This window comes from Aegilops tauschii, chromosome 7 (assembly GCF_002575655.3).
Source record: "Aegilops tauschii subsp. strangulata cultivar AL8/78 chromosome 7, Aet v6.0, whole genome shotgun sequence".
Classification (NCBI taxonomy): domain Eukaryota; kingdom Viridiplantae; phylum Streptophyta; class Magnoliopsida; order Poales; family Poaceae; genus Aegilops; species Aegilops tauschii.
This window is the reverse complement of record NC_053041.3, coordinates 569,645,371-569,789,549: the sequence shown is the minus strand read 5'-3', so window position 1 is coordinate 569,789,549 and position 144,179 is coordinate 569,645,371.

The following is a 144,179-nucleotide window of genomic DNA, read 5'->3' as shown; positions in this document are numbered from 1 at the left end:
GATTAGATTGTGAAACTTGCATGTTTCTTATTTGTTTCCATATGCACTGTATTTAGCCTGATGTCTTATGAGTGTGTGAAGCACATTCAGCAGTAGAGCATGCACATGTCTAGTACCTTTTTTTGCGGGAAATACACATGTCTACCTTGTCCTATCATGGTCACAAATAAACAGACATCATGCACATAAATAAACGGATACGCGCTCGCTCGCACTTCGTACCCTCTATTTGCCTCACTGTCTATATGAGTCTCCCATCCTTTCACTTCCTCCTATCTTTCAGTCATAGAAATTGTTAACTACTTTATTAGTTCTTCCAACATGCACCGCCAAATATCTTGCACACCTGGTAGCCAGTACCAACACATTTCTTACTAAGCGTACATATATATCTCCATCAGATGGCAGTCCGTATTTAAAGGATCTCTCGCCACCAGGCAAGAGACGTGTAGTTGAACTTAAACTACAGCTAGCTGAATCGGCATGGGAGGTATAGGGACGTGCACATGTGCATCATCAGTGTTGCTACTCTCCCATACAATGCCAATGGAGTTAACCGATATTTTGTATATCTTTGGAGGTTGGAGCACATAAGAGATAGGTTAGGAGGTGCGGCTGAACATCTAATGTTCACGTTTTCGGCAAAATGTGCAGCCCACTCGCAGTCCTTTCTTCACAGTCAAGCTGATGGCGCCAACCACGAAGCAGAGACATAACAGCCCTGACAGCAATACTGGTTATCAAGAAATGTCTGCTACATGGAGCATAATAACGAGGCATCAGTTTTGGCGTTACAGACTCCGTATCACAGGTTAGTTAGAGGAACCAAATGTTGCTCGAGCAGTGAAACACCAACATCCCTCTAAAACATGTCGGGGCTGGGCTCGAGCGAGGCGGTGGACACGTGCTGCTGTGAGAGCGGGGACTGGAGCACGGGGAGCATGCGGCCGGTGATGAAGCTATGTACCTAGGGTAGGCTCATGGATCTGTCCAAGACATTCCCTCCCCTAGGACATCACCCTAAAGCCAGGGAAATTTGAAGGATACCATCATCCACTCGACCAGAAACATTCCACTCGAAAGAATGATTGTCACTCGACCGTAACGAAAACCAATCGACGTATAGAAGATCTAAAGTCACTCAGCATATCAACGGTCGGGCGTTTACTCATAGGCTTTAATGAACATTTATGTCAATTTATTATTAGCTTACCAGTAACACGCTGTCTTAGTGTACCTTAAACCCTGTGTAACTGAGGGCCGGAGGGGTCTGGCGAACTCTATATAAGCCACCCCCCCTCCTCAGGGACAAAGGTTGGCACCCCCTGTAACACACACGCATATAATCCAGTCGACTGCCTCGAGGCACCGAGACGTAGGGCTGTTACTTCCTCTGAGAAGGGCCTGAACTTGTAAAACTCGTGCGTACAACTTCGCCATAGCTACATACCTACCCCCATTGTACTATCAGACTTAGAACCACGAAAGTTGGCGCCCACCGTGGGGCAGGTGTCTTAGCGACTTGTTGGAGAAGTTGCAATTTTTCCGATCCCCATCATCATGGTTTCTGGCGGAGGATTGGCCGAGGGCCGCGAGATCCGTCTCGACGCGCTCGTGTTTGTCGCCGACGACTCCGCTTGGCTCCAAGAGGCTCCACTTGACGCCGAGGCGCTCCCCGTCCGCGGGGCAACGCACTTTCGTGCGTGCGTCCGCGGCGTCCTTCTGCGGCAGCCGTCGCTCAATATCGCTCGGCTCCCATGGCGTCCTCACTCCCTGCTGCTCGGCGGCGCAAGCGTTCCGGTCGGTCGCGGCTGCAGCGGTGGGTGAGGCACATGGTGGCTCGCCAGTCGGCCACCCCACAAGTCGCGGCAATCGAGCCCGACGAAACTCTCTACAGCCTGTTCGATCTGTCGGCTGGCTCCGAGACTGCATCCGAGTGCGACAGCAGTGACCCCACGGCGGAAATCCTGATGGTCAACGGACCACGTAGTCCTCCTGGCTTCCCCCGCGGCGATGGTGGTGATGGCGGTGGTGATCCGTCACGCGTCCATGACGAGTATCGCCCCGAGCCCCTATCTTCGCAGCAGAGGGAAGAGCTTCGTCGCCGTAACATGGATGCACTTCACACTCCTATTGTCGGAGAAACCCTCGAGGCCCAGGCCTTGGAGGAAGCGCGCCTAGCCAACTTGGCTTAGCGCACTCGACTGGAAAACCTCCAGCACGCACTCGACAAGCATGCTCGGCAGCGGATTCCTGAGTCCAGTCGACGACAGCATTTTTCGCCTCCAACTCAGGTATATCGAACTCCGATTCAGAATCTCACAGCTGCAGCCCGGATAGCAGAGTCGATTCAGCCTTCCCAGTCAGAAAGCTGGCAGAGGTTTGATGCAGATCAGGGCTTTACTCTGGGCAGCGGGAGAATAAAATACAGCAGTGTCACAGTCGCGGAATAGGATCCATAATAGATCCGTTGTAGCAGACACAGTCCAGTCGGCTCACAGCCCGAGATCGCCCCCGAGGCGTGAGGGACGTGGAGACCGACGAGATCAGTACAGAAACCATGAGCAGTATGATCACCGACTCGACCACGATGATCGTCGTCGAGTGCCCACACCTCCCCCAAGGAGTGGGTCGTACGTGCCTCGGCAGTATGATGACAGACACCCTCACAGTGATGGGCGAAGGATTCCATTCGACCCCCGGGAGCCAGGCTTTGATGCGAGATCTATTCCCGTTCAAGGTCTGGTTGACAGGAACAGAGCGCACAGAGAAGTCCATGACAGAGATTACCCGACTGGCAGCAGAGTGCATGTTTCAGGTCCCGAGTGTTTCAGCAGAGCCATGAGGGCTGCAGTGATTCCTCCCAACTTCAGGTTGGCGACTGGAGTCAGCAAGTTCACTGGTGAGTCTAAGCGTGACACTTGGCTTGAGGGCTACCAAGTGGCCGTTCAGATTGGTGGCGACAATGATGAAGTGGCCATGAAGCACCTTCCTTTGATGTTGGAGGGCTCGGCCAGAGCGTGGTTGAATCAGTTGGCGCCAGGCAGCATTTATAGTTGGGAGGAACTCGCCCGAGTGTTCGTTAGGACCTTTGAAGGTACATGCAAACGACCAGCAGGGTTGAAAGAGTTGCAGTCTTGTGTGCAGAAACCGAATGAAACCTTGAGAGATTATATCCAGAGGTGGATCACGTTGCACCACACGGTGGAGAACGTGTCAGATCACCAAGCAGTTTGTGCCTTCAAGGAAGGTGTCAAGTATCAAGAATTGAATCTGAAGTTCGGTCGGACTGGAGATATGTCTCTGAGTCAGATGATGGAAATTACCACCAAGTATGCTAACGGTGAAGAGGAGGATCGGCTCCGGAATGGCAAGCACAAAACAGTCGCCCATGAAACCGGGGGAGGGAGCTCCAGTCGGAAGCAGAAGCGAAAGCCGAGCCAGCTGCTCCTGGTGAAGCCTTAGCCGTGACTCAAGGAAAGTTCAAGGGGAAGCCCAAAGGGCCGTGGAATCCCAAGAAAGTGAAAGATCAAGATGGAAATGATGTGTTGGATTTACCCTGTCACATCCATACCAAGAAAGATGAGGAGGGTAACCTGATTTACTCCAAACACACCACTCGACAATGTCGGCTCCTGATTCAACAGTTCCGAGAGAAACGGCCCAAGGAGAAGGAAAAGGAGTCGGACAAGGGTGAAGATAAAGAACAAGATGATGGTGGTTTTCCCAATGTCAATTCCACTCTGATGATTTTTGCCGATGTTGAAAGCAAAAGTCGATTGAAACTTATAAACAGAGAGGTGAATATGGTTGCTCCGGCGACACCCAGTTATCTGAAGTGGTCCCAGACTGCCATAACATTCGACCAGTCTGACCACCCAGCGCGTATCACCACCCCTGGGAGGCAAGCGCTGGTGGTCGACCCAGTTGTTGAAGGCACTCGACTGACTAAAGTGCCGATGTCCAAGCTCAGTGAAAGCAATATGAGTTTCCACGGCGTCATACATGGCAAGAAGGCTGAATCACTCGGCCAGATCGCCCATGACGTGGTTTTCGGTGATTCCAAAAATTACCGAAAGGAAAAGTTGACGTTTGAAGTCGTGGATTTCCAGAGTGCTTATCATGCTATTTTGGGTAGGCCTTCTTATGCATGTTTTATGGCTCGACCATGTTATGTGTACCTCAAACTGAAGATGCCTGGTCCCAGAGGAGTGATCACTATCACTGGCAATCGGCAGAAGGCGGAAGAGTGCTCCCAGAAGGGCTCAAAGATCACCGATGCACAAATGGCAGTAGTAGAATTGCAAGAGTATCAGAAAAATGCATATCCGAGTGATTTGCTACGAGCCAAGAAGCCCGCCACAGACTCTGCATTTCAGTCGTCTGGTGAAACGAAGCCGATTCATATTCACCCGACCGATCCCAATGCTGCTCTGACTCACATTTCGACAACACTTGACTCCAAATAGGAAGAAGCGCTCATCCAATTCCTCCGTGAGAACTGGGACATCTTCGCATGGAAACCTTCTAACATGCCGGGTGTTCCCAGGGGGCTGGCTGAGCACCGTTTGCGCGTCGACCCAAAAGTGAAACCAGTCAAGGAACATCTTCCATGGTCCGCTGTACAGAAGAGAAAAGCAATTGGTGCAGAAGTAGGTCGGCTCCTGGCAGCTGAGTTTATCCGAGAAATTTACCACTTCGAGTGGCTCGCTAATGTTGTCATGGTCCCCAAGAAGGACAACTCACTTTGCATGTGCATTGATTTCAAGCATATCAATTGGGCTTGCCCGAAAGATCATTTTCCTCTCCCCCGCATCGACCAAATAGTCGACTCAACTGCGGGGTGTGAGCGCTTGTCCTTTTTGGACGCCTATTCCGGGTATCATCAGATCCGACTGTATGGACCCGATGAGATAAAAACAACTTTCATCACTCCATTCGGGTGCTTCTGTTATGTCACCATGCCATTCGGCCTAAAGAACGCTGGAGCCACATTCATGAGGATGATTCAAAAGTGCTTGCTTACTCAAATCAGTCGGGATGTGGAAGCGTACATGGATGACATTGTGGTCAAGTCACGTAAGGGTTCTAACCTGTTGGCTAACCTTGCTGAAACTTTTGCCAACCTCAGAAGGTGTGATATCAAGGTTAATTCATCAAAGTGCACATTTTGAGTTCCTGGCGGAAAATTACTCGGTTTCCTCGTTTCCGAAGGAGGAATCGACGCTAACCCGGAAAAAGTTGGTACTATACTCCGGATGAAAGGCCCTGTGCGTGTACACGATGTCCAGAAGCTTACTGGTTGTTTGGCCGCCTTAAGTTGATTCATTTCTCGCCTCGGTGAAAAGGCATTGCCTCTTTTCCGACTGATGAAGAAGTCTGATAGGTTCGAGTGGACTCCCGAAGCTGATGCAGCGTTTGAAGACCTCAAAGCCCTGTTTTCCACCCAGCCGGTGCTTGCTGCCCCAATCAACAAAGAGCCTTTACTGCTTTACATTGCAGCCACTGGACAAGTTGTCAGTACAGTACTTACGGTCGAGCGGGAAGAAGAAGGAAAAGCTTATAAAGTTCAGCACCTAGTATATAATGTTTCTGAAGTTCTGACTCCATCCAAGCAAAGATATCCACATTATCAGAAGCTTGTCTATGGTATTTATATGACCACGAAGAAGGTTGCACACTATTTCTCTGACCACTCCATTACAGTCGTCAGTGACGCTCCATTATCAGAGATTTTGAACCACAGAGATGCGACTAGTCGAGTGGCAAAGTGGGCGATTGAAGTCCTTCCATTGGATATCAAGTTTGAGGCAAAGAAAGCTATCAAGTCCCAAGCAATAGCAGCTTTCCTTGCCGAGTGGATCGAACAGCAGCTGCCGACTCAAGTCCACTCGGAGCACTGGACCATGTTCTCTGATGGCTCCAAGATGCTGAATGGTTCCGGTGCTGGGGTGGTGCTGGCATCCCCCCGAGGAGACAAGCTCAGATATGTTCTCCAGATTCACTTTGATTCCTCCAATAATGAAGCTGAATATGAAGCACTCTTATATGGGTTACGTATGGCCATTTCCCTCGGCGTCCGTCGCCTCATGGTCTACCGTGACTCAAATTTGGTAGTCAATCAAGTGATGAAGGAGTGGGACGTCTGAAGCCCAGCTATGACTGGTTACTGTAATGTAGTGAGGAAGTTGGAAAAGAAGTTTGAGGGGTTAGAGCTCCATCATATACCCCGACTGAAAAATCAAGCAGCCGATGATTTGGCAAAAATAAGTTCCAAGAGGGAAGCTATTCCCAGCAATGTGTTTTTGGAACATATTCATACACCTTCAGTTCAATAAGATCCTTTCACTGAAGAGCCCCTGCAGCCTAAAAGTGCCACAGATCCGACTGAAGTCGAAGTCCCAGCCATGGTCGACTTGATCATGGAGGTTCTGGTCATAACTCCCTACTGGACAGTGCCATACATTGCGTATATCCTTAGGAAGGAACTCCCAGAGGATGAAGAGGAGGCCCGACAGATCGTCCGACGATCCAAAGCCTTTACTGTGATAAGAGGACAGCTGTTCAGGGAAAGTGTGACTGGAGTCAGCCAGAAATGCACAACATCAGAAGAAGGTCGAGTGATCCTCAACGACATCCACTCGGGGACCTGTGGCCACCATGCGTCCTCTCGGACCATCGTGGCCAAAGCATACCGAGCTGGATTTTATTAGCCACGAGCAAATGAAATGGCGAAAGATATAGTCGACAAATGTGAAGGCTACCAGTTTTACTCCAACATGTCCCACAAGCCTGCATGAGCCCTGAAGACCATTCCACTCATCTGGCCTTTTGCTGTTTGGGGGTTAGATATGATTGGGCCACTGAGGACTGGTAGGAGCGGCTTCACTCATGTGCTTGTAGCAGTCGACAAGTTTACCAAATGGATTGAAGCCAAGCCTATCAAGAATCTTGAAGCCAGTACTGCCGTCAGCTTCATCAGAGAGTTGACATTCAGATATGGAGTTCCGCACAACATCATCACTGACAACGGGTCGAACTTCGATTCTGATGGGTTCAGAGCCTTCTGTGCTTCCCAAGGCACTTGAGTCGACTATGCTTCAGTCGACCACCCTCACTCGAATGGACAAGCGGAAAGAACAAATGGTTTGATTCTCAAAGGACTGAAACCCCGATTGATGCGTGATCTCAAGCATGCCACAGGTGCCTGGGTCGATGAACTTCCATCAGTTCTTTGGGGATTAAGGACAACTCCTAATCGGTCGACTGGCCAAACTCCATTCTTCCTGGTCTATGGAGTTGAAGCTGTTCTACCGAGTGACTTGCTTCACAATGCACCCCGAGTTGAGCTTTTCTCTGAAGAAGAAGAAGAACAGGCCCGGCAAGACGCAGTTTATCTCCTAGAAGAGGAAAGAGAGATGGCCTTAATCCGGTCGACCATTTATCAGCAAGACTTGCGTCCATTCCATGCCAGAAACGTGAGAGGTCAAGCATTTCAAGAGGGAGACTTGGTTCTTCAAGTGGATCAACCGAAACCACACAAGCTCGCCCCTGCTTGGGAAGGTCCCTTCATCATCACCAGAGTGCTCCACAATGGGGCATACCATCTTTACAATGTCGAACACCAGAAAGACGAGCCACGGGCTTGGAATGCGGAGCTGCTCCGCCCCTTTTATACTTAAGCACTCATTCTATTGAGATGTAATAAGAAATACCTTTGTAGTTTGTTTATCAGAGACAAGAGTTTTACAGTCTTCTTAAAATGATTGTCTTTGCTGATACCTGTGTCTGAAATCCCCCAGTGGGTGACTTAGTCGCGAATCCGTTTCGCCTAAGTTTGTAAAATCCTACCGAGTGATGAGAAAGACTCTCACTCGGGGACTTAGCCGCGAATCCGTTTCGCCTAAGTTTGAAAAATCCTACCGAGTGATGAGAAAGACTCTCACTCGGGGCTTAGACGCGAATCCATTTCGCATAAGTTCATAAAAAATCCTACCGAGTGGTGAGCAAGACTCTCACTCGGGGGCTTAGCTGCAGTCCAGTACTCGCCTAAGTTTGTAAAATCCTACCTAGTGGTGAGCAACCCTCCTACTCGGGGGCTTAGCTGCAGTCCAGTACTCGTCTAAGTTTATAAAAAATCCTACCTAGTGGTGAGCAACCCTGCCACTCGGGGGCTTAGCTGCAGTCCAGTACTCGTCTAAGTTTATAAAAAATCCTACCGAGTGGTGAGCAAGACTCTCACTCGGGGGCTTAGCTGCAGTCCAGTACTCGCCTAAGTTTGTAAAATCCTACCGAGTGGTGAGCAACCCTCCCACTCGGGGGCTTAGCTACAGTCCAGTACTCGCCTAAGTTTATAAAAAATCCTATCGAGTGGTGAGCAACCCTCCCACTCGGGGGCTTAGCTGCAGTCCAGTACTCGCCTAAGTTTGTAAAATCCTACCGAGTGGTGAACAACCCTCCCACTCGGGGTCTTACCTACAGTCCAGTACTCGCCTAAGTTTATAAAAAATCCTACCGAGTGGTGAGCAAGACTCTCACTCGGGGGCTTAGCCACAGTCCAGTACTCGCCTAAGTTTATAAAAAATCCTACCGAGTGGTGAGCAACCCTCCCACTCGGGGGCTTAGCTGCAGTCCAGTACTCGCCTAAGTTTGAAAAATCCTACCGAGTGGTGAGCAACCCTCCCACTCGGGGGCTTCGCTGCAGTCCAGTACTCGCCTAAGTTCGAAAAATCCTACCGAGTGGTGAGCAACCCTCCCACTCGGGGGCTTAGCTGAAGTCTAGTACTCACCTAAGTTTGAAACACATCTCTGTCCGCAAGGACGACAAGGTGCAGGTCGACTGCAACCTTCGCTTCGGAGCCGCACCACAAGTGTAACGTGCGCTCCGTCCCTATCCGCAAGGACGACGAGGTGCAGGTCGACTGCAACCTTCTCTTCGGAGCTGCGCCACAAGTATAACATGCGCTCCATCCCTATCCGCAAGGACGACGAGGTGCAGGTCAACTACAACCTTCTCTTCGGAGCTGCGCCACAAGTATAACATGCGCTCCATCCCCATCTGTAAGGACGACGAGGTGCATGTCGACTGCCTCCTCCTCAAAGCTACATTTCAAGCACAAAGATTATTCCGAATGAAGAACAAGATTCACTCGACGGCAAACACGAGCATATTTAGAGATAAACCAAGTTCGGATAAATCCTAAAGTTCCGGACCACGGATTAAAGTACTCGGGCTTCAAACCCGAAGGAGTTTAATGATTACAAAATCACTCGGCATTCCGAAGCAAATTTAAAGTGAGGCATAAAGTTTGTTCATTCCGCAGGAGGTGGGCTAGCAGGATCAATGAACTTGTCCAGGTCAATTCCTTCGGCAATCCGAGTGGCAGCAGCGATGAAAGTCTCCATGAAGGATTGGAAGTCGTGCCTTTTGGTATTGGCGACCTTGATTGCTGCTAGCTTGTCTTCTCGCGCCTCCTTGCAGTGGACGCGTACCAGGGACAGAGCCACATCAGCGCCGCACCGAGCAGAAGACTTCTTCCATTCTTGCACATGACTGGGGATCTCATTAAGTCGAGTCATCAAAGACTCGAGGTCATTCGGAAGAGTCGCCCTTGGCCAGAGTGTTGCGTCGATCCTTGACACCGCAACCTTCAGGCGACCAAGATAGTCGACGACACCAGCGACGCGGGATTCCAGTCGGATCACGTTCATGGCAGCTGCATCCTACACTAGAGAGTTGATGGGGTCCAAGCTTATCTCAACACGCCCAGTCTCTTCTTCAAAGTTCAGACAAAATTCTGCATGCACAATTCAAAGATGAGTCAACGGTTGTACATCGAGTCGACAGCAACAAGTCAGTCGGAGGAAAGAAAATACCTTCAAGCATGACGAACAGCTTCTTGGCAAGATCTCCCAGATAATTTTCGAAGTCATTCCTCTTGCGGGCGATGTCTTCAATCTTGTCGCTCAAGGATATCTTGTCCTTCTTCAGACGAGTCACCTCCCTGTTGGCTTCATTCAAGGCAGTCTTCAGTTTGGTATTCTCTTCCTCCAGTTTGCCGACTGAAGCCAGCTTCTGGTCGGCGAGTGCAGTTTTCTCGTCAGTTGTTTTCTGCGCAGCTGCAAGGTCCAGATCCTTCTTCGCCAGAGCTTGGTTCATTTTTTCGGAAAGAAATGATGATAGGCTCAGAAAAAACAGATACCAACTGGATCAGAAACAAAACAGTCGAACGAATTCCTCTTACCAGCAGCTTCATCCTGGGCCTTCTGCAAGTCCTTCTTGGCCAGCTCCAGATCGAGATTCGGCTGAATCTTCTTCTGCTATAGGTCAGCAAAACGAGCTCCAATGTCACAAGATTTCTGCAATCAAAGGACAGTCAGTCAGCGGGTGAAAGGATCGAAATTCAACAAGCTCTAAGACTACTGCCGAATCAAACATCCAACAGTAGTCTCGGGGACTACACCCAGTGGGTGCACTCAGCGTGCCCCCACCGGTTCAGTTTCCACTCGACGTGGTCCGTATAGGACGAGTGTAAAAAAGAGGGAGAGTATTTCTCAGACCATAGCCGACTGCCCGCAGTCGACTACGGTCTCGAGGACTACACCCAGTGGGTGCACTAAGCGTGCCCCCACCGGTTCACTTTCTACTCGACGTGGTCCGTCCAGGATGAGTGAGAAAATTTAAGTTCTCAGACCATAACCGACTGCCAGAAGTCGACTATGGTCTCGGGGACTACACCCATTGGGTGCACTCAGTGTGCCTGTTGGGGAACGTAGTAATTTTAAAAAAATTCCTACGCACACGCAAGATCATGGTGATGCATAGCAACGAGAGGGGAGAGTGTTGTCCACGTACCCTCGTAGACCGATAGCGGAAGCGTTATCACAACGCGGTTGATGTAGTCGTACGTCTTCACGATCCGACCGATCAAGTACCGAACGTACGGCACCTCCGAGTTCTACACACGTTCAGCTCGATGACATCCCTCGAACTCCGATCCAGCCGAGTGTTGAGGGGAGTTTCGTCCGCACGACGGCGTGGTGACGATGATGATGTTCCACCGACGCAGGGCTTCGCCTAAGCTCCGCAACGGTATTATCGAGGTGTAATATGGTGGAGGGGGGCACCGCACACGGCTAAGAGATCTCAAGGATCAATTGTTGTGTCTCTGGTGTGCCCCCCCTGCCCCCGTATATAAAGGAGCAAGGGGGAGGCAGCCGGCCAAGGGGAGAGGCGCGCCATAGGGGGGACTCCTACTCCCGGTGGGAGTAGGAGAAGGGAAGGGGGAAGGAGAAAGAAGGAAGGGTGCGCTCCCCTTCCCTAGTCCAATTCGGACCAGACCATGGGGAGGGGTGCGGCCACCTTTTGAGGCCTTTCTCTCCTTTCCCGTATGGCCCATTAAGGCCCAATACGAATTCCCGTAACTCTCCGGTACTCCGAAAAATATCCGAATCACTCGGAACCTTTTCGAAGTCCGAATATAGTCGTCCAATATATCGATCTTTACGTCTCGACCATTTCGAGACTCCTCGTCATATCCCCGATCTCATCCGGGACTCCGAACTCCTTCGGTACATCAAAACTCAATAAAACTGTCATCGTAACGTTAAGCGTGCGGACCCTACGGGTTCGAGAACTATGTAGACATGACCGAGACACGTCTCCGGTCAATAACCAATAGCGGGACCTGGATGCCCATACTGGCTCCCACATATTCTACGAAGATCTCTATCGGTCAGACCGCATAACAACATACGTTGTTCCCTTTGTCACCGGTATGTTACTTGCCCGGGATTTGATCGTCGGTCTCTCGATACCTAGTTCAATCTCATAACCGGCAAGTCTCTTTACTCGTTCCGAAATACATCATCCCGCAACTAACTCATTAGTCACAATGCTTGCAAGGCTTATAGTGATGTGCATTACCGAGTGGGCCCAGAGATACCTCTCCGACAATTGAAGTGACAAATCCTAATCTCGAAATACGCCAACCCAACAAGTACCTTTGGAGACACCTGTAGAGCACCTTTATAATCACCCATTTACGTTGTGACGTTTGGTAGCACACAAAGTGTTCGTCCGGTAAACGGGAGTTGCATAATCTCATAGTCATAGGAACATGTATAAGTCATGAAGAAAGCAATAGCAACATACTAAACGATCGAGTGCTAAGCTAACGGAATGGGTCAAATCAGTCACGTCATTCTCCTAATGAGGTGATCTCGTTAATCAAATGACAACTCATGTCTATGGCTAGGAAACATAACCATCTTTGATTAACGAGTTAGTCAAGTAGAGGCATACTAGTTACACTCTGTTTGTCTATGTATTCACACATGTATTATGTTTCCGGTTAATACAATTCTAGCATGAATAATAAACATTTATCATGATATAAGGAAATATATAATACTTTATTATTGCCTCTAGGGCATATTTCCTTCAGTGCCCCCACTGGTTCGAAGACTCAGTCGACACACGTTTAGTCGACCCAAGAAGCAAGACTATTCGCAGCAAATTCAAACACCCAGTGGGTGTACAAACACAAAAGCAGACTGATGAACAGACATTTCAAAAGAAGTTTTCAGGTACCATATCCTAACAGAACAAGCGACAAGCTAAGAGATCAGCCGATAATCAACCAACCTGGACGTTGCTTTGGAGAGCTGAGCTGGCATTCTAGGCAGGTTGACTGGCATCTCGAACCACCTTCAGTTGCTCCATCATGATACCCGCTTGACGTATGGCCTCCTTGGCGGCACCCACTTGGTCTTCTGGGACGCGATGCACAGCCAAGAGCGAAGAAGGATCGACTGGGGCCTGTGTAGTTGACGCTGAAGGCTGACCACTCGACAATGGCATGGCGAAGGTGGCTGAAGTCCGATTGACGTCACCGCCCTCCTGGACCACTGGTTCCACCACCGGCATCGACTGAGGCGTCTTTCCAGTCGACGTCTTCCTGTTCCTTCTTCCCGAAGGCCTCAGCGGCACATCCTCGTCGTCGTCTGGAAGGGTAATAACATTGGGAGGAGCAGCAAAAGCTTAGTCGTCAGAAGGCAGTCGACTGCAGTTCAGTCGATAAAACAGGGACAAAATTACAAAGAGTACTAAGGTGTGATCATGTTTTGATTGTGAGATAATTTTAGTCAACGGGTCTGTCACATTCAGATCCGTAAGTATTTTGCAAATTTCTATGTCTACAATGCTCTGCACAGAGCTACTCTAGCTAATTGCTCCCACTTTCAATATGTATCTAGACCTAGACTTAGAGTCATCTAGATTTAGTGTCAAAACTTGCATCGACGTAACCCTTTACGACGAACCTTTTGTCACTTCCATAATCGGGAAACATATCCTTATTCCACTAAGGATAATTTTGACCTCTGTCTAGTGATCTACTCCTAGATCACTATTGTACTCCCTTGCCAAAATCAGTGTAGGGTATACAATAGATCTGGTACACAGCATGGCAAACTTTATAGAACCTATGGCCAAGGCATAGGGAATGACTTTCATTCTCTTTCTATCTTCTGCCGTGGTCGGGCTTTGAGTCTTACTCAATTTCACACCATGTAACACAGGCAAGAAACTCTTTTCTTTGACTGTTCTATTTTGAACTACTTCAAAATCTTGTTAAGGTATGTACTCATTGAAAAAACTTATCAAGCGTCTTGATCTATCTCTATAGATCTTGATGCTCAATATGTAAGCAGCTTCACCGAGGTCTTTCTTTGAAAAACTCCTTTCAAACACTCCTTTATGCTTTGCAGAATAATTCTACATTATTTCCGATCAACAATATGTCATTCACATATATTTATCAGAAATGCTGTAGTGCTCCCACTCACTTTCTTGTAAATACAGGCTTCACCGCAAGTCTGTATAAAACTATATCCTTTGATCAACTTATCAAAGTGTATATTCCAACTCCGAGATGCTTGCACCAGTCCATAGATGGATCGCTAGAGCTTGCATATTTTGTGAGCACCTTTAGGATTGACAAAACCTTCTGGTTGCATCATATACAACTCTTCTTTAATAAATCCATTAAGGAATGCAGTTTTGTTTATCCATTTGCCAGATTTCATAAAATGCGGCAATTGCTAACATGATTCGGACCGACTTTAAGCATAGATACGAGTGAGAAACTCTCATCGTAGTCAACACCTTGAACTTGTCAAAAACCTTTTTGCGACAATTCTAGCTTTGTAGACAGTAACACTACTATCACTGTCTGTCTTCCTCTTGAAGATCCATTTAATCTCAATGGCTCGCCGATCATTGGGCAAGTCAACCAAAGTCCATACTTTGTTCTTCATTCATGGATCTCATCTCAGATTTCATGGCCTCAAGCCATTTTGCGGAACCTGGGCTCACCATCGCTTCTTCATAGTTCGTAGGTTTGTCATGGTCTAGTAACATAACCTCCAGAACAGGATTACCGTACCACTCTGGTGCGGATCTTACTTTGGTTGACCTACAAGGTTTAGTAACAACTTGATCTGAAGTTTTATGATCATCATCATTAACTTCCTCACTCATTGATATAGACGTCACAGGAACCGTTTCTTGTGATGAACTACTTTCCAATAAGGGAGCAGGTACAGTTACCTCATCAAGTTCTACTTTCCTCCTACTCACTTCTTTTGAGAGAAACTCCTTCTCTAGAAAGGATCCATACTAAGCAACGAATGTCTTGCCTTCGGATCTGTGATAGAAGGTGTACCCAACTGTCGCCTTTGGGTATCCTATGAAGACACATTTCTCCGATTTGGGTTTGAGCTTATCAGGATGAAACTTTTTCACATAAGCATCGCAACCCCAAACTTTAAGAAACGACAACTTTGGTTTCTTGCCAAACCACAGTTCATAAGGCGTCGTCTCAATGGATTTTGATGGTGCCCTATTTAACGTGAATGTAGCTGTCTCTAATGCATAACCCCAAAAACGATAGTGATAGATCGGTAAGAGACATCATAGATTGCACTATATCCAATAAAGCACGGTTATGACGTTCGGACACACCATTATGCTATGGTGTTCCAGGTGGCGTGAGTAGTGCACATTGTTTTAACTGAAGGCCAAACTCGTAACTCAAATACTCTTCTCTATGATCAGATCGTAGAAACTTTATTTTTCTTGTTACGATGATTTTCTGCTTCACTCTGAAATTATATGAACTTTTCAAATGTTTCAGACTTATGTTTCATTAAGTAGATATACCCATATCTGCTCATATCATCTGTGAAGGTGAGAAAATAACGATATCCGCCACGAGCCTCAATATTCATTGGACCACATACATCTGTATGTATGACTTCCAACAAATCTGTTGCTCTCTCCATAGTTCCGGAGAACGGCGTTTTAGTCATCTTCCCCATGAGGCACGGTTCGCAAGTATCAAGTGATTCATAATCAAGTGATTCCAAAATTCCATCAGTATGGAGTTTCTTCATGCGCTTTACACCAATATGACCTAAACGGCAGTGCCACAAATAAGTTGCACTATCATTATTAACTTTGTATCTTTTGGCTTCAATATTATGAATATCTGTATCACTATGATCGAGATCCAACAAACCATTTTCGTTGGTGTGTATGACCATAGAAGGTTTTTATTCATGTAAACAGAACAACAATTGTTCTCTAACTTAAATGAATAACCGTATTGCAATAAACATGATCAAATCATATTCATGCTCAACGCAAACACCAAATAACACTTATTTAGTTTCAACACTAATCCCGAAAGTATAGGGAGTGTGCGATGATGATCATATCAATCTTGGAACTACTTCCAACACACATCGTCACCTCGCCTTTTACTAGTCTCTGTTTATTCTGCAACTCCCGTTTTCGAGTTACTACTCTTTAGCAACTGAACCAGTATCAAATACTGAGGGGTTGCTATAAACACTAGTAAGTACACATCAATAACATGTATATCCAATATACCTTTGTTCACTTTGCCATCCTTCTTATCCACCAAATACTTGGGGCAGTTCCGCCTCCAGTGACCAGTCCCTTTGCAGTAGAAGCACTTAGTCTCAGGCTTAGGTACAGACTTGGGCTTCTTCACTTGAGTAGCAACTTGCTTGCCGTTCTTTTGAAGTTCCCCTTCTTCCCTTTGCCCTTTTCTTGAAACTAGTGGTCTCGTCAACCATCAACACTTGATGTTTTTCTTGATTTCAACCTTCGTCAATTTCAGCATCACGAAGAGCTCGGGAATTACTTTCGTCATCCCTTGCATACTATAGTTCATCACGAAGTTCTACTAACTTGGTGATGGTGACTAGAGAATTCTGTCAATCACTATTTTATCTGGAAGATTAACTCCCACTTGATTCAAGCGATTGTAGTACCCAGACAATCTGAGCACATGCTCACTAGTTGAGCGATTCTCCTCCATCTTTTAGCTATAGAACTTGTTGGAGACTTCATATCTCTCAACTCGGGTATTCGCTTGAAATATTAACTTCAACTCCTGGAACATCTGATATGGTCCATGACGTTCAAAACGTCTTTAAAGTCCCGATTCTAAGCCGTTAAGCATGGTGCACTAAACTATCAAGTAGTCATCATATTGAGCTAGCCAAACGTTCATAACGTCTGCATCTGCTCCTGCAATAGGTCTGTCACCTAGCGGTGCATCAAGGACATAATTTTTCTGTGCAGCAATGAGGATAATCCTCAGATCACGGATCCAATCCGCATCTTTGCTACTAACATCTTTCAACATAATTTTCTCTAGGAACATATCAAAAATAAAACAGGGAAGCAACAACGCGAGCTATTGATCTACAACATAATTTGCAAAATACTATCAGGACTAAGTTCATGATAAATTTAAGTTCAATTAATCATATTACTTAAGAACTCCCACTTAGATAGACATCCCTCTAATCCTCTAAGTGATCACGTGATCCATATCAACTAAACCATGTCCGATCATCACGTGAGATGGAGTAGTTTCAATGGTGAACATCACTATGTTGATCATATCTACTATATGATTCACGCTCGACCTTTCGGTCTCCGTGTTCCGAGGCCATATTTCTTATATGCTAGGCTCGTCAAGTTTAACCTGAGTATTCCGCGTGTGCAACTGTTTTGCACCCGTTGTATTTGAACGTAGAGCCTATCACACCCGATCATCACGTGGTGTCTCAACATGAAGAACTTTCGCAACGGTGCATACTCAGGGAGAACACTTATACTTTGATAATTTAGTGAAGGATCATCTTATAATGCTACCGTCAAACAAAGCAAGATAAGATGCATAAAGGATTAACATCACATGCAATCAATATAAGTGATATGATATGGCCATCATCATCTTGTGCTTGTGATCTCCATCTCCGAAGCACCGTGCTTGTGATCTCCATCTCCGAAGCACCGTCATGATCACCATCGTCACCGGCGCGACACCTTGATCTCCATCATAGCATCGTTGTCGTCTCGCCAACTTATTGCTTTTACGACTATCGCTACCGCTTAGTGATAAAGTAAAACTATTACATGGCGATTGCATCTCATACAATAAAGCGACAACCATATGGCTCCAGCCAGTTGCCGATAACTCGGTTACAAAACATGATCATCTCATACAACACATTATATCACATCATGTCTTGACCATATCACATCACAACATGCCCTGCAAAAACAAGTTAGACGTCCTCTACTTTGTTGTTGCATGTCTTACGTGGCTGCTACGGGCTTAGCAAGAACCGTTCTTACCTACGCATCAAAACCACAACGATAGTTTGTCAAGTTGGTGCTGTTTTAACCTTCGCAAGGACCGGGCATAGCCACACTCGGTTCAACTAAAGTGAGAGAGACAGACACCCGCCGGTCACCTTTAAGCAACGAGTGCTCGCAACGGTGAAACCAGTCTCGCGTAAGCGTACGCGTAATGTCGGTTCGGGCCGCTTCATCTCACAATACCGCTGAACCAAAGTATGACATGCTGGTAAGCACTATGACTTATATCGCCCACAACTCACTTGTGTTCTACTCGTGCATAGCATCAACGCATAAAACCTGGCTCGGATGCCACTGTTGGGGAACGTAGTAATTTCAAAAAAATTCCTACGCACACGCAAGATCATGGTGATGCATAGCAACGAGAGGGGAGAGTGTTATCACAACGCAGTTGATGTAGTCGTACGTCTTCACGATCCGACCGATCAAGTACAGAACGTACGGCACCTCCGAGTTCTACACACGTTCAGCTCGATGACGTCCCTCGAACTCCGATCTAGCCGAGTGTTGAGGGAGAGTTTCGTCAGCACGACGGCGTGGTGACGATGATGATGTTTCACCGACGCAGGGCTTCGCCTAAGCTCCGCAACGGTATTATCGAGGTGTAATATGGTGGAGGGGGGCACCGCACACGGCTAAGAGATCTCAAGGATCAATTGTTGTGTCTCTGGGGTGCCCCCCTACCCCCGTATATAAAGGAGCAAGGGGGAGGCAGCCGGCCAAGGGGAGAGGCGCGCCATAGGGGGGAGTCCTACTCCCACCGGGAGTAGGACTCATCCTTTCCTTGTGGGGGTAGGAGAAGGGAAGGGGGAAGGAGAAAGAAGGAAGGGTGCACCCCCCTTCCCTAGTCCAATTCGGACCAGACCATGGGGAGGCGTGCGGCCACCTTTTGAGGCATTTCTCTCCTTTCCCGTATGGCCCATTAAGGCCCAATGCAAATTCCCGTAACTCTCCGGTACTCCGAAAAATACCCGAATCACTCGGAACCTTTCCGAAGTCCGAATATAGTCGTCCAATATATCGATCTTTACGTCTCGACCATTTTGAGACTCCTCGTCATATCCCCGATCTCATCCGGGACTCTGAACTCCTTCGGTACATCAAAACTCAATAAAACTGTCATCGTAACGTTAAGCGTGTGGACCCTACGGGTTCGAGAACTATGTAGACATGACCGAGACACGTCTCCGGTCAATAACCAATAGCGGGACCTGGATGCCCATACTGGCTCCCACATATTGTACGAAGATCTTTATCGGTCAGACCGCATAACAACATACGTTGTTCCCTTTGTCACCGGTATGTTACTTTCCCGGGATTTGATCGTCGGTCTCTTGATACCTAGTTCAATCTCGTAACCGGCAAGTCTCTTTACTCGTTCCGTAATACATCATCCCGCAACTAACTCATTAGTCACAATGCTTGCAAGGCTTATAGTGATGTGCATTACCGAGTGGGCCCAGAGATACCTCTCCGACAATCGAAGTGACAAATCCTAATCTCGAAATACGCCAACCCAACAAGTACCTTTGGAGACACCTGTAGAGCACCTTTATAATCACCCATTTACGTTGTGACGTTTGGTAGCACACAAAGTGTTCCTCCGGTAAACGGGAGTTGCATAATCTCATAGTCATAGGAACATGTATAAGTCATGAAGAAAGCAATAGCAACATACTAAATGATCGAGTGCTAAGCTAACGGAATGGGTCAAATCAGTCACGTCATTCTCCTAATGAGGTGATCTCGTTAATCAAATGACAACTCATGTCTATGGCTAGGAAACATAACCATCATTGATTAACGAGCTAGTCAAGTAGAGGCATACTAGTTACACTCTGTTTGTCTATGTATTCACACATGTATTATGTTTCCGGTTAATACAATTCTAGCATGAATGATAAACATTTATCATGATATAAGGAAATATATAATACTTTATTATTGCCTCTAGGGCATATTTCCTTCAGTGCCCCCACTGGTTCGAAGACTCAGTCGACACACGTTTAGTCGACCCAAGAAGCAAGATTATTCGCAGCAAATTCAAACACCCAGTGGGTGTACAAACACAAAAGCAGACTGATGAACAGACATTTCAAAAGAAGTTTTCAGGTACCATATCCTAACAGAACAAGCGACAAGCTAAGAGATCAGTCGATAATCAACCAACCTGGACGTTGCTTTGGAGAGCTGAGCTGGCATTCTAGGCAGGTTGACTGGCATCTCGAACCACCTTCAGTTGCTCCATCATGATACCCGCTTGACGTATGGCCTCCTTGGCGGCACCCACTTGGTCTTCTAGGACGCGATGCACAGCCAAGAGCGAAGAAGGATCGGCTGGGGCCTGTGTAGTCGACGCTGAAGGCTGACCACTCGACAATGGCATGGCGAAGGTGGCTGAAGTCCGATTGACGTCACCGCCCTCCTGGACCACTGGTTCCACCACCGGCATCGACTGAGGCGTCTTTCCAGTCGACGTCTTCCTGTTCCTTCTTCCCGAAGGCCTCAGCGGCACATCCTCGTCGTCGTCTGGAAGGGTAATAACATTGGGAGGAGCAGCAAAAGCTTAGTCGTCAGAAGTCAGTCGACTGCAGTTCAGTCGACAAAACAGGGACAAAATTACAAAGATCATACCTAGGGTTGAAGTAACCGCATCTTCCATCTCCTTGTCCTCATTCTTGTAAGCAGAAGTTCCAGAGGTAGCAGCACTGTTGGGTTCCAGATTCATTTGGTCAAATCAAGAAAATGGTGGATAGCACAAAATCTCCAGCAAAGACAAAACACTCACGCAGAAGCAATAGGGATGTCGATTTTGATTCGATGCAGAGTCTTCCGAGACTTCGGTGCCTCAACTTTGTTCTTCTTCGGGGCCTTCTCACTCGGCGCCGGAGAAGACGTCCGAGGGCGCTTTGTAGTTTGCCCAGTCGACCCAGTCGCTTTGGCACGAATACTCACCGGATCATGAGAGTGCTTGGATCGCCTTTCGTTGCGAGGAGGCGAGTCGACTTCCTCACCATCACTTGAGTCGTCACTCTCCTCATCTCCTCCTCCACTAGAATGCCACTCGCCGCACTCATCAGCACTCGCCTCCCCTTCAGGGTCCTGCTCCTGCTCTCCATTAGGCATCGAGTACATCTCAGTGAAGGTCTGGAGGACAACAAGTAAAACAAATATCAGTCAATCGACAAAAGGCAATTTCATGGTAAATCAAGTTAACACTCGGCAATTCAGAATTGGACCTTGTCTGTTTCGTATGAGTTGTCGAGTGGAGGGATTCTCCTGGACCCCCTGGGGTTGTCCTTGTTGCTAGTGATACCCTTCAGCCACTTCTCCACCGTATCCTCGTCGACCTCTTCTGGGTGGATCCGAGTGGATTCATCAATGCCCGAATACATCCACATCGGATGGTCACGAGCTTGAAGCGACTGAATGCGTCGTCTGAGGAAGACTTCCAACAGATCCATGCCAGTCACGCCGTCATGGATGAGCTGGACCACTCGCTCAACCAGCACCTGCACCTCCGCTCTCTCCCCCGGGGTCACTTTCAAGGCGGAAGGTTTCTCTACTCGGGCCATGGAAAAGGGGGGAAGTCCAGTCGACTGACCCGGAGCCGGCTGGTCCTTGCAGTAAAACCAGGTCGACTGCCACCCTCGGACTGACTCGGGAAGGACTATGGCTGGGAAAGAACACTTACCCCTCATTTGAATCCCAAGACCCCCACACATCTGGATCACTTTCGTCTTCTCGTCACTTGGATTAGCTTTTTTGACCGACTGAGAACGACACGTGAAAATGTGCTTGAAGAGGCCCAGTGCGGTCGACAGCCCAAGAAGTTCTCGCACATAGACACGGAAGCGGCGAGATACACGATGGTGTTGGGGGAAAAGTGATGAAGTTGTGCTCCAAAGAAGTTCAAGAAAGCTCAAAAAAAGGATGAGGGGGCAAAGAAAACCCACGGTCAACGTGAGTGGCGAGGAGGACGCACCCACCCTCCTGCGGTCGAGGCTCGGTCTCATTCCCGGGAGCCGCGCAGATCCGTGAGGAATCAACCCCTCCTCAGCCAGATCGTCGATGTCATCCTGGAGAATCGTTGACCGGATCCAGTCGCCCTGGATCCAGCCGTGCGGTAGGCCGGACCTCGACGAAGATCCTCCCCGGCTGGATTTCTTCCCCTTCGCCTTCGCCGTCGCCTTTTTTGCGCACTCCAAAGCGACCGTCCTCTCCTTCCCCATTGCAGCGAGTAGAGCTTGGGCGGAGCGGCGGCGCCGAGAAGGAAGCAGATGCGGCGAAGAAGAGGAGAAAGGGAAGGAATGGGAATGCACTGTGCAAAAAAACCCCATCTGCTGCTTTATATGGACTCAGTTCCGAGTGGCTGACTTGTCGGTCCAGGCTATCCTGTCAAATCACGCAACAGCCGCGCTCGCAGTACGTGGCGAAAAACGGGGGCACGGAGATTGACGCGACCTTGCCTAATCCGTCCCGATTACTGCGGCCTCTCCCGTCCCGCGCGCTTCCCCAAATACGAATCCCGGAAGATCCGCAAGTAGCAGAGCAACCTATCAGGCAGAAGATTTTCTCCACATCAACACTCGAAGCTTTTCAGCAAAAGTTCACTTGACAAAATCAAGAATGGATAAAGGTGACTGAAAAAGAAGTTGAAGTCATCATGTTGTTCTCTGATCCTAACAAGGCGCTTCCGAAGCACAAATACTGAGTCAGGAGTATTTTCAACTCCTTCTTCACTCAAACCCTAAACCATTCGGGGGCTACTGATGAAGCTATGTACCTAGGGTAGGGTCATGGATCTGTCCAAGACATTCCCTCCCCTAGGACATCACCCTAAAGCCAGGGACATTCGGAGGATACCATCATCCACTTGAACAGAAACATTCCACTCGGAAGAATGATTGTCACTCGACCATAACAAAAACCACTCGAAGTACAGAAGATCTAAAGTCACTCGGCATATCAATGGTCGGGCGTTTACTCATAGGCTTTAATGGCCATTTATGTCACTTTATTATTAGCGTTACCAGTAACTCCCTGTCTTAATGTACGTTAAACCCTGTGTAACTAAGGGCCGGAGGGGTCTGTCGAACTCTATATAAGCCACCCCCCTCCTCAGGGACAAGGGTTGGCACCCCCTGTAACACACGCGCATATAATCCAGTCGAATGCCTCCGGGCACCGAGACATAGGATGTTACTTCCTCCGAGAAGGGCCTGAACTCGTAAAACTCGTGCGTACAACTTCGCCATAACTAGGATCTTGCCTCTACATACCTACCCCCATTCTACTGTCAGACTTAGAACCACGACAGTCGGTCCGGTTTACTGCTGCAAAACAAATAGACGAGATAACCAATGGAAAAAACCATACACATGGCTTGTATAATCAGCATCAAATTGGGCCCGGTGGAGGGATAAAATGGGGTAAAATGTGGCACATATCTTAGCTTTATTGAATAATAACAATGGGTACAATAGTAGTATCATTTGGCTCGAGTAGCCAAACGTGGCAACCATGATCTAGAGCTCAAGTACTCCAATATCGAAATAATGAACCTCAGAGTTTGAGGCCCTACCTTCATGGATAAACCTCAGATCAGCAAAATTCCGACTCTGGGCAACAATCTCCTGTATGTGATTCCATAACAACAATTGATCCATCGATCTAAAGACCCAAAACAAGCTATCTTATTTCTTCAAAAGAAAAGGGAATTGTCAATGCATTCCAAGAACACCAGCCTGCTAGCGAACACAAAAAAATTGCACATCAATACACAAATCATTTTGAGGATGCAGCAGGTATTCACATACTTGGAGGACTCCCGGTACCCCATATAAAAACTCACTTGGTGATGTAAAAATTCATAAAAATCTGCTGACGAGGATGTACACTTACAGAAATCAAATCTAATTTTAAAATAAATATTTCAAAGTAAAAAGGACAAATCTAGTTGTGAAAAGTAGTATATCTAATTTGTGCATTTGGCCCATCTACGGTTAATGTTGGATTCATCTTGTTTTCTTTTTTTGAGCTACAAATTGATTTTGGATTTCATTTTTTGTGATATAATAGATCTATGTGGTACATATAAGCATTATTACTTCTTTTCATATATTTTATTATAATTTTAGGTATGCCAAATTGTATGAGAATTCCTAGAGTAATCCATGTCCAGGAGACCTGGATACTCTCTTGAACACTCCCGTACACGGTTCTTATTAATTTGTTTCTATATGAATGCTATTTTGGATGAACAGGACCCCGATTGATCGAGCCAGTTGGGGCTGGATGAACAGGAGCCCGTGGAGGGCTGGATGAACAGGACCACCCCATGGAGGGCTGGATGAACCGTAGATGGTGGAGGGCTGGATGAATAGTAGCCCATGAAGGGGTGGTTGAACAGGAGCCCGTGGAGAGGGCTGGATGAACAGTAGCCAGTGGAGTAGTGCGCGGAGGAGGCTGGATGAACAGGAGCCCGTGGATGAACAGTCGCAGGTGGAGGCTGGAGGAGGTCGACGGTGGATGAACAGTAGCCCATGGAGGCTGGAGGGGGTCGACGGTGGAGATGAACAGTATCCCGTGGAGTCCCATTTTGCGGTACGCCACACCCCTCCCGATGAACAGGACCCCCGTTTTGACCGTAACGCTCCAACACAAGTCCGTTTCCTCCGTTTGCGGTACGCCACACCCCTCCCGATCAACAGGACCCCGTTTCGACCATAGGAGGTCCAACACAAGTCCGTTTCCTTTGTTTTGCGGTACGCCAGACCCCTCCCGTTGAACAGGATCCCGTTTCGACCGTGGCCGATCGAACACAAGGCCGTTTCCTCTGTACTGCGATACGCCAGGCCTCATTTCCATCTGCTGTTCCGTCCAAGCCGGTTGGCTCCCACGTGTTCCGTTGCCTCCTGATGAACACGACGCATTCCGGTGCCTCCCCATGAACACGACGACGACGTAGTTTCTCCGCTCCGACCCAGCCATGTACACGAGCCCTGGCCGTACGTATGCAAGAGTAGGCGTTCGAGACCCCGCCTGTATGTACGTACGTGGCCGTATTTTCTTTCTTGCACACTGGCCGCTGTACGTACGTGTACATGCTACGTGCGCGCCTCTACTATGACACGTGTGCGCCTCTACATCGACCAGTATGTACGTACACGTTCGCGACCAGAATGACAACGCTACGTATGCTTCGACCAGGTGGGTCCCGACTGTCAGGCACTTCCTTGCGTCCGAAGATGTAGCTGGTGGGTACCAGCAGTCAGGGGGGCGAATCGTTTTTTTTGTTGCCCAGACGCACTTCCTTGCGTGCGAAGATGTAGCTGGTAGGTCCCAGCAGTCAGGGGGGAACATTTTTTTCGCGAAATACGGTTGCCCGTCCGGTCGGTCCCTGCTGTCAGGTGGAGGAATCATTACTTTCCACGTAATAAGGAGGCACTTCCTTGCTGCGGCCGTTGACCCAGCTGTCAGCCTCTCCACGTAGAGTCCACGTCCGATGGAAGCCGTTCCTTGACCATGGTGACCACGCCGCGCCGAGAGCACCAGGGCGGTGGACGACGGCGATGCCTAGTAATGGGACGGTGTGGAGCCGGGGAAGACGCGGCAGTGGATGCCCACGCGTAGAGGAGTACGAGGGTTCACTGGTTCGCTGCGGTGTGAGGCTGCCGTCGCCACAGAATAACAGGGGGTGTGGGTGAGTAGAGGGATGGCCTGGCCAGCGGTGGGAGTAGTAGGGGGCGGTGAGGCCTCTGCAGCATCGCAGCCGGCCACGGAAGGCAGGAGCACGAGGCACGACCGGCACTGGTTTGGGCGGTGGAGCAAGAAAACTAGAGGTTGAAGAAGCACTACGGGCGTTGGATGGACATTGTACGGTCACTCGAGCTAGAATCATGCATATTGACTAAGTTGACAAAGCCCTCCGTCCCCGTCAACTTAGTAGGCCCACAAGTCAGCCTCGCACTATACTGGGTCCCAGCTAGCAGGGGAGTATTCATTTTTTTTGTGCATAATAAGGAGGCACTTCCTTGCGTGCGAAGATATAGCTGGTGGGTCTGAGCTGTCAGCGGCGGTAACGTTTTTTTTTTGCGAAATACAGAGGCCCTTTCTGTGGGTCCCAGATGTCAGGTGGAGGAATCATTATTTTGCACGTAGTAAGGAGGCATTTCCTTGTGTGCGACCGTGGACTCAGCTGTCAGCCTCTCCACATACAGTCCACTTCAGATGCATGTCGGTCGTTGACCACGTTGACCAGGCCGCACCGAGAGCACCAGGGCGGTGGACGACGGCTAGGCCTAGGAAGGGAACAACACGGAGCCAGGGAAGACTCGGCAGTTGTTTCCCACGCGGAGGGGAGTACGACTATACGAGGGTTTACTGGTTCGTCTGCCGTCGCCGGAGAATATCAGCAGGTGTGTGTGAGTAGAGGGATGGCTAGGCCAGCGATGGGAGTACGGTGGGGCGGTGAGGCCTACGCGGCAGCACAGCCGGCCGCGGGGAGGAGGGAGCAGGCAGTCCTGCCAGCACTTGTTTGAGCGGTTGGAGTAGGAAGAGCAGAGATTGAAGAAGCACGACGGCCGTTGGATGGACATCCAACAGGCACTGCTTGTGCGTCAACCTTTTTTTAGGAAAGCCTCAAATCTGTGGAAAACAACATACAAACCCATCTGCCATTATTTCTAGTAATTTACATCCCATTTGCTAATTCTTAAGGTTTCTTTTTGGAGCCCATATTCTTTTTGTTAGCATTACTGCCCATATTGTGGCCACGGTTAAAAAATTATACGAAATTTTGCATATTACGGTTCGATCCGAACTGTTTTTAATCCCGAAATTTTGAGTCGCATTCAAACTGATTTTAAAAATAAATTTATATCAATATAAAATCCAAAAAATTGTCCACGCATAAAAATCAATGCAATTTAAAATCTCGAAATGAAAAAAAGAAATTTGAAACTAATTGCCAGTTTGATGTGTTTTAAAAATGTAGAGCCCATTTCTCATTACTGACAGGCCATTTTCTCGGCCAGCCGAATGAAGCTCTCCTCGTCTTGAAAGATTTGCAGCCCAATAGGCCTGACAAAGGGACTTACTTGGCAAATCATGACAAAAAAACTAGGCTGTGGTCGTGGACCCTCCTGCGGCCATGGACCCAGCTGTCAGCCTCTCCGCGTACAGTACTCTTTCGATGGAAGTCGGTCGTTGACCACATTGACCACGCCGCGCCGAGAGCACCAATGCGGTGGACGACGGTGAGGCCTAGGAAGGGGACGACGCGGAGCCGGGGAAGACGCGGAAGTGGATGCCCACTCGAAGAGGAGTACGAGGGTTCACTGGTTCGGCTGCGGTGTGAGGCTGTCGTCGCCGTAGAATAACAGGGGGTGTGGGTGAGTAGAGGGATGCCCTGGCCAGCGGTGGGAGTAGTAGGGGGCGGTGAGGCCTCCGCGGCATCACAGCCGGCCACGGGAGGCAGGAGCACGCGGCACGACCGGCGCTTATTTGGGCGGCTGGAGCAAGAAGACCAGAGGTTGAAGAAGCACTACGGCCGTTGGATGAACATCGTACGGTAACTGGAGCTAGAATCGTTCATATTGACTAAGGTGACAAAGCCCTCCATCCCCGTTGTCAGTGTCAAAACCGGCAGATCTCGGGTAGTGGGTCCCAAGCTGTGTGTCATGGATCGATAGGTAACAGGAGACAGGGGACACGATGTTTACCCAGGTTCGGGCCCTCTTTATCGAGGTAATACCCTACTTCCTGCTTGATTGATCTTGATGAATATAGGGTTACAAGAGTTGATCTACCTCGAGATCATATGTTGTGGTCTAAACCCTAGAGGTATGATGAGTAATGTCATAATCATCTACCGACTAGCCTGGCCTCGGCTTATATAATGTACCAGAGGCCTAGGATAACAAGAGTCCTAGTCGAATACGCCGGTGGAGAGGAGTCCTTGTCTTGATCACCAAGTCTTGTGGAATCTTCCTCATGCATGTCATCGGCTGTCTGAACTGGCCCATGAGTAAACGGCCATGGGTGTCCTCGGCCCAATCCAACTGATCGGGAGACGACGTGGTGAGTACCCCCTAGTCCAGGACACCGTCAGTAGCCCCCTGAACCGGTCTTCAAGTTGGGGACGCTCCTCAATTCTTCCGAACTGTTCTTCATCTTCGGCCGTCGGTCTTGAAAACTAGTTCAACAAATCTTCTCATCTTCGATCTTGAGCATCGCCGAAGTAAATCCGAAGAGTTTACACGTCGGGTATCCGAGGGGCCCTTTAAGTCTTCGGCCTTTATCAATGCCTTGTTATTTTTATGCCACGCCTCAGGTTTGAAGTGTTTCCCATGCGGCGGTGTCCTCTTGCATCCGAGCTCCAACGCCGGACTGCATTCGAGGTATATTTTGCAGCCGAGCACCAACGCTGGACCGCTTCCGAGCTCCAACGCCGGAATGTATCCGAGCTCCAACGCCGGACTGTATCCGAGTTCTAACGCCGGACTATGTCCAAGCTCCAACACCGGGCTGTATCCGAGCTCCAACGCCGGACTATGTCCAAGCTCCACCACCGGACTGTATCCAAGCTCCAACGCCGGACTATATCCGAGGTGTCATAGATCACCTTGGTTCAAAAAAGTTGACGGAGTTTAGCCGAGCTTAATTCCAGAATTGCCCTCTATGGAGCCAGCCACTAGCGCCCGAGCTTTATGCCGGACTGCTTCCGAGGTGGTGCACCACCCCGACTGCGGGCTGATTTTTTGTGAATATTTATGATTGGTGCAGTTTATTCTCTGCCGAGATATATAGCCAGTAGACCTCAAGGTGTGTTTGTCAGTCTAAAACCTGAGATGCACCTGAAGGATGACATAAGACCGCTGATCCAAGTAGCCCCTGAGACTCAGGTTGATTCTCAAAATCGGCCTGAGGATCAAGTCCTAGCTCAGCAGAATACTTTGGGACACAAAAAGCGGCGTGCTCAGTCCTCGAGACTCAGGTTGGGTGCGGCCGACCAACCTGAGGATCATAGTCGCCTCGGAAACTGTATTGCACCTATAATTTTCTACATTGAATAGCCAATGCAGTAGCCCCCGAGACACGGGTCGACTGTCAACACCACATCAGGGGATCAATGTGCCCCTTTAATATTAGTAAATGATAAGCGCGAAGCCCAGTAGCCCCCGAGCCTTAATGTGGGCACGGGTGGCTGAATTTAGGATCGATATCCGTTTGATAGAAAATTTTGTTGTGTTTAACACAAACTTCTCGGAAAGAAAATAAAGATATCATAAAGGAGCTAGAGCTAACGAAAGCTGAGCTCGCCAAGGTCGGCCTCAAGGGGCTTAATAGATTGGAAATTAATCCCAATAAGGAACTATGAGAGCATTATCTCAGCTGCTCGGTTGTCTCAAAGAGACTATGACATTGACTCTTTAAAGATTTGGCTGCGAAAAATTGTTTTTGCTCACAATTTATGTGTAATGATTCTATGTACCCAAGTACTTTACATCATTAATGCTTGGATCCGCATTGTACAAAACTTTGTTGACCGACCATCGGCTTCAACCTCCTCGGCCAGTAGCCAGGGAGTGTTTGTGCCACTTTATAGAGCCTTTATGAGGGCAAAGATTTATGACAAACAAGGCAATCCGGCCATACGGTTTTATAAGCAAAGGTACACGGAGAGATATGTTATATTGCGTTTTAACGTAAGAAACATCTTCCGAAGAAAATAGTCCCACAATCGGTTCCTTTCTTTGGGTTGTCATGTTGATCATGGTCATGAAACCTCACCTCCGATCAATGTGGGAGGAAAATATTGAGGATTTAGTTCGGGGAAAGTTCCCGAATTCTATGGTATTAATGAACCAAAATTTTCACTTCCGTCGTTGCCGACCAATTATATCCTTTAAGATGGCTAGCTTTCGGCTTCACCCAGTCTGAGGTACTAACTCCGATGACCCGATAGTAACAATCACAGAGGTGCTCCCTTTACCGCCTAGCCGAACAATCAGGAGCCAGGCAACCCAACTTGGCCAAAATCTTAAGTCAAATTGATGCGTATTTATGGCTTTATAACGATGATTGCGGAAGGCAACCCTCGTATATTAAATACAAACGCCGATGATATGTTTATTTTGACTCTGTTGCGACCGTTTATCAGTTGAAAGTGGCCCATCGTCGGCCTCCACCCCCTTATAGATGCTATGCAGGGTGTTTTCGCAATAACAAAAAATCCCTTAGCCGATGTCTCGGTGCCCGAAGGCGGTTGTGTTAGCGGAAACGAGGCAATCGAATATGCGGGCTTTATAACTTTCACCTAGTCATAGGAGCTTAAAGTTGGGAGACCAGTTACTAGCCCCCGGTTAGTGTTCAGCGACAGTCGAGGTCAAGCCGTAAACACTTCGGCCAATGTTATGAACGGACCATCATTTAACACGGGGTGACCTCTATCGATCTTTATAGTTTAATACAGTCATCGGATCGCTGACCAGTTTACGCTTATTGTGACAGTCAGTTTTTGGCTTTCTGCACTGAGGCGCTTAACCATGCTAGCTGGAAGCACAATCGCAGTGGTTCTCCCTTTGCGCACCTAGCCGAACAAAACGGAACGTAGGAGGCAAGCACTGGAGCCGGGCAACCCATCTATTGACCGAAGACACAATTCGAAACAAATGCATATATAGCAATCTCCGAGAATGTTTTTGCCGAATCTCTAAAGGTGTCCGGCGTTGCACTGCGAGACTTATGCTGGAAACACACAAAGAGTTTAAAAGTGCCATAGGCTTGGAAAACCGAAAAAACTTCATTAAAAACATGACGTCCGAACTAGATCAAGTGTTCAGTGCCAATCCGAAAATTGGTCTTAATTTTTTTGTATTTCTGTCATGCATTAATATGACACATCCGATCTCAAGACTTCAAGAGGGTCAGCCGACGGCTTCAACCTCCTTATCCCGAAGGCGGAGTGCTTCTCCGAGGCTAGTTTAGCAAATTAAACTCGAGCGGCTTTAGAGAGAAGCAAGGCTATCCGGCTATTGACCACACACTTGCGTCGAGAAAGGAGTGATAGAAAAATACTTTGCAATGACTAAGAAGAAAGACAGCTCATACTAATTTAAGAGCCCCCAAGTGACTTGGGTAAAAGAATTTTATGTATAATGATTGTATGTACTGAAGTACCTATATCATATATGTGTTCATCCGAACTTTAGACGCGTCTTAACCGACCGTCGGCTTCTCCCTCTTCGTCCAAGGGCCGAAAAGTATTATGTACTCCACCTGTCGAGAATAGCGACAGTGTTTCTGATAACCAGGCAATCAGGCCATAAGGCTGTAACAGACAAAGCGCGCTCAGGGAACTTATGCTATATTACTGACGAAGTGTAAGAAGCATCTTAGAAGAAAATAGTACCTCCACCGATACCTTTCTTCGGTAGCTCATTGTTACTATGAGACTTGTGCAATAGATTTTTTGTACTCATGAGTTCCGTTGTGTGTCGACCATGATTGAAAACAATAAGAGTGCTAGCTTTGAGCTTCACCCAGTCTGAGGTCCGAGCTCGGATGACCCGATCACGACAATCGCAGAGGTGCTCCCTTTACTCCCTAGCCGAACAATCGGGAACGTAGGGCTAAACACAGGAGCAAGGCAACCTAGCTTGCGGAACACTTAAGTCAACATGGTGCATATTTTGGGGTAATACACAAACAAGGAGTGAAGCCATACAAGTATAATCATATGCAAGAGGAAAGACTTCATAAAGGAAGCCCCCAAGTAAACGGTGTATTTGAATTTGTGTCTCACAAGCAAATTTTTGACAAGGAAGTTTTTCACAAACAACTTTTTGCCAATAAAGTATAATGCTTGGTCGAACCGAACAAAATTTAAAACTGAAAGTTTTTTAGCATGAATGCGACTTAGCTGGTTAATGTGTTCGGCATTGATGACGCGGTCCGAGCTTGATGCAGGACAAGGTTCCATCCCCCAAGCCGGTCCAGAGGTGGCGGAGCGAAGAGCTCGGCAATTCGAAGTGGTGGCATAGCACGGCCAATGCAGGCCGGCAGAGTAACGCCAAAGTCCCCGGCATGGGTTAATGAAGTGATGACGAAGCCCCCCGTCCAGCCGAGGTGACGTGGTATGTTAGTATGCCGAGGTGACAAAACTACCCGACCTGGATCATTTACCTATGCACAAAAAATAATGCAAACCGGAGATAATAGTAATAATAATAACAAAATGTTGCATGATAAATAATTTATGCAAAGTGAGTCATAAAAGAAATATGGCCTGTGCACCGAACACTCGATAAGGTAGAGCTCTCTCGGTGATGTCGAAGTCCCCGAGGCAACCGAACACGTCGGTATGGCAACACGACCAACAAGGTGATCATGCGAGCCAATTTACGTCGATTGTGACGACGGCGTCGGCTTGCCGAAGAGACCACGTGACGCAGTCAAAGTCCATTACCTGCACATGTAAAATAGTGCAGGCCAATAATAATATAAATATATAAAAAATCCTCGCGTAATTTATTTATGCAAAATAATTTATTTAAAGATATGTGGCCTGGCACCGAAGTCAATGTCGATGCAGGCCGTCGGCGTGACGCGGTAAAGGCGTGGCAAAGCCTGAATTCACAGGTCGGTCTGAGTTCCAGGTGCGGCGTTCGCCGTACTCTGTACGGAAACTGACCGAACCACCATGCGACCATCGTTAATGGGGCCACCATTTGATAGACCTGTGTACAGATGATGGAACAAACCAGAGTAATAATTCCATGGGAAAAATAAACCCGAACAAGCAAAAATTACTAGGATTAATAGCACCTGATTTATTTGTTGTAGCAATCCGAAGAAAAGTGACTCCCAAAATTGGGACTCGATCCGCACACCCATTGCCTGGTGGGCGAAAAAGCAATGGCATGGCGATGCTGGCAAAGGTTGGCTCGTCGAGGCAGAGCCACTGGTCCAGCTAATGTGACAAAGCCAGTCGGCTGGTGACGCCGAAGTCTCCGGAGTAGGTTGATGAAGAGATGGCGAAGCCCCCGGTCTAGCTGAGGTGACGGAGCAGGTCGGTAAGGAGACGTTGCAGCTGCCATGTCAGCTGAGGTGTTGAAATAGTTCGGCGAGATGGTCATCGGCTTGAAGAACCAACAGTGCGGCCATGCCGGCGCAGGCCGTAACTTGTGACGTGGTCAATGCCGGCTTGATGAAGTGACCATGCAGCGTTGCCGGTGTGCATGCTCCGTGTAATCCGTGGGGCGGCGATGTTGGTAATGATTTATCCTTGGCGATTTCGAACTCTTGTTAGGCTCGCCGAGATGATGAGCCGAAGAAGTTGAGCTCGGCTCAAAAAGCAACGACGTGTCTAGCGCAGGTCGGCAGCCATGGAGCAATATTGCCGGACTGGTTTGACACCAGCGTGATGGTGAAGATTACCTCAGAGGAGGTTTAAAATTTTATGGGCACGTGTTTAAAAACAATGCACAACACCCTGGAAAAACTTCCTTCAAAAAGGTTTTCCAATATCCCGTTCATGAAGAAACATGAACTCGGGCCGAATTCGTATTCACGCAGAAAACAGATCCGAAAGTTGGTCCACTCATCGGAAGGTTTCCGGAGTTTGAACCGTCGGATCGAGCTGAAATTTTGAGGGGTGGTTGATATGGGAATTCCATAGCAGATGAACGGTTGGATGTTCCAAAGGACCTCCGAGCTGGGCTCTGGAGACCACGCCCTAAACTCATCCCGATTCTCGTCCAGAGTTGACAGGACTCTGGTATATCGTAGATTGCCAGAGATTCCTCCATCAAAACTCGACGAAATTTTGCGCGGTTTTTGTAGACTTAATTCCGCACAAATCCACCGAAGGAATCGTCAAAGTGATGCTCGAGCAGATGGTGGCAGTAGATACAAGTTTGCTGTCCAGAAAAACAGCACGATCACACGAGGGCAATGTTGACGTGGAGCCCCCGGGCTCCATGGATGATTCCTCCACGATCTTGAGAGAGATCGGAGTTGATGTTGATGAAGGTCGTCGTCCGAACATGACGATCTGACGCGGAGTGCAATCCTCGGTCGAACCAAGGTGACCAGCCGAGCCGGTGGCGAAGATGTCGACGTCACAGTTAATCTATGGACGAGCCATTGATCCTTTGCCGATCACACGGCGGAACTCTCAATGAAAGCACCATTGTCGGTGTCAAAACCGGCAAATCTCGGGTAGGGTGTCCCAAGCTGTGTGATATGGATCGATAGGTAACAGGAGACAGGGGACACGATGTTTACCCAGGTTCGGGCCTCTTTATCGAGATAATACCCTACTTCCTGCTTGATTGATCTTGATGAATATAGGGTTACAAGAGTTGATCTACCTCGAGATCATATGTTGTGGTCTAAACCCTAGAGGTATGATGACTAATGTCATAATCATCTAGCGACTAGCCTGGCCTCGGCTTATATAATGTACCAGAGGCCTAGGATAACAAGAGTCCTAGTCGAATACGCCGGTGGAGAGGAGTCCTTGTCTTGATCACCAAGTCTTGTGGAATCTTCCTCATGCATGTCATCGGCTGTCCGAACTGGCCCATGAGTAAACGGCCATGGGGTTCCTCGGCCCAATCCAACTGATCGGGAGACGACGTGGTGAGTACCCCCTAGTCCAGGACACTGTCACCCGTCAACTTGGTAGGCCCACAAGTCAGCCTCCCACTATGTTGGGTTCCAGCTGGCAGGGGGAGTATTCATTTTTTTTGCGTAATAAGGAGGCACTTCCTTGCGTGCGAAGATAGCTGGTGGGTCCGACCTGTCAGCGGGGGGCACGTTTTTTCGCGAAATACAGAGGCCCTTCCGGTGGGTCCCAGATGTCAGGTGGAGGAATGAAAGACTTGAGAAGGCGTACAGAACAAGCTAGTGTACCAATAAAGAGACGTTGCTGAGTTTTAGAAAAAAAGAGACGTGCTCCTGTAGCTGGTTCGAATCCAAACCTAGATGATGACTATATATGGTGCTATATTACTCTGCAAGTAATGAAACTGACATATCCAACGTTCGCTCCTCCTCTTCTCTACTTACTCTGCGTAGCATCAGAAGCTCTGGCCGCAGCAACCATGTCCGTTGGCTGCTCGTCCACCAGCTCTTCAGCAGGCAACAACCAGATATGCGCCAAGTCGCCACCAGTACCATCGCCTGTGGGTCCATCACACCCCCGCCGGCACGCGCACCGCAGCCGGTTGCTCATCGCAACCCGCTGCCGTTGGTGTGGTGCCACTGCTGCAAATCACGCAGAGTCATCCGTCGCGTCTCAACCACAATCCTCAACCCTGGCCGAGTCTTCTACAAATGCCCGAATCATGAGGTAATAATATGTTTAAGTGTTGTTCTGCTGCTTTCAGTTGTTGATTTTTTAATAGTTTGGTTGATGATCTTCCAATTTAATTCGTGCAGAAAAGGGAAGATTTGTGTGATTTGTATTTCTAGGAAGTTGCTGATGTGGGGGAGTGCTACTACGCTGATTATTTGGTTAGTCGAGGAATCCCAATACCAGCAGGTTGGGGAGTTGGACAAGTAACTGAAGGAACTGCAGAGGAGGAAGATGCAGAGCAGAAGGTTAAAGATGCAGTTCCTCTGATCATGGCCAAGCAACAGCTGAACGGCCTTGACAGCAATGAGGAGATGAAAGAGCTTGTGAAGATAATGGGCAAAATCGATGTGCTCTGTAGGATGATTGTCTCTTTATTTGCAGTGTATGTAGCACTCGTGATGTATTCAGTGGCTATGACATGAGCACTTTGCTGAAACTAGTAAAATGAATGAAACATGTGTAGCAGGCTGGTCGTAGTGTTGTGAACATCTAATGATTTCTATTAATGGAAATCAGGGGTATCCCCTTTTGCTCATAAATAAATAAATAGCAGAGGCCCTTTTGGTAATAAATAAATAAATAAGCAGAGGCCCTGTCGGGTCAGCTTTGTTCTCATTCGAAGCCGTCGAGAAAATTGCAGTCCAACAGCAAACTATGTCATCAAATTCAAGTTTCACAGCCAAATATGAGTACAAGTAAACAACAATGTCATCATGTTTTAGTCGTCATACAATCACCAAACACAAATCAGCATACATAACATGTGATGTTCTCACAGGAAAATACTAAACAACATGTTCATCGGGTTTCAGTTGTCATAGCAAACACAATTTCACATAGTAGATAAAAAAACGTCTTCTGACAGGCAAATACGACAAAAGCAATGTAATCATCATCCGCAGCAGCAGCGTCAACATCTTCGCCATGTGTATCAGTCTGAATCGTAATTCCCCATGGTGTCACCTTCTTCTTTGTCCTCAACGTCCTCGAACATTGGCTTCTTCTTGATCAACTCTTGTATGTCCACAGCACGACAGGCAATCTTTTCGGCGGCGTCATTGACGTGATGGTTATCAAAGATATTAGGAACATCTGTGTTATCTTGTACATCAGGAGCAGTGTAAGCATCATCTTGTTGTGCAACTTCATTAAACGAATTCCTCTGCTCAAACCTTTGCAATACTCTCCAGTCATCGCTACATGCAAATGTGTCTTCCAAGAAAAATATCTGTATTACTTGATTTGCCAAAATAAAAGGCTCGTTGGTCTAGTACACCACCTTGACATTGATGGATTTGAAATAATCATCAGCTCTGGGTTTTGTAATCCTAGAAAACAGGTTATACCAACGACAGCACAACAGAATCACACACCAATGATCCTCGAAACTAGAGATATCCTGCAACTGAACAATGTCTGTTATGTTAGCATTCATTTCAGTTGTCTCTTTGTCATACGTATCCGTGCTCATGATGGCACTGTTTTAAGTCTTCCTGCCTTCGTCTCGTGCAAGGGTGTTGTAGCGCACATCTCCAACAACGCAAGATTCATAATGTTTTACCCGAGTATCAGGACCCATTGCTAGTGAGTAAAGGGCATCATCAACTGCCAGCCCATCCTCCCACATGAACGGTTGCCGGTGGTGAGGAGGTCGTGGGCCAGCTCCTCCATTGGACTAGTCTACGCTACTCGTCCCGACAGGTGTGCCCCATATGTCGGTTTCCCTGTTTTCCCAGCCATATTCGAGCGTCAGTGCTCTGCATTGCGCATTAGGCCTTTCACTATGTAGGCCAAGCGAGACAAATTATTGTTTATTTGAGCCGTTCAAGTATAATCATGTGGCGTTTGCTTATTTCTCATTCCTCTCCAACCCTCTTCTCCATCAATCATGTCGCCCTCCGGTCGAGTCCATCCTCCCGCATGCCTCATTTGAACATTCCGCCGAGTATCATTCGCATGTGGGCCTAAACCATGCTTGGATTTCCAATGTTTTGTAATTTGTCCGACATGCATACAAACAAACGGTTCGTTTAACGTTTCACTTTGCCTCCACTACGTGTCGCTTCACGTCTTAGTTTTGACATCCCATTCGGTTCATGCCCCGACACACGTTGACGAGATCGATTGATGTTCAGAAATCAATTGCATGTCGTGCAAGGAGATAAATGTTTGGTCTGTTTCTATGATAGAAATGACCCACGGGGGGGGGGTGTCTGTGGGGATCAGAGGGAGTATATTGTATGTTCATAAGCGAAACGAACGTATTGTACCCACCCTAGTCCTCTTTCCATCGATCTCCAGACCCCGAGATGAAATCGAGAGAGAACAAGTGGGGGCATGTGTGATACCTAAGGCGGATTCAAAATTTTGAACTGGTGATCATAGCATCCGCAAATCATATATAAAGGGTGTTCCATGTTTGTTTCGTTTGCGAACGTACAATATACTCCCTCCTATCCTTTCTAGTTTACGTATAAGTTTTATGTGTAGTCAAAGTATCTCTACTTTGATAAAAAAAGTATCAACATTCAACAACGCCCAATCAATATTGTTAGATTCGTGCGTACTCCTAGATTTGTACTCGAGATGGTTTCCAATTTGTTTTCAACCATGTGAATGTGCTTGTTCTCGCGCATGCTCTTCCTACTAGGATTTCTCCACGTATAGCCAGTCCAATAGTAACTTTTTTTAAGCTCCCTGTCCAATAGTACTAGTGGAGTACTGACAACATCTGTACTAGAGTATGCAGTGCTCATAGTAGTACTCCCTCCTTCCATTTATATAGATCCTATGTGGAGGAGAGAGATGTGAAAAAGTAAGGGCAGTGAGCTCTCATGCAAGAGCCTAGCTATATACACATTCCTAGTTAAATACAATAAATATGTAGAAAGAGATGGAGAGGTGATGGAAAAAAGTACTAATACAATAGCCAACTTTATAAAAAAAATTGCGGGAAATAGCCAACCTTATAGCCCACACTATTGTATGAATGCATATAATAAATGGTGGCTATAGATGACATGGCAGTTCCTTATGGCCATCGACTGGCTATATTATTAACCATGCTCTAATGCGTTTTTCAAAACCGCATTGACTATTGACAAGATTAATAGTACATGGGATGTATAATGTGAAAGTGATATCATTGGAAGCTCCTTTCGCATACAAATTTGATCGTATGCTTTGTGTAAGTTGCATGTCATATATTATTACTCTAACATTTGGTCAAAGTTAGCCTCGAAAAACGCATTAGGCCCTGTATAGTAAATGGAAGGAGGGAGTACTAGTGGATGTGGATCCTCTAACGTAGGTATCCCTGCCTTACCCTCCCTTTCGGTCACTTACTAGCGGACCCCATGCTTGCTAGGCCCCGCATGTCATTTACTCAATGAGTTCGGCCACGTCAGGGGATCCTCATCCGTAGTATACTCCCTCTGTTTTTATTTACTCCGCATAAAACGGAGGGAGTGGTAGTATAAATGACGCACGCGGGGGAGGGGTAGGGACGTCGGTTTGCTCTCAACTGCGGTCCCACAAGCGAGCGAAAACGCAAGACGAAGCGTGTTCCATTAGGTGAGCGACGTGGACGGTCCAGCGTGCCGGGTTGCAACGCGAACGCGACAAGAGCGATGTACAGTCAAAACCGATTGACCGGTCGTCACCGGATCCACTATTCACACCAGAACCTTCGCTGCTCGGCCTACGCCAGCCACTTCCCTAAAACCACACCTAATCTCCAGCCCATTTCCCCACCTTTCGATCCCCTAGCCCGCATCAAGCGTCCCCTAGTTCGCCGAAAAGCCATGGTGCGCCGCAAGATCACGTACTACAAGATGCTGACGCCGGAGCGCCGCGCAGAAATCACGGCGGCGGTCGGTGCCACAGACCTCCGTTCCCAAGCTCGCTTTGCGGCGGGCCAATCCCCGAGTTCTCTAGAGCCAAGCTACGAGGAGGAGGAAGCCGATCCAATGTTCATGGCGGAGGTCGCGGCGCAGAAGGCCCCCGATGGGTATGAGACGATGGATGTCGACTTCGTGTCGGCGTCCGAATCCCCCATGGTGCAGGCCGACCAGCGGTTCAACCTGGCGATACTAAAGGAGGACCGGGAGGCAGAGGCTCAACTTGACGTGGAGCGTGCCATGCTGCTGCCATCGAGGCTCTACTGCAGGCGGAACCGGATGTTGTGTATGTGAACCGAGAGGCGGAGGCTCAACTTGAGGCGGATCGCGCGGATGCCGCTGCCATCGAGGCCCTCCTGCAGGCGGAACCGGACGTCCTGGACTTGAACCGGGCGGCAGAGGCTCAACTCGGCGCAGAGCGCGCAGATGCCACTCTCATCGAGGCCCTCCTGCAGGCGGAACCGGACGTCCTGGACTTGAACCGGGCGGCGGAGGCTCGACTCGACGCGGAGCGCGCGGTTGCTGCTGCCATCGAGGCCCTCCTGCAGGTGGAACCGGACGTCCTCGACTTGCACCGGGCGGTGCTCTCGTCCGTGCAGAGCGCCTGCACGCTCCGCGTGAACGAGTAGCTGGAGGCCGAGGACAACCACGGTGCGGAGACACGCGTCGGCAGCTACGGCTGGTTCGCGCCGGCAGACAAAGACGACGAGGCCGTCTCGTTCCACGAGCAGTGATACTTTTTATTTATGTTGTTGTTTTATGGATCTTTTGCTGTGTAAAAACATATATTGTTATGCAAGTCGCCTGACTTAGGTCGGTCTACCATTTCAGGCTGTTGGATGAATATCCTTCGTCTCCTAACCCTTCTTCCTCACCTCTTCTTCTTCCCCAACAGACCACCACACGGGCCGTACGGATACTCCCCAACATGCGGTTGGATAAACATACTCCATGAACGAAAATTATGTGTCAGCGGTAGGATGGTTGTGTTTGGTTTGTTCACATCCGACAGCACGTGTCAGTGAGGGTGTGTTCCCTTGATTGGGTTTGCGGCGTGCAGGCGCGACTGTGTGAGGGTGCGGTGCGACCGCGGCGTGCAGGAGCGACCGTGTGAGGGTGCGGTGCGACTGCGACAGTCGTGCGCAAGTGTACCTCCTTTTCATTTTGAAAACTTTAGGCAAGCTTGGCAAAAATGTGTGGCGAAGTATGGCAATGCAAGGCCTAGACCCAAACAGGATAAGTACGTACTACGTACTAGGAGTACTAGTGTTAAAAAAGAAAGGCGGGGTTTTCCTTCACTGGATTAATCGATACAATTCCTCGTTTCACGTGTCAATTAATGCGTATTTTTTTCTCCAAAGCCCAAAGAGCTAACCATCTCACTCCTCATCGCTTGATTAATGCAGCGCCATGCAAACCAACCTTCTCACTTCCGCATGCATGCAGGGGATATTAATGTCCTTGGTTGCTAGTACGCGGCAAACCCCATCAATTTTGCCTCAATTAGTGTTAGTGGCCTTTTGCAAATTGTAATTTTGATATACTGGCCTTGTGTACAAAAAATGGAGGGAGTAACTATATTTGACTTCCTTCCCCATTCCGGTGACGTCGACGATATCTCAAACGTTGTGGTTTGGTGAAGTGTGTTCGACGGAGAACACCATTGAGGGAGACCACGGTAAGTCATTCGCAAGTGCCGCCTGCAAGCCGAGACAACCGCCTTATTTGCATCCAGGAAGTTCGTTGAACCAAAGGACGCGTAAATGTACTAGTACTACTCGTACACAATAGCGTTGTCCGTCCAGCTTAGTGCGGTGAGAAGGTTTCTCGAAGAAGACGATGGAGAAGCGGAGTCAGTGAAGAGTGAAATGATGGTTCCCGTGCGTTGTGATTTGACGCCTCACTGCTTTGTGATTTGTGATAGAAGGGACATGGGAGTAGACTCTATGCTCTATACTGTACATGCGTCCAAGCACGGGGGAAAGAGGAGAGACGTTGCATTTTTCTATTCCTTCAATCAATCAATCAATCAGGGAGCTTCGGTTCCATCCTTTTGGCTTTGGCAACATCATCCACAATGGTTCCCACGATGCCAAAAGCTATTTTCACATTTGGCTACACATTGTGGATGCCCTTAACTGTACCACTTGGTTTTGCTCCTATGTGCTATCTATACAAATCTCAATTATATTGATCTAAAAAATTATAGAATCAAGATTAGTAAAAAGGAGGTGATTTTGCCCCGTGGATGGCGGGGGAGGTTTCTTAGTTTTAGAGGACATTGTCCGGGCGGTTTGCTAACATGCGGTCCCATGTGTCAGTGCTTTACCAAGCCGATCCGCGTCCCACATGAGGCAGAACAACGGCAGAAGCAACACGTGGTTAACTTGAAGAAGATGAGGGAGAAGCGGATTCAGCAACGAGTGAAATGATGGTTGCTTCGTCCCTCCAACTTCTTTTTTTAGCATTATTACTTCGTCCCTCCAACTTAACTGCGGGAAAGGTGCAGCTTTGTGATTTGACGCGTCATTGCTCATTACTATGTCGGCGCCATGACTGGGTGCTTCACCCCGGCTGCTCTGCACTGTATTCCGGTATGGCACGTGGACCCGATAGCTTGCTGTCCCACATGTCGGCGAAAGGGACTAGAAGATATATGAAAGCGAGCGCTCCACTCTTACCACGGAGGAGTACATGACACGACGGCCAAGTGAACTGTCACTTGTACTGTATAGTACTATTTTTTTGCTGTTTCGCACGATCCATCGATACAAACCCGATTAAACAGGAAAGGGCGGGATTTTTCCCGCACGGTATAGGATACTGGCCATACATTTCAAAGGCAATTTTAATGTATGCAAACTGATAATTAAGTAACAATATGATATCTAGTAAAACTAAAAACACATATGATTTATTGTGTTAGAGTGTAGTAGTAGTGCTGTATTGCATAGTTGTTAGACGTAACATGCGAGAACGTGTAGAGATGTAGTTTTGGAGGGCCTACAGAGAGAAAAGCGTAATACGATCACCGAACTTCAGAATAAGCTTTACGGTGACTATATATGTTTTGCGGTGATTATACGGTCACTTGCTCACGGTTCAGCATCGGATTGCACTCTGTCGACCGGCCAAATAGTCTGTGTGGCACCATGTTGACTAGTTAAATTGATCACGTTCCTTGTGGGTCCCACCTGTCAGTTCGCATAGGGAAAAGGTCAGATAAACACAAATTTACGCAGGCGCGACAAGACTCCAACCCGTGCGCGGGAATCACCTGGTTGTGTATGTGTCTGTCAGGGCCTGATGTGTGCGCATGCACGTGTAGGTTGAGCACTTGAGCGAGAGAGTGTGTGTTGGTCGTGTGGTGTACTGGTGTGTGCATGCATGCGTGCCTGTGTGCGTGTGAGTGTTGCATGCGTGCATGGCTCTGTGTGTATGTGTGAGTGTTGCGTGCGTGCGTGGGTGCATGTGTTCGTGTGAGTGTTGCATGCATGCAGTTCGTGTGCATGCGTGCATGTGTGTATAATCACCACACCTGCTCATGTGTGTTAAAACAGACGGCTCAGCATACCAATACAAGGCCACCTTGTCCGCTGTGCCCGCGGTCATGACTTCGAACCACCGTCCAATATTTTGTTGTTGTTTGTTTTCATTCTTACTAGCAAGATGCCCGTGCGTTGCACGTAACATCAAGATGCATTTGTATGACTAGTTATCTTGTGAGAGAAAAGGATGAACGAGGGAAGGCCTTATTTGCAAATGTGGAGAGGTGTGTGGGTACCTTTTTGCAAAATTGCCATAGTTTCTTTCCTATCCGTCAGATATAAATCGGGCGGCCTATATTGCAGGATGGCAGGCACACCATCATCACCAACTCTGCTATTTATAAGAGTGTATTTTATAAGAGTGTAGATGTAGAGTAGATACAAGCCAACAGGTGGGCCCGATGATAGTTAGATAATGTGATGCAACACTAGAGGTGCCACGTGGACCGTTTAACTGGTCAACTAGTCGTGTCTTGAGCAAATACAGAGTTGTACGGTGAGCCCGTGACTGTATAATAACCACAAAACATAAATGGTGACCGTAATGAGTGGATTCTGATGTCCAATGTACGTATCGTGCTTTCGCTTCAAATACAATGGTCATTACTGTATATATCGCGAGAGAAAGATGAACATGCGTGAATGTGCTCGGGGCTTACTTTTAGAGGACCCGGAGATAGTTTGTGTGCGTACGTGAAAGGGGCGTAGAGGGGGGCTATGCGATGGAGAGAGAGATGCTCTTCGTTTCTCTTTATTATGACTAACTTTATATATAGTATAAAAATATACAAATTCACAGTGCGGAATAAATATCATTGTGGGCACCATGCAATGCAAATTAGCGTTCATACTCCTCCATATAACTTTGTAATGTTGTATATATGTAGAAATTCGAAAATAATTGTTTGGCCACACTTTATTCAAAAGGAATGTTGTATGCGAAATAAACGTGAAGAGAGGGCTTTTTAGATCAATGGGGTACGTGATGTAACATGTGTGAATGTGTAGTTGATGCATTTGGCAGGGCCTAGAGAGGTATGTGTGTGTATTACGTATTCGAGAGAGGCATGGATAGAGGGGCCGGCGGGGGGGGCGTGGGAGAGATAGCACGAGAAATGAGAGTGGACTAGAGAGAGAGAGAGACGAATATGACGTCACGGCGAGAGAATCCCTTGAGTGTGTATATGCAAGGGAGGAGTGGATAGAGGCACCAGGAGAATATTTTTTTGTGTGTGGTGTCTGTGTTGGTATGTGTGGGTGTGAGAAGATAACGAGTCTTGGGGGCAGTGGGTGTGTCACCGCGTGAGGTCCGGTGGGTCGAGGTGAGGCCCTTCAGTCGGTTCCGTCCTGCGCCACATTGGTCGGCCCATGACGCATTTAGGGAGACCCATGGATGACTAGTCGTACAAGACAAAGATAGCATAATTGTGAAGGACTTTGTGTCCATTGACAAAACCGGCTAGGATTTGTAACCCTAGGTTCTCGAACTAAGGTAACCCATTTATCTCTGTTATTACTATTCATCCAACCTAACTTTAAGGGGCATCCTACAGAATGCTCTGCTGGAATCATACTCGTCGATTAGGAAGAGAGGTGTGAGACAATACGTGAGAGACAAGCCTAAAGATAATGTGCGTACAGGAGACACGTAGGCAGGTATGTGTATATAGAAAGGGTCGATGGGGATTGTGCGTGTGTATGCTTGCGAGAGGAAGAGTGCTTGTGATAAAGGTTAGTGAAAACAGTCGTAAATGGTTACGAGAGGGAGGGAGGGTTATATCGAGAGCATGTGTGCGAGAAAGACACCTCGGGAGAGAGTGTGTGAGCATGTGTGAGAGACCACCGATGGAGAGTGAAACTACACGTAAAACACTCTAGAAAATGCATCGCTTTAGCAATCGAATATAAACGTGAGTATAGTTCATGTTGTGTGTGTAAAGCACATTATACATACGAAAGTTACACAATGAACATTATAAATAGCTACCTATGAACTAGCATACATTTGAATTCAACTTAAGGTGGTTTAAAAAATAGAATTCAACATGAAGTCCATTCAATTATTTGAATTTGATATCATGGACTTTGTAAATCATACCTAAATTATGGGGGCACCAATCTTTGCTCTGATTTTGTGCATAATAGCATATGTAGTCGTGTACAAAATAGATTCAAATTTAGCTCCTCCATTCCAAAATATTTGTAGTTATAGGATTTTCAAGTGTCAAAAATTCAAAAAGAAGCGGATAATTTATAGAGGTTTTCAAACATACAAGGTCAAATTTAACGTTGTCTATTTAGGTCAATCCTCAAAGTTCAAGAGTACTCTAAACGTGAATGCTTGTGTTTTAAAATTTCGAACGAAGCACCAAAAGAGCGTCTACTCGCCCGAAACCGCGTGAGACCAATGTTTGGTAGTACAAGGAAATTACCTTTCTAATAACTTCGACCCGTGGAACCTACCGGCCCGACGTCCAAAGCTCTAAACCGGGGTAGGTTTGTAACTTCATCTAGACGCCACGCAACCGCCTCCGAAAAACATTCATACACAATGGACGGCTAAGCACACATGCGCGCGGCCGAAATCGCTCCCGCCCACTATTTGGGACACCTGGGATTTCCATCCTACCCCCGACCCGCAGTAGGTCCGAAATTTAAGAGGGGGGCAAAGTTTGTACTTTCCCCAAATTTCAAACAAGCGCGTCCCATCTTCTGTTCAAAAAAGCCGAAAACAAGTGTGTCCCAAACCGAAACATGGTTCTCCCCCCTCCCCCCCCCCCCCCGCCCACCCGTCCGATTCCCCATTCGTACTCCATGGGTGCAAAAACTACCTCTCCACCAGCCGCGAAACCCCGGCGTCCTCCGTCTGCCACCCCATCCCACCCATCAACCGCCGCCCTCCTCCATCGCGCCGGAGCCGATACCCCGACATCGTCGTCCACCGCAACCTCAACCACAACACCCTCCACGGCTAGTAATTGAAGCCGAGGTCGAGCCGTCCGTACCCGAGCCAGTTCAACCACGCCGTCCTACACCTCACCGCTGCTGCTCCAACTTCGCCACCCTCCACCGCATCGGAGCTGTTCCTGTTACGCCGTCCTTCGCCGCCTCGGATCTGCTTCCCCTCCGCCGATATATGGCCACGGCAACACAGTCAACAATTTGGCCATGGGTTTATCCAAGGATCCATGGTTCTCCAAAACATCGGTTCTCCCGGGAGAAAAAAGAAGATCGCCGCGACATATGGAGGAGACCACACTGTCAACCAATAAGGGTACTCCTCTTCCCTTATTCGTGCAAATCTTACGTGTCTGCTTGCACGGTATTCATCCCACAGAAGACACTAGTTGACCGCTTCTTCTTGATACTAGATGTTCCTAGTAACTCGCGATGCACAACGTTTCTCCTCATATACTATTTCACCTTAGCTAGAGGTCCGTCGCCCCCCTAAATTTCAATTCATGGTCAGTTGATTCCCAATTAACGGAAGCATTCCGCAGCGTAACAGGTGCTAGTCCGCCTATTACGCCGGTGTTTATCTTAGGGGCGTGTGGGGCCTAGAGCTACTGGTGCCCGATCTAGAGGTCGGCCGGGATAAAAGGGATGGCCTGGGGGAGCTGCCAAGCACGGCGGTGGTTTGAGGTCGAGGGGAGGGCAGGGCGGCGGAGGCAGGGGTCTGGGCCAGTGGTCGCTGGTGGCTCGAGAAAGATCGTCAACCGTGACTAGCGGGAGGTAGACGAAGGCCATCTGCCCGTTCCTTATAGATCGTACGGTTCATTAAAAAATCAACTGACCTATTTATTTTCATTCGACTGTTATTTTGATATGACCACATGTGGTGGTGTGCTGGAGGAGTACCTGCATTTCCTGTGCTCATATATTAAAAAATCAGATGGAGTAGAATCTAATTTTGTTTGCCATGCAATGTTGTAGAGCTATCATATGTCTCCTGTCATTTATTTTTCAGCCACCTGCTATCTGCTACTTTTACAGTGCACTAGTTCTGCACACACTTCACCCATACTCTCACTATTGTGTTTTTATGCAAGGGTATTTTAGAGTCTGCCTCGAGAGAAGCAGAAAAGAAAAGAGATAAGTTGCTCTAGCTTTCTACGCGGGTAAGCACGGCACGTTACAGCGCTATAAAGGGTGCAGTGTCAGGAGATGGAGACGGTAAACGTAGCTCTGGAGTTGATGACCTCGCTCGCAATGAACCACCATCCAAGGTGCTTGCTTTACCTTCGCGGTGTCATATGTGGTTGCATGTTCCATATGGTATCTAGCTTGTATTCGAAAGGCCGAAGTCGGTCTTTCTTAAGATAAGGAAAGATATTTTTACATGAACCACCATCCCGTGAGCACCAGAAGACAAATAGCTAGTCAGGGCACTGGCCGAGCCAGTGACAAGCCCAGCAAAGACAGGCAACAACTGGAAGCCAACTAAAAAGCCGCGATGGTGGCGAAGCAGCCCGCCTCCCACCAGGCTCTCAGGTCCTAGATGATCATGCTCACCACTCCAGCCGAATGTCTAGCTTGTATTGCTTCCAATTTGGTTAAATTGCATATGCTTAGCTTACACATTATACCTTTGAATATGACATGCCTTTCTGTTTTTGGTACATACTAGTACATCTGTGTATTAACCATGTTCTTACATCAAACTAATGTTCTTGTGTATCCCTCATCAATCAGTTATGATGAGGCATTTAGGCAAGTGGACTACTCCTCATTTAAAGAATGCAGCGTCAGCCTCCCGACATGATTCTCAAGAAACAGCAAGTCTAGAAGAAGATAGTGAACGTAGCTCTGTAGTTGATTACCGCATTTCCCCTACACTAGCATCGCAGGTGCTTGCTCTAACTTGGCAGCATGATATGTGGTTGCATGTTGCATATGGTGTCTGGATTGTAATTCTTCCAATCTGGTTAAACTGCATGTGCTATTCTTCTTAGGTTATACATTATACCTGTTAATGTGACATGCCTTCCTGTATTTAGTACATAGTACATCTGTCTATTGAGCATGTCCTTACATAAAACTATTGTTCTTTTTGTATCCCGCATCAATCAATATGACGAGACACCTTTAGTATATGCAGTGCGATATTAGTTGCATCTTTCATATGATTTATAGCATGCGTTGCTTCTAATTTGTTGAAATTCCATTTATGATGGGACGATTTTAACTTGGCAGAGTCATATTGGTTGCATCTTTCATGTGGTGTCTAGCTTGCATTGCTTCTTATTTGTTGGAATGGTTTCTGCTTAGTTTACACAAACAGTTGTGAACATGCCACGCTGTCCTGTTTTTCGTACATATTCCATCCTCGTATCATGTGTTTGCCTTACATAAAAAAAGTGATTGTCAGTATCATGCATGAATGAGTTCTGAAGAGAGAATTTTATTGCTTTTTCTTGTCGGTTTTACTTGACAATTCAAAATCAATAAAGCGGAAGGAAGTTAGCAAGGCAGCAGATAAAGGTGCTCCTTCCAAATGGAGGGCCTCTGCGGTTTCTACTCCTCCATCCCCCCAAGATGATTTCCAAGACAACACATCCATAGACACTCAACGTAGTTGTGTTTATGATGAGCACGTCTCCCCTAGTGCACCATCACCGGTGCTCCCTCTAACTTGGCACTGTTATATGTGGTTGCATGTTATGTGTGATGTCTAGCTTGTATTGCTTCTAATTTTGTTGAATTCCATCTGCTTACTTTACACATTATACTTGAATAAGACACGTGTTCCTATTTCTAGAACATACAATATATATCTATCACACCATGTTCTTACATCAAATTACTACTATTGTGTAACCTGCAAAAATCACTTATCGTAAGACACGTTTCACTTCGGAGTGTGATATAGGTTACATCTCACATTCTTTTCTAGCTTGTACTACTAATTTGTTGAAATGGCACTTATGACGAGAAAGTTTTTACTTGGTAGAGTGATATTCGTTGCATCTTTCATGTGGTGTCTAGCTTTCATTGCTTCTAATTTGTTGAAATGCCTTCTCCTTAGTTCATCATAAGCTGTGACTATGCAATGGCACTAATGACGAGAGACCTCTAACTTGGTAGTGTGATGTTGTTTGCATCTTGCATATGATTTATTTCTTGTACTACTTCACATTTGTTTAAACACCATTTATGATGAGACACTGTTAACTTGGCAGAGCGATATTTGTAGCATCTTTCATATGGTGTCTACCTTCCATTGCATTGCTTCTAATTTAGTGAAATGTCTTCTGCTTAGTTTACACATCATAGTTCTGGTTATCTCTTCCGTCCTGTTTTTCGTACATATTACATCCTCCTATCATGTGGTTGTCTAACATCAAAGTTCAGTTCGTCGGTATCACGCATCAATTTGTTCTGAAGAACTAAATTGTTATTCGTTTTTCTTGTCGGCTTGACTTAAGATGGCACAGAGAAAGAGGAAGAAACACAGAATGGCAGGGAATGGGAACCGGAAGAATCCTGCAGATTCTGCTGGTACTGATGGTGCAATAGAAGGTCAATGTCCAGCGGAAAATTCTACAAATAGCGTATCCCATGCTACACGAGCTGCAGAAAAAGCCACAAAGAAACAAATGGCTGCCACCAAAAAAGCAAAGACAACCCTAGTTCTTGCAACACCTTCCACAGTACTACCAGCTGCACGAGTTACTCATGCGTCAACTGAGCTAGCAGCACGTTCCCAAGCTCCCTTGCCACCTGACACTACTTCCCAAGTAGTCTTGACACAAGACGAGTTGGCAAGATCAGATGAACCTTGTGAGCTTCAACAGCAAGAAGGTAGTTGCTGGAGTCAAGTTACAGTTGCATGCTTCTTTATATGTATTCTCACAGTTTGATGTACACTAACACTTCCTATGTTCGTTCTTGGACTAGCACCTAGGCGCAAGAGGAAACAAACATCAGGGATAATGCTCGATAGGTTAACTAAATCTTGAGGAGGAAGAATGGAGATCCGTTTTGAGGCGGGTTTAAAAAGGCCACGTGATGCTACAGAGTCAGCCAAGTTAGTATCAGAGGCACTAGTTGCCGTTAGGTGTCATCTACGTATCCGCCCAACATGGATTCAGTACAGAATGACAAAGACGAAACCCAGTTCAACACCTTCCTCGATCATTTATCTGTAAGTATGGTTATGTATGGAAACTAGTAATATCGTCTTGCTTTGTCCCGTACTTTCTAGGTTGCTGATAATGAGACTCCCATAATTTTCAACAGATGAGGTTCAAGTCGGATAGCCAAGATGATGCAACCAGACAAGCTTGCACCCATGTTTTCAAGTCTGCTCTGCGATAGTATTGGTATAACTTGAGGAAAACTCACTTTGAACGCAAGGCTAACAGTGAACTTTCCCAAACATCTCCAGTGGAAAATATATCAGATGAAGACTGGAGGGGCCTCGTTAAACACTGGTCTGATCCGAAGTATCAGGTACATTATATATATGTGATCAGATCACATGTTGAAGTCCTATTTACGCATGTGCCACACAAATCTATCTTCTTGTAGGTGAACTATTCAAAGAACAAGGCCAACCGTACGAAAGTGAAATTCCAACAGACGAGGCTCTTGTAATTAGCTGTTGTTTCACTCTTTTTGCTGTACCATATTATCAGAACTATATTGACTTGTTCCAAATGCAGAGGAAAGCCCGCAAGGACCAAAAAGTACCTGAACCAAATGCTGTGGAAATCTTCAAGAGCTGTCACACCAGCAAGAAGAAGGGCATGACTACACCAGTTAAAGCCGCTGTTGGAAGTCCTTAATCCTCATGCCTTTTAACTACTACTTACTCTGACTTGTGCCTTGAACTGCATGGTTTGCAGCCAATGTCTATTACTCTTTTCAATTTTATACACAATTGTCTTAGCGTATCATTGCACCTTACAAGGTTTAAAAGAGAGGAGTGATGTTCCTTTGATCTTGACCTGTAATCTAGTTCCGTATTGGACTTGCCCACACAACGTTACAATTGCCTGTTTGTCTGCTCTCAGTTGTTTTGTGATATGAATGATGTCATACTATGCTTACCATATTATAAACTTCGTATCTTTATCCTTAGACCTCAATACAATGTGAAGAAATAGACAATACATTAGCGATGGTACATGGTCATATGTTTGGAACCTGGTTTTATTATGTACTTTGCAATAAAATACAACTAATATTTTACATGGGTTCACCAGAATAAGTTCTGTATATAGACCAAAGCTATTTTGTTTGGTTTTGCTGCCTCCTTTATATCTTCTGTTCTGGTACTACTAATGTAAAACCTCAACTTTTCAGCGAGCTATGGAAAAAATGGTGGAACCGCCACCTTCTGATGGTGGCGAGGCAACTATAACCGCAATGTCAGCTCTTGCTGCAGTGGGTTAGTACCTGTCCACTAACAGTGCCAAAAGCACGTTCCTGCGTAATACTGGGTTGGTTGTTAAGGAAATCTCGTCCAAACTGCCTCATGATGCAGATATGCAAGCTCAAAACAATGTTGTATCTGCGCTCCAGACACAAGTCCATTCCCTAACAGAGACCCTTTGTGAAAAAAGGAGAGACATTGTTCGATGTTGTCAAGATATGCATGGTTTTGAAACCAGACTATCAGACATTTGCTATGTTGTTCAGGAGCCTAGGAGAACTGAAGGCGAAGGTTATGATGCTGCATCGGACAATACAGCATGAAAACATAACAGTCAGGTCAAATGAATTGAGCTTCTGAACTTGTGGTGGTGCATTTATCTGCTAGACTGTTAACTTTTATGCCAACCTTCCTTTTGTTTTATAGTTGTAATTTGTTTTGGTGCGATACAAAATTTGTTCTTAACGTGCAGCCACCGGCTGAAGAAAACAGCAAGCCATTTTTGTATAGTGTAGGGTGTTCCCTATATTTGCACTGGTGGCGAACTTTGATGCCCAGTGGATGTAATATGTGTAATAGCCCTGATAGCCTAGCGTAAGTTGCTTGCTTATTTATTTCCTTATTGTCTTGTTTATTTGTTTTCTTGTAGTCAGTGCAGTTCTTTTTCCGCGGTTTGCTAGTGGCCGCAATAACCTATTTTTTAAAACTAGGCCACAATAACCATGGGCTACATATTTACTGTAGTTAACATGGGCCTCCTACGGGCCGTAGAAACAATGGGCCTTCTAAGGGTCATAGAAAAAATGGGCCTTCTATGGGGCATAGAAACAACGGGCCTTATACGGGCCATAGACACAATGGGCCTTCTACAGGTCGTATCATCAATGGGCCTTCTACGGGCCGTATGATCGGTTGGCCAAACATGGGCCAATAACAGACCACATTATGGCCGTAAATGGGCTAGAATTGAAATCGTCCGTTCATGGGCCGACCATAACGGGCCATCGTTAATCGGTCGTATTTGATGACGCTATGAAAACGGCCCACCGTATTAACGGGCCACAAACGGGCCAACTGTAACCACGGGCTGAATTTGGCCCACAAACAGAAAATGACAGTAACGGGTCGTAAGTAAACGAATGCTGGAAATGAGCCCAAGAATAAATGGGCCCTGAGAAGGCCGAAAGATAACATGGGCTGGAAACGGCCCGACGGAATAATGGGACGTTAATGGGTATAAAGTGATACACTGTTTATTACGGGCCAGTTTCACCACGTCCCGTTAATGGGTATAAAGTGATACACTGTTCATTACGTGACAGTTTTACCACGGGCCGTTAATGGGCCGAGGGTTACTAAGCGCCTCATATGGGCCGAAAGACGTCATGGGCCATACATGGGCCGGAAGTTAAAACGGGCTAGAATTATATTGGACGGCCCAGATGATGCTACTAGGCCTAATATGGATAGACCGTAAACGGGCCCTGGGTTAGCGGGCTGTAAATGGGCTATATGCGAACAGGCCATTAACAGGCTTGCCGTGGGCCGGCCCGCCACCTTTTGGCCAAGTCAAACGGGCCGGCCTTTTCACAGGAATGGGCCTCTGTTGGGCCGTGCCACGTGTCCACGTATCATAGGCACTTTGGGTCCAATGAGTGGATGACATCTGTTGAACGATGAGCCGACACGTGTTTCCTCCAGCCAATGATGATTTCACACGTGGAAAATCCCCATTGGTCGGGGCTGTTAACGGGTTACCGGACCCGATAACTTAACGGCGTTCCGTTACGGTGGATGCCACGTGTCGGTCACCCTTGACAAAAGCACTTCTGTGACGCGCGATTTATCGTCATGGAAGTGGACACTTCCGTGATGATAATTTTGGTAATGTCATGGAACACTTCTACAACACCACAGGTGTGACTATCTTGATTCTGTCATAAAATCGTCATGGATGTACATGCATGACAGAAAACGTGACCTACTGTGACAAACACGTATCATCACGGAAGTGTATTTTTTTGTAGTGATATGATCAACATAGTGATGTTCACCATTGAAAGTACTCCATCTCACGTGATGATCAGACATGGTTAAGTTGATTTGGATCACGTGATCACTTCGATGATTAGAGGGATGTCTATCTAAGTGGGATTTCTTAAGTAATATGATTAATTGAACTTTAATTTATCATGAACTTAGTCTTCACTAGTAGAAAACAGGGCTTTGGTCACAGGGCAATATTCACATTAGTCCCGGTTCAGTCACGAACCGGGACTAATGTGAGCATTGGTCCCGGTTCGTGCGGCTAAGGCATTAGTCCCGGTTCACCTGAGCCCTTTAGTCCCGATTTGAGACACGAACCGGGACTAAAGGGTGCGATGCCCATTAGTACTGGTTCGTGGCACCAACCGGTACTAAAGGTTAGACCTTTAGTCCCGGGTCGAGCCACCAACCGGTACTAATGGGGTTTGAGGCATTAGTACCGGTTGATGGCACGAACCGGTACTAAAGGTCCCATTTTCAAACTCTACCCCCCCTGTGGATCGCCTTTTCAGTTTTGTAAAAAGCAAAAGAAAATGATAAAAACTTCAAAAATTAAAATCCTTCAAGATGTAGTTATGTTACTACATGTACTAGTTAGGAAAATTTAAAAACTTAAATTTGGACATGTTTTGCAAAAAGTGTAGGGAAAATGTAAAACGGCTATAACTTTTGCATACGATGTCAAAAAAAGTAAAATATATCAAATTGTTCAGCACGAAAATCCGCATCCGATTTTGACCGCCCACGGCCTGTTTGCAAATTTTTAGAATCCTCCAATTCTAAAAGGAAAAAAAGTTATGCTCAAATTTCAGTTTTTTTTATTTTTGTTAAATCTGGTCAAACTACATATTCAAGAAGTATTCGTGTTACTAAATAATTATTCAAGAATATTAGTGTTACTAAATAATTATTTCAGTTTTTTTTAATTTTGGTCAAATCTGGTCAAACTGTGGTCAAACAATGGTCAAACTAATTTTTCAAGAATATTAGTGTTACTAAATAATTATTTCAGTTTTTTTGAATTTTGGTCAAATCTGGTCAAACTATGGTCAAACAATGGTCAAACTAATTATTCAAGAAATATTAGTGTTACTAAATAATTATTTCAGTTTTTTTGAATTTTGGTCAAATCTGGTCAAACTGTGGTCAAACTATGGTCAAACTACTTATTCAAGAAATATTAGTGTTACTAAATAATTATTTCAGTTTTTTTGAATTTTGGTCAAATCTGGTCAAACTATGGTCAAACTACTTATTCAAGAAATATGTGACTTCATGCTCAAGCTAAATTCCTGAGGGTTAATAGGATTGACATCTTATTATTGTCAGGAAAACAACAAGTGCAGACTTGAAAACAAGGAAGAATAGAACCCGGAAGTTAAGCGTGCTCAGGCTGGAGTAGTGAGAGGATGGGTGACCGTCCGGGAAGTGAGATGATTTCGAATGATGAGGGTGATTAGAGATTAGAGGTTAAATTGAGCAGTGATGAGGGGTGGTGATTAGAGATTAGAAGTTAAAATAATTCAGAAATTTGAAAATAAAAAAATTCAAAAAAAAATTCAAAAAAAAGTTTTGAAAAAAAATCATAAAATTTCCTTTAGTCCCGGTTGGTGTTACCAACCGGGACTAAAGGTGGAGCTCCAGGCTGCGGCCACGTGGACGGCCTTTAGTCCCGGTTCATGTAAGAACCGGGAGTAAAAGGGGGAGGCTTTAGTAACGACCATTTAGTCCCGGTTCCAGAACCGGGACTAAAGGCCCTTATAAACCGGGACAAAAGGCCCTTTTTCTACTAGTGCTTGATAGTATTTGCGATGTAGCTCTCTGTTTATTTTTGATATGTTCCTAGAGAAAAATTAGTTAAAAAAATGATCGTAGCAATGATGCGGACTTGGTCCGTGATCTGAGGATTATACTCACTGTTGCATAGAAGAATTATGTCCTTGATGCACCGCTAGGTGACAGACCTATTGCAGGAGCAGATGCATAAGTTATGAACGTTTGACAAAGCTCGGTATGATGACTACTTGATAGTTTAGTGCACCATGCTTTACGGCTTAGGACCGGGACTTCAAAAATGTTTTGAACGCCACAGATCATCTGAGATGTTCCCAGAGTTGAAATTGGTATTTCATACTCATGCTCGTGTCAAGAGGTATGAGACCTCTGACAGTACTTTGCCTAGAAGATGGAGGAGAATAGCTCAACCAGTGAGCATATGCTCAGATTGTCTGGGTACTACAATTGCTTGAATAAAGTGGGAGTTGATCTTCCAGATAAGATAGTAACTGACAAAGTTCTCTAGTCACTGTCACCAAGTTACTAGATCTTCGTGATGAACTATAATATGGAAGGGATGACGAAAGTAATTCCCGAGCTCTTCGCAATGCTGAAATCGGCGAAGGTAGAAATCAAGAAAAAGCATAAAGTGTTGATGGTTAACAAGGCCACTAGTTTCAAGAAAAGGGCAAAGGGATAGAGAGGGAACTTCAAGAAGAATGACAAGCAAGTTGTCACTCCCATGAAGAAGCCCAAAGCTAGACCCAAGCTTGAAACTAAGTGCTTCTACTGCAAAGGAAATGGTCACGGGAAGCAGAACTGCCCCTAGATACTTGGCGGATAAGAAGGATGGCAAAGTGAACAAAGGTATATTTGATATACATGTTATTGATCTATGCTTTACTAGTGTTTATAGCAACCCCTCGGTATTTGATACTGGTTCAGTTGCTAAGAGTAGTAACTCGAAACGGGAGATGCGGAATGAACAGAAACTATTTAAGGATGAAGCGACGATGTGTGTTGGAAGTGATTCCAAGGTTGATAAGATCACCATCGCACACTCCCTATACTTTCAGGATTAGTGTTGAACCTAAATAAATGTTATTTGGTGTTTGCGTTAAGCATGAATATGATTTGATCATGTTTATTGCAATACGGTTATTCATTTAAAGTCAGAGAATAATTGTTGTTCTGTTTACATGAATAAAACCTTCAATGGTCATACATCCAATGTGAATGGTTTATTGAATCTCGATTGTAGTGATACACATATTCATAATATTAAAGCCAGAAGTTGCAAAGTTAATAATGATAGTGCAACTTATTTCTGGCACTGCCGTTTAGGTCATATTGGTGTAAAGCGCATGAAGAAACTCCATGCTGATGGGCTTTTGGAATCACTTGATTATGAATCAATTGATACTTGCGAACCATGCCTCATTGGCAAGATGACTAAAACTCCGTTCTTCGGAACAATGGAACGAGCTACTGACTTATTGGAAATAACACATACCGATGTATGCGGTCCGATGAGTATTGAGGCTCGCGGCGAGTATCGTTATTTTCTAACCTTCACAGATGATTTGAGAAGATATGTTTATATCTACTTGATGAAACATAAGTCTGAAACATTTGAAAAGTTCAAAGAATTTCATAGTGAAGTGGAAAATCACCGTGACAAGAAAATAAAGTTTCTACGATCTGATCGCGGAGGCGAATATTTGAGTTATGAGTTTGGTCTTCATTTGAAACAATGTGGAATAGTTTCACAACTCACGCCACCTGGAACACCACAGCGTAATGGCGTGCCCGAACGTCATAACCGTACTTTATTGGATATGGTGCGATTTATGATGTCTCTTACTGATTTACCACTATCGTTTTGGGGTTATGCATTAGAGACAGCTGCATTCACATTAAATAGGGCACCATCTAAATCCGTTGAGAAGACACCGTATGAACTATGGTTTGGCAAGAAACCTAAGATGTTGTTTCTTAAAGTTTGGGGTTGCGATGTTTATGTGAAAAAGTTTCAACCTGATAAGCTCGAACCCAAATCGGAGAAGTGTGTCTTCATAGGATACCCAAAAGATACTGTTGGGTACACCTTCTATCACAGATCCGAAGGCAAGATATTCGTTGCTAAGAATGGATCCTTTCTAGAGAATTAGTCGAAAGACGTGAGTGGGAGGAAAGTAGAACTTAATGATCTAATTGTACCGTCTCTAAAATTGGAGAGTGGTTCATCACAGAAATCAGTTCTAGTGATGCCTACACCAACTAGAGAGGAAGCTAATGATAATGATCATGAAACTTCAGATCAAGTTACTACCGAACCTCGTAGGTCAACCAGAGTACATTCCGCACCAAAGTGGTATGGTAATTCTCTTCTGGAAGTCATGTTACTAGACCATGATGAACCTACGACCTATGAGGAAGCGATGATGAGCCCGGATTCCGCGAAATGGCTTGAGGCCATGAAATCTGAGATAGGATCCATATATTAGAACAAAGTGTAGACTTTGGTGGACTTGCCCAATGATCGGCAATTCATTGAAAATAAATGGATCTTCAAGAGGAAAACGGACGCTGATAGTAGTGTTACTATCTACGAAGTTCGACTTGTCAAAAAAGGGTTTTTGACAAAGTTCAAGGTGTTGACTACGATGAGATTTTTCTCACCCGTATCGATGCTTAAAGTCTGTCCAAATCATGTTAGCAATTGCCACATTTTATGAAATCTGGCGAATGGATGTCAAAACTGCATTCCTTAATGGTTTTATTAAAGAAGAGTTGTATATGATGCAACCAGAAGGTTTTGTCAATCCTAAAGGTGCTAACAAAATGTGCAAGCTCCAGCTATCCATCTATGGACTGGTGCAAGCATCTCGGAGTTGGAATATACGCTTTGATAAGGTGATCAAAGCATATGGTTTTATATAGACTTGTGGTGAAGCCTGTATTTACAAGAAAGTGAGTGGGAGCACTACAACCTTTCTGATAAGTATATGTGAATGACATTGTTGATCGAAAATGATGTAGAATTTTTCTGGAAATCATAAAGGAGTATTTGAAAGGAGTTTTTCAAAGAAAGACCTCGGTGAAGCTGCTTACATATTGAGCATCAAGATCTATAGAGATAGATCAAGATGCTTGATAAGTTTTTCAATGAGTACATACCTTGACAAGATTTTGAAGTAATTCAAAATGGAACAGTCAAAGAAGGAGTTCTTGCCTGTGTTGCTAGGTGTGAAGTTGAGTAAGACTCAAAGCCCGACCACGGCAGAAGATAGAGAGAGAATGAAAGTCATTCCCTATGCCTCGGCCATAGGTTCTATAAAATATGCCATGCTATGTACCAGACCTATTGTATACCCTGCCCTGAGTTTGGCAAGGGGTTAAAATAGTGATCTAGGAGTAGATCACTGGACATTGGTCAAAATTATCCTTAGAGGACTGAGGAAATATTTCTCGGTTATGGAGGTGATAAAGAGTTCGTCGTAAAGAGTTACGTCAATACAAGCTTTGACACCGATCTGGATGACTCTGAGTCTCGATCTGGATACATATTGAAAGTGGGAGCATTTAGCTAAAGTAGCTCCGAAGAGCCTTGTAGACATAGAAATTTGCAAAATACATACGGATCTGAATGTGGCAGACCCATTGACTAAACCTCTCTCACAAGCAAAACATGATCACACCTTAGTACTCTTTGGGTTTTAATCACATGGCGATGTGAACTAGATTATTGACTCTAGTAAAACCTTTGGATATTGGTCACATGGCGATGTGAACTATAGAGTGTTAAATCACATGATGATGTGAACTATTGATGTTAAATTACATGGCGATGTGAACTAGATTATTGACTCTACTGCAAGTGGGAGACTGAAGGAAATATGCCCTAGAGGCAATAATAAAGTTATTATTTATTTCCTTATATCATGATAAATATTTATTATTCATGCTAGAATTGTATTAACCGGAAACTTAGTACATGTGTGAATACATAGAAAAACAGAGTGTCCCTAGTATGCCTCTACTTGACTAGCTTGTTTATCAAAGATGGTTATGTTTCCTAACCATAGACATGTGTTGTCATTTGATGAACAGGATCACATCATTAGATAATGATGTGATGGACAAGACCCATTCGTTAGCTTAGCATTATGATCGTTAGAGTTTCATTGCTACTGCTTTCTTCATGACTTATACATGTTCCTCAGACTATGAGATTATGCAACTCCCGAATACCGGAGGAACACTTTGTGTGCTATCAAACGTCACAGCGTAAATGGGTGATTATAAAGATGCTCTACAGGTGTCTCCGAAGGTGTTTGTTGGGTTGGCATTGATCGAGATTAGGATTTGTCACTCCGTGTTTCGGAGAGGTATCTCTGGGCCCTCTGGGTAATGCTCATAACTATAAGCCTTGCAAGCAATGTGACTAATGAGTTAGTTGCGGGATGAAGTATTACAGAACAAGTAAAGAGACTTGCTGGTAATGAGATTGAACTAGGTATGATGATACCGACGATCGAATCTCGGGCAAGTAACATACCGATGACAAAGGGAACAACATATGTTGTTATGCGGTTTGACCAATAAAGATCTTCGTAGAATATGTAGGATCCAATATGAGCATCCAGGTTCCGCTATTGGTTATTGACCGGAGATGTGTCTCGGTCATGTCTACATAGTTCTCGAACCCGTAGGGTCCGCACGCTTAACGTTCGATGCCGATTTGTATTATGAGTTATGTGATTTGATGAACGATGTTTGTTCGGAGTCCCGGATGAGATCACGGACATGAAGAGGAGTCTCGAAATGGACGAGAGGTAAAGATCGATATACCGGAAGGCTATATTCAGACATCGAAAAAGGTTCCGAGTGATTCGGGTATCGTTCGGAGTACCGGAGAGTTACGGGAATTCGCCGGGGGAAGTAGTGGGCCTTAAATGGGCCATACGGGAGAGGAGAGAAGGGCCTCAAGGGGTGGCCGCGCATCCCCCCATGGGCTGGTCCGAATTGGACTAGGAGGGGGCGGCGCCCCCCTCCTTCCTTCTCCCCTCTTCCTCCTTCCCTTCCTTCTCCTAGTTGCAATAGGAAAGGGGGGTCCGAATCCTACTTGGACTGGGAGTCCAAGTAGGACTCCCCCCCTTGGCGCGCCCCCTCTAGGGCCGGCATCCTCTTCCTCCCTCCTTTATATACGTGGGCAGGGGCACCCCAAAGACACACAAGTTGATCTTTTAGCCGTGTGCGGTGACCCCCCTCCATGGTTACAGACCTCGGTCATATCGTCGTAGTGCTTAGGCGAAGCCCTGTGTCGGTAACTTCATCATCACCGTCGCCACGCCATCGTGCTGACGGAACTTTCCCTCGGCCTCAACTGGATCAAGAGTACGAGGGACGTCATCGAGCTGAACGTGTGCTGAACACGGAGGTGCCGTACGTTCGGTGCTAGGATCGGTCGGATCATGAAGACGTACGACTACATCAACCGCGTTGATATAACGCTTCCGCTTTCGGTCTACGAGGGTACGTGGACACACTCTCCCGCTCGTTGCTATGCATCACATAGATAGATCTTGCGTGATCGTAGGTAAATTTTTTGAAATACTACGTTCCCCAACACCACCGATCATCGGCGACTGACGACGAGTTTCATGTTTCCATCAGACCACTAGGCTCCAGTCTGAACCACGTGCCTCTCGCTTTTTCCCCACTGAAATAGGATTTGACTCATAACTCTTGCGCCGTAGCCCCTCAATCAGCACCGAGTGAAGTCCTCCAGGCTCCAGCTCCACCTTCGACATGACTCCGTGGTAGATGACCAGTCCACCCTCGCGCCCCGTTGACTTCAAGCTTCGTGTGTACATCACCTTGAATCAACCCTGTGCCATAGTCTTGTCGAAGCCCCAGAAGTTGGTCACTATCAGCATCACACTCCTATGTCGTCGTCGCCGACCCCACCACCGTCTTCTGTACCAACCGACTCACGTCGACCTGTCAGACTATCTAGTCCGGCACAATTGAACTTTTCCGGCTGCATGACACGCTCGAGGCTCCCAAATTGTCTTCCAAGAATTTTCATCCATCACATGATAATACCATATTAGCTGACATGACTTCCCGCAATGCCTTCAAGCATCCCTACTATGCCAATAATTTTTTTACTCTTGTCTGCCATAACCCAAGGTTTTCAGTTCTCTCAACTTCACCTCAAACCAGGTATCGTTGACTCCATGGCTCATCATACAGCTGACACTTTGAAAAAATATCCAAATTTCCAACACGTGCTCAAGTACACAAGATGTACTAGTAGGAAAATTCCTACCAAAAAATCCTTCTTGTACTTACGTGTAGTAGCTCCCAGGCACCCAACCCGATGCTGGCTACTTGCCTTGTACAAGTCCTTGCCTTCCTATTGTACGCGCGTCTCACCAGATGGATTTTTCCCTTCGCTTGAATCGATTCAGCTGCCTTGCGTGGCACATGAGGACACGGTCCACCTTTTATTTTTTGTCTCGAAACAAATTTCTGATCTCTGCTCTTGCCTGCTGTATGCGACCCGATCCAGCACGATCCGTCGCTTGGTCTGTGTCATGAGTAGGACACTTATATCCTAGGCCTCTCATATATTACAAGTTTTACAGTGGTTGGGCTTTTTTGAAACCGTTCTTTGATCTCAATCGAACGACACACAAATAGGTAGTACTGGGTGGTACTCGGATACAAGTATTCAAAAGTACTACAACTTGTGGGTCGTTACTAATGACATTGTGGGGACACATTTTAATCTAGGGTCATTTTAGTCACAGAAAAAAAATCACGCGCCGCCCCTCTCATCCAATGCAGAACCGCCACCAGGGTCCTCTCCTCTTCCATCACCATTAAACAACCGCAACCATCTCCCCCTTCTCCTGCATTCCAGATCCACCGCGGGCATCTCCTCCCTCTCCTGCATTCCAAATCCACCGCAGCCATCTCCTCCTTCTTGCCGCTGCAACTTTGCTCGTCTCCTCTTCCACATCCACCCACCCTCTCGATGGAGCAGCAGATCTAGCAAATCACCGGCGGCGACCAGTTCAAGATGGCCAGGTTGAGCGAGATCCGTTCTTGGTTTGACAACACACGGCAGATGTGCTGGACGGCGATGGCCAATCTAAAGAAAATGATGAAGAAGGAGAAGAAAAGGCTTTCCCCACCGTTCGCAGAACCGATGCACAAGATCGAGATCCTCCTCTAGGCGGTGGAGCAGACAGATTCGGCCAACGACCGGGTCAGCCGGAGGTGGTGACCGTTCAGATCCATGGTAGAGCATCCACTGAATCAGGAAGCCACCCTGGACGAGGTGCCATTGCAGATTGTGCAGCCTCCAACCGAGTCACCGGAGACTCTGAAGCGCAAGAGGAGGAGGACAGTAGTCGCGACCTTGCTTCCCCGCTATTCTCCATGCTTCCCTGGCCACTCTCCTCATCTGGACGGCGGTGGTAATGTTGTTTAGAGTAAGCTTCCCCACTCCTAATCTTCCTACTGCTCGTTCTTATAGTCGTGGTGGTAGTGATGATAATAGTTGAGAGAGGAAATGCAAGATGGCATTTTAATCTCAATAAATTGTATGAAGATTTGAGTACATGCTTTTGGGGGCTGGATTATGATGTATATGAAGCTTAGGAAGAATATGAACCCTAGGGTAAATTTGTATTGTTGCAGTGGTAGAATTTGATGTTCAACTGCATTTCTACTCCAATCCATAGCCTCTGGATGGCAGCGTAATTAGTTGCAAAGAATAAATTGTGTTTGAGTATTGTGAGTTTAGTAGCAGTGATACACTCTGGGTACGCATTGAAATATTTGAAAACTGCAAGTTCAGTAGACAGTTGTAGATTCTGAAATATTTCAGTACTGAAATTTCAGTACAGACCGGTAGACACTGCAATATTTCAGTAGTGCAAATTTCAGTACACACTGGTAGACATTGAAATATTTCAGTACTGCAAGTTCAGTACACAATTGTAGATTCTGAAATATTTCAATAGTGCAGCTTCAGTACACACACGTAGGCACTGAAATATTTCAGTAGTGCAGTTTCAGTAGAGACAGGTAGACACTGAAATATTTCAGTAGTGCCCTGTGAGTGATCTCCTATTAAAATATTTAGGGCTTCCTAATGATTGAAAAAACTAGACATAAGCACTGATACAATTTTTGTAGGGATGTTGGCTTACTCATGTTGCCGTGCTGTATAGCCTTTTGCTTCACTTCACGTAAGTGCTTCTTGCATGTTCTATGGACTACATTATGTTTACTCTTATCATAGCAGTGATTTTGCATCTTGCAAAGGTCTTATTAATTCAACATTGACTTATATGAAGTTGGTATTAAAATTGGTATCCTAGAGTTGTTGTGACAGATTTCCTTCTCATCTTCAAATTACCATACTATCATTTTTTCCAATACCAAATGTATTCAATCTAAAATTTTCAATTATTTATATGCTAAAGCTGGAAGCATGTATTGGTTGCTGAAGATGCTGGGCCTCACAATAATAGTCCCTTGCTCAACCTCAACATCAGAAGTTGTTTTGCATTTCTAGTTATGTCAGTATTTCATGTGATGTATTTGAAGACTAGAAGTTTTTATGCATTAGAAGTTCAATCAGATAATTGTAGTACGTGCAGTCTGTGATTTGTGTTATCTGTTTTGTATTCTTGTGCATGTGCATGTGTGTGTGGGATCAAAATCAAATACGGTTCTGATTCGTGTTTTCATGGCCTTCATGCTAAGTTAAGTACATGTTGGTCACATTGGTCAGAGGGAAGGGTGGCGCTGGTGGGACGCGGTAGTCAAATATTTTAGGGTTCTACCATCGTGAAAACCGTAGAAAATCCATACAACGTCAAAAATCAATAGAACTTGTCATGGATGGTTCTCATGTTGGTACATGGGTGTAGAAAGAATTTATGTCCATTTCAAGCATGCCGAGAAAATCCCGTCCTTCCAGACAGACCCTTACCTCCTACCCGAATTGCCTCCGGTGAAGGAGGTCAATTTTTTGGCCATCTTAAGAATGACACCAAATTTTTCCAGCGAGTGGGCATGGCCACCCCAGTGGTCCGCAACGTGCGCATGTTGCGTCACCTCCGAGAAGTATTTTAATCATTTTATCATTTCAAAAACCTTAGAAAATCCATACAAATACCGACAACCTTACCAAACTAGTCATGCTTGCTTCTCATGTTGATACAAATATGTAGAAAATCTTTGGGTCCATTTACGTCATGTCCGGCAAGTATATTTGTAGGTGCTCCGTGTGTGTGAATGACATTTGGGATCCACATGTTAAAACCCCAGAGGCAAAAAAGTGGGATTAATCAACTGCCGTAAGGAGTTTCGAACCAGGGGCATCGATATGTGATCGGGAGGGTGTAACCGCTGGCTGATGTTAGGTTTTGGACATAAATTACGCCCATTACTTTAAGAAATTTATTTACCTCTCTGCTTCGTGTGTCTCTAAGAAGTGGGGCATATCTATCATTTCTACCCAAAGCTAGAGTCCACATGTCAGACACAGCAACAGCGGCGCGCGGCAAACCGCACGAGGTGCACGACGCCATGACCCCACGCGTCCTCACTCTTGAATGTGGAATGGCCGGGTAGGTGAGAAAAACGCCCCCCTCGGCCCCTCAGTTACTCCAAGAGGCAGCAGCAGTCCTTTTCTTCCCCAAATCGGGTAGAAAACCCTCGTCCTCTCCCTCTCAAGCCATTCCACCTCCCTCGCCCAAACCTCCTCCCTTCCTCACCACCCTCATCCTGTCGTCGACCGCCGATGAAGCGTGGGCGTGAAGATGCGGCGGACAAGTCAGAGGCAACCATTGGAGCAGAGTAGTCTGCTACCGCGGCTGCAGCAACGGTTGGCGACGGCTGGCGGTGCAGCAACTGATGCACCTGCTCCCGCTGCCATCGCAGCCGTCGAGCTACCGTCGGCGAGCCTGTGCAAGAGAAGGTCGCGGAAGATCTGGACGAGGAGAAGGAAAGGCTTCAGCAGGAGGTGCATGACTGATGTCTACTACGCAACCTTCTCCTTGTAGACGTTGTTGGGCCTCCAAGTGCAGAGGTTTGTAGGACAGTAGCAAATTTCCCTCAAGTGGATGACCTAAGGTTTATCAATCCGTGGGAGGCATAGGATGAAGATGGTCTCTCTCAAACAACCCTGCAACCAAATAACAAAGAGTCTCTTGTGTCCCCAACACACCCAATACAATGGTAAATTGTATAGGTGCACTAGTTCAGCGAAGAGATGGTGATACAAGTGCAATATGGATGGTAGATATAGGTTTTTGTAATCTGAAAATATAAAAACAGAAAGGTAGCAAGTGATAAAAGTGAGCGTAAACGGTATTGCAATGCTAGGAAACAAGGCCTAGGGTTCATACTTTCACTAGTGCAAGTTCTCTCAACAATAATAACATAACTGGATCATATAACTATCCCTCAATGTGCAACAAAGAGTCACTTCAAAGTCACTAATAGAGGAGAACAAACGAAGAGATTATTGTAGGGTACGAAACCACCTCAAAGTTATCCTTTCTGATCGATCTATTCAAGAGTCCGTAGTAAAATAACACGAAGCTATTCTTTCCATTCGATCTATCATAGAGTTCGTACTAGAATAACACCTTAAGACACAAATCAACCAAAACCCTAATGTCACCTAGATACTCCAATGTCACCTCAAGTATCCGTGGGTATGATTATACGATATGCATCACACAATCTCAGATTCATCTATTCAACCAACACAAAGAACTTCAAAGAGTGCCCCAAAGTTTCTACCGGAGAGTCAAGACAAAAACGTGTGCCAACCCCTATGCATAAGTTCACAAGGTCACTGAACCCGCAAGTTGATCACCAAAACATACATCAAGTAGATCACGTGAATATCCCATTGTCACCACAGATAAGCACATGCAAGACATACATCAAGTGTTCTGAAATCCTTAAAGACTCAATCCGATAAGATAACTTCAAAGGGAAAACTCAATCCATTACAAGAGAGTAGAGGGGGAGAAACATCATAAGATCCAACTATAATAGCAAAGCTCGCGATACATCAAGATCGTATCACCTCAAGAACACGAGAGAGAGAGAGATGAAACACATAGCTACTGGTACATACCCTCAACCCCGAGGGTGAACTACTCCCTCCTCGTCATGGAGAGCGCCGGGATGATGAAGATGGCCACCAGAGAGGGATTCCCCCCTCCGGTAGGGTGCCGGAACGGGTCTAGATTGGTTTTCGGTGGCTCTGTAGGTTTGCGGCGGCGGAACTCCCGATCTAGGTTTCTTTCTGGAAGTTTGGGTACATATGAGAGGTATTGACGTCGGGAACAAGTCAGGGGGGTCTCCGGGCTGTCCACGAGGCAGGGGGCGCGCCCAGGGGGTGGGCGCGCCCCCTACCCTCGTGGGCAGCCCGGGACTCTTCTGGTCCATCTCCGATGCTCCGTGGGATTCTTCTGATCCACAAATAATCTCCGTCAAATTTCAGGTCAATTGGACACCGTTTGGTTTTCCTTTTCTGCGATACTCAAAAACAAGGGAAAAATTGAAACTGGCACTGGGCTCTGGGTTAATAGCTTAGTCCCAAAAATCATATAAAACAGCATATAAATGCATATAAAACATCTAAGATAGATAATATAATAGCATGGAACAATAAAAACTTATAGATACGTTGGAGACGTATCAAGCATCCCCAAGCTTAATTCCTGCTCGTCCTTGAGTAGGTAAATGATAAAAATAGAATTTTTGATGTGGAATGCTACTTAGCATAATTTTCAATGTAGTTCTTCTTATTGTGGCACGAATGTTCAGATTCGATATGATTCAAGATAAAAGTTTAATTTTGACATAAAAACAATAATACTTTAAGCCTTCTAACCAAGCAATTATGTCTTATCAAAATAACATAGCCAAAGCAAGTTATCCCTACAAAATCATATAGTCTGGCTATGCTCCATCTTCACCACACAAAATATTCATATCATGTATAACCCCGTTTTAGCCAAGCAATTGGTTCATACTTTTTAATGTGCTTCAGCCTTTTCAACCTTTACGCAATACATGAGCGCAAGCCATGGATATAGCACTATGGTGCAATAAGGTATAATGATAGGGGTTATGTGGGAAGACAAAAAAAGGAGAAAGTCTCACATCGACGAGGCTAATCAACGGGCTATGGAGATGCCCATCAATTGATGTCAATGCAAGGAGTAGGGATTGCCATGCAACGGATGTACTAGAGCTATAAGTGTATGAAAGCTCAACAAAAGAAACTAAGTGGGTGTGCATCCAACTTGCTTGCTCACGAAGACCTTGGGCATTTGAGGAAGCCCATCATTGGAATATACAAGCCAAGTTGTATAATGAAATTTCCCACTAGTATATGAAAGTGACAGAATAAGAGACTCTCTATCATGAAGATCATGGTGCTACTTTGAAGCACAAGTGTGGTAAGAGGATAGTAACATTGTCCCTTCTCTCTTTTTCTCTCTTTTTTCTCTTTTTTTATTTTTTTAATATTTGGGCCTTTTCTCTTTTTTTTCATGGCCTCTTCTTTTTATTTAGTCCGTAGTCTCATCCCGACTTGTGGGGGAATCATAGTCTCCATCATCCTTTCCTCACTTGGGACAATGCTCTAATAATGATGATCATCGCACTTTTATTTACTTTACAACTCAAGAATTACAACTCAATACTTAGAACAAAATATGACTCTATGTGAATGCCTCCGGCGGTGTACCGGGATATGCAATGAATCAAGAGTGACATGATGAAAGAATTATGAACGGTGGCCTTGTCACAAATACGATGTCAACTACATGATCATGCAATGCAATATGACAATGATGGAGCGTGTCATGATAAACGAAACGGACTAAAGTTGCATGGCAATATATCTCGGAATGGCTGTGGAAATGCCATAATAGGTAGGTATGGTGGCTGTTTTGAGGAAGGTATAAGGAGGTTTAAGTGTGATAGAGCGTATCATATCACGGGGTTTGGATGCACCGGCGAAGTTTGCACCAACTCTCAAGGTAAGAAAGGGCAATGCACGGTACCGTAGAGGCTAGAAAATTACGGAAAGGTAAGTGTGCGTATAATCCATGGACTCACATTAGTCATAAAGAAATCATATACTTATTGCAAAAGTTTATTAGCCCTCGAAGCAAAGTACTACTACGCATGCTCCTAGGGGAAGGGTTGGTAGGAGTTAACCATCGCGCGATCCCGACCGCCACACAAAGGATGATAATCAATAAATACCTCATGCTCCGACTTCATTACATAACGGTTCACCATACGTGCATGCTACGGGAATCACAAACTTCAACACAATTATTCCTCAATTTCACAATTACTCAACTAGAACAACTATGATATTACCACCTTTATATCTCTAAACAATTATCAAGCATCAAATTTCTCATGATATTATAATTAAAGCAAATTGCCATGTTGTTTTAAGACTCTCAAATTAATATAAGTGAAGCATGAGAGATCAATAGTTTCTATAAAATTAAACCACCACCGTGTCTAAAAAGATATAAGTGAAGCACTAGAGCAAATGACAAACTACTCCGAAAGATATAATTGAAGGTCAATGAGTAGTCGAATAATTATGCAACTATGTGAAGACTCTCTCTCATTTAATAATTTCAGATCTAATGTATTTTATTCAAGAAACAAGCAAAGCAAAATAAAACAAAAGGACCCTCCAAGCTAAACACATATCATGTGGTGAATAAAAATATAGCTCCAAGTAAAGTTACCGATGAACGAAGACAAAAGAGGGGATGCCATCCGGGGCATCCCCAAGCTTAGGCTTTTGGTTGTCCTTGAATATTACCTTGGGGTGCCTTGGGCATCCCCAAGATTAGGCTCTTTCCACTCCTTATTCCATAGTCCATCGAATCTTTACCCAAAACTTGAAAACTTCACAACACAAAACTTAACAGAAAACTCGTAAGCTCCGTTAGTATAAGAAAATAAATCACCACTTAGGTACTGTTGTGAACTCATTCTAAATTCATATTGGTGTATTGTCTACTGCATTCCAAATTCTCTATGGTTCATACCCTCCGATACTACTCATAGATTCATCAAAATAAGCAAACAACACATAGAAAACAGAACCTGTCAAAAACAGAACAGTCTGTAGTAATCTGTATCAAACGCATACTTCTGGAACTCCAAAAATTCTACCAAATTAGGAAGTCCTAAGAAATTTGTTATTTAATCTTCTTCAAAAAGAATCAACTGAAAATCACGTTTCTGTGATTTATGAAAACTAATCTCGTGCGCACAAAAGTTTCTGTTTTTCAGCAAGATCAAATTAACTGTCACCATAGGTTATCCTAAAGGTTCTACTTGCCACTTTATTGAAACAAAAGCTATAAAACATGATTACTACAGTATCATAATCATGTGAACACACAAAAACAGTAAAGGTAAATATTGGGTTGTCTCCTAACAAGCGCTTTTCTTTATTGCCTTTTTAGCTAGGCATGATGATGACAATGATGCTCACATAAAAGATAAGAATTGAAACATAACGGGAGCATCATGAAGCATATGACTAGCATATTTAAGCCTAACCCACTTCCTATGCATTGGGATTTTGTGAGCAAACAATTTATGGGAACAAGAATCAACTAGCATAGGAAGGTAAAACAAGCATAGCTTCAAGATTTTCAACACATAGAGAGGAAACTTGATATTATTGCAATTCCTACAAGCATATGTTCCTCCATCATAATAATTTTCAGTAGCATCATGAATGAATTCAACAATATAACCATCACATAAAGCATTCCTTTCACGATGCACAAGCATAGAAATTTTACTACTCTCCACATAAGCAAAATTCTTCTCATTCAGAATAGTGGGAGCAAACTCAACAAAATAACTATCATGTGAAGCATAATCCAATTGGAAATTAAAATCATGATGACAAGTTTCATGGTTATCTTTATTCTTTATAGCATACGTATCATCACAATAATCATCATAAATAGGAGGCATGCTTTCATCATAATAAATTTGCTCATCAAAACTTGGGGGACTAAACATATCATCTTCATCAAACATAGCATCCCCAAGCTTTTGGCTTTGCATATCATTAGCATCATGGGTATTCAAAGAATTCATACTAACAACATTGTAATCATGCTCATAATTCACATATTTTATGCCAAGCATTCTATGTAATTCTTCTTCTAGTACTTGAGCACAATTTTCCTTCCCATCATTTTCACGAAAGACATTAAAAAGATGAAGCATATGAGGCACCCTCAATTCCATTTTTTTAGTTTTATTTTATAGACTAAACTAGTGATAAAACAAGAAACAAAAAGATTCGATTACAAGATCTAAAGATATACCTTCAAGCACTCACCTCCACGGTAACGGCGCCAGAAAAGAGCTTGATGTCTACTACGCAACCTTCTCCTTGTAGACGTTGTTGGGCCTCCAAGTGTAGAGGTTTGCAGGACAGTAGCAAATTTCCCTCAAGTGGATGACCTATGGTTTATTAATCCGTGGGAGGCGTAGGATGAAGATGGTCTCTCTCAAACAACCCTGCAACCAAATAACAAAGAGTCCCTTGTGTCCCCAACACACCCAATACAATGGTAAATTGTATAGGTGCACTAGTTCGGCGAAGAGATGGTGATACAAGTGCAATATGGATGGTAGATATAGGTTTTTGTAATCTGAAAATATAAAAACAGCAAGGTAGCAAGTGATAAAAGTGAGCGTAAACGGTATTGCAATGCTAGGAAACAAGGCCTAGGGTTCATACTTTCACTAGTGCAAGTTCTCTCAACAATAATAACATAACTGGATCATATAACTATCCCTCAACGTTCAACAAAGAGTCACTCCAAAGTCACTAATAGAGGAGAACAAACGAAGAGATTATTGTAGGGTACGAAACCACCTCAAAGTTATCCTTTCTGATCGATCTATTCAAGAGTCCGTAGTAAAATAACACGAAGCTATTCTTTCCGTTCGATCTATCTTAGAGTTTGTACTAGAATAACACCTTAAGACACAACTCAACCAAAACCCTAATGTCACCAGATACTCCAATGGCACCTCAAGTATCCGTGGGTATGATTATACGATATGCATCACACAATCTCAGATTCATCTATTCAACCAACACAAAGAACTTCAAAGAGTGCCCCAAAGTTTCTACCGGAGAGTCAAGACGAAAACGTGTGCCAACCCTATTGCATAAGTTCACAAGGTCACTGAACCCGCAAGTTGATCACCAAAACATACATCAAGTAGATCACGTGAATATCCCATTGTCACCACAGATAAGCACATGCAAGACATACATCAAGTGTTCTGAAATCCTTAAAGACTCAATCCGATAAGATAACTTCAAAGGGAAAACTCAATCCATTACAAGAGAGTAGAGGGGGAGAAACATCATAAGATCCAACTATAATAGCAAAGCTCGCGATACATCAAGATCGTATCACCTCAAGAACACGAGAGAGAGAGAGAGAGAGAGAGATCAAACACATAGCTACTAGTACATACCCTCAGCACCGAGGGTGAACTACTCCCTCCTCGTCATGGAGAGCGCCGGGATGATGAAGATGGCCACCGGAGAGGGATTCCCCCCTCCGGCAGGGTGCCGAAGCGGGTCTAGATTGGTTTTCGGTGGCTCTGGAGGTTTGCGGCGGCGGAACTCCCGATCTAGGTTTCTTTCTGGAAGTTTGGGTATATATGAGAGGTATTGGCGTCAGGAACAAGTCAGGGGGGTCTTCGGGCTGTCCATGAGGCAAGGGGGCGTGCCCAGGGGGTGGGCGCGCCCCCTACCCTCGTGGGCAGCCCGGGACTCTTCTGGTCCATCTCCGATGCTCTGTCGGCTTCTTCTGGTCCAAAAATAATCTCCGTCAAATTTCAGGTCAATTGGACTCCGTTTGGTTTTCTTTTTCTGCGATACTCAAAAACAAGGAAAAAAAACAGAAACTGGCACTGGGCTCTGGGTTAATAGGTTAGTCCCAAAAATCATATAAAACAGCATAAAAATGCATATAAAACATCTAAGATAGATAATACAATAGCATGGAACAATCAAAAATTATAGATACGTTGGAGACGTATGAATGAACAAATCGAGGAGTTGTACGAGGAGAACGCGATAAAGGAATTTGATGAAGATTTCGGGAAGGGCAGCGAGTTCGGCGAGGATGCCATCGACGAGCTCTCTGAGGTAGTACTCTATTTTTATCAGATTTATTTTTCTTTTAAGAACTTTGTTTTTCATGGCATTGGGTTTTTCTTGTTAAGTAGATGAGCATCAATTTCATATGGCTGTGCTAGTTGTACGGATGTAGGGTTGTAGGGATCTAGCATAGATTTTCTTGTTGGATGGTGGTTTTTGAATCTGATTCATTTTCTGATTCCAATAGACAGAACAAAAACCCCCTTGTATTGCCAAAACAGAGATACATTTTCTGATTCCAATACATAAAACAAAAAAACCCTATTTTTTGAGCGAATGCCATCACGGCATGCTTTATTGATTAACTAAGCACACTTACATCATTCACAAAAGATACATTAATGAAAGAAGTGGGGTCATCAACCCAAATACAAGATAGATGATTCTCATAGCTATTTCTAGCGATCTCATGTGCGACACCATTGGCCTCCCGAGGACAATGAGAAAATGCAGCAGTTCCTATCTCCACAACTAGATGAACACAATCAGCAAAAATAGATGATCCTTCGTGCCACCATGTGTTAATTACCTCCACTACAAGCTTGAACAACTTCCAAGCAATCCGATTCTACAATAATTTGATGATAGCCTAGAGATGCTACGAAACATAGGCCTTCTTTCATTGCCACCACCTCCATCAAGTAGGCAGATAATGCATTTGGAATATAAGGGCAAGAACTCGCAAGGAAGTTTCCATACTGATCTCTTAAAACAGCACCCGTCGACCCATCTCCTTCTTAACTATGATATGATGCATCTACATTCATTTTAAATTGGCAAGATTCCGGTTTTGACCACTTGATTATTTCTTTGACACCCTTGTTTTGCATAACAACATTTCCTTTTCTGATTCCAATAGAGAGAACAAAAACCCCCTTGTATTCCTAAAACTAAAATTCATTTTATGATTCCAATAAATAGAACAAAAAACCCCTTGTTTTGCATGACAACATTTCCTTTTCTGATTCCAATAGACCGAACAAATCCCCCTTGTATGTAACATGGAGGGGTATAATGAAGCCATTTTCTGATTCCAATCAGAATTACACCTGTATCAAGTATCAAGTAACAAGATCAATTCTTTCATGTGTTAATTGTGTACTACTTGTGCCCTAATCTATCAATACAACTATTCCGCCGTCCATATTTATGCATGTCAATTTCTTTGGCTCAATTATGTATGTGCATATACGGTATATTCCCAGCAAATAGATATTTGTCATGTTACACATCTGTTCTTTTCAAACATTCAAATTAAGAGCAATGTAGCAGAATAGATTACCTGAGTTCTTCTGTGTGTACTAATTGAGAGGAGGATGACGTGGACGTGCACTATGGCATGGACAGCAGGCACAACAAGAGCCACTACATCCTGAAGCATTTGATTGTTGGCAAAATCAAGTACCGTTTCTTTGGCAAAATTGGCTGCCCGTTATGTTCCAAGGTGATCGCTGGCGGCTTAGATGGCCTAATCCAGCATGCCAGCGACACTGCCGAAGGATCACTTAGGAAGCATAAGGCCAGTACTCTAGCTAAACCCTAGGGGAGTCGATGAAACACAATTCCAGCCGCCACAAACTCCAGAATCACGAGATCCAATCTAGAGCCCTATTCCGGCACTCTGCCGGAGGGGAACACGATCACGGATGGGTTCATCATCCTCATTGGTGCCTCTCCGATGATGCGTGAGTAGTTTGCCATAGACCTACTGGTCCGTAGGCAGTAGCTAGATGGTTTCTTCTCTCTTTTTGATTCTCAATACAATGGTCTCTTGGAGATCTATTTGATGTGATGACTTTTTACGATGTGTTTGTTGGGATCCGATGAAGTTTGAGTTTATGATCAGATTTTTATCCATGGATATTATTTGAGTCTTCTTTGATCTTTTATATGCATGATTATTTATAGCCTCATATTTCTTCTCCGAATCTTTGGTTTAGTTAGGCCAACTAGATTGATTTTTCTTGCAATGGGATGAGGTGCTTTGTGATGGGTTCATTCTTGAGGTGTCCTCTCCTAGTGACAGAAGGGGCAGCGAGGCACGCATGTATCGTTGCTATTAAGGATAACAAGATGGGGTCTATTCCTACATGAATAGATCTTATCTACATCATGTCACCGTTCTGATTGCATTACTCCATTTCTCCATGAACTTAATACACTAGATGCATGCTGGATAGCGGTCGATGTGTGGAGTAATAGTAGTAGATGCAGGCAGGAGTCGGTCTACTAATATTGGACGTGATGCCTATATATTGATCATTGCCTTGGATATCGTCATATTTTTTGATCTCCTATCAATTTCCCAACAGTAATTAGTTTACCAATTGTGTGCTATTTCTCGAGAGAAGCCACTAGTGAAATCTACGGCCCACGGGTCTATCTTTTATCATATTTGTTTTCCGATCTAACGTTTGCCATATTTATTTTCATATCTATATTTCCAAAAACCCAAAAACACCTTGCTGCACTTTTTCTTTATTTATTTTATTTCGCGTTTTATCAAGATCTATTTATCCAATCTATCACAAACAATTTATCTTTTTATCGAGGAGAGATTGACAACCCCTCTTACGCGTCGTATTGCAAGTATTTGTTCTTTGTGTGCAAGTACCGTTTACATAGTCTTGCTTGGTCCTTTTACTGGATTGATACCTTGGTTTCATAACGGAGGGAAATACCTACCATAGCTGTGCTGCATCATCCCTTCCTCTTTGGGGAAATACCGACGCAGTTTCAAGCCGCATCACTGGAGCTCCCGAAGTGTGAGTTACCGGACAAGTTTGTCGCGGGTCGCATTATTGCAAAACTCCCTCCTAGATGGAGGAATTTTGCTACTTCTCTCAAGCACTTGAGACGTGAATTCTCTGTTAAGGATGTCATCGATCATCTCAGTGTTGAGCAGAACTCGAGAGCAAAGGACTAACACTTGAAGGGGGTGGATGGTTCTTCTAGCGCCAATGTGGTGCGGAAGAACTTCCACAAGTTCAAGGGAAAGAACTCTATCCAGCATAATACTACCTTCAAGAAGAAGGGTAAGAAGAAAGATAAAAAGAGAGATGGTTGCTTTACTTGTGGTTCAGAGGAACATTGGGCAAACAAGTGCCCAAACAAGTACAAGAAGCCAGGACAGGACTCCAAGTCTGTCAATGTCACTCTGAGCAACAATGATGGGGCATCTTGGTATGGTAATCTGTTTACCATACCTTCAGTTTGTCAGTCCACCGATTGGTGGGTTGACACTGGTGCCAATATTCATGTGTGTGTTGGTGTGTCTTTGTTTTCGTACTACCAGGTCACACGAGATTGTTCCGTCCTGATGGGGAATGGCTTGCATGCTTCTGTTCATGGTGTTGGCACGGTAGATCTGAAGTTTACTTCGGGAAAGATTGTGCAACTGAAGAACGTGCAGCATGCATGTCCCCGCCATCAAGAAGAATCTCGTTAGTGGCTCCCTTCTATGTAAAGAAGCGCTTAAGTTAGTATTTGAGTCCAACAAAGTAGTCGTATCTCGATATGGACTATTTGTTGGAAAAGGATATGATTGTGGCCGTTTGTTCCGCCTTTCCCTGGAGGATTTCTGTAATAAAGTCGTGAACCAAATTCATTCTAATGTGATCGAATCTGAGGTTTGCCATTCACGTCTTTGTCACATAAATTTCGGTTGTATGACATGGCTAGCTAAGATGGACTTAATCCCAAGTTTCACTTTAGCCAAAGGCTCTAAGTGCCATGTGTGTGTGCAAGGTAAGCAACCTCGTAAGCCTCACAAGCCTGCGAAGGAGAGGCACCTGGCACCGTTAGAGCTCATACATTCAAATCTCTGTGAGATGAATGGTGTGCTAACTAAAGGTGGAAAGAAATATTCATGAGTCTGATTGATGATTCCACTAGATTCTGCTATGTGTATTTGTTGAATACTAAGGATGAGGCTCTGCACTACTTTAAAGTCAATAAGGCTGAAGTTGAGAACCAACTTGAGAAGAAAATAAAACGAGTCCTATCTGATTGTGGTGGAGAGTACTTCTCTAAATAGTTTGATTTATTCTATGCGGAACATGGTATTATTCATAAGAGGACGCCTCCCTATTCATCCCAGTCAAACGGGGTTACCGAACGGAAAAATCATACTCTAACAGATTTGGTTAACACCATGTTAGATACATCGGATTTATCCAAGGTATGATGGGGGGGGCTGTATTGACATCATGTCATGTCCTGAATAAAGTTCCCACGAAGGATAATGAGATTCCTCCCTATGAGCAATGAAAAAGAAAAGAACTACACTCTCTTATTTACGCACTTGGGGCTGTTTGGCGAAAGTCAACGTGTCGATAACCAAATAGCGCAAGTTGGGATCAAAGACCGTGGACTGCGTTTTTCTTGCCTATGCTAAACATAGCGTTGGCCATAGGTTTCTAGTGGTGAAATCTGATGTACACGATGTGAAATTCGGTACGATCATGGAGACTAGGGATGCTACATTCTTTGAGAATATTTTTCCCATGCGAGATATGCAAATCACTTCTAGACTAGAATCTGATGAGACTCCTGAACCTGCCATTCTGATGGAATATTATCTATACCCAATATTAATGGATGGAGGCTTTCATAGTTCTTTATATGTCACCTTTTTGTGTTAATCATAAAGATTGACGACTGAGATCTATTTACCTACTAATAAAGGAATAGGTACTCTTGGTCTGTGACGCACGTTTCATAGAAAAGCCTCCACTGCCTTTTTTACCTATGTCCTCTCGGTCTCCCATCTCATCTCAAACGCACCTATGGGCTGCCTCCTTCACGCTGCCAATGAACTCACGTACGGGTTAGTGTCAAAGTTGTATTCTAGGAAACCAATCGCTTCTTCACGGCGTAGTTGAACTTTTCATAAATACGACGCCCGGGAGGAAAGACGAGGCAGCAACAGACGAGTCGACGAGGCAAAAGCCGAGGCTGATCTCACGGATGATCCATCGGGTTAGTGCGGCCTGTCATCCCCCCGCGAGAGCATTAAAAACGCAGGACGACGGCTGCCGTGTCTTCCATGGAGGAAGAGCCGCGCCGTGACAAAAGACAATAAAGCCGACGCCGTCACCTGTTCTTCTACCTACGCGAGATCTCTCATGAAGAAAAGCTTCGCTGAGGCCGATGAAGCAGGAGTTTGATATCCTTTATCTTCCTCTCGATCGAAATTGAGATCGACAATGGTATTGCCCGAAGTCGTCCGCATGCGAACACCTCGACTTCCTGGATGTCTCACGATGGGTACCTCAACAACCGCTATGCCGGAGCTGCCCGCAGCTCGAGGTCTAGGGAGAAGGGCGTCGTGCTGTCGCTGAAGACGAGGGCCGCCTGCACGAGTCAGGCTCGCAACCGGCCACCGCGCCCGCGTCCACAAAACCCCGGCCAGCCACAACATGCACACGTCGATGTCCACTTACAGCACGCACCGGAAGCGGGCGAGGCGCTGCTTGATGGCAAGCACGATGTCGTTTACGTAGCAGAAGCCGTTGGCGTGGCCATGGCATGCGTGGTGCATGCCGCGGAACCAGTTGATGGTGACGTCGTAGTCGTCGCCGTAGAGCGCGCGCACCGCAGCCAGCGAGCCCCAGCGTAGCTCAGGCAGTACCAGACGGGTTGTCGTTCGAGCATGAGCCGTCCTTGCGGCACACGCTGCCGATGCCATGCTCCTCGGCAGTTTGCCGGAGATCGCCGTCAGTGACATACTCGCCGGGGGTGAGCTTGCAGAGGAGGTCGACGTATTTCTGGTCGGGGAACGCGAGGAGCTCCTCCAGCCTAGCCGGCCTGGTGCTTGCTTGCATATATGTAATTATGTATACACGGACAGCGGTAGGATGTCTGATGCTTGCTTGCATATATGTATACACGGACAGTGTGAAGTAGTATATTTTCCTTTCAACTTTTTGTATGTGAATCAGTATCCTAATGTCATTATTTTTATTCTAATAATAGCAAATTAAAAACGTCATTAAATTTGGTACTAATACAAAATAAAATAAAAGATAAACATTATCTACGTACACCCACAAGTATATGTATGCTACATACATGTATATGCTTTGTAGATAGACTGTAGCTATGAATCCCTATCTAATGCTCACGAAAATATCTATCTAAAAATTCCATCATTTATAGGAAAGGAGTAGAAAGCCAATCCATCTATCCTGACAAACATTAATGATTTTTTTTAAATAATAGCAGATGCTTCATGCAGAAAGCGGTAAATTAATTACATTCACGAATTTGCACTAAATATTGTTGCTATCTTGCAATTCTATTTTACATTGCTTATGGATCCTATGCTTATATGGTAGGTTTTTATGTGATAAATAGTACAACTTACCAAGACATCTTTCAAAACAAAAAATGAACTGAGATAAGTGTCCTTTAAGAACCAGATCAAGCAGCTAACAATGTTCATTTTGTGAAGTTTTCCCAAAGTAATATTATAAAAGTATCGTTGAGATTAAAACTTACCTGCATGTTTGTTGGTCTTTGTGAAACCATGTTGGGCTTTTTTTTTTAATAATAAAAGGATCCAGTACTATAATTTATCTGTTTGTGTTGATCACTATGAATTAATTGTATAGTGCATCGTAATTAGCATTGAAGGCGTATATCCTGATAGTATACATGTGATGCCATAATATCTCCTCATTTTTCTTTATGTGTGTATTAAATACCAGGAATAGTACCATACTTGGGGCGAACCAATTCTATCAATTACAATATAAGGTACGTCCTTATCATGGTCAAACACGTGGTTTTTATCCTGTCCACGATTCCTATCCTGGGCACCTTCATGCGTAAACATCCTCTATGGAATGTATCTAATTCCCAGTAATCTGGGACACATGGTGCTCCGCTCAAACCTACACATTGGTTTTTGGAACTTTCTTTGCCCCCGGTAGCATATGAGACGGTGTGTGTACGAAGTGTAATGAGATATGGGTGGGGTCGTTACAAATCCACAGAATTACATGTCGGTGCAGAAGGAGCTTATGAAAGCGATATGCTAGAGCATGACGATGAAGCGCATCACCTTGGTATTGATCATGTTCATCGTGAAATAGGTGGACCACATAACTACCATCGAAGCCATTGGCGAAGAGGGGAAGTGGCAACACAGACGAGTCTTTAGGGGCATGCTTGATTTTTCTTCTCCCGTTGCAACGCACGGGCATATTTGCTAGTGAACATAAAAGTGTTGAGAGTTCGACAGAGGATGACGAGGAAGCTCTTGTTAGGAGCAAGAGACAGAGGACTGCGAAGTCTTTTGGTGATGATTTTCTCGTGTACCTCGTGGATGATGACACTCCCAGTTCCATTTCAGAAGCTTATGCATCTCCGAATGCTGACTACTGGAAGGATGCGATACGTAGCGAGATGGATTCCATCTTGGCTAACGGGACATGGGAGATCACTGATCGTCCTTATGGTTGCCAACCATTGGGATGCAAGTGGGAGTTCAAAAGGAAGCTTAGGCCTGATGTTACGATTGAGAAGTACAAGGCTAGGCTTGTGGTCAAGGGTTATACCCAGAAAGAAGAAGAGGATTTCTTCGATACTTACTCACTTGTCGCTAGACTGACAACGATTCGAGTGTTGCCCACTTTGGCTGCCTCGCATGGTCTTCTCGTTTATCAGATGGACGTTAAGACGGCTTTAAGGGAGAGCTAGATGAGGAAATTTACATGCAACAGCCAGATGGCTTTGTAGTAAATGGTCAGGAAAGAAAGGTGTGCAAGCTAGTGAAATCTTTGTATGGCATGAAACAAGTACCTAAGAAATGGCATGAGAAGTTTAATACAACCTTGACATATATTGGCTTTGTTGTTAACGAGGCTGACAAATGTGTATACTATCGCTATGGTGGGGGCGAAGGAGTTATACTATGTCTGTATGTCGGTGATATACTGATATTTGGGACCCACCTCAATGTCATTGAGGAGGTCAAGGCTTTTCTATCTCATAACTTTGAGATGAAAGACCTGGGCGTGGATGATGTTATCTTGAGCATCAAGCTACTGAGCAATACTAAGGGTGGAATTACACTTTTGCAATCCCACTATGTTGAGAAGATTTTGAGCCATTTTGGATATTCGGACTGCAAACCTTCTGCAACACCATATGCTCCTAGTGTGCGGATTCGAAAGTTCGAAGGCACGACTGTGGATCAATTGAGATATTCTCAAGTGGTTAGTTCACTGATGTACCTAGCCTGTGCTACTCATCCCGACATCTCATTTGTTGTGTGCAAACTGAGCCGGGTTGTTTCCAATTCGGGAGATGTGCATTGGCATGCTGTTGAGCGAGTGATGCGTTATTTGCAAGGTACTGTGAACTATGGAATTCACTATTCCGGGTACCGACGGTGGTTGAGGGGTATAGTGATTCTAATTGGATATCTGATGCTGAAGAGATGAAAGCCACAAGTGGATATGCCTTCACACTTGGTGGTGGTGTTATTTCCTGGAAGTCTTGCAAGCAGATGATCTTAACGAGATCGACTATGGAAGCAGAACTCACAGCATTAGACACATCATGCGTCGAAGCAGATTGACTTCGAGAGCTTTTGATGGACTTGTCAGTGGTTGATAAACCGGTCCCGGCTGTCCTTATGAAATGTGATAATCAAACGGTGATTGCCAAGGCTAAGAGTTCAAAGGACAACGTGAAATCCACAGAGCACATAAGAAGAAGATTAAAATCTTTCAGAAAATCAAGAATCTCCGAAGTGATAGCGTTGGATTATATCCAGAAGGCTAAGAATCTGGCAGACCCTTTTACGAAAGGGCTATCACGGATTGTGATAGAAAATGCATCGAGAGAGATGGGTATGAGACCCATGTAAGTTTCCATGGGGTAACCCAACCTATGTGATCGGAGATCCCGTGAATTAGGACCTGGAAAAACAATCCAGCGGTCAACTAAGGAGAGTATCCTTAATTAACCCACTCCATTGGAGATGCAATAATACTCTCAATTCTGTAAGGCAGGGTGACCTTTGTCTTAATGTGTTCCAAAGCTTGTGTAAGCAAGATGCTAACCTACAGAGCATTTTTCGGAGGAACACACCTATGTGAGCCTGACTGCTGGTCACAGTCTATGGGTAATCTCTAGGAAGCTCATCAGAAGGTACGGAGTATGACTAATAAGCTCCACCCGTGGGGTTTAGCCTTCGGCAGCCACGTATCAGTTGACAATAGTCAAAACTTCTGCACGCCAAACTAACAATTCAAGGCAGTGTCCATTTTTCAGTTGTAAGGAAGTGTAATCCTGTTGCTCTAGGTGAAAGTTCAACTTAACAGTCTCCATTGTAATTTGTGATATATCAAACATTGTTTGGAATAGTTTACAAACTTATGTGCCTCGAAATCTGGTGGGGGTTGTTGAATCATAGATGGGCTTTAGGCCCATATGAACAATGATTCCTAGTTAATCTTGAGGCCCGTGTAGGATATGGCAGGTGGTGGGAAGTTTAGTACCACCTTGCTAGTTGAGGAGAGTTAAGACTCTTTTATAACGGCTGCTGTACCACTTGTCATTGGGAGCTTGGGAAGAGAAGTGGTACACGCGCGCTCCTCCCCCGCCGCCCGTCTCGCCTTGCCTCGTCAAGACGCGCGTGCCGCGGGTTGCGAGAATGAGCCGAAGCTTATTTTTTCCGGTCAGGAATGGATTAATTAATCCGGACGAGTCACTAACGTGGGCTGGTAGCGTTGCCGGATTCGTCGACTCCGTTCGCGGGTGTGCGACCCTTCTCCGGGAACGACGACTCACTTCCCGGGTGTGCGTCGACTCGGTCGTGGGCCTCTGCCTAGGCCCACGACTTTATACCCGACGGACTATATAAGAAGGCTCTGGCCGGTGGAGTGACCTAGTTCAGTTTACTTACTCCCTCTCGTGTAACCTAGCCGTCATCTACTGTTCCTCACTCTGAGCTGCCTCCGGCGATCCCATCCCGATGACCGCGTGCAAGATTGGTCGGGAGAGCAGGTGCCTCCGGAACCCTGCCGTTCGAGATCCTGCCCGGGAGAACGGCAATAAGGTTTTTGGGGAGCGTCTCGACGCGACTACTCCCGATCCGTCCCTGTCTTCGTCCTCCTCTGCTTGCACTACTTCCCCTACCTCGACACCATGGTCGACGACGTCGCCGCCAAGAAGAAGGCCACGTATATAATCTGTTCATCCCTCATTTACTCGTACTTGTGCTAGCTGTATATGCTCTGGTCATAGATGATTCGATTCTATGTGATGTACGTGCTAGTATGTTTAGGTATCGTTATGAGATGCATACCGTGTATGCCATGCTTACTTTTTTACTCATGGATTAGTCTAATCTGAAAAGTGCTAACATTTCCAACACCCTTGACATCCAACACTTGTCTGTCAGCTAGGCTACAAGCTGTCAAAAAAAAAGGTAGCTAGCTCCGACCTCTCGGTCAATCGGTCGGACCAGCTCACTCTGATTAGAAGCAGCGCAAGAAACAGAGGTCATATGAAATTGATCTACTTATGTACTCCTACTAGATATTTGGAGCTCGACTTTTTTTTAACGAAGGGGTGCATATCCTTTTATACATCACTCGAAAATTTGCACGTGCATTACAACGGGAGAGAAAAGAATAAACTTTTGGAAAAAACATTTGCGACAAAATTTCGGCCCCAAAGTCGATCGACCACAACCACCTCAATTCGCCTTTTCGTCATAATATTTAATAGGAAAATATGCCCGTCCGTTGCTACAGTTTTATTTTTATTGAATAATATTTGTCACGACATGGAGAATTTTAAATGACGATGTAGGCCTTAATTTGCATAACCATATCTTTGTAAGCACGTATGAGAATAGAGAATGATGAACAAGCATGCCTCTATTTGCATCAGAGAAGAACTAAACACATCAGACCATCAACTACGTTGACCAAATCTTGATCTGAAGCATGCAAACCTACTCAAAAAAGGCCAGATGAGGCACCTGTTAGTGAGTTTTCCAGTGTATTTCATCATATACCCGTCATATGCTCAATAATATAGATGGAAAAATTGATTGCCAATGTTTGGAGAGAAAAAGGACAGCCTACACGAATATGATCGTGCCAAGGGTGGAAATTATCTAGTTATGTTTTTCCAGTCCAAGTGACATTTCCAATTTCTCAAGGAAAAGGTATTTTTCAGATTAGTTTTCCTGTTCTAGGCTACATCACCACTTATATCTGCTTTGCAACAGTTTTTGGGCCACGGAAAACAATTGTATTAGAGTCTGAATAGACTAAGAAAACTCTGACTAATCAAACAGCATGGCTGCATACTAGAGAAATTAATTGGCAGAGATTTCTCCTAATAGATGGGCAGCCTGCCAAAAAAATTTGAATCAAATCAGGTTGCCTCTTGCAATTTCAGGCCTTCGGTTTACTTCTTACTTTTGTTCAAGCTTCCACGGGAGCGATCTGTATTCATGCAGGTGCTTCATAAAGCAGGTGAGATATATATGTGTGGGTTGTGAATGTATAAACAACTAAAGATTTAGTGGTATTCACCTTGTGAACAAAGATGAAACCAAGTCTAGACATGAAAATAGAAAGCACATGATTTCGTTAACAGAAGCATCACCATCTAGGAAACTAAAACACTCACCTACCTAATTAATTTTAGATTGGGCTCATACATTAGCAAACAACTTTGGAGAATATTCGCAAAAAAAAAATAACAACTTTGGAGAAAGGGGTCACGCATTACATAAAATTGCAGATGAGAAGAAAGAGAAGGTAACTAACCTTAGAATTTATGGATGAAAAGCTTGCTCCAATAATACAGAACGTTGCTGAACTATGCATCTCCCGAAAGGCTGAAACCCACAGTACACTATGGCACTTCTCCGTTTCTGAGCCCATTCAGTGTGTTGATGTCAGGAATCAATCAATAGATCTACATGTTATTTGAGGCATAAACTGGGTTACAGCCTGCAAGAAATCTTTCCAGTCGAATCAGCCACATCCATCTCGAACAGATTAACTAAGAAACAATAACCAGAAACTATGAGTGCTCAGCACCGGCTGCAGCTCGAATGTTAATCCCCTCCTAGCACTAGCAGATCGAGCTACTGGACGCAAGCGTGTGTCAAGGTTTCCTAGTTAATTTTGTTGGCATTAAGCCATGTCCGTGCGCTGGCAACCGGCGTCGGGTGCGCCGGGTGCGGTCCGTTCAGGGCGTGTGCGCGCGTGTGCCGCGATGGTGCGTGTGCACCTGAGTCCACCGTGTAAGGCTGCGGCCGTTGACGATCTGTTGTGAGTCCAGGCGCGTGTGAGCGGGTCGTGCGAGCCGGCCATGGCGTGCTGATCGGGCGGGCTAGCAAGAGTGGAGGCGCGGCATTGCGTGCATGTGGCTTAGTGGTTAGTGCATGCTAGGTCGATCAGTTAGTGCGTGCGTGCATCGATAGTGGCCAGATGCATGCGACGGCTGGGCGTGAGTCTGAATAATAAAGCACAGGTTGAGTCTGTCGGGTTCACCGTTGCGGCATTTTTGCGAAATTGTCCTTGAGCTTTTTATAAGAATCAACCCGCATTCCTCAATAGCCCAAACTTAAGTGAAATAAAAACGTTTCGGGCCCGAGCGCCGCGCCTTTCTCCCCGAGCGAAGCGGCCGCGGTTCCTCTGTCCTCTCCATCTCACGAGCGGATCCGCCGCCGCCGCCACCCCCGCCCCCGCTACAGCCCGCCGTCGCCCCCGCCCTCGTTCGCCGCTGCGGATCCACCACCGCCCACTCTACAGCCTGCCGTCCCCTCCCCTCCTCTCCGTTCGCCGCTGCCCCCGTCTTCGCGACGGTCCCGCCAACGAGGCTGACACGCCACTGCTCCAGCACGGCCTCACCTTGCAGGGGGGACGCGACGGTGCTGGTGGCGAGGAGGCGAAAGCAGCCGTCGTCGTCGTTGCCGTGGTGCCTGATGGGGGAGGGGAGTGTCGCACCGCGAGCCTGCCGCCCTCCCCGCGCACAAGGTCGCCTTCAGCCCCCCGGGTCCCCAGCGCACAAGGTCGCCGTCAACCCCTTGGCCCCCCAGCGCTGGTCTCTTGTAGTCACCATCGTTGACGGAGTAGGAGTACACGCGGAGGTCGGGAAGGGGCATGGTCTTGCAGGCCAGGTATGAGTTGGCGTGCGTGTGCTCTCCTACCACCTCTGCCAGGCCACTGTACGGGTGTCCGGTGTCCCTATTGCGGCTCCAGGATTTCGCTGGGAGCTCCTGTGCTGCAGTTTTGCTCAGAGTTTTGAGGATAATATATCTCTACTTCTCCCCTCCCGAACTCAGAAGCAATAGCTAAATTTGTGTGACCACTACATTCAGGAATGGACCGAAAGGAACAAGTTGATTTGAAAAGGCAATCAATCTACATAAATCATGGCACCATTGGCTAAATTATCCGGAGGGGGTTGATTGTGTGGAGTTGCATGGATAATTTGTTGTAGTGTAGTTTCAAAGATGATTTAGACAAAAAAAACACCATCAAGCATTGCCAATGACGAGGTAGGAAAAAATAGATTTGCTAGCGAATGAAAAGACCAAATCAGATGGCTTACTGGAGGTTCTTGGTTTAGGTTGTTAGATGGAAGGACAAGGCGGCGGCGGTGGAGACGGGGAGTCTATTAGGAAGGAGAAAGAGTTTTTGAAATTGCTGCTTTGTGCGAAAAACGGAGGTAAATAAATTTATTGTTCAAGTGGCGAGATTTAGTCTCCCTTCTTTGTATTCAGCGATGAACTACTGAATGGTGTTGATAAATCCATGGCATGAGTTCTCGAGGAGGACGTCAAAGTGTGGGAGGTTGCAACCTGTGAGGTCTCAATCCCGAATTGCATTCACCATGGCCGAATTTGAGTTACAAAGAATGGGGATCGAGGGGGCGAGAGGAGGAAGAACTACTGGCTCACGCCATCTACCAACTACAAACTAGCCAATCGCCAGCCACCGCCTATCCTCGCTGTCGTCCTGAGTATAAGTTGCAGAGGGGTTTAGGCCCATTCAGGCCCAGCTAGCCGAGCGGGCACGCGAGGCTGCCTCTTGGGCCGACCATTGCTTTGAATCTCGACTTGGCGCCCATCTTGATCGCTGACAATCCCTCCTCCCTTAGAAGCGGCTTGCCCCCAAGCCGGTGCTCTCGGGAAGTTCTGTTGCAACGTCACCTTGTCTTCCCAAGTAGCCATATCTTCCGGCAATCCACTCCACTTGACCAATACTTGGATCACCAAATCTGAGCCACAACGGGCCACTCGCTGCTGCATGATCTACTCCGGGCGCCGAAAGTGATCTTCAGGAGAAGGTAGTTGCGGCAATACCTCGCAGTCCGGTGTCAGCACTTTCTTGAGCAGGGACACGTGGAACACAAGATGGACCTTACTGCTTGCTGGTAACTCAAGTTTGTATGCCACAGCTCCCACACGTTCCAGGATACGAAAAGGGCCATAGAACTTGAATGCAAGTTTATGATTTGCGCGCGGCGCCACTGAAGCTTGAAGATATGGTTGAAGTTTCAGAAACACACGATCTCCAACTGCAAATTCACGATCCGTGCGATGCTTGTCAGCTTGGCTTTTCATGCGTTGCTGCGAGCGAAGCAAGTGTTGTTTGACTGAAGTCAGGACCACATGACGATCTGAAAGCCACTGATGCAAGTCTGGGGACTGAATGGTATCATCAATTGCAATACCAAAATGGCGTGGACCATGCCCATAGATAATTTCAAATGGTGTTCTTCCTGTTGCTGAATGCCAATTCGTGTTGTACCAGAACTCACACAAGGAAATCCACTTGGCCCATTGTGATGGATGACCACTGACAAAACAGCTTAAGAAACACTCAACTTGTTGATTGACACGCTCCGTTTGCCCATCTGATTGTGGATGTCTGGCAGAACTCAAACGCAGCATAACTCCAGACTTCTGAAATAACTCAGTCCAAAACTTGCTAGTAAAGATTTTGTCTCGATCGGAGACAATAGACAGAGGCATACCGTGGAGCTTACAAACTGAATTCAGAAATGCTTCAGCAACTGTTTCAGCAGTGTAAGGATGGTGCAGAGGAACAAAGTGGCCATACACATGGAGAGCTTGTCGATAATAACCATCAAGCAGTTGTAACGGCCAGATGTAGGAAGTCCTTCCACAAAGTCCATTGTAACCATTTCCCAAGGTAGATTAGGTATTGGCAGAGGTTGGAGCAAACCTGGATAAGGAATACGCTCCGATTTGGCCTGTTGACAGGTCAGACATTGTTTGACATAAGTTTTGATAAACCCTCGCATTCCTTTCCATTTGAACAGCTGCTTCACAAGCTTGTAAGTCACAGGGAACCCCGAGTGCCCTCCCACTGGACTGTCATGAAATGCAGCTACCACTTTGTTATGTAACACAGGATCATTACCAATCCAGACGCATTTTCCATGTCGAAGAATGCCAGCTTTCAGGGAGAATTTGTTGTCAGATGCAGTGTGCTCTCCTACCACCTCTGCCAGGCCACTGTACGGGTGTCCGGTGTCCCTATTGCGGCTCCAGGATTTCGCTGGGAGCTCCTGTGCTGCAGTTTTGCTCAGAGTTTTGAGGATAATATATCTCTACTTCTCCCCTCCCGAACTCAGAAGCAATAGCTAAATTTGTGTGACCACTACATTCAGGAATGGACCGAAAGGAACAATTTGATTTGAAAAGGCAATCAATCTACATAAATCATGGCACAATTGGCTAAATTATCCGGAGGGGGTTGATTGTGTGGAGTTGCAAGGATAATTTGTTGTAGTGTAGTTTCAAAGATGTTTTAGACAAAAAAAAACACCATCAAGCATTGCCAATGACGAGGTAGAAAAAAAATAGATTTGCTAGCGAATGAAAAGACCAAATCAGATGGCTTACTGGAGGTTCTTGGTTCAGGTTGTTAGATGGAAGGACAAGGCGGCGGCGGTGGAGACGGGGAGTCTATTAGGAAGGAGAAAGATTTTTTGAAATTGCTGCTTTGTGCGAAAAATGGAGGTAAATAAATTTATTGTTCAAGTGGCGAGATTTAGTCTCCCTTCTTTGTATTCAGCGATGAACTACTGAATGGTGTTGATAAATTCATGGCACGAGTTCTCGAGGAGGACGTCAAAGTGTGGGAGGTTGCAACCTTCCAGGAGATTAGCCTTACCTTGGCAAATGAGCTTGCGGCCATAAAGCTATGTGTTTGCTTAATCTGAAGTGTGCACAAATATTTGTGTTTAATGAGTGAAATGTATCCCTGACATGAACCTTCAGAAAAGACAGATCCTAAAGTTGGCTTCACTTGGTAGTAACTATGGAAACCTCAAGAATGTTGTTGACGTGCTGAAGGCTTTTGAGTTGGTATTGTCAGGTCTAGTTTTGCAAATTGAAATTTACTTGAGAGTGAATCTCTAATGTTGTACCTTCTACAAAATGCTTCCAGCTAGATATGATAAGGTTTTCTTCTTCCCAATGTGATGAGGCATGAGCCAAAACCTCTTCATATAGAACAGACTGCGTGCATTGATAGGGTTGAAGCACTGAAGTAGTGTCCCATTGATGTAACGTTTTTTGAAGCCTCAAGTCCCGTTGTTACTTAAAACCAACAAGAAATAGTTATCATTTCCCCTGACACACTGTATGCTTGATAGTTTACAATGAATGTGAAGATAACATGCCTGCTGGTGTACTAGAATTCTTCAATTGTATTAGGAGAATCAAAGTAAAACTGGTATGTCAAATAGTATCAATTCATCTCGAAATGTCAAATGAGTCAAATTTATGATTCCACTTTTGACATCGAAACGGATAACTAACCTTGTTTTTTTACCAATATGCTTGTGTAGGGAGCTCAATCGGTGGAAGGTGATTTGTCAGAGAGAATTCTAGCAGCCAGCAGTTAATTGGCAATGAGCAGGGAGACAATGAACATGTGGAGCTGGATTTTTTTTCATCTTTGAGAAATTAATGCTAGATACATTGAACATGTAGAGCTGGATTTTTTTCTTTGAGAAATTAATGCTGGATTTTGGTTTGTACTTAAGATATCACTTATATATGTAGAATTCTTTTGGATCTTGCCAGGATATACATTTTTTGGGTTGCCAATTATAAGAGGTGATGGATTGCTTTAAAATTTGATGTTTGTGGGTTCAGACATGACAATACTGTTGAAATCACAAATACTACAGAATCGTGTACTGTGTTGATCAATAATTATTTTATAGTTGCTTGTTGTTGATTTATTTGGCTTTTAAGTTTTGCACAATGCCACGTGGAGCAAGTTATATTGACTTTTATTCAGCTTAGGGTGGTTTGATCTAGCTTCAACTACATAAAACGATAACTATATAATTTTGAGTTACATTGTTGTAACGTTTTTTGAAGCCTCAAGTCCCGCTGTTACTTAAAACCAACAAGAAACAGTTATCATTTTCCCTGACACACTGTATGCTTGATAGAATACGCTATACATGCAACTGCATGTTGTCTCATTTCTTTAGTCTGCTTTTCTTAAAATGTGTGTGATGATTGTTGCTACAATGTCAAATAGATTCCAACAGAAAATTTAAAATGTGTGTGATGATTGTCGCTAACAATGTCGGTAAGATTCCAACAGAAAATAAATTTCTCTGTAGTGAACCCTCTAATCGAAAAGAAAAGAGAATCACTTATTCATCATTGATTAAATCTATTTAAGAGTTATAAACTTTTTGTTGATAATCTTCAGTGTAAACTCTATTATTGTTGGCTTCATTGCCTGGTTTTATGCACTTTTCCCTTGGTATAATATAAGAAACAAAATCAATTTATTGGGTCACAATCATAACTGGGAGTGTCTGCACCACTATAAGTGATCTTGTATAGTTGGAATGTTACATTTCACTTTATTTGCTTTGCTGAATGCATGTACTAAGATAATTTCAGTTTCTCCTGTCATCAATAAATGTTACAAGATTTAGATTATTGAATTCAGTAAAAGTTCAAGACATATTAGAGTACTAACCATGTTTCGGCTCCTTGAGTGAGGACGTACGAACTTGCAAAAAGCACAAGAAGCGAAAGAAGGAGCGAGGGGTTTAAGCTTCCAAGTGCGGCAACTAGGATCATCTCGATCGGTGTTTTGAAGTGTGTTCTTCAATAGCACCGTGCATGGATATTTGCACGTGATCTCCCGGCACTGGTAGAAAATGGGCCTTTAGTCCCGGTTCGCAAAGGCCTTTAGTCCCGGCTGTGCAACCGGGACTAAATATGCGCGACTAAAGACCCCCCCTTTAGTCGCGCCTCTTACGAACCGCGACTAAAGGCCCGTCCACGTGGGCGCCAGGGGTCCGTCGGGGCGGAGGACCTTTAGTCCCGGTTCTCATGGCTAACCGGGACTAAAGGCCCGTCCACGTGGGCGCCAGGGGTCCGTCGGGGCGGAGGACCTTTAGTCCCGGTTCTCGTGGCTAACCGGGACTAAAGGCCTCCTCCGCAGATTTAGGGTTTTAGCCCCCCTAAACCTGGTTTCTTTTTAATTTGTAGTGTTTTATTTCTTTTATATTTTATTTTGTGTTTTATTTTAATTTTGATGAAGTTTCAGTACACATATTCTACGCTACTATATACATGCATATGAAATTTCAAACAAGAAGAATTCAAGAGGAATATACAATATATATTCAATCTCGGGTGACCATATACAACTTCGAACAAGTTTCCATACACAATTAGGATGGATGACCATATACAACTTCGAACAAGTTTCAATCTCGGGTATGCATATAAATTTCTTCGTCCTCGGTATAGTGTTCTCCTTTAGGATTGATGACTTCCCTCATGAAAAATCCTGCTAATTCATCTTGAATTGGTCGGAAGCGAGCTTCTGGACTAAGCCTCCTCCGCAAGTTATCTGTCGCCTTCCGCACGCTATCCGATGCCTTCCGCTCAGAGGTGTGTCTCCGGATGTTCTCACAAACATAGTATCCACATAGATTGGTCCCCGGTGGCTGCTTATCCACATTAACTAACCTTCTAAAATCTAGCTCATGTTTGAATTCACCGACAATTTCTTCTGAGAACCGTCTCCAAACCCTACAGGGCAAAGAAAATTAAATGAACAAGGGAGTTATTAGTTACTTGATAATAGGAAATGAACGAAAGAGACCGATCGATATAGAGCTCAAATGATTGAAAATAATTACTTTTGCAGCATTTTTCTCATGTCGGCCCAACGCTTTGGATCCGAATCCATAGAGTCCATGATTAGAACTCTGGAGGTGTGAAGTTCAATATTTAGCAGAATCCAGTGGAACCTGCGGACACGTTACATGCACAGTCATGCATAACTCATCGATTAGACATACCATGCATGGAGTAAACAAAAGAGAATGGGCACAAGAGAGAAGCACTCACCCAAAATGGTAAGAAAATAGAATATGACTTTTGAGTTGATGCTTTCTAAGAAACTTGTACAAGTCTTTCTCCACGTCTTCGGGGTGATTTTGTAACACATGTCCATTAACGATATGTGGGTCAATGAACCCAACATCATGGATGTTTCTTATTTTGCATTCCCAAATCTTCAATCTGCATAATAGCGTACGCAACAATATAGTTAGGACAATATATATATATATATAGTGCAGGCAATGAAGAACGAGATGAGGTAGAAATAAATCACTTACAGAACGTAGCAACTCAGCATAGATTTGTCGAGGTCGCGCAGATTGAACAGCTGGAACAATTCACTCATATGAACTTGTACAGAGTACCGTTTGGTGTGATGCTCCTCTGTAACATCCGCATAAACATATTCTTTGTCGGCCCATGTTATGAATTGCTTGTACCAACGTAGCAGATTTCACATTTGTGGTGGTAGACTCTATTCCCGCGCAGGCTCGACGAGAGGCCCATTCCGCACATATTGTAATGCTATCTCACATACTGGCGCATCCTCAAGGCCTAAGAAGGCACGAAGAGTCAAACCCATCTCGGACGCTTGTTTCATGGCACTCGCTACAGTCAATCCAAGTGCTGCTGCAGCTGCTATGATCTCGGGGTCCTCTTCCGGACCGGCTTTCACTATGAGCGGGGGGATCGATTGTTTATTCTGCATCCCGAGCTGGTCAACTTGTTTCCCGCTTTTTTACTTTCTTCTTTCTCCTCCTTCAATATTTTTGCTTGCCTACGAAGTTCATGTCCATAGTCGTCAGGCATATTCAGCTCGGCTTGGGACGGTGTCGTCAAAAAATCCTTAGCCCACTTCTTTTGCTTCTCAGTGAATACTTGCTTGGGCTCAGGCTCTTTTATCGCCTTCATATCCGCCTTCCATTTCTCATAATGAGCAGACGCGGCCAATTTGGTTTCAGCTTCACTAAGTTCCCAAGGCCTTGGGAGGAGAGGCTTCAGTGATGGCTCCGGTACCCTTGTGGTCTTAGGTACATAAGGGTCCGGGTTAATAGTCCAGGAGCGGGTTTCCTTGCTGTCCGCCTGCTTCTGCTTCTTCGCCGGAGGTGGATTGGGGGGCGTCGTACCCGCCGGAGGAGGATTGGGGGGCATCGTACCCGCCGGAGGTTGTGGATCGGGGGACGGCGTCGAATGGCGTGAAGGAGGTGTAGGTGAACCACCACGACCACCACCACCGCCACCACCACCACCACCACCACCATCGGAGGGGGGTGGACTTGTTAGCCTTGGCGCCTCACCTGGAAACACTATGTACTTCTTTTTCCATAGAATGATCTGGCGCTTGACATCTCCAAGTCTTCTCTCCCCTTCGGGTGTAGCTTTGTCAATCTCCAGGTCCTCAAACCCTTGGACTATGTTTTCCACCGTGACACGAGCATAGCCATATGCAATGGGGTTGTTGTGGTGGAGTGCTCCAGGTGTACAGGGTAAAGCACTGCCGCTAGCTACCTTCGTGGAAACGTTCCCCACGGGATAATGCAGATCACATTCTTTCATCTCCTTTACATCATCCACGGGGTAGTGAGGCTCCGGTGCACGAATCTCGATCATCGGTGCACTAGCACCAGGCGGGGCATCCGTGGAAGCCACGCTGCTTCTCCGCTGCTGGCTTCCGCGATCCGCTTCATGATCTTCATGCGGCCCTGCAGCCGATTTTTTCTTTTACTAGTTCATGCACGGTCTGCTTCAACTCATGGAGTTCCGATGCAAACTTCGCCATAAGATCTGCATCCCGGTCCGTCTTTCTCTTACGTCTTCTGTAACAGTACGGGTCATTGTCCTGGGAAAACCCTACTTTCCACGGAACTTTGCCTTTGCCTCGTACACGTCCTCCGTGTTCATCATTCCCGAGGGCTGTTGTCAGTGCGTCTTTCTCTCTGTTGAACTTGATCAAGCCCTCTTGAGCTTGGGTCATTGCGTCAATAAGGGCTTGGGTGGGAGCAAACTTTTTCTTCCGGTGAACACACACCCCTGTCTCCGGGTCTAGCGATCCCCCATGCCCGTACCACCAGCTTTTGGCCCTTGGGTCCCATCCCTCTGTACCTAGAGGGATTCCTCGCACCCTCAGGTCCTCCTCCATCTTCTGCCACTTAGGCTCCGAAAGGCGGTATCCTCCTGGCCCCATAATATGATGGAACTTTCTCTTACTCGCATTATCCTTATTTTTTTCGATATTTCCTTGAAATGCTCCGATTGTTTTTGCCTCACAAATTCTGGCCAATCATCTTTCAGTTTCTCATGTTGTCCACTGAAATCCGGAGTCTTGCCCTTGTTGACATAGTCACCGGTTACATTTTTCTTGAAGTTCCGGAATGCTTCGCCCATCTTCTGAAGAGCGAACTCTTTAACTAACCTCCTCCTCTCACGTCCACCCGGAACCTCGTTACCGAATTCATCGACTTTGTTGTATTCCGGAGGTAGAATGAAATGTTCCATAAGCTTTCTCCAGCAATCCTTTTTCGTTCTCTTGTCGACAAAACTGTAACCAAGACGTGCCTTCTTTGGCTCCTTCCATTCCTGGACGGTGATCGGGACGTTGTCTCTAACAACGACTCCGCATTGGTTGATAAACTTTGAGGTGTGCTGTAGGGGCTTGCCGGTTTCACTGACAAACTCAATGGCATATGTTTCTCCTGTTTTCATCGCCTTGGATTTGCCATGCTTTGTCGTACTCGATCCGGCCGAGGGCTAAAAAAATAAAGAGAGTCGCGCTTAATACATATGTATTCACATTTCAGTAAGTTTGTATCACGAGAGGCTCAATGTATATATATACCTCGCCGGAGGTGGTTGCTACTTGCAATTCGAGATCGTCGTTTGTTGACGGTTGACCTCCGTCGACAATGTCCGTTCCTTCACCTTCTTGATCATCTCCACCGTCAAGGTTCAGAAAAGAAGAGACTACATCCTCTTCTTGCTCATATTCTGAGCCCGGCACATAAGGAATCTCGTTGTTGATGATGCCCATTAAATAACGTTCAGCCTCCGGATCCCTAAGCGGCTCGGCTCTATCGTCCGCCATATGTCACTCCTGCATGTAGTAAAAATTCTTTAAGTATAAAGGAATTAAAAAATAAGATTAAGGGGACATAGAGGAGGAGGAATTAACAAAATAAGATTATTGAGCACTAATTTGCATAGAAGTTTTTGTTTAGCACTGCCAAGTATTTTGTTTTTCCTTTTCTTTTTTCTTTTCTTTTTCCTTTTCTTATTTTGTTTTTCCTTTTCTTCTTCCTTTTCTTCTTCCTTTTCTTTTTCCTTTTCTTCTATATCTTTCTTCTTCCTTTTTCTTCTTCCTTTTCTTCTTTTGTTTTTCCTTTTCTTCTTCCTTTTCTTTTTCCTTTTCTTATTTTGTTTTTCCTTTTCTTCTTCCTTTTCTTCTCCTTTTCTTTTTCCTTTTCTTCTTCCTTTTCTTTTTCCTTTTCTTTTTCCTTTTCTTATTTTGTTTTTCCTTTTCGTTTTTCCTTTTCTTCTTCCTTTTCTTTTTCCTTTTCTTATTTTCTTTTTCCTTTTCTTCTTCCTTTTCTTTTTCCTTTTCTTATTTTCTTTTTTCCTTTTCTTATTCTGTTTTTCCTTTTCTTATTTTCTTTTTCCTTTTCTTATTTTCTTTTTCCTTTTCTTCTTCCTTTTCTTATTTTGTTTTTCCTTTTCTTCTTCCTTTTCTTTTTCCTTTTCTTCTTTTCTTTTTCCTTTTCTTATTCTGTTTTTCCTTTTCTTATTTTCTTTTTCCTTTTCTTGTTTTCTTTTTCCTTTTCTTCTTCCTTTTCTTTTTCCTTTTCTTCTTCCTTTTGTTCTTCCTTTTCTTTGTTTGAGGAGGACGGCGGCAGGCGGCGGCAGGGGCAGGGGCAGCGGCGGGAGGCAGGCGGCGGCGACGGCGGCAGGGGCAGGGGCAGCGGCGGGCGTTGGCGACGGCGAGGAGGAGCGGGCGGCGACGGGGCAGGGCGCGGCAACGACGACAGTGCAGGGCGTCGGAGCTCACTGGGGGCAGGGCGAGGTCGGGGAGGCGTTGACGACGGCGAGGTCGGGGAGGCGTTGGCGACGGCGAGGAGGAGCGGCCGGCGACGGGGCAGGGGGCGGCAACGGCGACAACGACGAGGAGCAGCCTAGCGGCGTCGAAGCGCAGGGGCGTTGGCGTCGGGGGAGAATGTGGAAAAATCGTAAGTGCCACTTATATAGGAAAAGCATTAGTCCCGGTTGGGGAGACCAACCGCGACTAAAGGTACCCTTTAGTCCCGGTTGGGGACACCAACCGCGACTAAAGGATACCTTTAGTCGCGGTTGGTGTCCCCAACCGGGACTAAAGGAACTTTCGCGCCGCTTTCGTTCCCGCGCGGAAAGAGCCTTTAGTCGCGGTTCGTGTCACGAATCACGACTAAAGGTCCTTTTTCATATAAAATAAAACTAATTCATTTTAAAATCTTAAAAATACAAATAATATATCAAAAAAGCAGAAAAATAAAACTAATTCATTTTAAAATCTTAAAAATACAATTATATATCAAAAAATCAGAAAAATAAAACTAATTCATTTTAAAATATTAAAAATACAAATAATATATCAAAAAAATCAGAAAAATAAAACTAATTCATTTTAAAATCTTAAAAATACAAATAATATATCAAAAAAATCAGAAAAATAAAACTAATTCATTTTAAAATCTTGAAAATACAAATAATATATCAAAAAAATCAGAAAAATAAAACTAATTCATTTTAAAATTTTAAAAATACAATTATATATCAAAAAATCAGAAAAATAAAACTAATTCATTTTAAAATCTTAAAAATACAAATAATATATCAAAAAAATCAAAAAAATAAAACTAATTCATTTTAAAATCTTAAAAATACAAATAATATATCAAAAAATTCAGTTCATCGATCCCTTGAAGGTTTGACAAAAGGTTTGATACATCATTCAGTTCATCGACCAAATACAAATCATTCGGATTCGCCATCGTACGTTTTAATTCACATGATCCATTTAACAAAGTTTGGTACAATAAATTATTACACATCAATTCTTCCCTTGTGGCCCTGCTTGCTTACGATTGTGCCGTATCCATGGAGCATCCTCATCATTTAACTTAATGCTTGGGTCAGTGTTCACTTTGAAGGGCGGAATTTCACCAAACATATTATAATCTTCTGACATGTCTGTCTTGTCCTCCACTCCACGATGTTTCTTTTCCCTGAAAGAACAATGTGGCGCTTCGGATCATCGCATGATGTACTGATCGTTTTCTTATCTTTCCGTTTCCTCGGTTTGCTACTCATGTCCTTCAAATAAAAAACCTGAGCGACATCTTTGGCAAGGACGAATGGTTCGTCAAGGTAAACAAGATTGTTGAAATCCACCATTGTCATTCCGTATTGCTCGTCCACCTTTACCCCACCTCCTGTTAGCTTGAACCATTTGCACCGAAACAAAGGGACCTTAAAGGAGGGTCCATAGTCAAGTTCCCATATCTCCACTATGTAACCATAATATGTGACCTTTTGCCCATTCTCGGTTGCTGCATCAAAGCGGACACCACTGTTTTGGTTGGTGCTCTTTTTATCTTGGGCGATGGTGTAAAATGTATTCCCATTTATCTCGTACCCTTGGAAAATCGTTATAGTCGAAGATGGTTTCTTGGCTAACATGTACAACTGATCTCCAACATCATTGTCATTCATTAAATGTTTTCGCAACCAACTGCCGAAAGTCTCCATGTGGGCCTTTCTAATCCAGGATTCAGGCTTCCCCGGGTTGTCCGAGCGTAAAATATTCTTGTGTTGCTCGAAGAACGGAGCCACCAAGCTGAAATTTTGCAGAACTGTGTGGTGTGCTTCAGTCATAGAATGACCGTCCATACATATCGTTGATTTCCTTCCGATCGTGCCTTTTCCACTTAGTCTCCCCTCGTGCCGCGATTGAGGAATACCAATCGGCTTAAGGTCAGGAACATAGTCAATACAGAACTCAATTACCTCCTCATTTCCATAGCCCTTGACGATGCTTCCTTCTGGCCTAGCACGGTTACGAACATATTTCTTTAATACTCCCATGAACCTCTCAAAGGGGAACATATTGTGTAGAAATACAGGACCGAGAATGGAAATCTCTTCGACTAGGTGGAGCAGGAGGTGCGTCATAATATCGAAGAAGGATGGTGGGAACACCAACTCGAAACTGACAAGGCATTGGACCACATCGTTCTGTAACCGTGGTATATCTTCTGGATTGATTACCTTCTGAGAGATTGCATTGAGGAATGCACATAGCTTCACAATGGCTACTCGAACATTTTCCGGTAGGAGCCCCCTGAAAGCAATCGGAAGCAATTGCGTCATAATCACGTGGCAGTCGTGAGACTTCAGGTTTTGGAACTTTTTCTCCGCCATGTTTATTATTCCCTTTATATTCGATGAGAAGCCAGACGGGACCTTCATACTGCTCAGACATTCAAAAAAAATGACCTTCTCTTCTTTGGTAAGAGCGTAGCTGGCACGACCTTGAAACCATTCCGGATGCCGGTCATCTGGGTCTTTCAAAAGTTGCTGGTCCTGCCGTGCTTCCTTTGTATCATTTGTCTTCCCATACACGCCCAAGAAGCTTAGCAGGTTCACGCAAATATTCTTCGTAACATGCATCACGTCGATTGCAGAGCGGACATCTAGGACTTTCCAATATTCTAGCTCCCAAAATATAGATTTCTTCTTCCACATGGGTGCGTGCCCGTCAACTCCCCGCGGAACTGATTGTCCGCCAGGACCCTTTCCAAAGATGACTTTCAAATCCTTGACCATATCAAATATCTCAGCACCAGTACGTTCCGCAGGCTTCGGCCGGTGATCTGCCTTGCCGTTGAAATGCTTGCCTTTCTTTCTTACGTTATGATTTCGGGGAAGAAATCGACGATGACCCAGGTACACGTTCTTCTTACAATTAACCAAACGTACACTTTCAGTCTCATGTAAGTAGTGCGTGCATGCATTGTATCCCTTATTTGTCTGTCCCGAAAGGTTACTGAGAGCAGGCCAATCGTTGATGGTTACAAAAAGCAACGCTCGTAGGTCAAATTCCTCTCCTTTGTGCTCATCCCAGACACGTACACCAGGTCTGGCCCACAACTGTAAAAGTTCATCAACTAATGGCCTTAGGTACACATCGATGTCGTTCCCGGGTTGCTTTGGACCTTGGATGAGCACTGGCATCATAATGAACTTCCGCTTCATGCACAACCAAGGAGGAAGGTTGTAGATGCATAGAGTCACGGGCCAGGTGCTATGGCTGGAGCTCTGCTCGCCAAAAGGATTCATGCCATCAGTACTTAGACCAAATCTTATGTTCCTTGCGTCAGCTGCAAAATCTTTGAACACTCTATCGATCTTTCTCCATTGCGTTCCATCAGCGGTGTGTCTCAACTCCCCGTCGGACTTACGGTCCTCTTTGTGCCATCGCAATGACTTGGCATGCTTTTTGTTCCTGAACAGACGTTTCAACCGTGGTATTATAGGAGCATACCACATCACCTTGGCGGGAACCCTCTTCCTGGGTTTCTCGCCCTCAACATCGTCACCAGGGTCATCGCCTCTGATCTTATAACGCAATGCAGTGCATACAGGGCATTCATTCAAATTCTCGTATTCACCGCGGTAGAGGATGCAGTCGTTAATGCATGCATGTATCTTCAGAACCTCTAAACCTAGAGGGCAGACAACCTTCTTTGCTTCGTACGTACTGGCGGGCAACTCGTTATTCTTCGGAAACATATTCTTCAACATTTTCAGCAAATTTTCAAATGATGAGTCACCTACACCTTCCTGTGCCTTCCATTTTAGCAAATCCAGTGTGCAGCCCAGCCTTTTCAGACTATTATCGCATCCTGGATACAACGACTTTTTGTGATCCTCTAACATGCGATCCAAATTCTCCCTATCCTTGTCAGTTTCGCAGCGTCTCCGTGCATCAGCAATGGTCCGACCAAGATCATCAGCGGGCTCATCATGTGCCTCTTCTTCACCTTCACCTAACCCTTCCCCACCTTCAGCATCATCCTCCATGAAAGTATCACCGAAATGATCATGATAGTTGTCATCGATATCATCCCCTTCTTCATCTTCTTCCATTCTAACCCCTCTTTCTCCATGCTTGGTCCAACAATTATAGCTTCGCATGAAACCGTGCCGAAGCAGGTGCATGTGAACGTCTCTTGAGGAGGAGTAACCCTTCTGATTCTTACAGACAGCACATGGACAGATAATAAAACCTTGCTGCTTGTTCGCATTTGCCACTACGAGGAAATCTTTCAAACCCGTAGTGAACTCGCCGGAGAGTCGGGGACCGTACATCCATTGCCGATTCATCTGCATTATTATTATATAAAGTATATAATTAACCATCATGCATTTGTTAAACTAACTAGCTAGAAATAATACAAATTAAACAATGAACTACACACATGCATATTTTATCAATGACACATGAAAGGTTCAAGTTGCTAACCGCGATCGCGGAGGAAAAATAAATGAGAAAGCTCAAGTGTGGCTCGGACACTTCATATCATGTTTGTTTCAGGCTCTCGGGCATTTCATCGAACACCTTGTGTGCATAGGAGGAACCAAAAGCAAACCCACCACCCCCTTCTGAATATTGTGAAGTGAGCTGAGTGAAGTGAAGTGAGCTGAGTCCTATATATAGGGATGGGCCTTTAGTCCCGGTTGGCCTGGCCAACCGCAACTAAAGGCCTTCGGGGACCTTTAGTCCCGGTTGGCCAGGCCAACTGGGACTAAAGCCCCTCCCGTCCACCAGCTATCGACCGAGCGCGCTGGGCCCAGATAGTTGGTCGCGGGTCTCCTCCCGAACCGCGACTAAAGACCCCTTTTGTCGCGGCTCGTTTATTTTGGGGACTAATGGGGGCGTATGGAAGCCTCTTTTTCTACTAGTGCGGTGCAACGCACGGGCATGTTTACTAGTATAAGCCAATGTAATGGACTTGTTCGGTTTGAGCCGAGTTGAATACTAGAGAGAAAAAGGCCCCGACGTTCGGCGGGGGAGGGCGTTTGTTGCCCGGTAAAATTTTGTCTCTTTGTATTCTTGTCTGATCTTCGTCGATCCTCGGTTCCAATATTTGGTATCATGAGCTGGTTCATCTTGGGCGTCGTTCTCTTTGCCGGAGGCGTGCCGGCGGTGGCGGAGTTCACCGGCGGCTGCGCGATGCTCCGAGCCGTGTGTCGGTCTATGGAGGTGCGTGGCGCGGCGAGGAGGCTGCGGTGGCTGCGGCGGCACGGTGAGGAGGCCGCGGAGGACCTGCGTGGTGGCGGCTTCAACGACACCCAGCGGCATGGAGGTGCTGCGCTGCGGTTGAGGCCGCAGCGGTGCAGGGGCAATAAGCCGTGGCGGCGAGCCGGGCGCGACTGGTGCGTGTTATGGGTGCGCACTGGACGCGTCGGGCGCATCGGGACCGCGGACGCGCGTACGAGCGTGCGGTTGCCCTAGTAGAAAAAGGGGCTTTCGTTCGGGCCTGGCCAGCCCATTATTCCTGGTTCTGCCACGAACCGGGACCAATGGAGGCATTTGTCCCAGTTCGTGAGCCCAGGGGGCCGGCCGGGGCCTCGTGGGCATTGGTCCCGGTTCGTCTGGGCCCATTTGTCCTGGCTCTTGGCACGAACCGGGACCAATGGGCCTCGCTCCTGGCCCACAACCATTGGTCCCGGTTCGTGGCAGGAACCGGGACAGAAGGATGGCCTTTAGTCCCAGTTTCAGCCACGAACCGGGACAAATGAGTTGCCTATATATACCCCATCGCCGGCGAGCAAAGCACTCCACAGTGCTCTGTTTTTTGCTGGCCGGCGAGGAAGGGCATTTGGGTGCTCTAGCTCACCTCTTATGCATGTGAGGTGTTCGATGAAATGCCCGAGCCACACTAGTTAAGATTTCTCCTCTCGAAGCTCGACCTCTGAGCTCCATTTTTTATGAGATTTGTCTAGGTTTAGCGGTCTGTCACGCCCCGTCCTCGTCTTCACCGCCGTCGATCGCCCGCGCCGATCTCGTGGCCGGCACCACCGTGGTGAGCCTCTTGTTCTTATCTTCTTTCTGAAAGAAAAAAAATCTTACTTTAGATAGATACTTGTCTAATTTTATTACTTTTGACACACAAAATTATATATAATGCACGCAGATGAACCGGCAATGGATGTATGGTGACAGACACACCTCTGAGTACATTAAGGGCGTGCATAATTTTCTCGAAGTGGCTGAGGCAAACAAGCAGAATGGTTTTATGTGTTGTCCATGCCCTAATTGTGGGAATACGAGGTCTTACTCTGACAAGAAAATCCTTCACACCCACCTGCTTTATAAGGGTTTCATGCCACACTATAATGTTTGGACGAAGCACGGAGAAATAGGGGTTATGATGGAAGACAGCAAAGAAGAAGAGGACGATGACAACTATGTGCCCCTTGAATACGGTGATGCTGCAACAGGGGAAGCTCAAGATAAAGAGGAAGCTGAAGATCCAGAGGAACCAGACGATGTGCCCGATGATGATCTCCGCCGGGTCATTGTTGATGCAAGGGAAAAGTGCGAAAGTGAAAAGGAGAAGCTGAAGTTCGATCGCATGTTAGAGGATCACAAAAAAGGGTTGTACCCCAATTGCGAAGATGGCAATACAAAACTCGGTACCGTACTGGAATTGCTGCAGTGGAAGGCAGAGAATGCTGTGCCTGACAAAGGATTTGAGAAGCTACTGAAAATATTGAAGAAGAAGCTTCCAAAGGATAACGAATTTCCCGACAGTACGTACGCAGCAAAGAAGGTCGTATGCCCTCTAGGATTGGAGGTGGAGAAGATACATGCATGCCCTAATGACTGCATCCTCTACCGCGGTGCGTACAAGGATTTGAACGCATGCCCGGCATGCGGTGCATTGCGGTATAAGAAGATGACCTGGTGATGTTGAGGCCGAGCCCCACGGGAAGAGGGTTCCTGCGAAGGTGATGTGGTATGCTCCTATAATACCACGGTTGAAATGACTGTTCAGAAACAAAGAGCATGCCAAGTTGATGCGATGGCACAGTGAGGACCGTAAGAAAGACGGGAAGTTGAGAGCACCCGCTGACGGGTCGCAGTGGAGAAAAATCGAGAGAAAGTTGTGGGCTGAGTTTGCAAGTGACCCAAGGAACGTATGGTTTGCTTTAAGCGCGGATGGCATTAATCCTTTCGGGGAGCAGAGCAGCGATCACAGCACCTGGCCCGTGACTCTATGTATGTATAACCTTCCTCCTTGGATGTGCATGAAGCGGAAGTTCACTATGATGCCAATTCTCATCCAAGGCCCTAAGCAACCCGGCAACGACATTGACGTGTACTTAAGGCCATTAGTTGAAGAACTCTTACAGCTGTGGAATCGAACAGGTGTACGTGCGTGGGATGAGCACATGGGGGAACAATTTGACCTAAAGGCATTGTTGTTCGTGACCATCAATGATTGGTCCGCTCTCAGTAACCTTTCAGGACAGACAAACAAGGGGTACCACACATGCACGCACTGTTTAGCTGACACCGAAAGTATATACCTCGACAGATGCAGGAAGAATGTGTACCTGGGCCATCGTCGATTTCTCCCGACCAACCATCAATGTCCAAAGAAATTCAAGCATTTCAAAGGCGAGGCAGATCACCGGAAGAAGCCCGCCATGCGTACCGGTGATCACGTACTTGCTATGGTCTCTAATTTACATGTAATATTTGGACAGGGTCCCGGCAGACTAGCTGTTCCGAATGACGCTGAGGGACGCGCACCCATGTGGAAGAAGAAATCTATATTTTGGGACCTACCCTACTGGAAAGAGCTAGAGGTACGCTCTTCAATCGACGTGATGCACGTGACGAAGAACCTTTGCGTGAACCTGTTAGGCTTCTTGGGCGTGTATGGGAAGACAAAAGATACACCTGAGGCAAGGGAGGACCTGCAATGTTTGCACGAAAAAGACGACATGCCTCCAAAGCAGTACGAAGGTCCTGCCAGCTACGCTCTTACCAAAGAAGAGAAGGAAATCCTTTTTGAATGCCTGCTCAGTATGAAGGTCCCGACTGGCTTCTCGTCGAATATAAAGGGAATAATAAATATTCCAGAGAAAAAGTTCCAGAACCTAAAGTCTCATGATTATGACGCAACTGCTTCCGGTTGCATTGAGGGGGCTTCTACCGGAAAATGTTCGATTAGCCATTGTGAAGCTATGTGCATTCCTTAATGCAATCTCTCAGAAAGTGATCGATCCAGAAATCATACCAAGGCTAAGGAGTGATGTGGTGCAATGTCTTGTCAGTTTCGAGCTGGTGTTCCCACCATCCTTCTTCAATATCATGATGCACGTCCTAGTTCATCTAGTCGACGAGATTGTCATTCTGGGCCTCATATTTCTACACAATATGTTCCCCTTTGAGAGGTTCATGGGAGTCCTAAAGAAATATGTCCGTAACCGTGCTAGGCCAGAAGGAAGCATCTCCATGGGCCATCAAACAGAGGATGTCATTGGGTTTTGTGTTGACTTCATTCCAGGCCTTAAGAAGATAGGTCTCCCTAAATCGCGGTATGATGGGAGACTGACTGGAAAAGGCACGCTAGGAGCGGACTCAATAATATGCAGGGACGGGCATTCTTGGTCTCAAGCACACTACACAGTTCTACAGAACTCTACCTTGGTGACCCCGTATGTCGATGAACACAAGAACAGTCTGCGCTCCAAACACCCGGAGCAGTGTGACGACTGGATTACATGTGAACACATCAGGACTTTCAGCAATTTGTTGGAAACACGTCTCAGAGGTGACACCACTGTTTGTGATGAGCTGTACTCGTTGTCCAGGGGACCATCTTTGACTGTGTTGACTTACAAAGGATACGAGATAAATGGGAATACATTTTACACGATCGCCCAAGATTAATAGAGCACCAACCAAAACAGCGGTGTCCGCTTTGATGCAGAAACCGAGAGGGGAAAGGACACATATTATGGTTACATAATGGACATATGGGAACTTGACTACGGATATGATTTTAAGGTCCCTTTGTTTAATCGCAAATGGGTCAATCTGTCAGGAGGCGGGGTACAGGTAGACCGACAGTACGGAATGACAACAGTGGATCTGAACAATCTTGGGTACACTGACGAACCGTTCGTTCTAGCCAATGATGTGGCACAGGTTATCTATGTGAAGGACATGTCTACCAAACCAAGAAAAAGAAAAGATAAGGAAGCGAATACATCATATGATGAGCCAAAGCGCCACATAGTTCTTTCAGGAAAAAGGGACATAGTGGGAGTGGAGGGCAAGACAGACACGTCTGAAGATTATGAAAAGTTTCATGAAATTCCTCCCTTCAAAGTCAAGGCTGACCCAAGCATCCTGATAAATGATGAAGATTATCCATGGTTACAGCGCAATAAGCAAAGCACACAAGCGAAAAAAAAGTGAAGACTTTCTCTCCACAACTATTATGATGATACCATGCCAACTTTCAACCTTTTCGTAGTTCATTTGAAATGCCTGCTGTAACAGACGAGTTTCCGTATGAAATCCTGATACTTCAAAACAGATTGTCCGTTTTATACACGAAGTGCATCCAGTTTTTGCCGTAACCCTCTCTACTTTCTTGCCATGCTATTTGGGTGAAATGATGATACCATGCCAACTTTCAACCTTTTCAGAGTTCATTTGTAGTGCTTTTCAATTTCATGGTCTTATAGCTCAAAATAATCAGTAAATGCATGGAAAATAACAAATGAAGTCAGAAAGGGTTGAAAATTGATGATGTGGCTTTGAATGGTGCATTTTGAACACAGAAAAACTATGGAGTTCAAATAAGTTCAAAAAAATGAAATCCCTTTGTAACAGATGAGATTTCGTCCGAAACCCTGATACTTCGAAAGAGATTGTCCGTTTTGTACACGAAGTGCATCTAGTTTTTTCCGTAACCCTCTCAACTTTCTTGCACATGCTATGTGGGTGAAATGATGATACCATGCCAATTTTCAACCTTTTCGGAGTTCATTTGAAATGCTTTTTAATTTCCGGGTCTTATAGCTCAAAAACGCAGTAAATGCATGAAAAATAATAAAATGCATAAAACTATAATATTTGTTATGATCAACTAAAAAACTTATATAAACCTCTAGTATTTTTGAAACTAAAATTAAATAAAATTTATGCAACTTATATTAACAAAGTATTTTTTGTTCAAAACATTAATAGCAAAAAAGAATTTAATAGCAAAAAAATTAACAAAATCTGGTTTTGATTAAAACAGATATTTAAAACAGATAAACTTTAATAAAATATATAAGTAGAAACCAAATAAAAAATAAAATAAACTTTAATAACATAAAGCAAAAAGAATTATCATAAAGTGAAATAAATAAGTAATTAGAAACAAAATAAAATAAAATAAATAAGTTTTTTGTTGTAAGTAGAAACAAAACAAAATAAATAAAGCAAAAAAGAAAACAAAAAAAAGGGAAAAAATAAAAAAATATGCCACCTACTAGGCCACCACTACTTGAATACGACTAGAAACCAACCAATGGGCCTGGATTCTGGCCAGCAGAAGGCCCATTAGGCCCATCAGGCATAGCAGTGTCAATTAGGCCCGTAAGCCTGCAATGGAGAGGAGCTCGAGAGGGGTGCGGCAGTGGGGCTTATAAACCACTGCGCGCCCCTCTCAACTAGCGAGGTGGGACTAAACTTTCGACGCAGGCGCAACAGCACAAGGCCTTTGGTCCCGGTTGGTGGCACTAACCGGGATTAAAGGTTGCATTGGTACCGGTTCGTGGCACTAACCGGTATCAATGCCTCCCTTTAGTCCCGGTTGGTGCCACCAACCGGGACCAAATGCCTAGAAACCAAATAAAAAATAAAATAAACTTTAATAACATAAAGCAAAAAGAATTATCATAAAGTGAAATAAATAAGTAATTAGAAACAAAATAAAATAAAATAAATAAGTTTTTTGTTGTAAGTAGAAACAAAACAAAATAAATAAAGCAAAAAAGAAAACAAAAAAAAGGGAAAAAATAAAAAAATATGCCACCTACTAGGCCACCACTACTTGAATACGACTAGAAACCAACCAATGGGCCTGGATTCTGGCCAGCAGAAGGCCCATTAGGCCCATCAGGCATAGCAGTGTCAATTAGGCCCGTAAGCCTGCAATGGAGAGGAGCTCGAGAGGGGTGCGGCAGTGGGGCTTATAAACCACTGCGCGCCCCTCTCAACTAGCGAGGTGGGACTAAACTTTCGACGCAGGCGCAACAGCACAAGGCCTTTGGTCCCGGTTGGTGGCACTAACCGGGATTAAAGGTTGCATTGGTACCGGTTGCTGTCACGAACGGAACCAATGCTTCGTCTATATAACTAGCACTTGTGAAATTTTTTCATTCAGTTCGTCTTCCCCGCCCGACGACGCCGCCAGGCTGCCCCTCTGCGCCTCGCCGTCGCCGTCGTCGCCCTGCCTCCGGCGCCGTCCCGCGCCGCCCAGACGCCGTCGCCGCCCTGCACCACCCTGCCTCCTCGCCGCCCGTCGCCGCGCCCCTCACCGTCGCCGTCGCCGCCCCCTGCCTCCTCATCGCCCGTCGCCGCGCCCCTCACCGTTGCCCTCGCCACGCGCCTCAACGTCACCGTCGCCTTCAACGCGCCCCTCAACGTCATCGCCGCGCCCCTCACCGTCGCCCCCCTGCCCTGCCTCCTCGTCGATCGCCGCCCCGTTGCGCAGTGAGAGCTCCATATATGAATTTCCTAATTTAGACGTGTAGTTAATTTAGATGCGTAGTTTGGATGTGTAGTTAATTGAGTTGTTGTAATTTGTTCATAAATGAATAATTTGCAAAAGTTAGAATTTTTTTCTGTTCATAGATTTTTTTGGTGATATTATTGTTGAATATGCAAATGTTTGTGTGTTCATATATATGCAAAGAATATGTCAGTCTTTTTCATAGACCTTTTATGATTTTTTTGTTGTAATTTTGTTCATAGAATTTTTATTTTGTTCATAGAATTTTTATGATTTTTTTCTGTTGTAATTTTGTTCATAGAATAAGAAGAGAAAGTGTTTAATATAATTAGTTAAAAAATAATAGAACTAGTTAAACTAGTTTATTTTTAATTAGTAAGTACTACTTTATTCTATTTATAGTAAGTGCTTAGTAGTTGAACTAGTTGATTTAACAAAACTAGTTTATTTTACTATAGAAGTAGTTTATTTTTAGCAAGGAAATTAATAAAACTAGTTTATTTTTTTAGTTAAAGCAATTATTCCCGCATCGACGTCGACGATGCCTATCCCGCATCCTCGTCGTCGACTCGGCGGAGGAGGCCGGCTTGATCAGAGGGGCCATGTCCGGGACTGGGCTCCGCCGGGCTGGTTATGGGAGGTGCTACCTTCCGGGGGGCGTAGGTTGGTGAGGAGCCAGCCCGTCGTTGACCCGATCCTTGTTTGGTGGCCGTCGCGTGGGCCAGTGACGGTGCGGAGGCTTCCGGACACCGCGGAGGTGGTACATCACCGTGTCAGCGAGGAGGACGAGCACGTCCGTCGCTACATGGTTGCGTTGGAGGGCAGGTTCGACAATACCTGGCAGGTTCTTCAAGGATCTCACTGGAGCGATCATGTGATGGTTTCTTCTCTTTGGGTGTCCACCGCCCGCGCCGATACCCGTCGGGCGCTACGGTTCTAGCTGTAGTGGCGATGCTATATGTATGATAGTATTCGAGGTGTATTAGTGATAATATTCGGCGATGTACGGACGCATGGAGATGATGTAGTTTTGCTTATAATTGAATGCATCCTAATTTGAATACTACTTTATTTTGCGATTTGATTTTGCTTATTGAATGCTCAAATTGGAAAACTACTCCTACTTTGAATGCTAAAATTGGAGAGCACTATGCAAGGCGTATGCATACGATTAGTTGATAGCTTATAGGGTTTTTTGTTTTCGCAGAAATCTAGGAGCCCCCGGCCCCTCCATCATCCCCGCCGTCGTCCCCGTCACCGACCCCCTCCGACCTCGAGGTGAGACCAGCCAAATCCTCTTTTAGAAAGATCATTAAATGATGTTTCGGGTTGACTTTCAGTCTGTCGAGTCTCCACCATATATAACAGGACGAAGAATCACGACTGTTGTCGTGGGGGTAGCTTCTCCTTCGTTCCCGTGTGCTAGACAATTTGGTGTAATGCACTCGGGAACGAAAGGAGGAGCTACCATCACCGACGGTTGCAAATGTCAGAGAGGAATCAGTGAGGGAGAGTTCCACCATATATATATGAGAGGACGAAGAATCCCGACTGTTGTCGTGGGGTTCACTTCTCCTTCGTTCCCGTGTGCTAGACATTTTGGTGTAATGCACTCGGGGACAAATGGAGGAGCGACCATCATCAACAGTCGAATGTATACACCATGTGAGCTGAGAGTTTTCAAGAAAAGACTCGACAAAACAATAGTCAACCCGTGATGAATAATAATGATCTAATTTAGTTTTTCTAGTACATATATTTAATTGTACAAGTTTAATCTTTGAATTATGAACGTTGGAAATGTCGTCATCGGACGACGAAAGTCTCCCGGGGGAGTGCGGCTGGTGCCACGACGATCGAGGTTTGTGCGACAGGCCTCACCTGGACGATGATCGGCGCTTCAGCATTAAGCTCGAGGAGACCTTTGATGTTGAAACGGTACGCAACGGTGACAAGTGTTTTTTTCGTAATTAAGCATGACTTCAACTATTTCAACGTGTAATTTTCATCTTTTACAATTCGAGTATAGCTTATCCCATGCCATGCAAGACGCTATGTCTTGGAGAGGATGGATTTTGAAGACCATGAAAATTTTGAAACGAAGAAAATTCACCTAAGGACCCATCATGATGTGGATTTTGAAGTAAATCTCTATAACGCTGAGAGCGTAACCCATTTTGGTTGCAAAAATTGGGAAGCATTTTGCAAGATGTATGGTTTTGATGAGGGTATGCTTGTCACCATGGATCTTGGTGATCCTGACATTGACCAAGACAATATGGACATTTGGGTCCTTGTTGATACGCCTCCAGTTCTACCGCTATATGAGTTTCTCAAACATAGTTAATTATTAACTAATTTATATTGTTTATTTCAAAATAGTTGACAGCTTATTTTGATTGTTCAAACAATATGCGGAACATGGTAGACAAAACCCACTACACCGATGGCTCCGAGTTAACTTATCAGGAGAAAAATCATCTGGTCAGATTTTGTACTGATCTTGAGAATTACAATATCTACAATCAAACTCCTCAACATTATGGTCAATACGTGCCACTAGTGCACGTGTTGAACTACGGTAACTACCATGGAGATACCCTGCTAAGATTTTTTACTATTACGACATCCATGCATCTTTGTAATACTTCTAAAGCTAGTACATCATTGCTAACTATGAAGTCATTACTATGTTTTTCAACAGAGAATCCCAGAGGATTGTGTGCCTCATTTGATGTATCAGAATGGCAGCCTTCGTGTTTTGAACATATATCCAGGTCATCCTACGAATCTCAACTGTCCATACCGGAGTTCTAAAAGAAGTGGAGACATGCTAATCAGAGAATGGAAAAAAATGTATAGACAGTCGTAAGGAGGTTCTTGGAAGCAAAAGGAAGCACCGCGCAAGAATTGGAGACAGGATGATCTCCATTCTCCATAATGGAGAGTCAGGGTCTATATTGTTTTATGCTATTTTACCTTAAATAGGGTATTTAGGTCCTGCATAATACTGATGATCATGTGCTAAGAACAATTAAGTAGGATTGGTTCGATGACTATCAGAATGATGATCGTATGACTTGTTATTAATAACGAGTAGAAGTTGTATGATGATGATTAGTAGGACTTGTTATTATGATGATGCATGATGTGAGCATGAAGAGTTATTATATATCTGTGGGTGAAATGAACATGGATTGGATTGAAGTGAAGCCAACATGCATGTGGTACGGTGCATGTCGAAAGTAGTACAATCCTAACTTGATACTACTTTCGACATGCACCACATGTTGCCTCACTTCAATCTAAGTCATGTTTAGAAATAGCAGTATAGCAGTAGCACGGAGATAAGAGAGAACACATCTCTTTATTAGCTACCTATAACAACCTAAATTAACCCCAAAACCCATAAACCACCTCCTTTCAAAAAAAACCAGCCCTTGAAATGCTGACGCGTGGAATCTTATTGGTCCCGATTGGTGCTACCAACCGGGACCAAAGGTCCTCCTGCCTGGGCTCGCCGGAGCGGCCACGTGGAGGCCCATCTGTCCCGGTTGGTATAAGAACCGGGACTAAAGGCCTAGGGCATTAGTAACGACCCTTTAGTCCCGGTTCCACAACCGGGACAGATGGGCCTTATGAACCGGGACAAATGGCCCTTTTTCTATTAGTGTTGACGTTGGGAGGAGGCGTATGTCGCCGTTGTGCTCGAGTCCGTGCTCGAGTTCGGCTATATCCTTCCGGCGTTTGTCGCTCGCGGCTGCCATGGCGGACGCGGAGGCGGCGTGCGGTGAGTCCACGGCGTCTGGTGCTGTCGGGCTCGTCGGGCACGTCGGGTGCGCGGGACGTGCTGGACGCACTGGTGCAGTCGGGCTCGTTGGGCGCGTCGGGTGCACGCGGGACGTGCGGGGCGCAGAGAGACGCCAGGCGTGTGTCGCCGGCGGAGAAGGAGCTCGGCGTGTGTCGCCGGAGTCGTGACGGAGAACGGTGCGACCGGGCGTCGGTGCGCCAGGTCGGGTCCGCGGGCTGGGTCATGGCCGTAACGACGACAACGACGCGAGCTGCATCAACTCCGGCGACGGCGAGAACACATCGCAGCGGGCGCGGAGGTGCGCGGTGTCATCGGGCGGACGAGACGACGATGGCGAGTCAGGGCTCCTGTCGGCAGGCCGTGAGGCGATGTCATAGCTTAGAGGATAAGCCATGCCCGTGCGCTGGCGACCGGCATCGGGGGCGCCGGGTGCGGTCCGTTCAGGGCGTGTGCGCGCGTGTGCCGCGATGGTGTGTGTGCACCTGAGTCCACCGTATAAGGCTGCGGCCGTTGACGATCTGTTGCGAGTCCAGGCGTGTATAAGCGGGTCGTGCGAGCCGGCCATGGCGTGCTGATCGGGCGGGCTAGCAAGAGTGGAGGCGCAGCGTTGCGTGCATGTGGCTTAGTGGTTAGTGCATGCTAGGTCGATCAGTTAGTGCGTGCGTGCATGGATAGTGGCCAGATGCATGCGACGGCTGGGCGTGCGTCTGTGTGCTGGGCTATATAAGCCAATGTAATGGACTTGTTCGGTTTGAGCCGAGTTGAATACCAGAGAGAAAAAGGCCCCGGTGTTCGTCGCCGGGGAGGGCGTTTGTTGCCCGGTAAAATTTCATCTCTTCGTGTTCTTGTCTGATCGTTCGTCGATCCTCGGTTCCAACAAATTTGGTCAACCGCTCAATTTCAAAAGGGGATTTGGCTTGGTGACTTTCAGGTGTGCAGCACGGTACCTTGTTCGTGCTTGGGGGCTCCGGGAGGAGGCCGGTAGGAGCTCGGGAGGCCGGCATCCCCGGGTGAGGTCGAATTAAATTTCCATCTTCATTGAGACCTCTGCATGCACCAAAGGCCGCCGTTGCTGCAGACCTCCCCAGGACAGGCGGCCGTGTCCAGGAGCTCCGCCTCGCCGTCATCCTCCTCCTTGAAGTAATCGAGCCGGGATGCACGGAATCGAGCTGTCGGGGCTCTTGAGATAGGCGCCGCAGGGGAAGTCGGCAAAGGCGGCGAGTATGGCGGCCGCCTGGACGTACTTTGCAAGGGAGCAGGTGTGCGAGGTCCAGGAAGCTAAGGTGAGGAGGGCGGCCCCATGACGCCCGTGGACAGCACCGCCGTGGCTGCACCCTGCACCGCACTGTCGCCTTCTGCAGCAAGCCGCCGCCTCGTCCGACCTCCTGTCGCCGCACTGCCCCTCCTTTCCCCCTTTTTCTCCTCTCCCATCTCCATGTCTCCTTTCTAATAGGACCCCCGGATGCCTTGGATCCGCCTGGGAAGTCGTGCTCCGGCCTTCCTCGTCGCCACTGGCGAACACCGTCCTCGCTGCCCGCCTTTGGATCCTCCCCAGCCCTTGCCACACACAGATCCGTCCACTGGGAGCTCTAGCCACCGCCACCGTTTTACAGATCACGGGTTGAATACTCGAAAATGCAGGGCCCTTTCTGTAAAAATGAATGGTTTTCAAAGATATCCACTAAGGAAAGGATTGCGGGTTAAATAACTAAAACATCAGGGAACTTTTTGCAAAAATGCCGCGACGGTGAGCGGGCATAAGCGATCGGTGCTTTATTATTAGGTAAAGATTACACAGCACCTATGAAGTTGGGATATCGGCTGGATGTGCCTTTGTTTCTACAATATTCCTATCCAGTGTCATTAGCTTGTACCTTCTAACTTCCGTTGTTCTGTATCAGCTTTGGTGTGAACTATGAATAAGTGAGCCCTCAATTTAGTCTATAGTTCTGTTGTTCTTGCCTGATGTTAGATGTTGTGTTATCCTGCGGTTGTTTGCTATCTTTCTGGTGCATTTGATATGCTTTTCTCACATGTTTTCCGGGACTGGTGTATAACTTGGTAGGTCTCGGTACTTCCTAATCTAAAAATATCACTCTAAACCTGATTAAAAGATTGAGAAAAACTATTGTTGATATATGCTGAATTGTATCGGAATACCGAGTATAATCAACGTCGAGGAACACTCGGTACTTTCTTGAGCAATCCATTACATGCCTCTTATTTATTTTTATTTAGGCCGATCCAAGATCAGATTTTTTTTTTCACACCTGTTAAGATCCCATTTCAAAAAATAAATCAAAATAAACCAGTTTATAAGGAAAAGTGGATTGAAAGCCTTAAAAGACCGATGGGCAATACATCCTTCCAAGGCAAGAACACGAAAACACAATGAAAAGACCTAGATACATAATTACAACACAACGCAAAGGACAACCGCCTAAACATCAGAAGCATCTAGGTGGTTGCAATAAGGCAAGATCAGATTGTGAAGTACACCCATGAGAGAATACACATGTCTATCCACCTTGTCCTTTCATGCTCATAAATAATACAAATGCTTGCATTCCAGCATCCTCTGTCAGGTATCCCGTCCTTTCACTCCATCCAGTTCTCAATCGCAAGAAGTGCTAGCTACTTCTAGTTCTTCCAACATTCACCACCAGACATATTGCATCTGGTTGGCACCAACACATACACCTCTTGTTGAATCGAGCATGTTTATATGTACGCACCAAATAGTAATGTTTCTCTTATTCCGAGGATTTCTTGCCACCAGACAAGAAAAGTTGAGTCGGCATGGGAGGCATAGGGACATGCAGATGCGCATGAGCTATGGACACATGAACTGGTAAGGTTTTCCCATCTCTCGTCCCTGTTAGCCAGATCGTCACGTTAAGGAAAAGGTGTACGTTGTTCGAGCTTCTAGGAGCCACCTTTTGCACGTTACTGCACTCGTCACCATGTAGGAGTCTAGGAGAAGCTGAGCGGCACTCCTTGTGTTCGTCCGCAGTTTTCCTAGCTTCTTGCTCGCCTGCTTCTCGTGGACCTTTGAACACGGCATGTTTATGTTTTTCGGCTAGACTAAAGTTGGCAGTCAAGCTTCAATTCGTGAATAGTTAATAGGCGGATCATCGGGGGTACTATCCCTCAAAGAAATTACTGTAATATGTCGGACGATCATGTTGTGCCTCACAAGCACCACTCAACGCCACATTCACAAGGCTTTTCGACCTATGTGAAAGCCTACCGTCGCAAGAAAGAAATATGAGCCGTGTATTTAGATGTTTTTTCGCACACTAACTAGGCTTTTGTACAATTTTCGCTGTGTCATTGATGCATGTCCCGTCTAGATGAATAGGGAGGCACAGCGAGCGATGTTCCCATTACACTTTAAGCAACTTGGTTGATGCATGAACCAGTTGCTCTAAAAAAACAGGAATCGACCCCCGCGTCGGTCTCGAGAGCGGCATGGGTGGTGGACTGGCTGCACCGCGGCAGGCCCCGTCTACCCTTGATTTCCCTTGCCATCGCCAGAGGAGGCCGCCACTACCAACGGCAGGTCTTTTTCCGGTGGTCTTGTGGCCGCTCGTGCAGTCCACGAGCGGGATGGTGGTTGTTGCGACGACTTATATCACGCAACGACGGCGTGGCATGGTGGTCTAGGCTAGTCTCATCGTGTTTGATCGGGAGGTGTGGCGCCGATCTGGCGACTGTGCACTCCTGATCTAGCAGCGACTGCGCTCCACGCGGCCGCGTGCCAGCAATGGTGATCTGCGTTTCATGCTCTAGTTCTGATCATGTCGGCCTATGTGCTAATGGGCCTGGGCAAGGCTCTCTCCGCGCGAGGTGGTAGTCTGTGGTGGTCTGCTCCGTCATCGGTGTTGGCCCTTATGATGACCACTCTAGCCTACGGCGATGGAGTCACTTGGGAATGCGGTGGCCATTGAAAGGTCTTCATGAGGCTTTCTCTTTAGATCCGATGATTGACTTTGGTGCGGATATTTGGGTCAAAAAAAAACTTTGGTGCGGATATGCAAACTATGAATGATGGCTTGACGTAGAGGGATGGTTGTGCAGCGACGGCGGTCACACATCGTATGTAGCTATTGTGATCCCGAAAAAGTGATAGTCACAACAAATAAGTGAAGATGATGGTGGTGCTACTCGAGCACCGACTATCGAGCTCCGGGGTGAAACCTAGGCGTGCCCCGAATTGGTTATACTTGGCAATGGCGATGTTTTTATCTCGTTATCTTGTTGGAGGCATTGCTAGGATATACTCTGACTGATTCTTGAAGGTGAAAACCTAGATTCTGGCCTTGAATTGCTATATCCAGTAATGGCGGCGCTTGGGCGTTGTTCCCTACCTGAAAACGTTTCACTTGAAGAACATCATCGTCTGTGTGATGTTATAAGATGGTTGGTGCGGATATGTTCATTACTGTAGTTTGCTGACCGCGGATTTGATCGCTTTATTTTTTTTCCTCACCTTACGCATACTTTGGTCTTATATGACTGCTATTTGTCGGTCTGTTTTTATGTGTTGTGTGTTGGTGTTTATTGTGAGCATCTTAACTATGTGGAGGTCGAGTGTGTGCTCACTGTTGTATCCTCTTGATGCTTCATTTTAAACTAATAAAATCTACACTTTCTTGAAATAACAACCCCAACTTGGTTGACCTGGCTTATTGGCTATTCACCTGTGCTAGGAATGGCACAGCAGCAAAATCTCCCATCCGCCATGGAAAATAAGGGCATCTTTAACATGGACCCCCAAAAAGAACAAAGTATCCATTCGCGGACGTGTCTGCGGGTATTGATACGGTGCCGGCCATCCAACCATATCCATCAAATTTGGGGACACATTTTAAATGGAATTTGAAAAACCGGACGATTTCATTTAAATCAAAGCAAATCATGACATATTTCATTAAGAAAATTTAATTTCTTCTAAATCTTCGCCGGCGTCCGTGTCCGGGTGGTTATAAAATGCTTATCATGATCGAAAAAAATATCAACATGTACTTTAAAATGGTGATCATGTATTAAAAACGGTCATAGTGTTATTACAAAAATCTAATATATCAAAGAATGTGTTACAATAAATATCATATTTAAATAATGTTCTCTATGTATTTTGAGAAATGTAGTCATGTATTTAGAAAATATCTATCATTATTTTGAAAAACATGGTTTATTAAAAAATCATCTAACATTTTCAAATATTTATGGTGAATTACAATTTTGCATCAAGTATTTTTCAAAAAAAATTATGTCATTTTTATGTGTAACTTAAACATTTTTTTAGAAAGTATTCAGTGTGTAACATACACATTTCCTTAAAATAGGTGAACACTTTTGGTTACATGATTTTAGCATAACGTGAACACTTTTTAGAATATGCGAGAACATTTATTTGAAAATGCAAGAATGCTCTTCTAAAATTTCGTTAACATTTTTGAAATATACATACACATATTTGAAAATTTATGAGTATTTTTTGAAGTACAAAATATTTGCATGAAAAATATTTTTCAACGCGTGAACACTTTTTATTTTATTTATAAACCTATTGACACAAATACATGTCAAAAATATATATGGAAAATATTACACATTCCATGGCTTTTCTGGAGCTTTTGGTGACTCGTAAGAAGAGCATGAAATTGTTGAAAAACTAGGCAAGGCAAGTGACAGGTGCATAAGTCATTTCGTAAAAAACAAAAGACAGGTACATAAGTCAACCTAGTTCGCGGGCCGGCTGAAAAAGAGGAGGCGAGCGCTGATTGCCGCAGGCAAGGCGAGCTTTGCGGTTGATGCAAGCAATGTATAGCAGAAATCCTCCTGCCACTCAAAAAGAAGTGAGAGAGCAGGAGACCTCCTAGTTTACGCCTGTGGGCGGGACTTCTTATCTGATGCTCTTTTCGTGAAATAGGAGGCTGACATTCGTTTGGATAGGCCAGTCCATGCACGAACTGCAGTGAGGCAGGGGCGCAGGGCGAGCCCCGATCCTTAAATATCCGTTATTGTGTACTCCCTCCAAAAATGAATATTAGATCGTTATAAAGTAGTGATCTGAACATTCTTATATTTTTTATGGAGTATTTTACTAACCAGCGCACACCCCTCCAAACAAGTGGGCCGGCACATTTTGTAACTTAGTGCCTTTTCTTCCAGCCTTTTTTTCTTCTCGTTTTCTTTTTCTATATTTTCTAATTTTTATTATTTTATGCACAAAATTTTTAAAATAAATATTTTCTTCAAATTTGTGAACTTTTAAAATTGATGAAGCTTTTTATTGAACTCACGTGCACTTTTTTAAAATTCATGATTTTTTTCTGAACCACATGAACTTTTATGAAATACATGAATACATTTAAATTAAGAACAAAAAATTTTAAAAAAAATCAAAATCCTTGAACTTTTAAAAATTCCTGGAATTTTTCAAATTCAGTATACATTTCCTAAGTCCGTGTTTTTTTTTTCAAAATCTGTGAACTTTTCCCATATCCATTGCACTGTACCGACTTGGTATACTGTAGTAAAACTAGTTTTCTGTCGGTTTTTATTATGAATATTTTTTTGAAAATGGTTTTCTGGTCGGTTTCCAGAAGTTTCCCCATACTGCTTGCATGTGAAAAAAAATTCAGGTGGGAACGCCACTTCATCAGTCGATCGGTCATCCCCTATGCGATTCAACAACAATTGGACGCATTGAGTGTGCAATAGGGAATTTGCCTATAGCCTTGACGAGGCGAAGTTGAAGTAAGTGCACTAGGCCGACACAATAAGCCATGCAGCGCTCTGCAGCTTTTGGTTTATTTGTTTTGTCTCAGTTTTTTATAAAAAAAGTCCATTTTACTACTCTGAACAAAGTGGGTGGTTCACATTACCGCCTGATCTATTTTTCGGTTCCTTTACCCCCTAAACAATCTCATACCGGACAAAAAAACACCCTAAGTGGTTTACCCAGACCGGATGGTGACGTGGACACGGTCGAAGGTGGTATTTGACCTGCAGGTGGGTCCCACTCATCAGTTTTTTAAAAAAAATTCAAAGAAATAGAAGAAAAAAAGGGGCGGCCCCCTACTGCAGTAGCAGCCGGTGCGCGCGGAGCCGGCAGGCGGCTGGACCGGCGCCGGGGCGGGCGGAGACAGCGCGCCGAGCGGGGGAGGCCGGGCGCGGCCAGTGCAGAGCGGCGAGGAGCGGCACGGGGCGCGGACGGGGACGGCGGCGCAAGCTCGGGGAGGAGGCGAGGTGGCGCAGGCGCGTGGCCGGAGCGGCGACGGGGCGGATGGCGGCGGAGCCAACGCCGCGGAGGAGCGAGGCGAGGCGAGGGCGAGCGGGGTCCGGCGACCGGGGTGTGCAACGCACGGGGGCGGCCGGGGACGACGGCGCAAGCTCGGGGAGGAGGCGGGGCGGCGCAGGCACGCGGCCGGAGCGGCGACGGGGCGGATGGCGACGGAGTCGACACCGCGGAGAAGTGAGGCGAGGTCGAGCGGGGTGCGGCGACCCGAGAGAAAGAGAGAGACCTGACAAGGGGCCCCACCCAGGTCAAAACCGCCGTTGACTAGTGCCATATCAGCAACGGGTGGAGACAAACCAGCCGGGGGGTACTTTGTCCGGTTTTGGTTTGTTTGGGGGTAGAAGAAGCCGAAAAATAGATCAGGGGGTTAAGTGGATCACCCACTTTATTCAGGGTGGAAAATGGACTTTTTTCTTTTTTATATGGTGTTCTACTTTTTTCTAAATGCGTAATATTTTTATTACATAAAATTGGATGTTTAGCATGTATTCGAAAATGTTCAGTATATTTCAATAGATAAAATTGAAATTTGTTCAGCACGTATTCAAAAATGTTCACTATATTTATTAAAAATGATTACATATTTAAATTATGTTCGCCGTGTATTAAAACATTTCATTGTGTATTTATAAAATGATCATTTTTTATTACCAAACTTTCATCATATTTTTTAAAAATGTTCATTGTGTTTAGTAAAAACTAAACGTATTTAATGCTCATCATGTTTAAAAAGTTGCTTGAAATGTATAGAAAAGTTGTTGCCCCTCAAAAAATTCTATTAAAAAAGTTGTCAAGCCCGTATAGAAAATATTCCCTGTTTGCTTTGTTTTAAAACAATGGTCCCCATGTTTAAAAAAAATCCCCGTTTATACAAAGAAAAAGAATAAAAGGAAAAAATAAATAGAACCATAAGGGAAAAAAAGAAAAAGAATATAAACAATTAAAAACTGGATATAAACCACAACAAACGGAACAACTTGGGAAATCTGGAAAAAAAGACCAAAACAAGAAGAAAAACGATTCAAAGCACGAGGAGCTTGATTCCTAAGTACACCAAAATGAATCAAACGAGCAACTACTCGTTCCCTAGCCGCCGCCTCCTCCTCCTCCACAAAAAAGCTAGGGCTTTTGCCTCCCGTCGGCGCCGCTGCAGGTCCGCCTCCTCTCCGATGGCCCTAGGGCATGGGGGCGCGGTGGATCTCGGCAAGGGCCGGCGTGAGGGCTCCGTCTTTAGTCGTTTCTTTCAGTTTTGCTAGGGTGTGTGTGTTGCTCAGGAAAACGAGACGGCGGCGGCTCAGGTCTCCCCGCCTAGCCCCCGCTCGGGCGGTGCATCTAGCACCGTTTGTGGGTGTGTGGAGGTGTGTCTCCGACGGATCTATCTTTGGTGGATTTGCTCGGATCTCGTCGTGGTTCGTCTACGTTTGTGTGTCTTCGGATTGGATCCTTCTGATCTACGTTATTCTTCATCTGCGGAGGTTACTTTTCTAGTGCACTGGTCCTACGGGGCCTTAGCACGACGACTTCTCGACTGTCTACTACAACAAGTTGTGCCTGACTTCGTCGATAGAGGGGAGATGACGGCGGCGCGCCTTCGGCTCGCTTCAGTACTTGTAGTCGTGCCTAGGTGGTCTACGGATCTGGATGTAATTTCTATTATTTCTGGTATTCGTTGTACTGCCATAATTGAAAATGAATAGATCAAAAAGTTTCTCGGAAAAAAAAACTACTCATTCCCTAGCTAGTAAGTGTATTCATTACACAAAATTTTCTTGCATTTCTCAAACTAGAGTTAACATGCACTACACACCCGTCCGATCGCAAGATTAGTTTTGCGTCCGTGTTCTTTTGGTATAGCTTTACTTTTCAGGTATGCAAAACTATGTTCCAATCCAACGCCTAGCGGCCCCACACCGGAGTGCAACCCCCAAACTATGTTAAGGATCTTATAATTTAATTATTTATGGAATTTAAATTTTCACCTCCCGAATTCATGTTTGTGACAGATACTATCCAATTTAGTGAAAAATCGTAATTAATACTGTATTAAATAGCCAAACATGTGCCACATTTTACCTTAGTTTGTTTCTTTTCTCAAATTTGCTATTGACTATACCTGCCAGTCCAACAATTCATTTATTTATTTGGTTTTCCGATGGTTTATTTGTACATAATGAATCGACTGAACCACTGCAACTAAAAAAACTGCACCCTCCAATCCGTATTAGTTATCATGGATTTAGTATAAAATTTGCTAAAATAAACGATAATTAATATGCATCGGAAGCAGTATCCTATCCCACACCTTCTCTCACGCATGTGCTTCCTTCCCCATCCACAAACCGCAGGAGCATCGCCTCTTTCCCCACCACACCACCTCCACCACCGACTGGGGATGGCGCCACCTCACGGTGGCAGGGGTGACCGTGCCTCCTCGTCCCCATCCACCTTCCTCTCCCTCGGGCAACCCACACAAGCCCGTTGCACGAGCCCACACAAGCCCGTTGCACGAGCCACACCCAACCGGCACCGAGCACGTAGCCACCCCTGACCATGTGGCCTTCCCCCTCCACTCCACACTGGCGTTTGATGCCAGTTGCGTGGCGGTGCACATGTGAGACTTGTTGCTAGTCCATAGTGCAACTACCCGTTCCCTAGCTAGTAAGTGTATTCAATACACAAAATTTTCTCGCATTTCTCGTGCTCCTTGGAAACAACAACCTTTCCCTGATCCAGGGGGAAAGAATTAACAAGTATCAACAGTCACGACTAGTAAGTTCTGAACTGAAAATTGCACCTCAGACCAAGATGTCATAACGGACAAACCTCTGCTTTTAATATATACTAGTTGCTTGGTGTGGTACTTATCTAATCATTGGTATTTAGTAAATCAACGTTCTCTTATCAAATGTATACATGCTCGCTTGTTTCCATAATGTATATCAGCTGACCCCTTAAGGAGAATAACAACTCTTTCCAACATCAGCTGATCAGACATGGACTTGATAAACATGTAATGCCGCAGCTAGCATGTATTAATACCCTGCACCAAACTGTACCCTCACATTTCTTGTTGAATGTGCATATATACTCAGAAAGTAGTAAGTAGTAACGCATCCTTGATGTTATCCATGCGACGGAACAAGAGACACGCAGTTGACCTTAACCTACCATTATTTGTGTCGGCATGGGAAGTATCAGGATGTGTAAATGTGCATCAGATAAGTGATGTGGAAACGCGGACTTGAACAAAGTTTGATGCTCTTACTCTACTCACCGAGATAGTCACATCAGGCAAGACATATCAGGAACCAATGTATGGCGTTCCACTCAGACTGGGTACCCCATCTTGCCTGGGATCTCATGGAGTGTCAAATTAGGGTGGACCGGAGCTGTGGAGCTAGCCTTTTTAGTTTTTATCCGGTTCTTTTTGTACAATTTGACGCCAGTCGGTCAACATCAAACTAGAGTTAACATGCACTACACACCTGTCTCATCGCAAGATTTGTTTTGCATCTGTGTTCTTTTGGTATAGCTTTATATTTCAGGTACGCAAAACAATGTTGCAACGCCCACCGGCTCCACAAGGAGTACAACCCCAAACTGTGTTAAGGATCTTAATTTAATTATTGAGTGACTTATTTTTTTACCTCCCAAGTTCATGTTTGTGACAGATACTATCTGATTTACTGAAAAATCTTAAATTATACTGTACTAAATTAGCCAAACATGTGCCATATTTTACCTTAATTTATTCTTTTTATCAAATTTGTTGTTGACTGTACCTGCCAGGCCAGCAATTTATTTATTTGTTTGGTTTTCGGATGGTTTTGTTGACTTAATGAATCGAACGAACCACTGCAACTAAAAAAACTACTCCCTCCGATCCATATTAATTATCGTTGATTTAGTATATAGTTGTACTAAAACTGCGATATAATATGCATCGGAGGCAGTACCCTATCCCACCTTCTCTCACTTGTGCGCTTCTTCTACCATCCACCAAGCGCATGAGCACTGCCTCCTTCCCCGCCACACCACCTCCACTGCCACCAGGGGATGCCGCCACCTCTCCGCGGCCGGGGGACCATGCCACCTCGTCCTCATCCTGTGAAACGACAGAAAGAGAGATGGGTTTGGCGCATCATACTGGATGGCCTTGGGGTCATATTTATATACGTGCTCTAGGGTACCTTGGTATCGCCAGATTACAAAGGTTGTTACAACGATGAGATCACAGATATTTATCCTAACTACTATATCTCAAAAATGTTACATGTTTAACATTCCCCCTCAATCTTATCTTCCACAAAGAAGATTAAGATTGAACCTATTAGACACAAACGGTGTCTCAGCCAAAGGTTTAGTAAATATATCCACAATATGTTCCTTGGAAGAGATGAACCAAATTTCCAATACCTTTAGTGCAACACTCTCTCGAACAAAATGGAAGTCCACTTCTATGTGCTTTGTCCTTCCATGAAAAACACGATTGGCAGATAGATAGGTGGCTTCCAAGTGTCACACCATAGAACTGGTGGTCTTGGCATGAAAATTCCCAACTCTCCAAGAATAAACTGTATCCATATTACTTCAACTGTTCCATTTGCTAGAGCCTTGTACTCAGACTCTGTGCTAGATCTTGAAACAGTAGCTTGCTTCCTTGAACTCCATGACACAAGATTAGGACCCCAAAAACTGTAAAGCCTCCTGTGGATCTGCGATCATCACTACACCCAGCCTAGTCTGCATCTGACAAGCAACTGAGAAGCATGGAGGGAGACTTGCATATGGACAACCCCATATCACAAGTATACTTCAAATACCTCAAAATGCGTTTGGCTGCAGAGAAGTGAATGGTGGTTGGTGCATGCAGAAATTGACACACTTGATTTACTTTAAAGGAAATATCCAGTCTCATGAGTGTCAAGTATTGAAGTGCACCAACCAAGCTCCGGTACTTTGTGCTATCATCCTGTGAGAGGGGTGTACCACCGTCCTTGCTGATCTTCTCTCTGGAGGACATAGGTGTTGTGGAGATCTTGCAATTTTCCATGTTGGCACGGTGAAGAATGTTGCCAATATATTTCTATTGAGAGAGAACTAGTCCCCCTGGCAAAGACTTCACCTGAACTCCAAGAAAATAATGTAGAGGACGAAGATCCTTGATGGCAAAGCCTTGAGATCAGCAAGTAACTTGAGAACAGCAGGTTGAGAAGAGCAAGCAACAATGATATCATCCACGTACACAAGCATGAAGATAGTAACACCACCACGGTTGTAAACAACCAAGGAAGTGTCTGCTAGGGAACGTAGCAGAAATTCAAAATTTTCTACGCATCACCAAGATCAATCTATGGAGTTTACTAGAAACGAGAGGGAAGGAGTGCATCTACATACCCTTGTAGATCGCGAGCGGAAGCGTTCAAGAGAACGGGGTTGATGGAGTCGTACTCGTCGTGATCCAAATCACCGATGATCCTAGCGCCGAACGGACGGCACCTCCGCGTTCAACACACGTACGGAGCAGCGACGTCTCCTCCTTCTTGATCCAGCAAGGGGGGAGGAGAGGTTGATGGAGATCCAGCAGCACGACGGCGTGCTAGTGGAAGTAGCGGGATTCCAACAGGGCTTCGCCAAGCGCTGCGGGAGGAGGGAGGTGTGTCACGGGAGGGAGAGGGAGGCGCCAGGGCTTAGGTTTGCTGCTGCCCTCCCTCCCCCCACTATATATAGGGCCAAGGGAGAGGGGGGGCGCAGCCTTGGCCCTTCCTCCAAGGAAGGGTGCGGCCAGGGAGGAGTCCTTCCTCCCCAAGGCACCTCGGAGGTGCCTTCCCCCTTTAGGACTCTCCGTTTATCTTATCTCTTGGCGCATGGGCCTCTTGGGGCTGGTTCCCTTGGCCCATATAGGCCAAGGCGCACCCCCCACAGCCCATGTGCCCCCCGGGGCTGGTGGACCCCTTGGTGGACCCCCGGACCCCTTTCGGCACTCCCGGTACAATACCGATAAAGTGCGAAACTTTTCCGGCGACCAAAATAAGACTTCCCATATATAAATCTTTACCTCCGGACCATTCCGGAACTCCTCGTGACGTCCGGGATCTCATCCGGGACTCCGAACAACATTCGGGTTACCGCATACTAATATCTCTACAACCCTAGTGTCATCGAACCTTAAGTGTGAAGACCCTACGGGTTCGGGAGACACGCAGACATGACCGAGACGACTCTCCGGTCAATAACCAACAGCGGGATCTGGATACCCATGTTGGCTCCCACATGCTCCTCGATGATCTCATCGGATGAACCACGATATCGAGGATTCAATCAATCCCGTATACAATTCCCTTTGTCTATCGGTATGTTACTTGCCCGAGATTCGATCGTCGGTATCCCGATACCTTGTTCAATCTCGTTACCGGCAAGTCTCTTTACTCGTTCCGTAACACACATCATCCCGTGATCAACTCCTTGGTCACATTGTGCACATTATGATGATGTCCTACCGAGTGGGCCCAGAGATACCTCTCCGTTTACACGGAGTGACAAATCCCAGTCTCGATTCGTGCCAACCCAACAGACACTTTCGGAGATACCTGTAGTGCACCTTTATAGCCACCCAGTTACGTTGTGACGTTTGGTACACCCAAAGCATTCCTACGGTATCCGGGAGTTGCACAATCTCATGGTCTAAGGAAATGATACTTGACATTAGAAAAGCTCTGAGCAAACGAACTACACGATCTTGTGCTAGGCTTAGGATTGGGTCTTGTCCATCACATCATTCTCCTAATGATGTGATCCCGTTATCAACGACATCCAATGTCCATGGTCAGGAAACCGTAACCATCTATTGATCAACGAGCTAGTCAACTAGAGGCTTACTAGGGACATGGTGTTGTCTATGTATCCACACATGTATCTGAGTTTCCTATCAATACAATTCTAGCATGGATAATAAACGATTATCATGAACAAGGAAATATAATAATAACCAATTTATTATTGCCTCTAGGGCATATTTCCAACAGTCTCCCACTTGCACTAGAGTCAATAATCTAGTTCACATCACCATGTGATTAACACTCACAGGTCACATCACCATGCGACCAACACCCAAGAGTTTACTAGAGTCAACAATCTAGTTCACATCACTATGTGATTAACACTCAATGTGTTCTGGTTTGATCATGTTATGCTTGTGAGAGAGGTTATTAGTCAACGGGTCTGAACCTTTCAGATCCGTGTGTGCTTTACGAATATCTATGTCATCTTGTGGATGCTACCACGCGCTATTTGGAGCCATTTCAAATGATTGCTCTACTATACGAATCCGGTTTACTACTCAGAGTCATCCGGATTAGTGTCAAAGTTCGCATCGACGTAACCCTTTACGACGAACTCCTTTTCACCTCCATAATCGAGAAAATTCCTTAGTCCACTAGATACTAAGGATAAGTTCGACCGCTGTCATGTGATCCATTCCCGGATCACTATTGTACCCCTTGACCAACTCATGGCAAGGCACACTTCATGTGCGGTACACAGCATAGCATACTGTAGAGCCTACGTCTGAAGCATAGGGGACGACCTTCGTCCTTTCTCTCTCTTCTGCTGTGGTCAGGTCTTGAGTCTTACTCAATACTCACACCTTGTAATACAGCCAAGAACTCCTTCTTTGCTGATCTATTTTGAACTCTTTCAAAATCATGTCAAGGTGTGCGTTCTTTGAAAGTATCATCAGGCGTCTTGATCTATCTCTATAGATCTTGATGCCCAATATGTAAGCAGCTTTATCCAGGTCTTCCTTTGAAAAACTCCTTTCAAACAACCCTTTATGCTTTCCAGAAATTTTACATCATTTCGGATCAACAATATGTCATTCACATATAATTATCAGAAATGTTGTAGCGCTCCCACTCACTTTATTGTAAATACAAGTTTCTAACAAACTTTGTATAAACCCAAAAACTTTGATCACTCCATCAAAGCGTATATTCTGACTCCGAGATGCTTACTCCATTCCTTAGAAGGATCGCTGGAGCTAGCATACCTTTTAGCATCCTTAGGATCGATAAAACCTTTCTGATTGTATCACATACAACCTTTCCTTACGAAAACTGGTAAGGAAACTTGTTTTTGACATCCATCTGCCAGATTTCATAAATGCAGCTAATGCTAACATGATTCCGACGGACTCAAGCATCGCTACGGATGAGAAAATCTCATCGTAGTCAACTCCTTGAACTTGTGAAAATACTCTTTGCCACAAGTCGAGCTTCATAGACGGTAACATTACCGTCCATGTCCGTCTTCTTCTTAAAGATCCATTTATCTCAATGGCTTGCCGATCATCGGGCAAGTTCACCAAAGTCCATGCTTTGTTCTGATACATGGATCCTATCTCGGATTTCATGGCTTCTAACCATTTGTCGGAATATGGGCCCACCGTCGCTTCTCCATAGCTCGTAGGTTCATTGTTGTCTAGCAACATGACTTCCAAGACAGGATTATGTACCACTCTGAAGTAGTACGCATCCTTATCGACCTACGAGGTTTGGTAGTGACTTGATCCGAAGTTTCATGATCACTATCATAAGCTTCCACTTCAATTGGTGTAGGTGCCATAGGAACAACTTCCTGTGCCCTGCTACACACTAGTTGAAGTGACGGTTCAATAACCTTATCAAGTCTCCACCATCCTCCCACTCAATTCTTTCGAGAGAAACTTTTCCTCGAGAAAGGACTCGTTTCTAGAAGAAATTACTTTTGCTTCCAGATCTGAAATAGGAGGTATACCCAACTGTTTTGGGTATTCTTATGAAGATGCATTTATCCGCTTTGGGTTCGAGCTTATCAGCCTGAAACTTTTTCACATAAGCATCGCAGCCCCAAACTTTTAAGAAACGACAACTTAGGTTTCTCTAAACGGTGTCGTCTCAATGGAATTGCGTGGTGCCCCTTTTAAAGTGAATGCGGTTGTCTCTAATGCCTAACCCATAAACGATAGTGGTAATTCGATAAGAGACATCATGGTATGCACCATATCCAATAGGGTGCAGTTATGATGTTCGGACACACCATCACACTGTGGTGTTCCAGGCGGTATTAATTGTGAAACACTTTCCACAATGTCTTAATTGTGTGCCAAACTCGTAACTTAGATATCTCTATGATCATATCATAGACATTTTATCCTCTTGTCATGACGATCTTCAACTTCACTCTGAAATTACTTGAACCTTTCAATAATTCAAACTTGTGTTTCATCAAGTAAATACACTCAGCATCTACTCAAATCACCTATGAAGTAAGAACATAACGATATCCACTGCATGCCTCAGCACTCATTGGACTGCATACATCAAAATGTATTACTTCCAACAAGTTGCTCTCTTGTTCCATCTTACTGAAAACGAGGTCTTTCAGTCATCTTGCCCATGTGGTATGATTTGCATGTCTCAAGTGATTCAAAATCAAGTGAGTCCAAACGATCCATCTGCATGGAGTTTCTTCATACCAATAGACATGGTTCGCATGTCTCAATCTTTTCAAAAACGAGTGAGTCCAAAGATCCATCTACATGGAGCTTCTTCATGCGTTCTATACCAATATGACTCAAATGGCAGTGCCACAAGTATGTGGTACTATCATTACTATTTTATATCTTTTGGCACGAACATGTGTATCACTGCGATCGAGATTCATTTTAGGTGCAAGACCATTGAAGGTATTATTCAAATAAACAGAGTAACCATTATTCTCCTTAAATGAATAACCGTATTGCGATAAACATAATCCAATCATGCTCAACGCAAACACCAAATCTCAATGGTAGAGGGAGCATGCGATGCTTGATCACATCAACCTTGGAAACACTTCCAACACATATCGTTATCTCACCTTTAGCTAGTCTCCGTTTATTCCGCAGCTTTTATTTTGAGTTACTAACACTTAGCAACCGAACCGGTATCTAATACCCTGGTGCTGCTAGGAGTACTAGTAAAGTACACATTCATATAATGTATATCCAATATACTTCTTTCGACCTTGCCTGCCTTCTCATCTACCAAGTATCTAGGGTAGTACTGCTTCAGTGACCGTTCCCCTCATTACAGAACCACCTAGTCTCGGGTTTGGGTTCAACCTTGGGATTCTTCACTAGAGCAGCAAATGATTTGCTGTTTCATGAAGTATCCCTTTTGCCCTTGCCCTTCTAGAAACTAGTGGTTTTACTAACCATCAACAATTGATGCTCCTTCTTGATTTCTACTTTCACGGTGTCAAACATCACGAGTTGCTCAAGGATCATCATCTATCCTTGATATTTATAGTTCATCACGAAGCTCTAATAGCTTGGTGGCAGTGATTATGGAGAACCATCACTATCTCATCTGGAAGATTAACTCCCACTCGATTCAAGTGATTGTAGTACTCAGACAATCTGAGCACATGCTCAACGATTGAGTTTTTCTCCCTTAGTTTGCAGGCTTAAGAAATTTGTCAGAGGTCTCATACCTCTTGACGTGGGCACTAGTCTGAAATCCCGATTTCAGTCTTCAGAACATCTCATATGTTCTGCGACGTTTCAAAAACCGTCTTTGGTGCCACAATTCTAAACCGTTAGCATTACGCACTGAACTATCACGTAGTCATCAAAACGTGTATGTCAGATGTTTCGCAACATCTACAGACAACGCTGAGGTTCAGCACACCGAGCGGTGCATTAAGGACATAAGCCTTCTGTGCAGCAATGAGGACAATCCTCAGTTTACGGACCCAGTCCGCATAATTGCTACTACCAACTTTCAACTAAATTTTCTCTAGGAACATATCTTAAACAGTAGAACTAAAGCGTATGACATAATTTGCAAAGACCTTTTGACTATGTTCATGATAATGAAGTTCATCTGATTATTGAACTCCCACTCAGATAGACATCCCTCTAGTCATCTAAGTGATACATGATCCGAGTCAAACTAGGCCGTGTCCGATCATCACATGAGACGGACTAGTCATCATCGGTGAACATCTCCATGTTGATCGTATCTACTATACGACTCATGTTCGACCTTTCGGTCTCTTGTGTTCCGAGGCCATGTCTGTACATGCTAGGCTCGTCAAGTCAACCTAAGTGTTTCGCATGTGTTCCGAGGCCATGTCTGTACATGCTAGGCTCGTCAACACCCGTTGTATTCGAACGTTAGAATCTATCACACCCGATCATCACGTGGTGCTTCGAAACAACGAACCTTCGCAACGGTGCACAGTTAGGGGGAACACCTCTTTTGAAATTTTAGTGAGGGATCATCTTATTTAAGCTACCGTCGTTCTAAGCAAATGAGATGCATAACATGATAAACATCACATGCAATCAAATAGTGACATGATATGGCCAATATCATTTTGCTCCTTTGATCTCCATCTTCGGGGCACCATGATCATCTTTGTCACCGGCATGACACCATGATCTCCATCATCATGATCTCCATCATTGTGTCTTCATGAAGTTGTCACGCCAACGATTACTTCTACTTCTATGGCTAACGCGCTTAGCAATAAAGTAAAGTAATTTACATGGCGTTACTCAATGACACGCAGGTCATACAATAAATTAAGACAACTCCTATGGCTCCTGCCGGTTGTCATACTCATCGACATGCAAGTCGTGATTCCTATTACAAGAACATGATCAATCTCATACATCACATATATCATTCATCACATCCTTTTGGCCATACCACATCACATAGCACATGCTGCAAAAACAAGTTAGACGTCCTCTAATTGTTGTTGCAAGTTTTTTTTACATGGCTTGTATAGGTTTCTAGCAAGAACGTTTCTTACCTACGCAAAAACCACAACGTGATATGCCAATTTCCATTTACCCTTCATAAGGACCCTTTTCATCGAATCCGATCCGACTAAAGTGGGAGAGACAGACACCCGCTAGCCACCTTATGCAACTAGTGCATGTCAGTCGGTGGAACCTGTCACACGTAAGCGTACGTGTAAGGTCGGTCCGGGCCGCTTCATCCCACAATGCCGCCGAAACAAGAAAAGACTAGTAGCGGCAAGAAGAATTGGCAACATCTACGCCCACAACTGCTTTGTGTTCTACTCATGCATAGAAACTACGCATAGACCTAGCTCATGATGCCACTGTTGGGGAACGTAGCAGAAATTCAAAATTTTCTACGCATCACCAAGATCAATCTATGGAGTTTACTAGCAACGAGAGGGAAGGAGTGCATCTACATACCCTTGTAGATCGCGAGCGGAAGCGTTCAAGAGAACGGGGTTGATGGAGTCGTACTCGTCGTGATCCAAATCACCGATGATCCTAGCGCCGAACGGACGGCACCTCCGCGTTCAACACACGTACGGAGCAGCGACGTCTCCTCCTTCTTGATCCAGCAAGGGGGGAGGAGAGGTTGATGGAGATCCAGCAGCACGACGGCGTGGTGGTGGAAGTAGCGGGATTCCAATAGGGCTTCGCCAAGCGCTGCGGGAGGAGGGAGGTGTGTCACGGGAGGGAGAGGGAGGCGCCAGGGCTTAGGTTTGCTGCTGCCCTCCCTCCCCCCCACTATATATAGGGCCAAGGGAGAGGGGGGGGGGCGCAGCCTTGGCCCTTCCTCCAAGGAAGGGTGCGGCCAGGGAGGAGTCCTTCCTCCCCAAGGCACCTCGGAGGTGCCTTCCCCCTTTAGGACTCTCCGTTTATCTTATCTCTTGGCGCATGGGCCTCTTGGGGCTGGTTCCCTTGGCCCATATAGGCCAAGGCGCACCCCCCACAGCCCATGTGCCCCCCGGGGCTGGTGGACCCCTTGGTGGACCCCCGGACCCCTTTCGGCACTCCCGGTACAATACCGATAAAGTGCGAAACTTTTCCGGCGACCAAAATAAGACTTCCCATATATAAATCTTTACCTCCGGACCATTCCGGAACTCCTCGTGACGTCCGGGATCTCATCCGGGACTCCGAACAACATTCGGGTTACCGCATACTAATATCTCTACAACCCTAGTGTCATCGAACCTTAAGTGTGAAGACCCTACGGGTTCGGGAGACACGCAGACATGACCGAGACGACTCTCCGGTCAATAACCAACAGCGGGATCTGGATACCCATGTTGGCTCCCACATGCTCCTCGATGATCTCATCGGATGAACCACGATATCGAGGATTCAATCAATCCCGTATACAATTCCCTTTGTCTATCGGTATGTTACTTGCCCGAGATTCGATCGTCGGTATCCCGATACCTTGTTCAATCTCGTTACCGGCAAGTCTCTTTACTCGTTCCGTAACACACATCATCCCGTGATCAACTCCTTGGTCACATTGTGCACATTATGATGATGTCCTACCGAGTGGGCCCAGAGATACCTCTCCGTTTACACGGAGTGACAAATCCCAGTCTCGATTCGTGCAAACCCAACAGACACTTTCGGAGGTACCTGTAGTGCACCTTTATAGCCACCCAGTTACGTTGTGACGTTTGGTACACCCAAAGCATTCCTACGGTATCCGGGAGTTGCACAATCTCATGGTCTAAGGAAATGATACTTGACATTAGAAAAGCTCTGAGCAAACGAACTACACGATCTTGTGCTAGGCTTAGGATTGGGTCTTGTCCATCACATCATTCTCCTAATGATGTGATCCCGTTATCAACGACATCCAATGTCCATGGTCAGGAAACCGTAACCATCTATTGATCAACGAGCTAGTCAACTAGAGGCTTACTAGGGACATGTAGTTGTCTATGTATCCACACATGTATCTGAGTTTCCTATCAATACAATTCTAGCATGGATAATAAACGATTATCATGAACAAAGAAATATAATAATAACCAATTTATTATTGCCTCTAGGGCATATTTCCAACAGTGTCAGCCTTGGAAGGCACAAACCCAAGTTCCTCAAGATGAGAACTGAGTCTGGAATACCAGGCACGTGGCGCTTGCTTTAGACCATATAACGCCTTCCGGAGCTTGCACAAATAATGAGGGACAACTGGATCTGCACACCCAGGAGGTTGACGCATGTACACTTCTTCATTAAGCACTCCATGAAGAAACGCATTTTGGATGTCTAGCTGCCGTAGGCACCAGCCACGAGAAACAACAATAGATAAAACAAGACGGACGGTGTCAGGTTTAACCACAGGACTGAACGTGTCATCATAATCCAACCCATAGTTACTTGAATCCTTTGGCCACAAGACGAGCCTTCAAGCGATCAAAAAAGCCATCCGCCTTATGCTTGATCTTGAACACCCATTGGCAGTCAATAATGTTGACCTTGAGTGGATGAGGAACCATATTCCACGTGCTGTTGGCACGAAGAGCGTCGAGTTCAACACGCATAGCATGGTGCCACTCCAGAGACTTGAGAGCTTCACGATGATCCGTAGGCTCACGCGAGACAAAAACACACGACAAGATGGGTCATAGGCGACAGTCCCATCAGTACGATCCTTGCATTTCCAAGTGTTGTCGCGCAGTCGTGTCGTCATTTGGTGCACAAGAGGTTGAGGCGGCACAGCAGATCCTAGTGGCGCAGAAGATCCGGCAGCACCTGACGCAGTTGTTGTTGCAGCAGATCGGGTGGGAGCTGCGGATTCTCCTGGGATCCCGCATTGGGTCCTGGCGGAGCAGGTGCACGCGGGGGCACACGCAGGTGACAAGCCCCCGGAGTCCACGGGGACCGCAGTCACGAGCGAAGAAGGAGTTTCGGTTGAGGAGGAGGCCGGCCTGTCCGAGCCCACCACGCGGGCCAACAGGAAGACGGGCGTGCTCCAATCACCAGGCGGGGTTGGTGGCTGCTACCTCTTGAGCATTGCGTTGGTTTTTTCCTTGAAGAGAAAAGAGTGATGCAGCAAAGTAGCGTAAGTATTTCCCTTAGTTTTTGAGAACCAAGGTATCAATCCAGTAGGAGGCCACACAAACAAATAAGAACCTTGCAACTAACGCGATAAAGGGGTTGTCAATCCCTTCACGGCCACTTGCAAAAGTGAGATCTGATATAGATGATAAGATAATATTTTTGGTATTTTTATGATAAAGATTAAAAGTAAAGAACGTAAAATAAAATAGATGTAAACTTATATGATGGAGAATTGACCTCGGGGCCATAGGTTTCACTAGTGGCTTCTCTCAAGATAGCATAAGTATTACGGTGGGTGAACAAATTACTGTCGAGCAATTGATAGAATTGAGCATAGTTATGAGAATATCTAGGCATGATCATGTATATAGGCATCATGTCTGTGACAAGTAGACCGACTCCTGCCTGCATCTACTACTATTACTCCACACATCGACCGCTATCCAGCATGCATCTAGAGTATTAAGTTCGTAAGAACAGAGTAACGCATTAGGCAAGATGACATGATGTAGAGGGATAAACTCAAGCAATATGATATAAACGCCATCTTTTTATCCTCGATGGCAACAATACAATACGTGTCGTTTCCCCTTCTGTCACTGGGATCGAGCACCGCAAGATTGAACCCAAAGCTAAGCACTTCTCCCATTGCAAGAAAGATCAATCTAGTAGGCCAAACCAAACTGATAATTCGAAGAGACTTGCAAAGATAACCAATCATACATAAAAGAATTCAGAGAAGATTCAAATATTGTTCATAGATAATCTTGATCATAAACCCACAACTCATCGGATCTCGACAAACACACCGCAAAACGAGTTACATCAAATAGATCTCCAAGAAGATCGAGGAGAACTTTGTATTGAGATCCAAAGAGAGAGAAGAAGCCATCTAGCTAATAACTATGGACCCGAAGGTCTGTGGTAAACTACTCACACATCATCGGTGAGGCTATGGTGTTGATGTAGAAGCCCTCCGTGATCGATGCCCCCTCCGGCGGAGCACCGGAAAAGGCCCCAAGATGGGCTCTCATGAGTACAGAAGGTTGCGGCGGTGGAAATAGGTTTTCGTGGTGCTCCTGGATGATTTCGGGGTTCATAGGTATATATAGGAGGAAGAAGTAGGTCGGCGGAGCCACAAGGGGCCCACGAGGGTGGAGGGCACGCCCAGGGGGTAGGCACGCCCCCTGCCTCGTGGCCTCCTCGTTGATTGCTTGACGTCCACTCCAAGTCCTCTGGATCACGTTTGTTCCAAAAATCACGCTCCCGAACGTTTCATTCCGTTTGGACTCCGTTTGATATTCTTTTTCTGCGCAACACTGAAATAGGCAAGAAACAACAATTTGCACTGGGCCTTGGGTTAATAGGTTAGTCCCAAAAATAATATAAAAGTGTAAAATAAAGTCCATTAAACATCCAAAACAGAATATATAATAGCATGGAGCAATCAAAAATTATAGATACATTGGAGACGTATCAGTGGCGAGCCGCTGTCACGGTCGGTGGCGGGTAGTTGTCGCCTGCCGCTGCGGGATCTACTCTGGATCGGGAGCCCGGATCAGCTCTGGCTGGAGCGCTGTCAGCTGGGATTTGCTGCACCAAGCTTGATCCTGCATCAATATTAGAATTCGAACCACATACACATATTTCATGTGGTCAAGCAGAAATAAGAGAACGGCTTGCTCAAAATTCTGGGTCGTTTGGGTGCGGTTTGGGACTGAGCAAAGGGAAAGATTTTCTTGTCAAATACCACATCGTGTGAATTATAGATTCGAGCACTAGCAATATGAAGACATTTTCTTATGAAGAATACTGTAACCTATGAACACACACTGTTTGGAGCGGAAAGCGAGTTTATTATCATTGTATGGACGCAAGTTGGGCCAGCAAGCACAACGAAAAGTTCGTAGCGACACATAGTGCAGTTTTGTATTAAATAATTTCTCCATAGTACTTAGGTTGTTGATGACACGACTAGGTAGCCGGTTTATGAGATAACAAGCTGATAGGAACGCATGATCCCAATAACGTAAGGGCATAGAAGCATACAAGAGAAGAGAGGAGACAGACCCATGTCAACGATGTGACGGTGTTTCCTCTCAGCTGACCCGTTCTGTTGATGTGTGTGTGAACAGGAGACATGGTGATCAATGCCTAGTTCACGAAAAAATGTATTCCTTAGTTTTGCGTATTCACCGCCCCAATCAGACTAAACACAAAGAATTTTTCGAGAGAGAAGGCGTTCAACATGCACAAGAAAGTCACGAAACACATGAAAGACAACACTCTTTTTCTTTAGGAGATAAATCCAAACGAATTTGCTATAATCATCAATAAATGATACATAGTATTCGGACCCACTAGAAGGATTCTTACCGGGTCCCCATACATCCGAAAAGACTAATTCCAAAGGAAAAGAGGACTGGAAGACCTAGAAAAGGTAACTGATGTGACTTTCCTTGCTGACATGCATTGCAAACATTATTCAAAGACCTACTCGAGGAAGCTAATTTATTTGATGTCAAAACATGTTGAACTACTTGAGATGCCGGATGGCCAAGCCGAGAGTGCCAATCTTGCGCTGTGAGTTTGACCGAGGAGAGTGCAGGAAAGGAGTATGGCCTTGGGCAGAGCCCGTTCTCACATCTGCCTTGGAGAAGAATTCTCTTGGTGGTCAAGTCCTTCATAAGAAAATAAGTTGGATAATATTTTAGATAGGCATTATTATCAGTAATGAGACGATTTACAGAGAGAATATTCTTGTCTGCATCAGGGACATGAAGAACATTGTGAAGTTTTTGTGGCAGAAGGAGTGGGAAGAAGTGCATGACAACGATGAGATATGGGCAAACCTGAACCATCGGTTGTATGGATGCGGTCACGCCCCCAAGTGGTGAGGTGATCAAGATCAGACGTAGTGTGATATCTGGCATAGTATGGATGGTGGCGAGGCGGCTGCTGATACGTCTCCAACGTATCTATAATTTTCGATTATTCCATGCTATTATATTATCTGTTTTGGATGTTTTATATGCATTAATATGCTATTTTATATTACTTTTGGGACTAACCTATTAACCTATAGCCCAGTGCAAGTTTCTGTTTTTTCCTTGTTTTTGAGCTTCGCCGAGAAGGAATACCAAACAGAGTCCAAACGGAATAAAACCTTCACGATGATTTTCTCGGACCAGAAGACACTCAGGAGACTTGGAGATGAAGTCGGAGGAGCCATGAGGCGGCCACAAGGACGGAGGGCGCGCCTCGGGGGGTAGGGCGCGCCCCCACTCTTGTGCCCCCCCGTGACCCTCTTGACCTAATTCTTTTGCCTATATATTCCCAAATATCCCCAAACCACCAGAGGCATCCACTAAAACACTTTTCCACCACTGCAACCTTCTGTACCCGTGAGATCCCATCTAGGGGCCTTTTCCGTCATCCTGTCGGAGGGGGATTCGATCACGGAGGGCTTCTACATCAACTCTATTGCCCTTCCGATGAAGCGTGAGTAGTTTACCACAGACCTACGGGTCCATAGCTAGTAGCTAGATGGCTTCTTCTCTCTCTTTGATTCTCAATACCATGTTCTCCTCGATGTTTTTGGAGATCTATTTGATGTAATACTTTTTTGCTGTGTGTTTGCCGAGATCCGATGAATTATGGATTTATGATCAACTTATTTATGAATATTATTTGAATCTTCTCTGAATTCTTTTATGCATGATTTGATATCTTTGTAATTCTCTTCGAACTATCGGTTTGGTTTGGCCAACTAGATTGGTTTTTCTTGCAATGGGAGAAGTGCTTAGCTTTGGGTTCAATCTTGCAGTGTCCTTTCCCAGTGATAGTAGGGGCAGCAAGGCACATATTGTATTGTTGCCATCGAGGATAAAAAGATGGGGTTTACATCATATTGCTTGAGTTTATTCCTCTACATCATGTAATCTTACTTAATGCGTTATTCTGTTCTTCATGAACTTAATACTCTAGATGCAGGCAGGAGACAATCGATGTGTTGAGTAATAGTAGTAGATGCAGGCAGGAGTCAGTATACTTGACACGGACGTGATGCCTATATTTCTTAATCATTGCCTTGGATATCATCATAACTTTGCACTTTTCTATCAATTGCTCGACAGTAATTTGTTCACCCACCGTATTGTTTGCTATCTTGAGAGAAGCCACTAGTGAAACCTATGGCGCCGGGTCTATTTTCCATCATATAAGTTTCCGATCTACAATATTAGTTTCCGATCTACTATTTCTACAATCTTTTACTTTCCTATTTATAAACCAAAAATACCAAAAATATTTACTTTACCGTTTATCTATCTCTATCGGATCTCACTTTTGCAAGTAACCGTGAAGGGATTGACAACCCCTTTATCGCATTGGGTGCAAGTTGTTTGATTGTTTGTGCAGGTATTTGGTGATTTGTGCATTGTCTCCTACTGGATTGATACCTTGGTACTCTAACTGAGGGAAATACTTATCTCTACTTTGCTGCATCACCCTTTCCTCTTCAAGGAAAAAACCAACGCAAGCTCAAGAAGTAGGAGGAAGAAATTCTGGCGCCGTTGCCGAGGATATCTACGCCAAGTCAAGACATACTAAGTACCCATCTTAAACTCCCATCTTTTGCATTACATTATTCGCCATTCGCCTCTCGTTTTCCTCTCCCCCACTTCTAAAATGATTTTCAAAAAGATTTGTCTTTTCTTCGCCCCTCTTACGTTCCTCTTTTTCGTTTGCTTTTTGTGTGCTCGTGTGTTGTATTGCTTGCTTTGTCATGATGGCTCAAGAGAATACCAAATTGTGTGACTTTTCCAACGCCAATAACAATGATTTTATTAGTACTCCGATTTCTCCCGCCACTAGTGCGGAATCTTATGAAATTAATGCCGCTTTGCTGAATCTTGTTATCAAAGATCAATTTTCTGGCCTTCCTAGTGAAGATGCCGCATCCCATATAAACAATTTCGTTGATTTCTGTGATATGCAAAAGAAGAAAGATGTGGATAATGATATTGTTAAATTGAAGCTATTTCCTTTCTCACTTCGAGATCATTCTAAAACTTGGTTTTCATCTTTGCCTAAAAATAGTATTGATTCATGGAATAAGTGTAAAGATGCTTTTATTTCCAAGTATTTTCCTCCCGCTAAGATCATCTCCCTTATTAACGATATTATGAATTTTAAGCAACTTGATCATGAACATGTTGCACAATCTTGGGAGAGGATGAAATTAATGACACAAAATTGTCGTACTCATGGTTCTAATTTGTGGATGATTATACAAAAAAATTATGCAGGATTGAATTTTGCTTCTAGAAATCTTTTAGATTTGGCCGCGGGAGGCACTTTTATGGAAATTACTTTAGGAGAAGCTACTAAACTCCTAGATAATATTATGGTTAATTATGGAAAATAATAATGAATCTATGGATGTGAATTTTGTTGGTAGGAACAATTTTGGTAATAACAGGTATAGACGTAATATTAATCCTAGGCCGTTTCCTACTAATTCCTCTAATAATTATGATAATTACTACAACAATTCTTATGGAAATTATAATAAGAAGTCATCTGATTTTGAGAATAGTTTTAAAGAATTTATGAGTTCGCAAAATAATATCAATGCTTTGATTGAAGAAAAATTGCTTAAGATTGATGATTTGGCTAGGAACATGGATAGATTTCTCTTGATGTTGCTTCTTTGAAACTTAGATCTATTCCACCCAAGAATGATATTAATGAGTCTCTCAAAGTTATGAGAATTTCCATTGATGAGTGCAAAGAAAGAACCGCTAAGATGCATGCTAAACGAGATTAGTTTGTAAAAATGTGTTCTTCTAGTTTCCGTGAAAATAATGATGAAGATCTCAAAGTGATTGATGTGACTCCTATTGAATCTTTGTTTTCCAATATAAATCTTGATCAAAGTGGGATTGGAGAGGTCAAAACTTTAAGTAGCAATGAACCCACTCTTTTGGATTTCAAGGAATTTAATTATGATAATTGTTCTTTAATAGATTGTATTTCCTTGTTGCAATCCATGTTGAATTCTCCTCATGCTTATAATCAAAACAAAGCTTTTACTAAACATATCATTGATGCTATGATGCAATCTTTTGAAGAAAAGCTTGAATTGGAAGTTTCTATCCGTAGAAAACTTTATGATGAGTGGGAACCTACTATTAAGATTAAAATTAAAGATTATGAGTGCCATGCTTTGTGTGATTTGGGTGCTATTGTTTCGATGATTCCAAAAACTTTATGTGATGTGCTAGGTTTCCATGAATTTGATGATTGTTCTTTAAATTTGCATCTTGCGGATTCCACTATTAACAAACCTATGAGAAGGATTAATGATGTTCTTATTGTTGCAAATATGAATTATGTGCCCGTAGATTTCATTGTTCTTGATATAGATTGCAATCCTACATGTCCTATTATTGTCGGTAGACCTTTCCTTAAAACGATTGGTGCAATTATTGATATGAAAGAAGGAAAAATTAGATTTCAATTTCCGTTAAGGAAGGGCATGGAACACATTCCAAGAAAGAAAATTAAATTGCCACATGAATCTATTATGAGAGCTACTTATGGATTGCATACCAAAGATGACAATACCTAGATCTATTTGTGTTTTTATGCCTAGCTAAGGGCGTTAAACAATAGCGCTTGTTGGGAGGCAACCCAATTTTATTTTTCTTTTTTCTTTTTAGGTTCTGTTTTGCAATAAATAATTCATCTAGCCTCTGGTTAGATGTGTTTTTGTGTTTTAATTAGTGTTTGTGCCAAGTAAGACCTTTAGGATGGTTAGATATGACACACATCAATCAACCCTAATGTCTAGCCTCTGGTTAGATATGACACACATTAATCAACCCTAATGTCACCTACATACTCCAATGTCACCATGAATATCCGTGGGTCAATTATACGATATGCATCAAACAACTTCAGATGCATAATATTAAATCCAACACAAAGAACCTCAGAGAGTGCCCCAAGATTCCTACCGGAGAAACAAGGACGAAAACGTGCATCAACCCCTATGCATAGATTACCCCAATGTCACCTCGGGAATCTGTGAGTTGAGTGCCAAAACATACATCAAGTGAATCAATAGAACACCCCATTGTCACCACGGGTATCCCACGCAAGACATACATCAAGTGTTCTCATATCCATAATAGTATTCAATCCGATAATAGTGAAACCTCAAAGGAAAAACTCAATTCAGTACAAGAAGGTAGAGGGAGAAACTCCATATAATCCAACTATAGTAGCAAAGCTCGCGGTACATCAAGATCGTGATGTATCAAGAACACGAGAGAGAGAGAGATCAAACACATAGCTACTTGTACATACCCTCAGCCCCGGGGGTGAACTACTCCCTCCTCGTCATGGAGAGCGCCGGGATGATGAAGATGGCCACTGCTGATGGATCCCCCCTCTAGCAGGGTGCCGGAACAGGGTCCCGATTGGTTTTTGGTGGCTACAAAGGCTTGCAGCGGCGGAACTTTCGATCTAGGTTTATTTCTGGGAGTTTCTATATGGATTTTTTAGCGTCGGGAACAAGTCAGGGGGGTCCACGAGGAACCCACAAGACCAGAGGGCGCCCCCAGGGGGTAGGGGGCGCCCTCCACCCTTGTGGAGGCCTCGTGACTCTTCTGGCCCAACTCTTTTGCTTCGGGGGCTTCTTCTGGTCCATAAAAAATCACCGTAAATTTTCAGCTCATTTGGACTCCGTTTGATATTCCTTTTCTGCGATACTCAAAAACAAGGAAAAAACAGAACCTGGCACTGGGCTCTAGGTTAATAGGTTAGTCCCAAAAATAATATAAATTAGCATATAAATGCATATAAAACATCCAAGATGGATAATATAATAGCATGGAACAATCAAAAATTATAGATACGTTGGAGAAGTATCAAGCATCCCCAAGCTTAATTCCTACTCGTCCTCGAGTAGGTAAATGATAAAAACAAAAAAATTGATGTGGAATGCTATCTAATGTATTTATCAATGTAATCTTCTCTATTGTGGCAAGAATATTCAGATCCATAAGATTCAAAACAAAAGTTTAGTATTGACATAAAAATGATTACTTCATGCATACTAATAAAGCAATTATGTCTTCTCAAAATAACATGGCCAAAGAAGGCTATCCCTACAAAATCATATAGTCTGGCTATGCTCCATCTTCATCACACAAAATATTCAAATCACGCACAACCCCGATGACAAGCCAAGCAATTGATTCATACTTCTGATGTTCCCAAACCTTTTCAACTTCCACGCAATACATGAGCGTGAGCCATGGACATAGCCCTATAGGTGGAATAGAAAATGGTGGTTCTGGAGAAGACAAAAAGAAGGAGATAGTCTCACATCAACTAGGCGTATCAACGGGCTATGGAGATGCCCATCAATAGATATCAATGCGAGTGAGTAGGGATTGCCATGCAACGGATGCACTAGAGCTATAAGTTTATGAAAGCTCAAAAAGAAACTAAGTGGTTGTGCATCCAACTCGCTTGCTCACGAAGACCTAGGGCAATTTGAGGAAGCCCATCATTGGAATATACAAGCCAAGTTCTATAATGAAAAATTCACACTAGTATATGAAAGTGACAACATAGGAGACTCTCTATCATGAAGATCATGGTGCTACTTTGAAGCACAAGTGTGGTAAAAGGATAGTAGCATTGCCCCTTCTCTCTTTTTCTCTCATTTGTTTTTGATTTTTTTAGCTCTCTCTTATTTTTGACCTCTTTTTTTATTATTTTATTATTTTTATATTTCGTTCGGAGTCTCATCGCGACTTGTGGGGGAATCATAGTCTCCATCATCCTTTCCTCACTGGGACAATGCTATAATAATGAAGATCATCACACTTTTATTTACCTAGAACTCGAGAATTACAACTCGATACTTAGAACAAAATATGACTCTATATGAATGCCTCCAGCGGTATACCGGGATGTCCAATGAATCAAGAGTGACATGTATGAAAGAATTATGAATGGTGGCTTTGCCACAAATACAATGTCAACCACATGATCATGCAAAGCAATATGACAATGATGAAGCGTGTCATAATAAACGGAACGGTGGAAAGTTGCATGGCAATATATCTCTGAATGGCTATGGAAATGCCATAATAGGTAGGTATGGTGGCTGTTTTAAGGAAGGTATATGGTGGGTTTATGGTACCGGCGGAAGTTGCGCCGCACTAGGGAGGCTAGCAATGGTGGAAGGGTGAGAGTGCGTATAATCCATGGACTCAACATTAGTCATAAAGAACTCACATACTTATTGCAAAAATTTATTAGTTATCAAAACGAAGTACTACACGCATGCTCCTACGGGGATAGATTGGTAGGAAAAGACCATCGCTCGTCCCCGACCGCCACTCATAAGGAAGACAATCAATAAATAAATCATGCTCCGAATTCATCACATAACGGTTCACCATACGTGCATGCTACGGGAATCACAAACTTTAACACAAGTATTTCTCAAATTCACAATTACTCACTAGCGTGACTCTAATATCACCATCTTCATATCTCAAAACAATCATAAGGAATCAAACTTCTCATAGTATTCAATGCACTTTATATGAAAGTTTTTATTATATCCCTCTTGGATGCCTATCATATTAGGACTAAATTTATAACCAAAGCAAATTACCATGCTGTTTAAAGACTCTCAAAATAATATAAGTGAAGCATGAGAGTTCATCAATTTCTTCAAAATAAAACCACCACCGTACTCCAAAAAGATAAAAGTGAAGAACTAGAGCAAATGACAAACTACTCCAAAAGATATAAGTGAAGATCAATGAGTAGTCGAATAATTATGTAACTATGTGAAGACTCTCTAACATTTAAGAATTTCAGATCTTGGGATATTATTCAAACAGCAAGCAAAACAAAATGAAATAAAATGACGCTCCAATCAAAACACATATCATGTGGTGAATAAAAATATAGCCTCAAGTAAAGTTACCGATGAACGAAGAGGAAAGAGGGGACGCCTTGCGGGGCATCCCCAAGCTTAGGCTCTTGGTTGTCCTTGAATATTACCTGGGGTGCCTTAGGCATCCCCAAGCTTAGGCTCTTGCCACTCCTTATTCCATAGTCCATCGAAACTTTACCCAAAACTTCAAAACTTCACAACACAAAACTCAACAGAAAACTCGTGAGACCCGTTAGTATAAGAAAATAAATCACCACTTATGTACTGTTGCGAAATCATTCTTTATTTATATTGGTGTTAAATCTACTGTATTTCAACTTCTCTATGGTTCATACCTTCCGATACTACTCATAGATTCATCAAAATAAGCAAACAACACAAAGAAAACATAATCTGTCAAAAACATAACAGTCTGTAGTAATCTGGAAACTTTCCATACTTCTGCAACTCCAAAAATTCTGAAAAATTAGGACAACCTAGGAAATGTGTATATAAATCTTGTGTCAAAAATTCAGATCAAAAGCACATTCCAGTGAATTTTTCAAAATTCCTGGACTGAGAGCAAAAATTTCTGTTTTTGCACAGAATCAAGTCAACTATCATCCACACTATCCCAAAGGCTTTACTTGGCACTTTATTGAAACAAAAGCTATAAAACATGATTACTACAGTAGCCTAACAATGTGAACACTTAAAAACTATAGGGGTAAATATTGGGTTGTCTCCCAACAAGCGCTTTTCTTTAATGCCTTTTTAGCTAGGCATGATGATTTCAACGATGCTCACATAAAAGATAAGAATTGAAACATAATGGGAGTATCATGAAGCATATGTCTAGCACATTT